Raw genomic sequence first — 107,806 nt, 5'->3', positions numbered from 1 at the left:
AAAAAGGTCTTGCAACCTTGCAATTATAAGCCCTACATTCAGGCATTTTCTGAGCGATTTTTACTAAATCTCTCAGTAAATGCCTTAAAATGCAGGTAAATTGCTGTATATGTGTAGAACATAGTGCTTTAAATGCGTGGCCCCGCCGGTCTGAATCCGGCGGTGATTAATAACCTGGACACAGCTTATTAATCGGTCGGGACGTGATCTCAACTGAGATGTTGGCTCATGTCTGACCCTGACACCTCACTCGGCACACAGCACTGTGGGCCTTATTCTGGTTCACTCTCAGAGGCAAATTCCTTCTCAAATGTACAAAACCATGTGGGGCAGGTGTAACTTGTGCAGAGAGAATGAGATTTGGGTGGGGTTTTACTTCCAAGTGAGATCTATATTACAGTGTAAAAATAAAGCAGCCAGTATTTTCCCTGCACAGAAACAAAACACCCTACCCAAACCTAATATTATATGCACATGTTATATCTGCCCCCCTGCAGTGCACATGGTTTTGTCCATTTGAGAAGGAATTTGCCTCTGAACCAGAATATGGCCCTGTGTGCTGAGAGAGACCGAGCGTTCTGAGCAAAGAAGCTTCGCTCAGAACGCTCATCAGCCCATAAGAGGGAAAAAATTTAGTTTGAAGAGAGTACTAATGTTTGGAGATAACACCCCTAGATAGTTGATATGGGAAGGATGCCAAAGGAATTGAAAGGAGTCCCTACGGCCTTCCACAATATTTCCAGGAGTAGAGATTCCAGGGCAACTGATTTCATATAATTAATTATAAGCAATTTTTATCTCAAGCATCATGCGATGCGATCGACACGATTTTTACATTGGAATCAATGTAAAATGGTCCCGGAGACCCAATGTTACATTGGGCCCAATGTAAAAAGCCCCCGAAACCCTAATTTTAATTGCATACCCCCCCTCATGGGTGAAATGGCCCCCCATTGTTAACGCCACCCCACGATGAACGCCAACCCGAAGCGTGGCGAGCGCAGCGGTACGCGTCCTCCGACCTTTTCATACCCCCACTATCCACGTCGGCGTGGAGTTGATTTTATAAAGTTTGGCGAGAGCAGCGAGCCACCGAGCCCGAAGTGTGGCAAGCGGACGCGCATAACTTCACAGGTATACGCGTCCGCTCACCACCGCCCCTCGAAATTAACAGGTGAAAGGGGTCAGCCCTGGCATGTACCGTTGTTTATCTGAAAAGGATTGGATCAAGACCCATTGATCCATACTCTGGCAGAGGGGGAACTATACAAGGCAAGTATGCAATGGAGACGGTGAGATCCCAGACCCTTACTGCTGAGAAGACATTCCATGAACAACCAATCAATACTATCGAAGCCCTTTTCTACATCCGTAGATAGGAAGACCACATGCTCTCTCCCTGCCTTATTGTAGTGGATAAGGTCGATTTTATTTTAGACGTATTGGGGGGAATTTACTAAAGGAACTTTGTAAAAAAAATAGGTGTATTCGCATTGCTAGCACATCAATACGACTACGAATTGCCGTATTTTCGGGATAGTAAATGTCAAAAATAAGTGTATTTCTGGATACAAATACACCTATTTTTTTTACAAATTTCCTTTAGTAAATTTCCCCCATTGTCTTTAGTTTCACAACCTTTGATGAAGCCGATTTGATCATCATGTGTCAGGTCTGGGAGAAGTGAACCCAAGTGATTAGACCATGGGTCCTCAAACTGCGGCCCTCCAGATGTTGTGAAACTACAATTCCCAGCATGCCTTGCCACAGTTTTAACACTCCCTTATAGGAAAACTGTGGTAAGGCATGCTGGGATTTGTAGTTTCACCACATCTGGAGGGCCGCAGTTTGAGGACCCATGGATTAGACCATAATTTGGCATATAATTTTACATCATTATTTAGTAGAGAAATAGGTCTATAGCTGGCACACTGGGAGGGATATTTACCTTCTTTGAGGATTATCGTAACGTGAGCTTCAAGCGTTTGAGGAGAGAAACCTACTTTATCAGAGGCTGCTTTACATGCCATTAGGAATAGAGGTAGGAGTGAATCACAATAAGTTTTATAATAACAAAGGGAACCCATCAGGGCCTGGACTTTTTCCAGTCAGCATAGCCAATAGCGCCCCTCTATAATAAAAGGTTGGTTGATTGAAGACCTGTCCTCCTCTGCTATCATTGGGAAGCCAACATAGGAAAGGTACACTACAATCACCTCCCGAAACAGAGGAAGCACATGAGAATCTTGATCTTTCTTCAAGTTATATAATTCTGTATAGAATTTTTGAAAGGCTGCAGCAATCTGTGGGAAAGTATGTACTATAATCGTGTAGCGAGTGCTCATAGGACTGGACTCTTTGTGCTCAAATAGCCCTAGCCAACATGGAACCAGGTTTATCACCCCTTAAGTAAAATTTGTGTTTACATTTATTCTTATCCAATTTTATCTTATTCTGGAGGAACGTGTTAAAGGCTAATCTAGCTGCAGTGAGTTCCTGTAGGATAATGGGGTCCATGGGCTTCCCAGATTATCATGGTAGAAATGACCCTACTTTTTGAGTTGCCCTTTTAGCATTCAACATTTAAAGAGATGTATTGGTAGAGCAAACACATACAGAAGCTATTATACCCCAAAAGGATGGTTTATTTTTTGGGTTACTTGTATCCTTTAGATGCATTTTCTTGTGTTTTCATATGGAAAAATACTGGTTAATAATTATGATACAATGTAATCACAGTAAGGTATCTTTTTGTTCTAGGTAAATAAAATGCACAACTCTATGTCAAACTCTATGGTGTATATTCAGTTAAGCCCTATTTTTTTTTTTTCCAACTAGCCACTTTTCAGTCAAATATAGATTTGACCTATTCAATTATAGTGCTAATTTCTCAGCTAGTCAAAAAATTTGGAACACATGGATTAGCAAATATCAAGGGGAAATTTAATAAGATGAGAGATTTGGTAACAAATCTCCAGAGTTTTTTTAAAGCGGCAATCATTTACACTGTGAAACCAATTTGATTTTAAAGTACAAATGATTGCCGCTTTAAAAAACCTCATTAAATTTCACCCAAGATGTCTAGGTGTGGAATCCGCTAAACAAAAGATTTTTAAGTGGAGTTGGATTCCAAGTGCAGGTTAGTTTGCCCATGGAATGATTGTTAGTGCCAGTCAGGAGGATTACACACGCAGCTCTCTAAACAGATCATAGAGAATGATGTTTAAGAACATGAGCAACAGTTTGGTTGGTGAAAATTGGTTCAGTCAGGAAGGTGATAGTAACTTAAATTAACCATGATTACAACAGTGTTATGCACAGGAGCATCTCTGCAAGCATAGCACATTGAAACTTGCACAGCAGAAGACTACAATGGGTTCCATTACTGTCCAGCTAAGGACCAGACACCAATGTTACTAATGCTGGACAGCTGAAGACTGCAAAAGATCACCTGATTTGATAAATCTCAGTGTATGCCATGACATGCAGATGTTAAGGTCCGTGTAAACAACATTAATCCAGATGGGATACATACAATATCCTGGCAGTGGTGAGGCTGGTGGTCAAAAGATCTACCCAGCTTCCCGATACAGAGAATACTGCCAGAGCGTAAGCAGGTTACGACCCCCCCCCCCCCCCACACACACACACACACAACCACACCCCCCCCCCCCCCCCCTTAGCCCCCTGCAGGCTGACCCTAATGTGTAACACTAAGTCCCCTCATAGTGGCTGATCCTGCCCCACCCCTGCATACCTGCATTTGGGATGCCGTCCCAGGATTCCAGTCAACATTCTGATCCATTTTGCCGTTCCCGTGCCGCTGTTCTGATGGCATTCCGACCACCAGTATTATAACTGCATCTACTTGTGTTAGTGACACTAGTTGGTAGTGGTATGGTGTGTGGAATGGTTTCTTGGCACAAATTAGGCCCCTTAATACCAACTACACATTGAATCAATGCCACAGCCTATTGTTGCTGACCATGTGCATCCCTTTATGACAACAGTCTACCCATATTCCAAAGGCTAGTTCCAGCAGCATAATGTGATATGTCCCAAAGCTCAACACAGACCAGAGCCCAAATGTTTCCAAATGCTTGAATAAATTTAACAAAGAAGTCTGTATGTTCTGGGGAAAGGGGAGATACTACATTCTAGATGGCTGTGCCTTAGAAAGTGGACATTATGGGTGAAATGTAATAGGATGAGAGATTTGGTAAGAAAGCTCCGGATTTTTTAAGCAGCAATCATTTACACTGCAAAATCAAACTGGTTTTCCAGTGTTAATGATTTCCGCTTAAAAATCCCGGAGCTTTCTTACCAAATCTCTCACTTTCTGAATCTCTCACTCTATTACATTGCACCCTATGGGTCAGAATCTGACCCATACAGGGGCGTAACTATGAATTGGGCGCCCCCCGCCATTAATGGGGGGGCGCCCCCTCCCCCCCCCCCCCCCCCGCAGCACCCCCCCCCCCCCCCTCCGCAGCACCCCCCCATCCCCAGCCTTACCTGTCTTGCTGCCGCTGGTCCCGGCTCCCTTGCTGGCTTTATTCTTCTGCTATGGAGACGGACCAACACAAAATGTCCGCCCCCATACAGCAGACAGTTTCAGAGAACTGTCTGCTATATGGGGCGGACATTTTATTGTGGTCCGTCTCACTAGCAGAAGAACTGAAGACAGGTAAGGCTGCGGGCGGCGGATGGGCGGGCGGTGGATCGGCGGACGGGTGCTAACTATAGCAACGCAGGCCCCCGGCGCCCCCACATGCACAGCGCCCCCCCCGCGACCGCGGGGGCTGCGGTGCTATAGTTACGCCACTGGACCCATAAAGTAATGCTGGGGAACAGGCAGATACAATGTTAGACCAACAAGCATTTTATGTCAGTGCAGATATCTGGGACATATACTGTGTATTGGTCATGATATTAGCACTTAGCACCTGGGATGGGGACATTGCCCATTCCATGTACATGGGGAAAGGTCTATTGGTTGGCCGTGGCAGGGCATACACTGTCCCATGCATCCGACATTACACTTTGAAAATAGGGAATTGTGGGAACATGTGATTCGCTATGTGTGAACGAATGTTATTATCTGATTGGTTGCTAGCATATACACTGCAATTATCTGGGTGATATCAGATATTTGTAGCATGAATGCCTAGCATAAGGGTTATTTAATGTGCCTATATCAGGAAAGCCTGATGTGGAATGGTGTGACATTTTCAATTCACTGTGAAAGATGTGGACATCAATTTGGATTTAGGTATAAGCTCATATACACTCTATTTCAAAATAATAAAAAAATATCTAACTTTTACATTTGAAGAATTCCTTATTCTCTAACCTGCAGCAATGAATCTAATGAGAAATATCATCGATGATGCTGTTCAGAAGTCCCCCATAACCCCACAATGTACTGGTACTGTACAGTAAATGCTGATCTAACTGCCAGCTTTAATAAAAGAAGGATTACTATATGGATAACATACACTGTATCATGCTTTGCTGGAAAGAATGAGAATAGTGATCTTTTAATAATCACTAAGCAATGAAGTATTAACTTGATAAAAAAAAAAATAAAGCCTGAATTTGTGAAAAGGCCACTGCAGCTAGACCAGACGTGCCAAGGAGGGTGCCAAGCCGTTATGTAGTTGCAATTGTTCATAATGATATTCTGTAGCACAGTGGAACACTGTTACTCTTAGTGTTTGATTTATTTATGTAATGCAGGGACTGATGGGTGGGACTGCATGCTGTCTTATCACCCCTATCTTGCTACCAACATCACTATATATCAGAGGTTCCCAAACTGTGTGCCGCAGCTCCCTGGGGTGCTGCAGCCAGTGCACACATAGAGGCAGCCAGAAGCCACTTGTACGCATTGCAAGCAGGGAGTGAATTGTGCTGCAGGGGTGGGGGAGCGGAGTCAACCTGTGGCAGGCGGAGAGGAGGCGGGATAAGGAAACGCACTCACTTGCTATGCTCACCAACCTGTGTTCTCTGGGGAAGGAGGTTGTGCTACGGGCTGGGGCTGCTCACTCCTTGCAGGAAGCTGGGGCCTGCCCTCAGCCCCTCTGCGCTGTGACTGCACCAGGCCCGGACTGAACACTGGACGTCTGCCAGATCACCATCCCCAGCCACTCATGCTGGGAGCAGCCTCTTCCCTCTCACTGGGTTGCTGGGGATAGCTGTTTGCAGAGAGGGCAGATGGGTCTGACTGGTACAGGGTGCAGAGGGGTCTAATGGTACTGGGGTAGAGAAGTCTGCAAGATACAGAGAGGGCAGAGGGGTCTAACTGGTACAGGGTGCAGAGGGGTCTGCTAGGCACAGAGAGGGCAGAGGTATATTTCGGGAAAAGAAAGAGCAGAGCTCTCTCCAGAGTACAAAGTGGGCAGAGGTCATCGCGGGGTACAGAGAGGGCAGAGGTGCCCCTGCAGCGTTACTCGGTGCTTGCAGGCAGGGAGAAAATTGTTAGATGGTTATTCCCCCACCCCCCAGTGTGCATGGCTGTAAACACGTTCACAGCCATGCACAGGGGCCCATGAGCTCAGCAGGGTGGCATTTATCTGCTGCTGGTCTGAATTGGGCTCTTGGTGCATCACCTTGATAGAAAGCATGAGCTGTTTTTTTTGTTTGTTTGTTTTTAAGTGGGTCCAGGTGCTCAGCGTGCCTTGAAAAAGTCACGGAGACAGAAAGAGTTTGTGAACTACGGCTATATATATATAAAAAAGACTACATCCGCCTAACTTTTTTGAGGTAAATTACCACCAGTGACCACTAGAGGCCATTTGATGGATGAAATTACCCCTTAATAGAAAATGAAACTAAAATGATCTGTTTCAATCTGGATATGGACAAAGGGGAGCTGTGAAGACAGAGAATGGAGATAGGAGCAGCCATCATTTTGGTGAACTTTTAACTAGTACATTGTACATTTAATAATAAATAAATAAGCTACCCATTTTTCATTTAAATATAACTAACCTCTTGTCTGTGGTTATAAGCCAAGTACAGTACAGATGCATCAAATATTAACATTGGTGCATCATATATGCCTGCTACATGTTTACTATGTCACAATAATGGATATATTCTTTAGTAGGGCATGTATATATAGTAGAAGTTGCCTATGCCTTCATACATTTGTTACCCAAAATTCAACCCATGGAATGAATTAGTTCTCTATATAGTGCTGCTATATATATATATATATATATATCTATATCCGTAATGTGGCTTTTCCCCATAAAGGCCTTTCAATCCCATCGCATTATTGCAAAACAAATTAGCCCCCCCCGGTCTTCTGTTCCATTTGTAATCAAAATATTTCAGCCCTTTTTCTTCTTTCTTCCTTAGTCACTTGCAACTTCCCTCCTCATCACAATGCTTACTGTACATTTTATTTCTATGGAATTGCACAGATGGTTCTCTGGGGCTGTGCAATTTCCTTACAAATTGTAATTAGGTCCTGGGATAGGTCCCACCTACTTTGACATGCTGGAACTATGGCTCCCTCTGCAGCTTGAAAAAGGATAGTGCTGCCTTCATCTTACAACAGTACGGTGGCTCTTCTCAACCATAACGATGTACAGTGCCACAGCATTGACTTGTTACCACAAGAATGTGTTGGCTGTGCAGCTGCAGCAAATACAGAATAGTTTAGGCTTTCACCAGTGTGCCATTACCAGTAGTAAGGTTTGCTGTGGAGCAATATTATTGTATATATATTTTTTTAATAGTGAGCAATGTAGGTTTTTTTATTTTTTTTACTGTGGATGCCAATGTGTATGGGGGTGTAATTTTCCCTTTATGGGGTACTGGCTGTGTGCCTTGGCAATAAATAAATAAATAAAAAAAGACTAGAATCGCCACTTTGGCAGCAATGTTACCTAGATCTCACCCTGTGCAATTTTTTTTCTTGTGGGGTCTAGGCAAGAACTGTTTTTCCTACTACTTGCAAAAAAAAATTCTTTATAGGCTTGATGTGTACTGTGCTACATGTAGAGTGCACTCTGAACATTTGTAATTTGTCTGAAAGAAACTCAATGAGTTTTCCTTTTTATCAGTACTTATTGCAGGCTTTCCCAGCCTCCACCCTCAAAGCCCATTTAAGCTGGGTACACACTGGGCTATATGCTGATTGGCCCAGACAGCAAATCGCTCTGTGTGTGCACCCTATCTTGTGGTGCTAGGTTTAATGTGCTGCACATCGAACCTAGCAACATCATGCATGTTAATGAAGGATGGAACAGTGACCGTTGCGATGTGTACCCAGCTGATGGGATGACATCACCTCTGTGTGTGCCCAGCTTCGTAGTCCAAGTTTTAATTTTTTTTCCATGCTTGAGCACAGGTAACTTAATTAGTACCTCAGTTATTTTTACTTAATCATCTATGTTGTAGCCTGGATTTTACTAAAACCTACACTGTTAAGCCATGCACTCATGGGGCAATTCAGCAAAGCGATATTGACTAGTCACAATCACTTAGAATGTGTCTATGAATCACGCTATGTGTACACAGCGGGCGAGAACCATGCATGGTCCCGCAACATTGCTATCACCTGGCACAATAGACACTGCACTGGATGATAGACATGGCAGGTTTATTTGAGGTATAATAGGGACCTGTACCCCAATCTCATTTATGACTTTTTTTTTAATCATGTATGCTATATAAAGTGCTTACATAGGCTTGGCTAACTTGCTGACAGACCATATATATTGGTGTTCTGTTGCTAGTATTCTAAATACTTTTTCTCTTTCAGGCTGAAATCTACCCAGAGCCTTCAGAAGATGATCAGCATTTGCTACATTTTTATGCATCTCAAAGCAACGGACACCTCCGCACCCTCCAAGCCTGTGTGGGCACCTTCCTGGGCAGTGCAAGCACACAACCTCCACGTGTTTTCGTAGGGCACGGAAAGCAGTTGGTGATTGCTGCACATAAGCTGGTGTTCATTGGGGACACGCTTTGTCGACTGCTCAGCTGTAGCCAACTACAAGCTAAACTGGCAGGGGAAGGAGGATCTCTCTGCCAAGCACTGAAGGAAGTTGTGCTGGCAACAAAGGAGGCAGCTGCATTGTACCCTTCCCCTGATGCACTGAAAGCTATGGCAGTTAGTGTATCTGTACTGTGTACCTGTGCACATAGCTTCACGGACCTTTTACAGAAGTTAGCTAGGTGAGGTAATGCAAGACATCTGGACAAGACCGCATTCTGTTTGTATAGTGCCAAGGCATTTTCAGGAGATCATGTGACTGCCATGGACATTGACCTTTTTTCAATATTTATTTTGTAACTAGAGAAACTGTCTCTGGTGTTGAATTTAAATATATAAAAATAAATGACAATAAAATAACTGGATGCAGCATAGCAGTGGTGCATTTTTCATGGTATAACATTACTTAACCTGATGTGCACCAATAGAAAACATTTTTGCTTTACATAAAATTGCTGCACCACATTTATAGAGACTTCAAGCTTCAGCAGAATGAACAGTCTTCTGATCACGGACAAAAGCACTAATTACACTCATGTATTCTGAATGATAGGCCTGTGCCATTTTACAGTGATTTAATAGCTACCACTTCTGGGCTGTTAAAGAAAAATGTTGTAAAATGGATAAACGTTAGACTCTTCATACACTTCCAACAAGTCACAGGATCTGGAGCAGCCTTTTTTTAATTCTACCTATGATTGTTACATATCAAACAGCCTAAAATAGTAAACACGGGCTTGTCTTCAGTCACACAGCAGCCTCAGGGTGGTTTCACACGCTCTGGCTGATGCCGGGCGGCAAAATCCTGCACGGCCAAGAAGCCATGCACAGAAGTTTACAATGGTCGGGATGGCCACAGCCCAGCAGCCTTCCTTTCCAGTGGTGACATCCAACGGCCGGGCAGTGACCGTCCTGTGTGGATGGACAATCCTGTCCATTTTAACTACTGTGTACGGCACATCTTTTGGCAGTGCGGGGTTTTGCCGCCTGGTGAAACAGCCCTCAGGCATGGAAGGTTGTGGCAAAGGTTTAACCTTTTGAGTACCAACATCTGTGAGAAATGTTTAAAATAACCACTAAAAATGCCAGTTAAATTTGTTAAATTCAAATAAAAAAAGTGGTGTTTAAGAAGTTTCATATTATAAGGTAACCATTACAGGTCATTATGATAAATGCAAATGTTTGGGTACTTGTTTCCTAGCCCAGCGCCGCCGATTTTAATTGTATGCAATCGGGTTGCAAAAACCGGGCCAATCGCATGATTGACCCAACCGACCCGATTTTTTACATTGGAACCAATGTTAAATGGTCCCTGAGACCTGATTTTACATTGGCCCCAATGTTAAATGCCCCCCAGACCCCATTTTTCATTCTATGCCCCCCCCCATTGTTAACACCACGAACAACGTGAACCCGAAGCGTGGCGAGCCGGCGGTACGTGTCCTCCGACCTTTTCATACCCCCACTATCCACGGCGGCGTGGAGTTGACTTTATATAGTGTGGCGAGCCACCGATCCCGAAGCGGTGTGAGTCCCGTGCATTACTTCACAGGTATTATGCGTCCCTCGGTGGCTCGCCACACTATATAAATTCAACTCCACGCTTCGGATTTACGTTCATCGTGGGGTGGCGTTAACGAGGGGGGGGGGGGGGGGGGGGGGGGCATTTGACATATAAATTACCCATCAGGGTGGGTATACAATCAAAAATTGGGTATGGGGTGCCATTTAACATTGGTTCCTATGTAAAATCGGGTCAATGGACCCGATTTTACATAGGAATTTAACATTACATACAATGCTTACAATGTAATGGCATGCGATGAACCCGATTTTACATTTGTCGGGAAACCAAAAAAAAAAAAGCCAGAAATCGGGTTGGTCGGGTCCCATCGCATACCTTAAGTTAAGGTATGCAATGGGACCCGATGGGCACCATGCTAGGAAACAAGTACCAATGTTTGGTTGGCAATTCACACCTATTTTGACCAAATCACTTGGCACTCAAAGGGTTAAAATCAAACTAGAACATTTGTAAACCTATGAATAGAAAATGCCAAGTTTAGCATTCGACATGTCCCTTGGGGTACCATAACAAGGGAAGACAACCGTGACACTGCTTTAGAGACGTTACACCAGATTCAAAGAAATATTCAAACAAAATTATTAATTTTACCAATTTTTTTTTATTTTTTTTTCTCCTTTTCCCTGCCTGTCACTAATAAAAAAAAATAAATCTAAAAAAATAAAAACAAAAAAAAAACAGTCTAAAACACAAAAGATGCCCAGCTCGTCTCTTCCAACAGTATGCAGGAATCTGAGCTAGAATAAAACTAAAGAAAAGGCTGTTGTGAGGGGCAGCTGGAGTCTCTCCAGGAAACAAGCTTCTCCCATAGAAAGAAACCTGCAAAGATAAAAACACGCAAAAAAAAAAAGGAAACAGCAGGATGTTTAGCAGACATGCCCTCCCTCCCCACAGCTGAAAATGCTAGGCTGGGAACCAATCAATATACATTCTCTGGTAGTCAGGCAATACCCCCTCACATGTAACAAACACTCCTGAGGAAACCAGGGACAACTCATACACTCACACTGAGTATTAGGACAGCAAACCTGTCGTTCCCAACATACATTAAGCATCAGGAGCCTGGCATACCACACCAATCTTGAGACAGTGTTTGGAGGATGTACATGGGACATGGGAGCACATGAGAAAAGGATGGCCCACAGGGGACCTCATTTTAAACTCTTAAAATTCCAGTCTTCTTTTTTTCATTTTTTTGTGTTTTTGCCTCTCAGGTCTTCCTAAAGTTATATTTTAGTAAGGAGAATACCATGACGTCACTCGAGCCCGACCCCTGAAAGAAATAAGCATAGTGTAAGCAGAGACTTGTTAGAGGACTAAATATCCCATGCCCAGTTAGGACCACCATTATTTCCTGCACTGATTAGCCCCAGACCTGTACGCGCGTCCTCTTGGTCTGGAAGGGAAGCCGCTGTAGAACCTTGATCGGGAACTATAGGAAGATGCCCTTGCCCTGTATCTTGCCCGTGGAAAGCCTCTGTCTGTTGTGCTTATACCAGGTCTGTTAGTCCTTTTGGGAACCACCTATGGAAATAGACATTTCTATTATGAATACCATGAGCATTCTAAAACCAGGTATAAAACACATGTAAACATTTGTGAACCACACATACATGTAAAGTTGCCATGACGGCTAATACTAGTAATCTGACCATTTCCTCTAAACTGAGGAAACCTAGCATGAACATATGCCAGAATGGCTTGACTCTTGCTGGTCTCCATAAGCCTACCCACGCAATCATTTGACCTTGTGTTTTTTTTTTTTGCCCACTGGGCAAGTTTTTTTTAGGGGGAGCTCTACCCCAAAAAACCCACCACGCTGTGTCTATGGTCCAGCCAGCATGGCTGAACACTGTCAGCTGCTGCACGGCCCTGCCCCCAGCGTGTCAGCACGCAGTCATAGACGGTCGCAAAGCTGGGGAGGGGAGGAGGACGCGCCACCGGAGATTGGCAGCCCAGCTCCAACCAGCAGCAATCCTGAGAATTTTCCAGGCTTGGCAGTCTGGGCACTAAGGCGTAGCCTGGAAACTTCTTGGGATTACCAGTGAAGGGATTAATACTGGTGCTTAGTATAGATGCAGAACATTTGCATAGCTATGTGGTAACATAATTGTAATGTCAGAGCACAAGCATCATTTCTGGAATTTTGAGTAACTGCTTTTGAATAATTAGACCTTTGAAACCTAGCCACAACCCCTATGTTAAAGGTTTGCCATTAGAATACAGCACACATTGTAATGTGAAGTTGCTCTATACTAGGGATGGCCATCGACGATTAGAAATAGATTGTTTATGGCCGATGTCTAACAGTTTTGCCATTGATGGGGGAGAACCAGGTGGTTACCCACCATCGATGTCAAGCTTAAACGATTAGTTTCACCCAAGGAGCTAGGACACTGAGCATAGCCCCACCTGAAGCCCCCGTATTTTGATTGGCCAACATTTTTGCACATGAATGTGGGTTTTTGCACATGAATATGCATCAACCCAGGATTTCTGCAGGTGTGAATGGAAATAGCCCTGACTAGAGCCCCATATACACGGGGGAGATATATTGCTAGCAATATATGGCTGAGCAATATATTGCTCAGTTTCTCCATTTCATCAGCGACCAGAGATGGTCGCTGATGAAAGGGAACCTCTGCCGGAGGTGCCGCAGAGGTAATCAGCGATTAGAATGGGGCTGAAAACGGGAGCGCGCACCCGGTGATTTATCGCCGGGGCACACTACCATCACTGGCAATATGGTCACCTGCAACCATATTTCCAGCAATTTCAGACCCTATCGCCCCCGTGTGTACACAGCTTAAGTCCCAGGTCATAGAAAAGAAATGCGTGAATTTGACTGCTTGCTAGACCATGCAAATTCCTTGGTCTCATCTATAATCCTTCATAGAGACTAACTATTTTTAGACTTTTCCAAAGTATCCTCCTAGTGCAAACTGAATTGCCGCACTACTGTTTCAGCTAGGTAAACGCCAAATTAAATACTCATCCTGCAAGCTATAAAAAAAAAAAAAAAGAGGGTAAATTCCTAATTGAACCAATTCTTGAGCAACATCTGTGTAAAGAAATGGGATTTCAATGTCAAATATATCCACATAGGCTTACTTTTATCTGTCGACCTCTAAACAAAGACTCATCTAGCGCCATTGATGTCCGGACTGATTCTTTATCTGAAAACTCAATGTAGGCGAACCTGCAGAAACAAAATTTCACTATGAGGGGGAATCCTAGTTTCTTTAATGTCTTAGGGCCAGGACACACTTAGCAGCGCAGCTGATCCCATTCAGCGGGACCAACTGCACCACAAGGAGCCTGCACACAGGCTCCTATGTGGCCACCCACACATTAGCGGTAGGACCGCAGCCACCGGGTCCTGCTGGACAACTGCATTTCAAGGTCAACAGACATTTCAATGTATGTTCTGTTCCGCACTGTTCCACTTTAAATCTGGCCACACTGTGTGGCCTGGCCCTAAAGGGGTGTACACAGATTTTGTCAAAATCTCTTATAAAGGTGCCCACATACTAGACTATATATTGTCCGATGTTTACCGATATCAGTCTGATATCCCGTGGATCGCACACGGGATCTTAAGAAAAATCTTTGGTAAAGACGTGCACTTGCCTGAAATCTTTTGTCCAGGACGAACAAAAGATTTAATGCGAATTTATGTGCACATCTTAAGATCGCAGATCTTTCTAGTGTGTGGGCACCTTTAGGTTAGGCAAAATCTCCCATTGTCACTCCTGCTTAGATACTGATGCTAAAGCTCTGTACAAACGGTAAGATATTGGCTAATGGCCAATTTTAACTAAGCAATTTTGTCTTATTATAGTCTATGACCTAATCCAGTGGTTCCCAACCCTGGTCCTCAAGTACCCCCAACAGTGCACGTTTTCCAGGTCTCCACACAGAATCACGTGCTATAATTAGCTCCACCTGTGGATCTTTTTAAATGTGTCTGAATAATGATGGCACCTTCTGGGTGACCTGGAAAACATGCACTGTTGGGGGTACTTGAGGACCAGGGTTGGGAACCACTGACCTAATCAAAATTGCCTTGCCTGCAAAGTAAATCTGTGCTAGGAGATTATGATTTATGGGGCCTACACACAGGTTGATTTTCTATGCAATCTGACTAATTTGACTAAGTCACTTAGAAAATGCCCCTCCATCACTCCGTTAACTATCGCCTGGCAATTAAGATCCATCATACTGGATAAAGCTAGTTGGATCGCCAGAGCCAGTGTTCTCACCGGAAAACACTGGCCCTGAAAGATTGCTCAGCAGTGTTTTGCACGGAGCAATCTTGCATGGCTCAGCAAAATCTCTACTTGTGTTAGCATTGCGTTGGCATCTAAGCAGGAGAAAAACTGGATTTTGACTAACCTTCTGGGAGATTTTTTACTATCTAGACAAAATCTCACCATGTATGCACCACCATAGGGTGACCCATGACACCATGGATTGGTGCTGCGGGGTCAATTCAAATTACTTATATTTAATGTAATAGTCAACACCAGTGCTGGTGGCTACCAATCAAATGTGGATAGTCAGAAGTTATTATCCCTCACACAAATTACTTAATTTAATATTTTACTTCTAAATTTCTGTCATTAGGTTAATCAGTAATGTAGGGTACACCCCAGAACGATTTGTCCTCAATTCCCCCAATTTCAATACAACCTTGACCGATTGTATGTAAATTGGGCATGTTTTAGCTCCGATTCAGATCCGCGTCCCCGCTGGGCGTTTTGCAGATCCTAAATGCTGCAGTCAGGATTTGAAAATGACCCAGTCATCCGGGTACAGCTCGGAATCTGATCAGATGCAGATCCTGTGCTCCAGCAAACTAACAGTTGTATGGTCGTCTATGCGGTGTGTACCCAGCATGAAACTCTTGGCACAAGTACCGTGAAAAAAAGATTTGATACACCAGGGTGCCATGACTGAAAAAAGTTTGGAACCACTGATTTATACATCTACCTTATAATCATTATATAGAAAACCTCTTCAGTAACACTGCTATATTTTGTGTGCTTAAAGACTTGGATAGCATACAGAATCGTTAAGTGTTCCATAATGGCATACAAAAGCAGTGTCCGTCATAAAACCAAGAAAAAATGGTTACTTTGTTAAATGGGTGCTAGATGAGCCATTTTTTTTAAAGGATAGGGTATGATAGGCAATCTTGTTACATAGAGGTTAGGGGGTGGAATTACAGGAAAACTAGTTACCAGCCCTTCAAAAATTACAGAACATAACCGTATTATCAGCACCAGCTGCTGCCCATGCCAGGAGCAACACTTGAATTGCTCAGTCGGAGACAATCTAGGGGCCCACTGCTGCGCACACTTGAATTAGGCCCACAGAGGTGAAGCGCAGCATAGGGTATATGTAAGACTGCTGTCAAACAAAAGTTGTAACAGCTGGGAGACCTAAGTGAAGGGGAAGGTGGCGACTATGGAAGCATGTTGTCCACAGATCCCACATCTTTGAAAAAAACTTGACACCAGACTCCTATAAGTGCCCCATATCCTAAGCTGGGTACACTAGATGATCGGTCATCCAATCAAAATGATATATCTAGCACATCTACTGTGAACTCACTATGGGCTATTTCACACACTCCAGTTCGACCGGACAGCAAAAATCCAAACAAACTATGTCCGGCATTTTGCCTGGCAGTTGTGCCTTTCAAATGCACCAGCTCCATGAGCAGTTGCGGTGTAAATTTGGGGGTGGGGTTTACGGATGTCAGGTTGGGGGAGGGGGACAACAGTACACCCAAAAAAAAACAGTGTAAAAGGCCCCCATCTCCCTCTGGACACAATGGCATGTTAAGACAGGATGGCCAGTGGATAAATTTGGCTGCCGTGAGCAGCCCATGTGAAAGGACATAAGCTGTCCATTCTGATCTACAAGTCCCGCACAGCTTTTGTCCTTTTGCCATCCGGGCTGTGCCGGAGTGTGTGAAATAGCCCTATGTCTGACCATGCATCTGTGTCAACAGCAACATCCTCCGTTGGTCCTGCATGTAGTGCAGATAGAGCACTAGCTAGGGCATGTACTTTGCCCATGTCACTGGGTACACATTTTTTAGTGTATATCTAGCTCTAGTCAGACTACAAGAGGTAGGATTTGGCAGACAAAAAGCACATCAGTTAATGTAATCCAGGCATGTCCAACGTTGGCCCTCCAGATGTTTTGAAACACATCCCAGCATGCTTTGCCACAGTTTTGCCATTAGAGAATGCTAAAACTATTGCAAAGCATGCTGGGATGTGTAGTGTCAAAACATCTGGAGGGCCAACGTTGGACATGCCTGATGTAATCCATCCAGACAAGGCAGATCTCAAGGCCATGCCTACACATCGCAATCAACATGTTGCTACAGACATCACAAAAGGGGTAGGCCTTTACATTTTACCATCAAGCTGTGGGGTAAAAGTAAACCATACACAAAGCCAGACATGCCTAAGGGCCTGATTCACAGTTCACTATTGCGCAAATTCACATGCACAAGCCCAAATAGCAACAGTAAGGGGAAATAACTAATCACAATCCATTCACAATTTGAAGGACAGGAAGTCGAAGTTTAGGGGTGGTAAAAGCCCTTTTATGGGAGTGTCTGAAAAAAGATATGCCCAGCTGGTTTAAGGGATGGTCTCACATCAGCGGCAGCATTGCAGAGTTGAAGGATCAGACTTAAGCTGGGTACACACCTACAGATGTCTGTCCAATCTATTGTGCACATACCTGACAATGCACTGAAGATGTGTGTCACTCAATAAATCTTTCTAGTGTGTACCCAGCTTAAATGGCTGCCATCATGACAGTTGCACAAATCCATATAGCAAAGGGACACTCTGGACTGTTGCATAGGAGCGGCTGAAAATGGAAATTTAACAGTTCCCTTTGCATCAAGTAAAATAGGCCCAAATCGGACTAGTTTTTGGGCACCTTTAGAGACTGCTTCCCAAGGATTTTCATAAAAAAAACGCCCAACTGATAGCCATGGTACATATACTTATTTATAACTAGTATCCTGCACTGGAAGAAACATTTGGCTGTCAAACTGTAGAACATTAGACAGTAGGATTAGAAGAAAAAAAAAAAAAAATACTGCATTTTGACAGTAGTGATCCTGCTAGCATTAGGGCAGTGTTCAGGGATACTGTGGCAACATGAGGTCGGATCGATGTGGGCAGGACAGCGCAGCTGAGGTCACTAATGTGGGGGGAACAATGCAACCCATCATTGATGGAAGCTCACTTGGCACCTGCAGTTCCCCTGAGCTCTCTGCTTAATGTGGATAGATGTCAAACACTGCACAAATCCACGCAGAGGTGGCAGGCAGAAAGCAGGATACTACTAAAGGGGCAGGGCATATATTGTCCTTTCAAAATCATTCGGGGCGCAGTGCACAGCTAAGAGCCTAGTGTGAACACTAGGCTCTCTTGACTGAAGTAGTCAGAACCATCACCTTGATCAAGAGATCATTTAAGTGGGGAACTATCATGTTTAAACACAAGGAGGGATCACGAAAAAGAGCACAAAACTTGAAATGGGGGAACCAGGCCAAGCTGAAAAGACATTGTGACCTATACCTGAACATAAAAAGTAGTGTTTTGCAAGTCACAAAATGTCAAAATGTAATTTATTTCAACCTGTTTTATTTAAAAAAATGTCAACGTTGACCATATAGTGTTGATCGAACATCTGAATCACATTCATTTTGCATTACCATGCCTGATAATCAAAACTACAACCATAACAGTGCCATACTAATTAGTTAGCACATGCACAATTTATTTGATGTAATGCCAGGCAGCACTGAGCACCTGCAGTACACATCATATGCTGCATGTGCCCTGTGCGCAGTCTGACATAATGTCAGGCTCAATCTGACTCATGGCCTGGATTTGAGAGGGGACCATAAGGACTGAATGGATGTAGTCCTGCTGCAGCTTGCCACCACTGCCAATTCAGAGTGGCCAGGATTTGCTGCTGCTTCTATGCTAAACACCAAAGCCAGCCAATCCCTTAAGCAAGCCATAGCCAAGAATATAATTTACTTTTTATATCAGCTGGGGGGCCACACTGTATTTTCATTGACCAACCGAATCCAGGGATTGGCAGATGTCAACAGTTAAAAAAAAAAAAAATGGGTGAAAGACTCAATCTTCATGTGTTGCCTTCCATGTCAACCTTGTGCATATTCACCTAGATATTGCTGGCCTAATATGCCGCACCAAATTGAATCATACAAAACCGTTCACACTGCAGATACATATTTCCTTTAACCCAGAAGAATCCCAAGCAAAATCCCACATCTACGTTCCTTCCCTGCTTCCATTACTGGTTAAAGGACTTCAACTGTGCTGTTAAATCCCTTATAAAAGACATCCCCATAGCCTTCAAAGTATTAATTGTTTCCTTAAAACCCCATAAACTTGTCAACTACCCAGTCATAACACCCATAGCATATTTGTGTTAATATTCCCTGCAAAGGGTGCATTACACTGTTTCCCTGACATTAATGCTGGCACAGCACCCCAACTTACTCTTTTGTTGGCCTGAAATCAGCCTGGCCTTGTACAAAAGTGCTCGGAGCCCAAAGCGAATCAGACACAAGACTGCAGCTATTTGGATTGACCCCTTTTATCAGATTACCTCTAACTGCCAATGACAGAGTTAATACTGTGGCTATATACTACAATCGGGTTGAGTCAATATGCAATGGGTGCACTTCGCCTCATGTATCTGGGCAGCATGGATGGCATTGTCAGCATTGCCAACTCAGAGGTGGTTAGTTCAATCAGACCATGTCCACACATTTTACATTCAAATAGCCATTAATTACATTACAGACTACATGTGTCAAATTTCTTAAATGTGGAAAGTTATAGATTTTAGTACCATTAAAAATTAAGATCTGACCAATTCAGCCAACATTACACAGCCTCATTCTGTCTAAGCCATACTTTAGTGCTTGCATCATTACAGTATAACTGACATGCCGCACAAACTTACACTAAGCACTTACCCTTTTGGATGACCAGTGAACTTATCACACAGAATGGTTACTCTGTTCACTGACCCACAGCCATGGAAATGTGCCTCAAGTTCTTCTGCTGTAGCCCCATAATCAACCTGAACAGTATAAAGGGAACAGTGTATTTACTGGTGGTGCATCTATGCTCTATGTGTATCACAATTCAGACGCTAACACTATAGCATTAACTTACATTTCCCACATATACTGATCGAGCATCAGCTTCCATTTTCTCTTCTACGGACATGATAACAGGACCAGCTGCAGGACAAGAAGGTTCTAAGTAAGTGTAGCCTATTGCAGTCACCTGCATGACAGCAATAACTAACAGACCACCATGAAGAATGCAGTGGAGATTAATTTAATGTATAACCCAAGTCAAATTAAAATATTCATACCACTACGATTTAGGTTCATCATGTACGTTTAAAGATTGCACAGTTCTAATGCTGTTTTTTATGTTAAATAAATGACAAATATACGGACATTTGTGAAAAGGATATTGGCAAATTGCTTCCATTTTTATAACAAATGACATTTAAGGGGAAAATTGTTATTTGGGTGACACTAATGCTGTGCGATTTACACTATTTTGACTATATAGTAAAATCGCTTAACAATTAGTGCAAATCGCACCATGTTCCGGCAGCATCGGAATCAAAATTAGAAATGCTGTGCAGCACAGTCTACTATGCCAGCATGCCCCCACTCCACCCACTGTCCCTCCCTGCTGATGCCTGCACCCCGGCACTCTGTACACAGCCTAACAGGGGCCCAGCCATTATAGCAGATATTGTAAGACAAAGATTGAGTTTACTAGCTAAACTCATCTAAAGTCCGGCTTAGTGCCCTAACCAGTGATGGCACCAGGGACAGTGACACCTGGTGCAGGGTGTACCCCCCTAATATGCTAAAAGCACTCAAACTCTTAATTTCCCCAAACACAGTTAAGATTTGATCGGTTTTAATCTAATTTCATCGGATCAGGCCAAATCTGAAGTGTAGTAATCCGATCCGCGTTCCCATGCACATCGGAGCGACACCTTTTGAATGACATTTTGCAAATCTCCAATGTGTACTGCAGCAGGGGGGGGGGGTTCAGGCACAGAGCAGGGATGGTGCTACCCTGCACACTATAGGTGGCTTTCACACCTACAGATCAGATGCAATACTTTGCGGGTGCGCCATAAAGTAACCATTATGCCTATTACACATGTCACATACCCACAATGCCCATTACACATTGTGCCACACTGAAAATCCTTTTGCATTCTATACCACACAATAATGCCCATTACATATACCCCACACCGTAATGCCCATTACATATAATGCCACACTCCATAAAGCCCATGGCATATTATGCCACAGTGTTGCTTACCTACATGCTCATTGCTATGGGTTTGTGGCTTGATGCCAGGCGGGGGCAGACTGAGAAAAAAAATGACGGGGGGGCCTCTGTTCTCTGGTGCCTCTGCGTAAGCAGCGGGTCCCCGTGGTGGGTTTGAGTGTTCAATACAACAGCCAGCATAGTGGCAGCCCAGTAAAACACGGGAGATGGACAGGGAGAGGCAGGGAGCTGGCAGCAGCGTCTCTATGTGGCAGGCCCCCGTGGCTGGCGATCCTATCAGCACTTACAGCCGCCTTGGGTGCCCATTTCAGACACTTAAAACGGTGGCGCTGCAGTGGGTTATGTTCAATATAATAGCCAGCACGGCGGCAGCCTGGCAGAGGTGCAGAACTCTCCCGGCTGCCGCGCACCTATTTCAAAGCTCAAGCACGGAGCTGCAGTGGTAGCTCGGCTCCAAATTAGCTCGTGTAATAGGCGTGGACCTGCTCTGATGCAGTGGCAGCCGGGAGAGTTCTGCACCACTCTGCCGCCGTGCTGGCTGTTATATTGCACATAACCCACCGCGGCACCATCTTTTTACAGGTCTGAAATAGGCACCCAAGGATGCTGTAAGTGCTGATAGGATAGTCAGCCACAGGGACCCGCTGCTTACAGAGACGCTGCTGCCAGCTCCCGGCAGCCAGGAGAGTTGTGAACTGCTCTGCCCGCTGCTATCAAGCCACCACTCTGCCTGGTGGTTCTGCTTCCTGGCAAATCTGGTCACCATGGCGACCTGGCCGCCAGGTTTTGTCGAGCCCTGTGCTAAACACCCATAATGTCACTTATGGGTCCGATCTGACAGATCTTATGTTCTGCACATATGATCTTCAGGCTCCGATGTGCATGGGAAAGTGGATTGGATTATAGACATTTTTCGGTACTTCCTCACTTACAGAACGCTACAGAATTTACATAGTACTGCTAAGCATCATCATCCCCTTGTGGGCTCACTGTTTGCCACAAATGTATTAAAGTTAATAGATAGTGGCGTGGACCCAGGGTAGTGGTGTGACTTGTAACTGTTCTCTCGCCGAAAATCCTTACGTAGCGGCTTACATGACTGCCGTAATGAGGAAGTACCCATTTTTCAAATCTACCTGCCGTCAGTCCTTTACACGTGATAAATCGCATGCAAAAAAAAAAAAATTGGTCAAGTGCCAAATCACCTCCTTGGGAGGTGCTGGGGGAGATGAAGGGAAATCAGTTCTGACTTGTCCCTCACACAAATCGGACCTGTGTATGGGGACCTTTAGGAAACCTTAGTGGGAAGTCCAATAGCTTAAAAATTGCTATGAATTATGATGCCCAGAATTTAAAACAAAGGTAAAAAACAAGCTGCCATTATTCTGTGACACTGTATGGCACCCACATGACGGGTGATCAGGGACTGGTGTAGTATGAAGTGTCAGCAGCAGGTAATGTGCTAGGCACAGCCACTTACCATTGCCAGGAGGAGGGCTCATGTTCATCTGCTTCTCTACCTCATTCTGCAGCTCTTTCAGTTTCTCAGCTTCCTCCTCCATTTCTCTTACACGGGCTTTGATGGCCTCAAGCTCCTGTATGACAAATGCCTAGATGAGTGCATGTGCCCGAGTGTGCATTCACAAAAGCCTGTTCCACCCCGCCCCAATGTAGCCACATAACATGTGCAGGTCGCAGCCTCCCCCGAGATGGCACATTGGGAGCGGACACACCGGGGTCAGAGGTAGATTAGGAAGATGCGGCTGCGTAACGTGCGGGCGCAGGAAGATGGTGGTTACTGCCATCCAGTGCCCGTTACCATAGAGAGCTGCGCGGTGCAGTGTACCAGGGCTGCATCGTCCTCCCCCGGTGCTATGCTCCCATCACCTGGCTCACCCTGTGTCCCTCCCCCCCTCCCCTGAGGCGGCGGTGCGGGCCTATAGCATGGCAAACCCCCTCCCCCCAGGCTGTGCTTACCGGGTCTTCGATGGCTGGATCTCCCCGAAGCTCCCCGGGCTCTTCTTCGTCCATTTCCATTTCCTCTAGTTCCTCCAGACCACCAGCGCCTCCGCTCCCGGTGCTACCCCGTCCTCCGGATCTCCTCCCTGTGGCACCTCTGCCCCCTATCCGTCGGCTTCTTCTGCCCGGTCCAAGCAACTCTAGATCGAGATCTAGTCCTCCTCGGCCAATAGACTCTTCGTCCCCAGCGTCCGGTCCTCCTCCGTCGGAGCTGGCGCCACCACGAAGCCCGTTCTCGTAGTCTGCCCCACGCAGTGCCGCTGCCGAGGACACCGCCGCCATCTTGATTAGAGTTATTGCGCTTGGCCGTAGGACCAGCCCTTATAACTGAGCTACGTCTGGGATTGGTAATTTCATCTGCCACTCATAGCAAAGCATCAGTCAATTGGTCGATGGATGGTTTATTGTTTCCTCAGGCGCCAGAGTGTAGCCCCACCTATCCGGTAGCGCGTGATTGGCTGTAGCTGCTTGTCAATCAAAAAGGGAGTTGCAACACAACTACTGTCAAGGCCTCCATCCACTAGTGCAGGGCTGGGCAACACTGCCCTCCAGATGTTGATGAACTACACATCCCAGCATGCCTTGCATCAGTTTCAGCATGGCCACATAGCAAATCTAATGCAAAGCATCCTGGGATGTGTAGTTCATCAACATCTGGAGGGCCGGTGTTGCCCAGCCCTGCACTAGTGCGATATGGTCTGCTGCTTTTCTGCCACGGATCGCATGAAAGCTGGCACATCGCAGGTGCTTTTTGTGCGATTGCAATGCCAGGCAGGCTCCCGTGCGCCTCACATTGCAGTTGCAGATCATCTCACTGTATGCCAAGAATATCTGTCTCAGCCTGTCAAGACCTGCTAGGATCGCATGAGATACATTTCATGGAAAACCACCGCATGCAAAACACATCTCCCTAGTGCAGTGGTCAGGGGACAGGGGTAAAATACCCCAAATGGGGGTGAAAATTAAATTCCATGTGGTAATGGACGGCCGTGATGGCGAGACACAGCCGGGCATGCATATGAATCTATATGCATGCCCGGCTGTATCTCAGCAGCGGGACAGTCCATTACCCAAAGGAATTTTATTTCATTGCATAGATAATCTATATATAGATTCTATATGCATGCCCGACTGTGTGTGTTACAATACTGTAGTGTACAATTACCTGATGCATTGCAGTGCGTCAGGCCCATGTGTATAACACACTTTCTTTTGGGGTGCCCCAGGCCCCGCCTCCAAGTCCGCCCGCTTCTTCAGTCGACTAGTTGCTGCGCCCTCTCGGCAGCCTGTACTGCCGCTGCTGCGCCAAGTTTCTTTGCCTGGTTATAGGCTCCTGTCAAGGTATACAAGGTATACCCATCTCCTAGGGGAAAACATTTGCACAGACTTTTGCACAGTCACTATATCATCTTGAAACACTGACACTAATAGTGGCCTGGACATCACATTGTCAATGGCTATACCACACACAGTCTGGCAGCCATTGACAAATTTTGTACAAACATAGCCAACATGGTAATCATCATCAATGACTGCCAGGCTGTGTACCGTACTAGCAGGTATATGATTAATTTCTGGGGCTACAGTGTGTATTAAAATTATATGATTTTCTGCCTTTCAAATCAAGGGGGTAACGTCAGCATATCTAAATATTTTTATGGGTAAAAGGTAAAAAAGTTCCCTGACCCCTGCCCTAGTGGATGAGGGCCTTTAAGGGGCATACACACGTAAAGATGTGTGCTAAGCTATTTTTCTAAGCTATTTAGGGCAGGTGATTTCCCTGTGTCCAGATCGCCCATGGAGAGCATATACACATGCAGTGATTTGTGCTAAGCGATTTTGTTAAGCAATTTTGCATAAGCAAAAAAAAGGTGGTTTTAGAATGAGAGATCTCGGTCACTATCGCTCATTCTGTACAAAGAGATTTGGTACTTGTGTATTTTCACGGCGTCTGATATATCAAATGTGATATCGGCCGATATATCGATGCAATCCGAACCGATTTTTGACCTGTTCATAACACCACTATCCACTACGCATGGAGTTGATTTTATATAGTATGGCGAGCCACCGAGCCCGAAGCATGGCAAGCGTAGCAAGCCCCACGAGGGGCCGCGGATTACTGCGCTTGCCACACTATATAAAATCATTATGAACAGGTCAAAAATCGGTTGGGATCACATCGATATATTGGCCGATATATCGCATCCAATGTATCGGGCGCCGTGAAAATACACAAGTACCAGAGATTTTCAGTCACTTGCTAAGCAATTTGACTAGATTTTGACTGTATGCACTGACTTAGTTAGCAGGCGATAGCTTAATTGCTCAGGGTATACACACCAAGAGATGTTGACCTGATCAAAATTTCGACATTTACATTGTCGACATAGTGGAAAATTGAATTACGGGTGTAGAAATTCACCTAGACAAATCATAGTGGCAACTATAGATTGTAGGCTTGCGAGCACTGTCCCCTTTGTTAAGCGCAACGGTATATGCTGCGCTATATAAGAAACTGGGTACTCTTTACCTAGAAGGGCGCCAGCGATTGAAATCGCGGTCGTCGGGGGTAAAAATCGCGGTCATCGCGGGTAAATCTGGATGGCCGCGATGCCCGCGATGACCGCGATCACCGCGATTTTCCCATAGGGAACAATGTTAAAACGGCAGATTGACCGCGATTTTACTGTTAAATGCCTCAATGGACCCGATTTGGGGCCAAATAGTCCAAATTAACCCTTAAATGTCCCCCCAAATTTTTAACGCCACCACCGAGCCCGAAGCGTGGCGAGCGCAGCGAGCCCGAAGCGTGGCGAGCGCAGCGAGCCCCGCGAGGGGACGCGGATACCTTCACAGGTAGACGCGTCCCCTCGCGGGCTTCACAGGTGTCCGCCTCGCCACGGACACCTGTGAAGCCCGCGAGGGGACGCGCATAACTGTGAAGGTATCCGCGTCCCCTCGCGGGGCTCGCTGCGCTCGCCACGCTTCGGGCTCGGTGGCTCGCTGCGCTCGCCACACTATTATATTCTCACACCACGCCCTAGCTTCGGGTTGGCGTGGATCGTGGGGTGGCGTTAAAAATTTGGGGGGACATTTAAGGGTTAATGGGCTCTGTGGCCCATTTAACATTGATTCCTATGGCCAAATCGGGTGGATTGAGCCATTTAACAGTAAAATCGGGTCCATCGCGCCTTTTAACATTGATTCCTATGGGAAATCGGGAGCATCGCGTCGCGGGCATCGCGGGTACATTTATGGCCGGCCGCGACGCGACCGACACGATTTCCATGTTTAACATTGGTTTCAAATGGGAAATCGCGGGCATCGCGTCGGTCGCGTCGCGGCCATACATAAATGTACCCGCGATGCCCGCGACGGGCGCCCTTCTAGGTAAAGAGTACCAGAAACTGTTAATAAATAAATAATAAACAGATGCACTGTACTCAAGCCTGGGCTCACATAAAATGATCAAAGCCACCCGGGCAGCGAGAACTTTTGTGCAACTTCATACCCTTCAACTGTTCCTTTTTAGCTGGTACAGTACTGTTGTTTTGGGCCTGTACTAGCCAAAAAGGTCTTTGTACCAACTTTCTGGGTCTCCTAATCTCCATTGAAAGTATTGGAAAGGGGGGGTGACCATGCCCCATTTTCTTGTGGTCACACCCCCTAACTGATTTTGTACCAGTTTCTGCTCTTCAGATGTTGGAGGGTATGCAACTTTAGGATTTAACAGTGCAGGTGATGGGTGTAAAGGCCCCCATACATTAGTCCGACTTGTCCTAAGGACAAGTCGGACCTGATTTCCCCCTGCAGCTCCCCGGGAGGGGGACACACGATTTGGCACTTGATGTGCCAAGTTTTGCAAATGATACATCGCATGCAATGTATCATTTGCAACTCCTGGGGAGCTGCAATGTGGAGCGAGCATGGGGGCCGGGGACATCGAGGTGGTGGGCGGGGGATGCTGCAAGGCAGCTGGGGGGACGGACGCACGCTGCTATTAGTGCGGATGCTGCGGGGGACACAGGCGGCAGTAACATAGAGCCGGGCGGGGGGAGCCGGGAGCTGTCAGTACTGAAAAAAAAAAAGCCCATACAATGAATGGGCAGCCTGTGATTGGCTGAGCGCTCTCTCAGCCAATTGCTGACAGGCTGAGAGAGCGCTCAGCCAATCACAGGCTGCCCATTCATTGTATGGGCTTTTTTTTTTTTCAGTGCTGACAGCTCCCGGCTCCCCCCGCCCGGCTCTATGTCACTGCCGCCTGTGTCCCCCGCAGCGTCTGCACTACTAGCGGCGTGTCCCCCCCCCCCTACCCGGACGGAGCATGACAGCTCCCTGCTCCGGCTCCCCCCTCCCTCGCCGGCGTCTCCCGCCCCCCTCCCTCGCCGGCGTCCTCAGAGTCCCCACGGCTGCACATAAGATTTATCTTATGTGCAGCCGGTCCGACGTCCCGACTCTGACCCGATGCGCACGGGACCGCGCATCGGGTCGGACCGGGTGTCAAAACCTGCGATTTGGTCCGATTTCACTGCCTAATCCATCTGGATCGGGTGAAATCGGGGCCAAATCGCATAGTGTATGGCGGCCTTTAGAGGCAGTGCTGTTGCCAGATTTTAAATGCCACCGAAACACCAATTCACGCTATCTGCAATTGAATTCCACCCATGTCAATATTATAGTGTTAACGTTAGGCTGTTTTACAGGGAGCCAGCTAAAACCACTTGCTTGGGCTGCATGATTAGATGCATACCCTCCAACATGTGAGCATCAAAAATCGGTGCAAAAAAAACCCTATCGGAGGGGCGTGGCTATGGGAACGGGGCGTGCCCATACTTTCAATACCTGTGTGTGTGTGCGAGTGGAAAATAATCACCTTACCTGCCCTGCCCCACGTCCCCCGCCCAGCGCTGGTCCTCTCCTGCATGCATGACGTTCTCAAGAGTCTATCCCCGTGCAGGAGGTGGCAGGCCGGCCGTGTCCCCCCTTGGTGCACCTCAGGAGTTGTAGTTTTGTTTGGCAACTCAAACCTCAAGCTCCCTGGGGAATTGCCGGCAACCGGAAACTACACCTCCCAGCGTCCCCACGGCCTCCTCGTCTGAGAGGTGCTGCGGCTGAAGGCTGAAAAAAACGGTACAATCGGTACTGAGGAATTTATCTGGTAAAGGCCATAAAAAAATGGTACTGTACCAGGTAAATCGGTACAGTTGGAGGGTATGTAGATGCCATGTTCACGGCCAGGGCCAGATTAACAGTTCCAGCGGCCCTTGGCTAATACACAAGTGCCCCACCCATACATTAATTAGAATATTTCTCACCTCATTTCCAGGGGTTACATGCTTGTTGCCAGGGGCTTACATGCTCATTGCCAGGGGGTTTCATGCTCGTTGCCATGGGGGTTACTGCTCAGAGCACACCAGCAGAATCCACTGCATGCTGCTTTCCCCTGACAAATGCAAGGGTCTAGTAGGACCTTTAGTGCACGTCTACTGAAAGGCGGCAGCCGTTTTTAGGAGACTATTTTTTTGTAGATTCCATTGCTGTCTGCATGGAATCTGCAGAGACTCGGCTCCCCCCTCCACTGCTTCCAGTAGTGTATACAGCCACAGCATCTATTGTGTTTTCGCTGTGCACCCCCCAAAACCCAGCACCCCAGCCTGATCAGTCTATTGGACCTGATCAGGCCCTGTTTATGGCATCTATTGGCGTTAAGCGGAGAGCTTGGGGGAAGCCCAGCACCCCCGTATGTGCTGGGCATGCCCCCTCCAGTTACAGTGTTGACAGGCATGCCCCCAATGATTATATGGGGGGGACTGCCCTACCCACAATAGTGATGTAGGTGGGGCTGCACCTCCTTTTCGAGAGCACCCTGCCCTCATCCGAGTGTGATCACTAATATTGTGAATGCCAACTTAGACAAATGGAGAGATGCATCGAAGGTAAAAAAGCAGTTTTCTGAGGTTTGGCCACATTTCTCATATGCACCATAGCTGTGTTAGTAAACACCGTTGTGCATGTGATGAATGGCTGGATGCATCCCGTTCATAATGTCAACACTGAGAGTGTCGACAATCACAATGTTGCTATTACAGTTGTAGGGCTATGGAGTGGTTACAGTTGTAGGGTAGGCACGCAAGCATGGGGAGAATTTATACAAACTCACAATCGTGTCCATTATTAAGTACTGTATGCGGCACGGCTTTTAGCCGTGCAGTGTTTTGCCGCCCGGCAGCAGCCAGACTGTGTGAAATAGCCCTAACTGGTGTAAGCGGTGGCCACAATGACGAGGAAGTACCTTAAAAATATTAAAAAATAGCAGATTGTGAGTTGGTGCAATAAAGTTTTGCTAGTTAATGCTTCATTTTTTTTCCCTCCGTAATTTTTTATTTCCCTCAAAACATGAATCATATATCCAATGTATACAAAAAAGAAGTAAGGATATATTCAAGCGCTTGAATATATCCTTACTTCTTTTTTGTATACTATTGTCTTACTTGTTTTGGTTGAACAAGTTTTTTGGTTATATTGAGCTGCTCTTCTGTTTTTTTCTGCGCCTTGGAAACCTCCAATATTTTATATTACATATATCCAATGTGTGGGATGATGCAATAGGCAGTGGCCGGGCTGTGTTGGAGCCCTGTACAGCCCGACCGCTGCCTACTGCATCATCGCACAAGCGGTCTCCATATTATAGTTACATGGGCTAACACCCTATGGACACCAGCCCCTGGAGCTTGTTCCCATGCCAAAAGGAGCATTGCGCTACACATTGCAAAGAGGGACATTTGTAAAGCAGCTCTAAGAAAGGAAATGGTGCCCAATATCAACTAAAAAAAAGAGATCTGCCTAAAAATGGGACTGGTAATTATCACCTTACTTACAGCCTCAGTATACATATCAATCTAATCGAAAGAACTTGTATAACAGCCAAAAATTAAGCCTTACAAAGGAACATTCTAATTATTGCCTCAGAATTTTTTATGTTATGCGTTTGTACGTCTTGGGTGTTTTATTAATTAAAGTGTAAATATATATAATGTGTATGAATTTGTTTGGTTTTATATTAAAAGAAAGGATATTCTTTAAATTTGCATTATATATTATTTGACAAAAGCAGCACCACCTAGCGCCGCCTAGATAGCGTAAGCTATTGCCACCATATATTTCTTGCTTTGATCCACAGGGGTACACAATTCCTCTGATAGGGGGCAGCAGCTACACTCAAAGTATATCTATCTGTCCACCCAGGGCCGGTGGAAGGCACTGGAGGGGGGGCACCTGCTACACTGAGGGGGTGTCGGGCACTCCGGCGCTTATCTGCTCCGGGTGCTCCATGAGGGGGTGCCTGGCAATGCACCGCAACATTCAACAGAAGGGGATGGAGGGGAAGGGTGTGATGCGGCTAGGGCCGCGGATTAACTCCACGGGGGTGATGCAGCAGTGGCGGACGCCAAGTCGCTCCAGGGGGGGGGGGTTGGGGGGGGAAGAGTTGCTGCTCACCTACATCCACGGGGACCTGCTCCTAACTGCCACCCTGCAGTGGCCGGCGCCCTAGAAAAATGCCTAAGGCTGCCTAGTGGTGGCGCCGGCCCTGTGTCCACCAGTGGCATACCAGCGCTACTGTGTGACCCACGGTCACTTACCACAAACTTAATAGAGGGATTATTTATAATTTCATAAGCGTATTACTGTATTATATTGTTAAGTGGACAGTTTATTAAAAAATATATAGAAACATCGGTTAACATTGGTTAACATCGGTTTTAGAGTACCAATGTTTAGGTCTAACCAATGTTGAAAAACATAATTTAACTGATGTTTTCTTTCGATGTCCCATCCCTACACAGGCTCGCATGGCTCACCATGCTTCAGGCACAGTACCTCCCTGCCCTTGGCACACTATTATATTCCCACTCCATGCCCACTTGAATAGTAAAGTATGAAAAACCTGTGACTGGCAGTGACTTCCTATTGGAAGTATGACCTGCCAGTCACTCAAGGCATAACATCGGGAGGTGTTCCCTCCCTCCGGGATGCCTCTCTCTGTGCAAATGCGTGGCAGCCCCCAAAACGGGTTCAAGCCTCCGGGGGCTGCTGCTAAGGCAGCCCCCGGAGGCTTGGGCCAATGCATGCACAGTCTGTAAAATTACTGCGAATGCGCTGGCCCCGTGCAGGGGACCAGCTGCGCATGCGCGGCTTCCGGGTACGGCGGCAGCGGCAGGGGACAACAGCGGAGGCGGCCGGGGACAACAGCGGCAGCGGAGGGGGGGAGAAAATTGTGACAGCCCCCCTCCATTATGGTAAGAGCCGTTACTGCCTACAATGTTTAAAGTAATTTTAAAAAATCTCAGTTTAGCTGGCACAATCTTTTCCAAGAAAACAGCACCTTGCCTGAAGCATTCTAAGCATAGAGCTTTACACTAATTGTGGTCATACAGTAGGTGATGAAATATACCAGAAAGAACTGTGGGGGCCCCATAGCATAATCTGGAAAGGCACCCCCCACCAAAAAAAAAAAAACACCAGCTCAGATCTACTTAAGGGTGCCTTTATGGCTGCAGAGGAGGGGGGCCATGGAAGCAGATTCTGCCTGTAAAATTTATAGTTGAGTTCGGCCCACGGAGTCCAGTTTTCATGCATAGAGGACCATGATTCACTCAGACAGGGTACAGCTGCCCATGGTCACCTTTGTAGCCCCCAATCCCTTTTCACGGGATCCTTCCTTTTTTGGGGGGGATGGCCCCGCGTCCCATCCGGGGCCAACAGTTGGGAGTTCCCCCTGCTACCCGCTGCTCTGCTTAGCTTAGCAGAGCAGCGGGGAATAGACCCTGTGCACATGTGGAAAGGAAAGGACTGCATGCAATATTATGCATGTGATACTGCAGCCCAGGAAGGTTTGGGGCAGCTCAAGTTGAATCGGATGGCCATACACTGCTGGGATACATCGCCATGTATGGCCACCTTTAGATGGGACAGTCTCATGCAATATTTTGACATGCATTATGTAATGATACACCTCACTGTTTTAGTGTACGGCTACATGACGCAATGCTACATCGCACCGCACCACCACTGAGCCACACATCATTCTAGTGAGTAGCCAGCTTAAGTTGTGCTAAGATATGTTCAGAAAAGTAGAGGCTTTGTTTCAGGAATCCTCTGCCACAATAGAATTAAGATAGAAGAAGGGATGTACTGTAGTAACCAATCAAATTCTACGTACTTAGCACCTCCTGTGGTGTATGTGGGCTGTTGGTGGGGAGGAGGACTGGCTCCCTGCGGGGCACACACAGCTTGGTGCACGCTGACGCTGGGGCTGTGTTCCCTATCGCAGCCTCGCGCGTGCGCAGAGAGGGAGAGACGGAGACTACATCCCCCATGATGACTTGGGGGAAGGGGGCAGGATCCGGAGGGGGAAGCGCGCGAAAGGAGAGCGCGAAAAGGGAAGGAAGGAGAGAGCCGACGGGGGAGAGAGTGAAGGAACGGAGCGCGGCAGGAGTGTGACAGGAGCCGCCAGAGGGGAGAACCAGACGCTAGACTCCCCAGATCTGCAGCAATTCATCGGCGCTACACACCAGGGGGTGACTGCAGGAGAGAGAAGCAGCAGCACGGCAGCGGAGCAGAACACCCAGCAACCAGGGAGAAGGAGGGAGAGGCACACGTGGGGGGCCAGCAACAGTCACTATCCAGCGGTGGTGAGTCCTATATTAACCCCTTCACACCCTTGCAAGTACCTGGACATTATCCTGCCTCCCTGTCTGGGCGATTGGCCCCATGCCCCCAGGACTGCTCACTATCCTCCCTGTCTGAGATGTTGGTCCTCCATTCCCCAAGGACTGCTTAAGACCTTCCCTGCCTAGACATTTGTCTTCCCCCCACGCTCCAAAGACTGCTTATCTACACCTCCCCTACTAAGAGAGAGAAAAGCAGAAAGGAACAGGCTGAGAGGTATTAACCCCTTGTCTACCCCCTCCCTAACCCAGTTAAGGGAACCTCAGGAAAGACACCTGTGTCTGCAATTGACTAAGGACCCTGTTTAACCCCTTGGATTACAAATACCCCCGTCAGGCCCCAGTTGGGGGCAAGGAACTTCTGTTAAAGAATGTTTGGGACATACTGAAGGAAAGCCATCTTGAGTCATTGACTGATAGTGATATCACTCAGGTACCAAAGTGCACTTTAGTTTCATTTATTATTGCGCAATAATAGCATTTACCTGTTTACTGTGATCCATGCAATAATAGCCTTTACCTGTTTACTGTGATCCATGCAATAATAGCCTTTACCTGTTTACTGTGATCCATGCAATAATAGCCTTTACCTGTTTACTGTTACCGTGACGTTTGCATTGCTCGTTGAAGTCGCAGGTTGTCCAATCCTGCGCAAATAAATTGTTGATCTCCTTGAACCACTCTGAGTCTCCTGCTTTTAATCCCCTACAACGTCGAAGCAGCAGCACCATCGAAGCGGCAACACCGGTAAGACCACGCACCTAATTACACCTGTGGTTATCACATTTGGCGTCTCACGAACAGGATACGTACACTAGAAGCGGAGAAAACCCCAACCCTGCATCGGTCAAGATGTCTCAGGAGGAGGCCCAAGAAAACCTGCAAGCCATGCAGGGTACGGATCAAGGTGATACATCCGGAGGAAGCGGCTCTACTGCACGGATGCCGGCGACGATTAACATGCCGTACTACTTCGGAGCACCGTGGCTCCCCACCTATACAGGAGAGACCAGATCGTCAGAACCCAGCGGATTTCGCGACTTCAGGGACCAGATGGAGACCCTATTTAACGTACATGGGCTGAATGAAAAGCAGAAGATTAAAATCCTAATGGCGCAGTTGAAGGGGTTCGCCAAGAGAGAAGTGAAACAATGGCCAGCAGATCAGAAAGAATCAGTGAAAGCGATATTAAACAAACTGGCAACGATCTTTGACGCTAAAACGTTATCAGAACTGAAGACACAATTCTACGCTCGGAAGCAACAACCGCAGGAGACGTTACGAGAATTCGCCGTAGAGCTGCAAGAGGCACTACAAGCCATCAAGGAATGCACCCCTACCGAAGCCATAGTGTTAGGTTAACCCTTGGTGCTCCAGGGAAAAACAAAACCAACAAACTGATGCAGGGGAATGTGGAGTGTTTTAATGAAACAGAACAAAAAGAGGAACACGGGAACAGATGCAAAAAACTGGAACAAACTTAGTGCTAATGAAAAATACAAAGTGGCTGGGGAGCAGAACAAAAACAGAGGTACCGGGTGCAGATGCAGGTGATCCGACAGTTTGGCTGAGGCTTAGGCTGAGGCACAAGGCACAGGACACGAGGCACAGGATACAAGGGAACGGCTGTAGGAGGCTGAGGCACAACACACGAGGCACAGGATACGAGGGAACGGCTGTAGGAGGCTGAGGCACAACACACGAGGCACAGGATACGAGGGAAAGGCTGTAGGAGGCTGAGGCACAACACACGAGGCACAGGATACGAGGCACAGAGCATGAGGCACAGGACAAGAGGCACGGCTGTAGGCTCCTTCCCATACAAGGCAAAAATGGAGAATGACCAGCCCTGAGTGCTGGTCTCAGATGGAATATATAGGCCAATAACAGGTGTCTCACATGAGCAATTGTCACTAACACCAGGCACCTGATCCCTCAGAGTAAAGAGAGACAAGTCCAACAGGTGCCTGGTGCCCCCTAGTGGTAGTACACATGAAAAGGCAAACAAACATAACATAATGCCCCCCTGAAGAAGGCGGATTCCAGACGCCTTAAGAGTCATCTTCTACTGTTCTTCTTCTTCTTGTTCTTCTTAGAACCAGACGATGTAGCCTTACAGAGCCCAGCGGCCTGGAGGGAGTCCTTAATAATAGCCCAAACCTCTGGTGGACCAAACCTCCTGGTAACCGCTTCAGTGAAGGCAGCCAAATCATGCAATGCTGGATCTTTAGACTCCAAAGAATTCGCCCATGTCAGTGCCTCCCCTCTAAACCTCATCAACATATTGCCAATTAATTCCTCCATATTTGTACCTTCCCAAGGCTGGCAGAAGAAGGCATTAAGTGTGGAAATATTCCCATCAAAAAAGATGGTTCCAGGAATACACCCCGTGTCATCAAAGACTATGCCTGGGTTTGTGGTACTGGTGCCCCCTTCTCGGACCCCTGGCACGTCAGGCGGAACCTCTCGGACCTCTGGCACGTCAGGCAGAACCTCTCGGACCTCTGGCACGTCAGGCAGAACCTCTCGGACCTCTGGCACGTCAGGCAGAACCTCTCGGACCTCTGGCACGTCGGGCAGAACCTCTCGGACCTCTGGCACGTCGGGCGGAACCTCTCGGACCTCTGGCACGTCGGGCGGAACCTCTCGGGCCTCTGGCACGTCGGGCGGAATCTCTCGGGCCTCTGGCACGTCGGGCGGAACCTCTCGGACCCCTGGCACGTCGGGCGGACCCTCACGGACCTCTGGCACGTCGGGCGGACCCTCACGGACCTCTGGCACGTCGGGCGGACCCTCACGGACCTCTGGCACATCGGATGGACCCTCACGGACCTCTGGCACATCGGGTGGACCCTCACGGACCTCTGGCACATCGGGTGGACCCTCACGGACCTCTGGCACATCGGGTGGAAATGCTCTGAAAGAAAAAACATCGCAACTGACGGCCGACACGGCGGCCCTCAATTTATGCCCAATGGAATCAGCAGGAGCGGACTCAAGACAGGGGGGCACAGGAGTCACAGAAGCGTCCTCAGGCCCGGAGGCCAGGGCAGAAGCGTCCTCAGGCCCGGAGGCCAGGGCAGAAGCGTCCTCAGGCCCGGAGGCCAGGGCAGAAGCGTCCTCAGGCCCGGAGGCCAGGGCAGAAGCGTCCTCAGGCCCGGAGGCCAGGGCAGAAGCGTCCTCAGGCCCGGAGGCCAGGGCAGAAGCGTCCTCAGGCCCGGAGGCCAGGGCAGAAGCGTCCTCAGGCCCGGAGGCCAGGGCAGAAGCGTCCTCAGGCCCGGAGGCCAGGGCAGAAGCGTCCTCAGGCCCGGAGGCCAGGGCAGAAGCGTCCTCAGGCCCGGAGGCAAGGGCAATAGCGTCCTCAGGCCCGGAGGCAAGGGCAATAGCGTCCTCAGGCCCGGAGGCAAGGGCAGAAGCGTCCTCAGGCCCGGAGGCCAGGGCAGAAGCGTCCTCAGGCCCGGAGGCCAGGGCAGAAGCGTCCTCAGGCCCGGAGGCCAGGGCAGAAGCGTCCTCAGGCCCGGAGGCCAGGGCAGAAGCGTCCTCAGGCCCGGAGGCCAGGGCAGAAGCGTCCTCAGGCCCGGAGGCCAGGGCAGAAGCGTCCTCAGGCCCGGAGGCCAGGGCAATAGCGTCCTCTGACCCGGAGGCCAGGGCAATAGCGTCCTCTGACCCGGAGGCCAGGGCAATAGCGTCCTCTGACCCGGAGGCCAGGGCAATAGCGTCCTCTGACCCGGAGGCCAGGGCAATAGCGTCCTCTGACCCGGAGGCCAGGGCAATAGCGTCCTCTGACCCGGAGGCCAGGGCAATAGCAACCCCCTCCTGGGGCTGGATAGGACCCCCTCCTGGGGCTAGACAGACGGAACCCCCTCCTGGGGCTAGACAGACGGAACCCCCTCCTGGGGCTAGACAGACGGAACCCCCTCCTGGGGCTAGACAGACGGAACCCCCTCCTGGGGCTAGACAGACGGAACCCCCTCCTGGGGCTAGAACATCGGGCTCCTTGGCGGGGACCGGATCATCGGGCTCCTTGGCGGGGACCGGATCATCGGGCTCCTTGGCGGGGACCGGATCATCGGGCTCCTTGGCGGGGACCGGATCATCGGGCTCCTTGGCGGGGACCGGATCATCGGGCTCCTTGGCGGGGACCGGATCATCGGGCTCCTTGGCGGGGACCGGATCATCGGGCTCCTTGGCGGAGACCGGGACATCGGGCTCCTTGGCGGAGACCGGGACATCGTACCCTCTGGCGGAGACCGGGACATCGGACCCTCTGGCGGAGACCGGGACATCGGACCCTCTGGCGGAGACCGGGACATCGGACCCTCTGGCGGAGACCGGGACATCGGACCCTCTGGCGGAGACCGGGACATCGGACCCTCTGGCGGAGACCGGGACATCGGACCCTCTGGCGGAGACCGGGACATCGGACCCTCTGGCGGAGACCGGGACATCGGACCCTCTGGCGGAGACCGGGACATCGGACCCTCTGGCGGAGACCGGGACATCGGACGTTGGCCTCCCCCCAAGAAATTCCTCAGACTGTAGAGACTCTGGCTGGGCAGCTCTGGGTAGAGACTCTGGCTGGGCAGCTCTGGGTAGAGACTCTGGCTGGGCAGCTCTGGGTAGAGACTCTGGCTGGGCAGCTCTGGGTAGAGACTCTGGCTGGGCAGCTCTGGGTAGAGACTCTGGCTGGGCAGCTCTGGGTAGAGACTCTGGCTGGGCAGCTCTGGGTAGAGACTCTGGCTGGGCAGCTCTGGGTAGAGACTCTGGCTGGGCAGCTCTGGGTAGAGACTCTGGCTGGGCAGCTCTGTCCGCCATTTTGGGCCTGCGATGAGGACAGGAGAGCAAAAAGTGTTCAGGGCTGGCACAATACAGGCACAAAAGGTTATTCCTGCGAAAGGCACGCTCTGTTACAGATAGCGGAGCACGAGGACCACTTGAACCTCTGAAATTCACAGTTACTGTTTGGAGTGTATCTGGAACCACAGCAACCGATGGAAAAATGGTGTTCTCAGGGTTGGAGACACTAGAAGGCCCCTCTTGCGGCACAGAAGTTTGCTTTTCTGCCAATTGTCCAGGAATATCAGGAGTAAAATTAACTTGAAGCAATGCAGATATTTTTTTTAGGAAATCAGACAAAAAGGTGCCAAGTTGAAGTAATTGCACACGTAGTAAAATGATATCTGCATGCATAGGGTTAAGTGCAGCTTTTCCACAGGGATCATTAGCTAACTTGAAAGCACCAGGGAGCTCTGCAATCAAGGATTTAATTAGAGAATCCAAACAAAACTTTTGTTCAGCATTCTCCTGTCTGTTTTGGCTGGTCATTATGTTAGGTTAACCCTTGGTGCTCCAGGGAAAAACAAAACCAACAAACTGATGCAGGGGAATGTGGAGTGTTTTAATGAAACAGAACAAAAAGAGGAACACGGGAACAGATGCAAAAAACTGGAACAAACTTAGTGCTAATGAAAAATACAAAGTGGCTGGGGAGCAGAACAAAAACAGAGGTACCGGGTGCAGATGCAGGTGATCCGACAGTTTGGCTGAGGCTTAGGCTGAGGCACAAGGCACAGGACACGAGGCACAGGATACAAGGGAACGGCTGTAGGAGGCTGAGGCACAACACACGAGGCACAGGATACGAGGGAACGGCTGTAGGAGGCTGAGGCACAACACACGAGGCACAGGATACGAGGGAACGGCTGTAGGAGGCTGAGGCACAACACACGAGGCACAGGATACGAGGCACAGAGCATGAGGCACAGGACAAGAGGCACGGCTGTAGGCTCCTTCCCATACAAGGCAAAAATGGAGAATGACCAGCCCTGAGTGCTGGTCTCAGATGGAATATATAGGCCAATAACAGGTGTCTCACATGAGCAATTGTCACTAACACCAGGCACCTGATCCCTCAGAGTAAAGAGAGACAAGTCCAACAGGTGCCTGGTGCCCCCTAGTGGTAGTACACATGAAAAGGCAAACAAACATAACACATAGCAGAGAATGAGACACTTACAAACCAGTTCCTTGATGGGATATACGATGAAAACACAAAGGGTCAACTGAAGATGCTACACCGACAGGAGGCACCCATAGACTTTGCCAAATTCAAGGAACTGGCGGCCAAGTTTTTTGGGGACAAGCCTAGCCAAAGGAAAATGGCTACGAATCCTGAAGTAGCTGTTCAGCAGAAAGCCCAAGCCACCGCAGCGAAAGACCCGGTCGCAGAAATGCAAGGACAGATCGCAGATTTGACTCAAGGGATGGCCGACCTCTGCCGAGAACTGAGAGCCCTAAAAGAAACACCTCCTCAACCGAGACCGTGGAGGATGGAAAGGGAACCCCGATACGGTAATGAATGGAGGAATACTCCGTGGAATTCCGGTCGCCTCCCATCAGATCGATTTGATGAACAAGGAAGGCCGATATGTAGGCGATGCCAGAGAAGCGGGCACATTGAGCGAAGTTGTAGACAACCCGAACATTTAAACGAAGAACTCCCGAGGTCCAGGACCAACCGTCGGGAGAACCCCCAGCAATAGGTCCTTTACCCCAGGAATGGCTACCAAAATATGTAGGCCAATGCCCCATGATTGAGATTGAGATTAACGGAGTCACTTTACCAGCCCTGCTAGACACTGGATCCCAGGTCACCACTGTCCAGTGGGTTGAGTTCGCCAGGCATTGGAGAGAAGAAGAGATTCTGGCACCACCTCCGGCATGGCTGAACCTGTTAGCCAGCAACGGGCAGAGTATCGACTGTTGTGGATATTGGGAGGCTGGAATCAAAATCGGACAAACCCAACTGCCCAAGCAAGGATGCTTGATCACGACCGTTGAAGATAACGGACTACCGCCTGTCATCATAGGAATGAATATTCTCAGAAGCTGTCCCGAAGAATTAATCTCAACGCTGAAAAAGGAGCTGTGCAGCAGAAACCAGATTGAGAGGCGAGCCCTGCAACATACCATCCGTGTCTTGAAAAGTCAACAGAGGTTCGCCGATGAGAAGGGCGAGATTGGAGCCGTCCGAAGTGCCGAACGAAGAACCGTCCTGCTACCGCCGAACTCTGAAAGCCTGCTCTGGTGCAAAGCGAAGATTGGGCCGAGAGGGAGAAGTTATGACGCCGTCATTGAAAGGAACAGAGAAAATTGGTCAGAACAGTTTGTGGTAGCCCGCGCATTAGTAACCGTAGCGCAAGGGCGGGTCCCAGTAAGGCTGCTGAATCCGCACAATCATCCTATCAAGATAGCAAGATTCACAAAGATAGCCCAAATCTATGAAGTGAACTTCCAAGATATCGTTGGGACGGAACCTACCCCGATTCGACAGAATACAATTACTGGAGACGCCCCGGGAAGTCAACTTGACCCTCCTTGGTGGGGCAAGCTACAAATAGGGGACCAGGATACACCAGAGGCAGAAAAGGCTGGTGTGTTACAATTGGTACAGAGGTACGAGAGGGCTTTTAGCAAGGATGCTAACGACTATGGACACGTGAAAAAGATCCAGCACCACATTCCAACTGGAGCTGCCCCTCCAATAAGAGAGCGCCATCGACCAATTCCTCCGGCATTATATCAACCTGTCAAGAAGATGATCGAGGAAATGAAGGCAGCGGAGGTGATCAAAGATAGCTGCAGCCCGTGGGCCGCACCCCTAGTGCTGGTCAAAAAGAAGGACGGCAGCCTCCGCTTCTGTGTCGATTATAGAAAACTGAATGCGGTGACACAAAGAGATGCCTATCCCCTCCCTCGGATCGAGGAGTCGCTAGCCGCCCTCCAGTCAGCAGCGTACTTCTCCACATTGGATGTCACCAGCGGCTACTGGCAGATCTCAGTAGCTCCAGAGGATCAGGAGAAGACGGCATTCACGACTCCGATGGGGTTGTTCGAATTCAACCAGATGCCATTTGGGCTGACCAACGCCCCGGCGACCTTCCAGAGGGTGATGGAGTACTGCCTGGGCTCGCGGAATTTCGACATCCTGCTCCTATATCTGGACGATATCATCGTATTCTCCAGAGGTTATGAGGAACACCTGGAGCACCTGGGAGAGGTATTCCACCGACTGGCTGATTATGGATTCAAGTTGAAGCCGTCTAAGTGCCATTTACTCAAAACAAGTGTACAATACCTCGGCCATGTTGTCAGTCCTAAGGGAGTAGAAGTTGACCCTGCGAAAGTGCAAGCGGTACAAGACTGGCCCACCCCGAGAACCATCAGCGATGTGCGACGATTCTTAGGGTACTATAGAAGGTTTATTGAGGGCTTTGCCAAAATCGCAGCCCCGCTACATGAATTACTGAGGAGTATACCGGGCCGAGAAACCAGGAAGAACACCCTTGTCACCTGGACTGACCGGCAAGAGGAAGCATTCACACGGCTGAAAGGTCTACTCACCGAAGCACCCCTACTGGCCTATCCAAACTATGACCTCCCTTTTAAAGTGTACACCGATGCCAGTACCCAGGGGCTGGGAGCTGTACTAGCCCAAGATCAAGAAGGGAAGGAGCGCGTGATCGCGTATGCGAGTCGGGGCCTGCGACAAACCGAAAGAAATGACAAGAATTACAGTGCCTTTAAGTTAGAGTTACTAGCCCTGATTTGGGCAGTGACCGAAAAGTTTAAAGATTATTTGGCTGCGACACCCTGTATTATCTATACCGACAACAACCCCTTGGCCCATCTCCAGAATGCTCGGCTCGGTGCGCTGGAACAAAGATGGGTCTCCAGACTGGAAAACTTCCAGTATCGGATCAAATTCAGGAGCGGAAAGACAAATGCTAACGCAGATGCCCTCTCCAGGCTACCCAGGGGTCCCGAGCCAGCAATGGAAGACGAGTGGGAAGAAGTTGAACTCCCGATGTTTGGACCCCCGCCTGCGAAAAAAGGCCGGGTGGCTGCCCAACAGACCGAAGCCATCCCTCCTGCTGTGACTAGCAACGCTATGAGACAACCAGAACTGAATTGGGCCAGGATCCAAGAAGAGAGCCCAATCCTGCAGCAGCTGCGGCGCCTTCTGGCCTCTGGTAAGATCCCGAGTAAGGAAGAGCGGCAAAGGCTTGACCCCGAACTGGTCCGATTGCTAAGGCACCGAGACAGGATCCGGCTCACTCAGGGGATACTCGTCCGGAGTAGCATCGACCCATGTACTCACAGCACCCTGAGTCAGATATTGGTCCCCCAGTCCCAACGGACGGCGGTACTGAAAGCGTACCACGAACACTCCGGCCATTTTGGGATCAAAAAGACAGAGACCGCCATCAGGAAGAAATTCTTCTGGGTCCACCTACAGACAGACGTCGAAGAGTGGATCGAACGGTGCGAGGCTTGCGCCTTGAAGAGACACCCTCGGCCTGGACAGAAAGCACCACTCCAATCTATTCACAGTCAGCGGCCATTGGAGATCCTGACGCTGGACCATGTCAAGCTGGGACCGAGTCACGCAGGATACCAGTATGCCCTGATGATAGTCGATCACTATTCCAAATTCATGGTGACTGTACCGGTAAGGGATATGACAGCTCAGACAACTGCTGAACAGCTGTTGAAGAACTTTATACGACCCTACGGATATCCAGAAATGATCTTGACCGACCAGGGCCCAGCATTCGAATCCGTGTTGTTCTGCGAACTCTGCAAAGTTGCCGGCTGCAAGAAGTTAAGGACCACCCCTTACCACCCGCAGGGAAACGGGTTATGCGAGAGGGCGAACCAGACCCTGATAGGAATGATGCCAACACTCTCTTCAGCCGAACAGCTGAACTGGCCCACCCTACTACCAGAACTAACGTATATGTATAACAACATGGAACACGCTTCGACCGGATACACCCCATATTACCTCCTGTTCGGAAGAATGGGGAAACTGCCAGCTGACCTTGAGCTCAATACCTTCCCTGAGGAGGCCGAAGTTATACAGACCGACTGGGTAAACGACCACAAGCAGCGGATTGATCTGGCGAAGAAAGTAGTGGAAGAAAGAATGGAGACAGCCCGCCATCGACAGAAGGCGAGTTATGATCAGGACGCGAGGGCCGAATCATTCCGAGTAGGAGACCGAGTTTGGAAGAAAGACAATCAACGGAGTTCCAAATTGGACCCCATTTGGGAATCCATACCCTATGTGGTCGTACATCTTCCGGACACCGACTCAGTGGTGTATGGAATAGAGAGAGAGGGGAGTGACCGCCATGTGCTTAAGATGGTTCATCGGAACCAACTCAAACTATGCCATAGCAGGACGAGTTCTGATGGAGGGCTCAGCTGTACAGAAGGAGATTTGTCGACACAAGTACCCGTCTATCCTCTGCAAGACCCGACAGACCTCCTACTCTTCATGGGAGGACCCTTCCCTTGCTCCTGGGGGGGCGAAGCAACTCCAATGTCATCACCCGGTGTTGTCGCAGAAGACAGAAGGGAGGCCGAGGAAGTCGGGCCATCACTCCGCGAGGACGGAACAGAGCAGATGTCCGACAGACCCATCCGAAGTACCAGAGGGGTCAAACCCCTCCGTTTTAGAGAATGAATGTAATGTTTGACGTAAAAATACAAAGTTATCATCAAAGATATGTGTTCTATAATGTCTGCCAGGAATACTGTGTTAATGTTTGATTATGTACATGTTATATATATATTAGAAGGAGGCAAGGTTGCATGAGGACATGCAAAATTTCAGAAGGGAAGAATGTGGTGTATGTGGGCTGTTGGTGGGGAGGAGGACTGGCTCCCTGCGGGGCACACACAGCTTGGTGCACGCTGACGCTGGGGCTGTGTTCCCTATCGCAGCCTCGCGCGTGCGCAGAGAGGGAGAGATGGAGACTACATCCCCCATGATGACTTGGGGGAAGGGGGCAGGATCCGGAGGGGGAAGCGCGCGAAAGGAGAGCGCGAAAAGGGAAGGAAGGAGAGAGCCGACGGGGGAGAGAGTGAAGGAACGGAGCGCGGCAGGAGTGTGACAGGAGCCGCCAGAGGGGAGAACCAGACGCTAGACTCCCCAGATCTGCAGCAATTCATCGGCGCTACACACCAGGGGGTGACTGCAGGAGAGAGAAGCAGCAGCACGGCAGCGGAGCAGAACACCCAGCAACCAGGGAGAAGGAGGGAGAGGCACACGTGGGGGGCCAGCAACAGTCACTATCCAGCGGTGGTGAGTCCTATATTAACCCCTTCACACCCTTGCAAGTACCTGGACATTATCCTGCCTCCCTGTCTGGGCGATTGGCCCCATGCCCCCAGGACTGCTCACTATCCTCCCTGTCTGAGATGTTGGTCCTCCATTCCCCAAGGACTGCTTAAGACCTTCCCTGCCTAGACATTTGTCTTCCCCCCACGCTCCAAAGACTGCTTATCTACACCTCCCCTACTAAGAGAGAGAAAAGCAGAAAGGAACAGGCTGAGAGGTATTAACCCCTTGTCTACCCCCTCCCTAACCCAGTTAAGAGAACCTCAGGAAAGACACCTGTGTCTGCAATTGACTAAGGACCCTGTTTAACCCCTTGGATTACAAATACCCCCGTCAGGCCCCAGTTGGGGGCAAGGAACTTCTGTTAAAGAATGTTTGGGACATACTGAAGGAAAGCCATCTTGAGTCATTGACTGATAGTGATATCACTCAGTGCACTTTAGTTTCATTTATTATTGCGCAATAATAGCCTTTACCTGTTTACTGTGATCCATGCAATAATAGCCTTTACCTGTTTACTGTGATCCATGCAATAATAGCCTTTACCTGTTTACTGTGATCCATGCAATAATAGCCTTTACCTGTTTACTGTTACCGTGACGTTTGCATTGCTCGTTGAAGTCGCAGGTTGTCCAATCCTGCGCAAATAAATTGTTGATCTCCTTGAACCACTCTGAGTCTCCTGCTTTTAATCCCCTACAACGTCGAAGCAGCAGCACCATCGAAGCGGCAACACCGGTAAGACCACGCACCTAATTACACCTGTGGTTATCACACTCCTACACATGCCCTGGAACAGTTTTAGCATGGCCAAATAGTAAAACTGTAGCAGGGTATGCTGGGATGTGTAGTTCAACAACAGCTGGGTTCCCCATCTCTGTACTAGAATATACAAGACAGATCTTTTGGATGCCAGGAGATCTTTTTTGGGTCCCTCTAATAGGTAGCCTAATGCAGGTCCGGATTAAGGGGGGGGGGGGGTGTACCCCTGTGCCCTCCTCTATCTAGGGGCCCCCTGTGGTCAGCATGTTTTTTTTAAAAAGGATTTAAAGCTAAAGGTTTTGATGCTTGGGAGTGGGGTAGTTCTGCAGCTTACCCTATATGCCAGTGTTTTTCAACCACTGTGCCGTGGCACACTAGTGTGCCTTGAGCTGTTCTGAAGTGTGCCCCCAGACTTCGAAATGCCCAACCCAGTTTACAGCAATCACCAGTTCAACTGTTATTTACTGGTCTCTACTTTTCATGTAAAGGGCCAATGTATTTTATTTTGTTACCAGTGTGTTTGTTTTTTATATGGGGGCCAATAGGTTTGTTTTTTTCCTGTGGGGCCAATGTGTTTTGCCCTGTGGGGATCTCATGGTGTGCCTTGGCAATTTTAAAATCGTATTTAGTGTGCCGCAAGGTAAAAAGGTTGAAAATCACTGCTATATGCCAATGATTAATGGTGCTGAGCATTGGGAGCCATGGCACACTCACTGCACAAGTGTGCAGTGCATTCCTGGGAGTTGAAGAAGTCCCATGAGACTTTGCAGCAGCTGTCAGAGGCTTGTGCTGAGCTCTAATTGGTGGAGCTCATCACATGCTTCTCAGGCCCATGGAGGACAGCAGCAGCCTCAACATGGGAGGGTTTTTAATCAGAGGCAGCGCTAAGCCTGTGAGGTCTCCTACAGAGTAAGAGACACAGATGACAAACACAGGCTTATCATGTGGTATATACTGTATATACAGTATATATCTATACATAGAGTTGTGCTCATAAGTTTACATACCCTAGCAGAATTTGTGATTTTCTGGCCATTTCTCACAAACTTTTCTTTCACTCATGGTTAGTGGTTGGTTGAAGCCATTTATTGTCTAACAACTGTGTGAAACAACCCAAATGACCCTGATCAAAATTTTACATATCCTGGAGATTTTGACTTGATACCATGCACACATGTGATCTGTTTGCTTTTAATCAGTGTGTGTCTGTATATATATATAGTCCAGTGTAGGTGCGGCACTCAGCACGAGATATCAAAGTAAAGGTACCAACGATAGTGGTTTAAGACAACGTTTCAGTTGTATTTATTCACAACTTTTTTCAAGTCATACCATATATATATATATATATATATATATATATATATATATATATATATATATATAAAAGGTCAGTCAGTTTATGGTCTCCTAAAAGACCCTTGCATCTTTCATCCAGTGCTGCAGTGATGTGCCTGGATTCTGAGTCATGGGGAAAGTAAAAGAATTGTCAAAGGATCTGCGGGAAAAGGTAATTGAACTGTATAAAACAGGAAAGGGATATAAAAAGATATCCAAGCAATTGAGAATGCCAATCAGCAGTGTTCAAACTCTAATTAAGAAGTGGAAAATGAGGGATTCTGTGAAAACCAAATCACATTCAGGTAGACCAACAAAAATGTCAGCCCCAACTGCCAGGAAAATTGTTCAGAATGCAAAGAAAAATCCACCAATGACTTCAGCTGAAATACAGGACTCTCTGAAAAAAAGTGGTGTGGTTGTTTCAAGATGCACAATAAGGAGGTATTTGAAGAAAAATGGGCTGCATGGTCGAGTCGCCAGAAGAAAGCCATTACTAAGCAAATGCCACAAAGCATCCCGCTTACAATACTCCAAACAGCACAGAGACAAGCCTCAAAACTTCTGGAACAAAGTCATTTGGAGTGATGAGACCAAATTTACACTTTTTGGCTACAACCATAAATATTACATTCGGAGAGGAGTCAACAAGGCCTATGATGAAAGGTACACCATTCCTGCTGTGAAACACAGAGGTGGATCGCTGATGTTTTGGGGATGTGTGATCTACAAAGGCACTGCAAACTTGATCAAAATTAATGGCAAGATGAATGCAGCATGTTTTCAGAAAATACTGGAGGAAAATTTGCACTCATGAGCCCAGAATCTGCGCATGGGACGTACTTGGACGTTCCAACATCACAATGATCCAAAACACAAGGACAAGTCGACCTGTCATTGGCTACAGCAGAATAAAGTGAAGGTTCTGGAGTGGCCATCTCAGTCTCCTGACCTCAATATCATTGAGCCACTCTGGGGAGATCTCAAACGTGCAGTTCATGCAAGACAGCCCAAAAATGTACAGGAACTGGAGGCTTTTTGTCAAGAAGAATGGGGAAGTAAAGAGCCTCATCCACAACTACCACAAAAGACTTCAAGCTGTCATTGATGTTAAAGGGGGCAATACACGGTATTAAGAAATAGGGTATGTAAACTTTTGATCAGGGTAATTTGAGTAGTTTCTGTTGTCATTATGATTTAAAAAGAGTAAACACAGTTTGATAATAAATGGCTTCACCCAACCACTAACCACGAGATATCAATCTATATCGCGGCACTTTGTGATGGCGAGACATGGGTTGACCACCATCAGATACCGTATGATAGATCACATACCTGTGCCCATTAGGGGTGGCAACAGAAAATTGATGTTATTTAAATGTGAAGCACGCTGGATTGCAAGGTTGGGGACCCTGACCCCGAATGGGCTCAACGAGCAATCCGGCATTTCTTCGCTTCTTAATTGAGTCATCTGCAGGGTGGTTGATTCTATACATGGTACTATTTCATGACATGCTGCTCTATTATGTAAAATTTCATCCACTTTTGCCTTACCAGTCCCTTCCATCTCCTCCTGGTGTTTTGTATTATTGTTTATGTGTTATAAAGATTTTTTTCTGCATATATATTTTTCTTGCATTGTCCCATATGTAGTTTGGTTTGTATCGACACCATGTCGATTGAAGTCAATGGGCCTGTGATGTCAACCATAGGCGCCACAGCCCATTGTCATTTTTCATATATTGTTTTTATTGCTCTTTCATTTTCGGTCATTCGGGACTATGATTTATTCCTGACGGCTGTTTTGTTTTGTTATTTTTTGTTTCTATGGTATTTGGTGATGTCATACTAACTGCGTCAGTGGGGGTGTGTCAGAGGCAAACGCAGACATTATCTTTTGGCACGTTTGGCGCGAGTTTCTTGCACGCACCTCCAGCTGATACAGATTTCACTGTCTATTTAAGGCAGGGGTGAGGAACCTTTTTTGTGCCAAGGGCCATTTGTATGGGGGAAAAAATCCTTCGGGGGCCATATGTAAAAATTTCTCTTACAAATTGTCCTGCTGCAGCGGTTTCTGAATAGGACTGACAGTCTCCAGCTGCTGTTAATTAAGAGGAATCTCGCAAGAACTACCAACTTCTTGCGAGAATTCCCCTGTACTTGACTCCTGGCAAAGGGTGGGAGGGCCACTCAAACCGGCTACGGGGGCCACATACGGCCCCAGGGCCTGAGGTTCCCCACCCCTGATTTAAGGTGTCTGTTATGTGGTGTATTTTAACCTGATGACAATATCGACCAGATATTGAAACATTGTTGTTTCTAATAAAGCTTATTTTCAGAAGACTTTGGCTGGAGTGCTGCACATCACGATCTGCTATATGATACCCCACAGTGCGGGCACCCAAACAGCAACATCTACGGAGAAAGTGCTTGTCATTCTGTGCTATATATATATTAGGTGGCGGTGTCTCCTTCAGAGATCAGCTGCCGTTGGTGCCTTCCTGGAGGGATGGATAGGTAACGACTGGAAGCAGAGGCGGCACTCAGCGGACTAAGTGATGAATACTTTATATAGAAAATAGAATCTCCAACGTTTCGGAGCAAACGTGCTCCTTGAAAAAGGAGCACGTTTGCTCCGAAACGTTGGAGATTCTATTTTCTATATAAAGTATTCATTACTAAGTCCGCTGAGTGCCGCCTCTGCTTCCAGTCGTTACATATATATATATATATATATATATATATATAAATATATAATATCTCTATATAGAAAACACTTACCCCCCCTCGAGGAGAATGATTGGAGCTGGTACACACAGGAAACTTTGAAAAAAATGGTATTTAATGCAGGAAGTGACAGCTGTTAACCTGACAGCTGTTTCAACTGCTCGCAGGCAGTTTTCATCAGAGGTCTGATATATATAAATGTATTAGAAAGCCAGCAACATCTAAGTGCAAAAAATATTTATTCAGGCATATAAAGTGCATATCGGATAGAAAAATAAAAAGCAGAAAGCAGAGGGAGCGTCTACTTAGCATGATAGTAGAACAGGCATCCCTTGCATCTTCAAAACGCAATCCCTCCACCAGTCATGATGCCCGACAGGCTTTTTCGGTGCTAACCAATCCACCTTAGTCATGGCCAAGAACTGCGTGCACACACACACACACACACACCTAGATATATCCTCGGTGGACAATCAGGGAAATCATGCTCACCTGTAGCAAACCGCAAGTCAGAACACAGAACCGCTGCCAAGTCGGAAATTGCTTCCGGTAGTCATAACAACAGTAGAATCCGGCAGGCAAGCGGAGATCAGATGACCACAACACTGTGATGTCAGCGCATAATAACTTAGTAACCGGGTAAACAAGCCCGGCTATGTGTGCGGCGGACACCTATAATGTGTCTCTTGTAAGCCTTATAGCACAGTCAAAGGAGGACCAATTACATAGATATTGTTAATCCTTCACAAACAATGACTAAATAAATCCCAATTAAAAAGGAAGGTGAGACTTAGCTGAATGTCCGGGAGCAGATCAGGTGCATGTGTAACACGTATGCAAATAGGACATAGACATACATAACAGAAATGTGAACAACATATTATAGACAATTACACAGCTACAAATACAGTGGGGACAGTACAAGCCATGTATAAAGAGAATCAAAGGGAATGCATGTATACAATAGCAAAATAAAATAAAAAGGAAACCAGAAAAAAATTGCACATAATATTGATAAATATATTCATGAGAACACCACAATCAGGTATGCATCGCTATAAAAAGCAATGCAGTGATTGGTACTCATTGAGACCATTAGGATACACTTAAGGCGATGTATCCATAGACACTCACTCTGGAGGAGGAGCTTGTCATGGTCTCCCCCATGTCATATATGGAATATGGTCAATCAGCATTATTGAGAAGTCACGCATAGAGTGTTTCACCGTAGCAAGGTGCCGAGCTACCGGTCTATTTTAGAAAAGGCCTTCTTGATGGATGAACGATGATCTGCGACTCGCTCTTTTAACAAATGGATAGTTTGGGATAGTTTTGCCCATGTAGGCTAACTGGCAGGGGCAAACAACTGCATAGATTACGTAATGACTGTCACAGTTAAGGTGAGGTCTTATCTCATACGGCTGTCCAATTTTAGGATCAACAAATTTATCTCCAACTATCAAAAACTGGCAATTCACACAGCCATGGCATTTCGTGACCCCATTTTTGTTTGTTACCAGGTACGATTCTTAATAAGTTCAATATCAGATGGAGCCAATACATCTCTAAGGTTGCGGCTCCTCTTGTAGCAAAAAAGTGGGGCCTGTAGACAATAATGTCCAATGGCTGCATCTGATTGCACTATATGCCAGTGTTTCATGGTCGTTTTGCAAATATGTGCCGAAGCAATAGAATATTTAATTGAAAAAAATGAGTCTGTTGTTGGCCAAATTCTTATCACGTTTTAAAAATGTTTGGTCCTGCGGGATCTCCAAACACTGTGTCACAGCCTCCGAGACTTCCTTTACATCATAGACGTGCTGTAAGAAGCTTGTGCTCTTCTCCAAAAGGGCCTGTTTAAAAGGTCTCAATGTCCGAAGTGATACGCACCACCCTCAATAATTGAGACAGTGGTAAACCCCTTTTGAGGGGTAAGGGGTGAACAATTCAGCTGATCGCAGATAATTTTTATCTGTTGATTTCCTGAAGATGGATGTCTGTATACCATCTGTAATCCGCTTTACACATACATCCAAATAACTGATTGTAGTTTCACTAAACGAAACCATGAACCTGATTGTGGCGTTCAAAGCATTAAGGACATCAATGAACTCCGTCAGAGGCTGCACACCCCCAGTCCACACCAAAAATAAATCATCAATATACCGAATGTAAAAATGGATACATTTTGAATAAATAGAATTAGCCATGATATGATGCTTTTTATACATACTCATAAATAAATTAGCGTAAGATATCGGGAAAGGTGCTTCGATATGAGTGTGCTTTGGTACAAGCAGCAGTAGAAAAAAATGGGTAATCACTCCCAATGGTAAACAACCAAATACAGGAAAAGTGATAACTGCGCTAGGTGTAAGACAACATATATAATCTTAAAATGGCTAATTTAATAGAACATATAGTGACATAAAAAAATAATAAAAGGTAGTTAAAAAGTCAATAATAAAATATATACGGTGCAATGACCTAAATACGTGGATAGTCACCCTTTCTGTCCACCAGTACTGGGGAAGTCAATCCAAGATGGTGTGGACGTATGTAAACAATTTCCAGTAGTTGCGGATTTAAAATCTCTTCCACTTCTTTATATATGGAACCGGGTCCTTAGGAGGTGGCTTTCCTCCAGAGAGTCTCTGAGCTGCGGTGAGTAGAAGACAGTAGATGCCAGTAGTACAGTGGTAGTGCTGTGGAGGGCCTCCGCTGGATTAGAGTGAGTGGCAAGCACTTCGGTGTGGTGGGGCGACTATGTCCAAATAAAAGTTCAATTGGGGTGTAAGAGCCCCAATTCAAAATAATATCCATAAGCATTCAATGGCTGGACGGTGGACCAATATAGTGTGGACTGAAGGCTATCAGTACCCGGACCGAGTCCATACCATCCTTGTGTGCAATATTCATATAGAGGCTGGCTATATCTAGAGTCACCAGCAGGCTAGACTCTGGTAAAGTGCCAAGTGCTTCAAGTTTTTGAATAAAGTCATTAGAATCCTTCAAAAAGTAATCAATATGTTGAACAACAGGCTGTAACCAAAAATCAACAAACTGTGAAAGGGGCTGAAATTATATATATATATTACGTGTATGGGATGATTAATCCACGATAAGCACTCACCAGTAAAAACATCAAACTTAATTTCGTACTTGCTTGATTACAACATAGAAATCTTACTTCAAGGATCCTCAGATCCTGTAGGTCGACGTTTCGGCCACTAGAGGGCCTTTTTCAAGACAGCTCCAAATACTCACAACTGCACAGTTCAAGGATTTCAAGTACAATGATCACGGGCTGCCAAATATCAAGTCAGATACACAACTCTTGCATATATTTTGATTTTATAAACCCCATTCCACTGTTTGATTGATATGTCCAGCCGCATTATCTATATCTTATATATCTGTGCGGCTCACAGACCGGAAGTGACGCGCCGCTCACTGAGCCGGCGGGTGACAGCGCGATGTACACCGAAGGTGTGCTGAACACTAGGAACCCTGCCTGTAGCCTGTGACGGCGGCACCCACGGTCTTGGATGTTCTATGCGGATATGCCACCGGGCTATAAGAGATATGAGCGGCTAAGGATTGCATGTTTTGGGACCGCAAGTCCTTGTGCGTTTCAAGTGGTACTTCCTTGCGTTCCATTGACACTACAGGGAGTTGTTACCGTGCAGGTGAGTTGTGTTTGACTGATTTTGGCGGGTGTATGGGCTCTATTCAAATGGCAAAGTAACAGACACCCTTTAGCTCTTGACAAAGGTGGTTGATCCACTGAAACTGGCTGTCGGGCTAACGGGGGCTGCATGATTGGTCACAGGATTCATGATCTTTGCCTTACAGAAATTATCAACTAATGATAAGTTTGTCCTGGACCTTACTACTTTTTTGATTGTCAATATGTTGCCATACGCCTGAAATCTATCCATTTTTTAAAATGCAATAATACAAAAATGTAACCTTTATCAGTGGTGTGCTGCTTTCTCTCCTCCCTAGTGGAGGGTTTTTGTGTATAATATATATATATATATATATATATATATATATATATATATATATATACGGTATATATATATATAGAGAGAGAGAGAGAGAGTTCTCAACACCCCACCCCTGCAGTTACCCATTGACCAAGCTTATACTGCCTTTTACTGTGACTTTTGACAATGTAATATTCTCCCGTGCAGTTTGCGGCCAGTAACGACAAGTGGGAGTGGCCCCCCTGAAGGCTTAAACCGGCCCTGGCCTAAATAAGGCATTTGCTGTGCCTGAAGCTAGACTTCGACACATTTGCATTGTTATGAAAAAATAGAATGTATGTGGACAATCCCTTAGGAATTGCACTCTTCTAAGGAGTTTTGCAATAGGGTCTTGTTAAGCACTGTGTGACATTACCCATATGAAAACTTTGTAGAATAATCGTATTATGCAATTATAATGGCTCTAGAAAAGGACACCAATGCCAACCTGCTGATAAACTGCCTTTGCTTACAGATCACCTGTTCTAGGTGTTTTAAGATTTGGGTTGGGTAAAACTGCTGCTGCCATCCCCCTCCTCTCTCAGCCGAGTAGTGGATAAATTCCAGTACTGGTAAGGGAGCAGATATTTATGATGTGCCTAGCTAGCAAGTAATGCACAAATGTTTTCATCCCTTTTGATTCAAGGGCATTTTTGAGTTGAATTAATCGGAGGTTTGTGTTTATACAGGTTGAGTATTCCTTATCCAAAATGCTCTGGACCAGAAGCATTTTGGATTACGGATTATTCCGTATTTTGGAAAATATTTATATTTGATTGAGTTATCTGGTATTTATGTTGTATAAACACATGTAATACGCACAAATATATTTTATTTGTGCATGAAACAAGGTTTCACAACATGAAACAAAGTTTGTGTTCTACCTCAAACACTAAATTTGAATACCAAGCAATCATTTTCTTCCACATATTTAGTGCCAGGCAGTTACATATCATGCCCCCAGTAGTGCAGAGAGGTTTTTGGAATAATTTGGATAAGGGATACTCAACCTGTCTTGTAAGCTTTATCAGGGCGGGAATTGATAAAATAAAAAATATAGTTGATGTTAGAGTGTAATACTGCACATATTTCATATTGGTTCCTACAGGGAGGCTTCAATCCCTAACCAAGATCATGCACAGAAACATCTCACTGTTAGGGCACCACAGCGCTCAAGGAGAAAGCCTACTATTATTATCTCTGCATAATATCCAGATAGTCACCACCCGCTGAACTGTAGACTCCACACAAGCTCCGCTCCATTTGTATATGTGAGTATGGCTGTACCATCCCATTTCTACTTCAATAAACAACCACACTGGTTAAGTAAATGGGTTGTTTGTTATAGCAGGGTATATTCTGCTATTCCACCAGCACCTGTACACACATATTAATTTTTAAAGCGCTATATAGTTTAATGTTTATTGCAGCATGACCACTTTCGACCAAAGCCTCTGTGGACCGGTTAGTGCTAGCTGATCATTAATGCTGGTTCCTGACAACACCAGTAGATATTTGGAGGCTGCAGATGATGTGGCTGCTATCATTTATTTTTGCAGCAGTCATTTATTCAGCCTTTCTAGACCTACTTATGTTTCTACATCCACCACAATATAACCAATACCAGCAAATCATATCAAACCATGTACATGATAATATACCTTAAAGTTTAGAAGCAAAAGCTGCATGCAATTGGTGTAAATTAGAATCATTAGTATATAATTATGTTAAATATTTAAGTCACAGTTTGTCTTGTGGTATGAATAACATGACTGAAAGTTGCTGTTGTACTTTGCACATGCATAGGCCCCATTCTGCACATGTGCCAACAGGTCCTCCAATGTAGGGCACTTTCCAGCTACTGACTATCCGTGATTGACAGGGCAGAATTCAATGAGAAAAATTTGCCTTGTTTTATGGCGAATTTGTGCTTTTTTCGCCTTGGATGGAGCATTTTGCTCTCCAATAGCGAGCAAGCCTATTCAATGTGAAATATTCGCCGTCTTTTTAAGTGATTTTCGCCGTCTCTCGCCATGTAGCAATTCTCCATATTAATAGCCTTCAACTTATCTATGTTATATGAAGTTATTGTATGATTTTGGTGGGTGAGGAACAGTGGAGCAAAAAAACGCAATGTCACTTCCTGCTTCCACCCCATTGGCTGTTCATTACTTAAATAGAAGCTGCTCACTCTTGTCTGACACATCTTGATAAAGGTCACAGGGACCGAAACGCGTAGATTGTGCCAGCTAAGAGTGAACAGCCACCTCTCTTTTTTTCCTGCGGATGTATGTATTGTTTTTATATATTTTTTACTCATCTTGTTTTTTATTGCTGAAATTTTTGTAAAATATTTTGAAGTGGATTTTGTGTGAGGTCGGCTCTCACAATCCATTTTTTACGGGACTTGTAAGGAAAATGTTTTTTGGATTAAAAGCTTTTTGATACTTTTTTATATCGACTTCTGGGCTCCATTTTCTGGTTCCACATAAGGAGTGGACTAAAAGAAACCGCTACGGGCGTGTTTTCCCCACCTAAAGGGGTGAGTAGGGTACGCACCACCTCCCTATTCTGATTTTAGGAAAATATATCCAAGCTTTTCGTATACACCAAATTATACCTTGGAAAATATTTTCCCTTTATTTTATGAAATCTACACCGGGGAAGATCCAGGGTGATATATACATTTACTGAACCCACTTTGTCCGGAGAGAACCGTGAAAAAGAAACCTTGATAGGTTTTGTATTCTACAGTTACACCGTGAGTAGGGGTACGCCTACACTTGTTACCACCTATGAAATAAAGTAAAGATACCCTGATATGTGTTCCCCCACCACTTCCTTACGTAAGTAAGGTACGCACTTTAAATCACAGCCCACACTTTCTATTCACCACACCTTCCTAATTATAAGGTGTGAAACCTTTTTGGGAGAGAAGAAAGGGTCGTAGACATCACCTCCTCTTTTTCTCCTCCTTTTTTTATGTATACACGAAAAATCCGGGTGACACCGAATTCCTTAAATTTGAGGCACCCCAAATCCTTAAAACCACAGGATTGTCCACACTAAGGAAGACTTCACATAAAGAAACCTTTATAAGCTGTATACCATCTAAATGCATCGTGAGTAGGGGTACGCCCGCTTTTCTGCAAACCTTAAAGAAACCTTTATGTGTGTTTTTCTTCTTTTTATCACGTAAGTGAGGTACGCTGCCTTTGGTCTAATATCCCTGTACAGCGACCCCACGCACTCTTTGTGATATGTGGAGATTATAGTGGAACTAAGACACTTTTTAATTTCTTTTGAGCACAAATTCGGACTATTTCCGTCAACACATTGAGGATCTACAGGACGTACCAAAGAAACCTTGATGAGAGGACCACCCCCACGACACAACGTGAGTCTGGGTACGCCTGCTGATTACATCTATACCACGTTTTGTCACTACCATAAAAATGGTTTATATTAATTGACACTCCACACACTTTTGTGTTTATCAGTCTTTAATATAATTGTATATTTTTTATTTTTTGGGTTTATTTTACTCGAACACTCACCTGTAACCGGTTGTCGATAACAACATGAGAATAACTCCAGTTGGAACCCTGAGAGAAGCCCACTAAAATAAGAATATCAAGTATCCCTTTGCGCCATTTTTCTATGTTCCCAATTTCTTGTTATGTACGTATGTTTTGTGAAGTTAGGGTGTAACTTCAGGGAACTGTGATTTGAGGCAGCACTGCGCCACGTAATTTCTGTCACCTCGTAGTACATATTGTATATTCCCACCCAGATAGAAATAAAACGAGGCAGCAACAACCAATCATGTTTTCCTTTAGAGAAAAAAGAATATCCCATCTTGATAAAGTCTTTCTAGATAGCACTGACGATGCAGAACTCATAGACGAAGACCTAGAAGGGATTATGTCGAAACTAGAAACCCTTCTTTTGAAAGAAAGTAAAATATGGTGGGAGGTGGTAACTTTGGAAAAGTATGTAACACACAAACTGATCCCCAAGGGCCTCAAAATTACCAAAAACTCCACTTTCTCTTCAGCAAATGAAGGTTTTAAACAAGAGTGGGAGTCAATAATAAACAACTGCTCCACCAAACTTATGGAATTAATTATCCAAGAAAGGAAGAGAGATCTAATTAAGTTAGAAAATGATATCAAATTGTATAAGTCTCTAGCACAGCCCTATTCAAAGAACGATGGTTTTAAGGAAATGGAAAATTCCATAGAATTCAACGTCAAAAAACTGGAAAGAGTCCTCATACAGAGGAAAGTAAAAAAATTTAGAAGAGATAGAGAATTGGCACTCTTGACCCCTGAAATGGAACAAGAGCCCCAACCAACACATAGAATGAATAGGGTCCCCCAAAACTCAAGACCAGAAAGAAAATTTGTCCCCAAAAAAAGGGAATATAGGAGAGATAATGATAGACCTGATAGAGATAGAGACCATCAATACAGGTTCAGATCTCCCAAACGTGTTCCCTTCAGGAAAAACTATCAAAACTATAATAATAGGAGGGATCTCTCTCCCCGACAAGAGTACAAACACCGCAACTTCGGCCGCAATTACTCTCCGAAATACAATATCAGACAATATAGGAATCAAATAACACCTGAATGGAGGATCCCCACTAGGTCCCAAAAATTCAAACCTGTAATACGGTCTTCTCCCCATAGAGAAACCAGCTTAAACAATAGATTTTCTCCTTTGGAAAGCTATGATTTTGAAACTCCTGAAAAGTACAGGAATTCTCCATCGCCTTTTTTAGCGAGAGACCGGTTGGACTCAGGGAACAGATAAAGAAACCCTATAGAGGTACTCGAGGAGGGATAAAGAAACCCCCGAAAAAAGGGAAAACTAGAACCAAAAAAAAGAAAATTACCCTAAATGAGGTGGTACATCCTAACTCAGAACCATTAAAAACCAAAATTTTCAATTTAAGTTCACACATTCTATCTGTAGACGAAACAAGCGTTCTCCAGCGGGGCTTGAAATATGCCCCCACGAACCATATAAATATGTTCGATTTATATATTGACATTCAAAGGTTCGTTCGAAAACTCACACTAAAGAGATTCTTCTATAAAGAAGATACCACAGATACAATAGAAGATCTGAACACGGGTTTTAAACCCAAATCCGTGTTCTATCCCCAACATCACAAGGGCCCTTTCCTCGAAACTTTTGCTACTCTAGTAATGGAAGAAGCAAAAACAATAGATATTAACAAATTAAACTCCAACCTGTCAAGAAAGGAAAAAGAGGCCATTAACTCACTTAAAGAAAACAGGGAAATTATTATAAAGCCAGCCGATAAGGGGGGGGGGGGGTGGTGGTTTTAAATATCACGGACTATCAAAAAGAGGTCATGCGCCAATTAGGGGATACCCATACATATAAAAAACTAAAAGGCGACCCCACCACCTCCACTCTCCGAAATTTGAAGGCACTCATCGATACAGCTTTAACCAACGGGGTTATAAATAAGGGAGAGGCCCAATTCTTGATAAATGATAAACCATCCACCCCGGTACTGTATATCCTACCAAAAGTACACAAGAAATTGGTCGATCCTCCGGGACGACCAATCATATCAGGGGTGAATTCCCTAACGGCGAATTTATCCATGCTCATTGACCACCACCTCCAACCCCTGGTCCTTCTCAATAGGTCTCATCTCAAAGACACCGGGGACTTTTTGAGGGGGATTTCTAACATCGAATGGGAGGAGGGTGACCTCATGATAACGGCTGATGTTAGTTCTCTCTACACCATCATCAATCATGATGATGGTGTAGAGAGCATTAGGAGATTTCTGAGAGAGTCTGAGAAATCGGTACCTCTTCAGAGCTTCATTGTAGAGGGTATACAGTTTATACTACGTAATAATTATTTCTTGTTTAATGAAGCCTTCTATGTACAACAGACAGGAACCGCAATGGGCACCAGATTCGCCCCGAGCTATGCGAACATTTTTATGGGCGCATGGGAGCTCGATACCATCTGGGCTCCCAACCAGTTCGGGGCGAGTCTGGTGTCCTATATGCGATATATAGACGACATCTTTTTTGTGTGGAGGGGCAATAGAGATACGCTTAATGCCTTCTGTTCCCACCTAAATAATAACAACAAGAATATTGTCCTCACTTTTGACATACAACCTGTCCAAGTGAACTTTTTGGATATAACAGTTTATGTCGAGGAGGGAACCCTCAAGTTTAAAAATTATATCAAACCTACAGATTCAGGGTCTTATATTCCCTTCTCGAGCTGTCATCACGACCATTGGTTAAATTCAGTGCCAACAGGACAGTTTAAAAGACTAAGAAGGAACTGTCTTGAAAATGCAGTTTTTGACACACAGGCAGCAGAGATGAAAGAAAAATTCATAGCGTGTGGGTACAGGGAAAATAGTGTAAGGAAGGGTCTAGAACAGGCTAAACAAAATCAGGAAATCGAAAGATCTGTCCCACCTCAGGGAAAACCAAAAGAGGAGAAAAACAATGAATATGCATTTGCCTTTATAACCACCTACACAGATGAACACAAAAAAATTGAACGTGTGTTTAACAAACATTGGAATATCATTAGAAAGGACCCCATATTAGGAAAAATAGTCCCTGACCGCCCAAAACATATTTATAGACGGGCACCTAACTTGAAGACCAACCTAGTTAGCAGTAACTTTATATCTAACGTCTCTAAACCAGGTATAAAATCGAAGGGATTTTACAGATGTGGTGGGTGTCAGGGCTGTATTAATATCAAAAGTCTTGGTAAGAACAAAATAGAAGAATACACAATTAATGGATATAAAATCAAAATCCACGACTTCATTACGTGTAATTCCAAAAATATTATATACATGATCAAGTGCAGTTGTGACAAATATTATATCGGTCGTACATCAAGGCCATTAAAAGTACGCATTAGCGAGCACTTAAGAAACATCAGGAAGGGCCTTGAGACACATGCGTTGTCTACACACTTCAAAACTACCCATCAGTGTTCCACAAAAGAGATAGTGGAGTTTGGAGGTTTAAAAAATATAAAAGGTACCGCCAGACAACCCGACTGTTCCACAGCCCTAGCAAGGGCAGAAATGAATTTAATATTCAATTGTAAGACTTTGCTGCCCAGTGGACTCAACAGTGATTTTGAACTGAAGTGGTTCCTATAGGGACAGTTGAGTCCACTGGGCACACATATAACCTTGTTGTAAGAATTGACCTGAGGAGTTGATGCTGACCACGTTACTCCAGTCTGCGGATTATTGCGATCGCGGTCTGCCGTATGTAGTTCAGCACTGGTGCTCCGTTTAAACTTCGGATTTCAATGGAAAGAGGGATGAATGCGAGAAGATGTACTCAACTTCTCATACACCATAAGACACAAAGGGTTCCTTCTCAAAGGAACACCAGACCACTGATGTGATCTGATGCTGACATTATCAATTCAGACTGCGGATTACTGCGATCGCAGCCTGATACATTAAAACCCATTATCTATGATCCTTCTGTTATTGTGTTTTAAAAGAGGAGAGTGAGATATAAAACGATGTGTACACCTCCCCTTACGTTATAATATCATAAATGGTTCTTTCCCTTATATTTGTATTATAAAAATGGCTAATCTGATAAATCTAAAAGGACATGTGAAATAATATAATAATCCCTGTATACATCACGGTCTTTTGAATTCTATTTATTTTTTCCTCTAGATTACTCTAAAACCATAAAAACAGTAAAATAGATATGTGTGAAGTAATACCTGCCTTTCTATGTACTTTTATATTTGTACTTTTATACTTGTACACATTTAAGGATGTCTTCTATAACTCCGTTTCTCTTGTTTTTGTTATGGATTCCTCCCCTGTGTGGCGAAACACCGCGTTGCTATGGAGATCTGTAATCAACTCCGGAGGCTGGACTTTGTAAGCAACCTATTACAGGATAGCAGGGAAATTAGCGTGGGGTACAGACCAGACGTACCACGCTCCCTCCTACTATTATGACGCTCACCGGAGGATACGCGTCATGCGTTCCACTGACAACCAAGCAGACAGCACTTCCTCTGGCTGTATGCGGCTCACCGCTACTTCCGGGTAGCGGAGATAGCTGATTTAGACGATCAGAAAGAAAGCATGAAGAGGTAAAAGTACCGGCAGGATATACACTGGAAACGGCAACTTCAGCTTTCATTTCAACTCCCCCGAGTGCCAGTATACCTAAGGACATGATTCCCTAGCCCCGCTGGAACCGGGTGTTGATGGTGATCTCCATGGCAACGGGAGAGAGCCTATATTGTTTTATACTGTTCATGGACTTATACATTATAAATTTTGGACTTATAGTTTAAGGATATTAATAGCCTTCAACTTATCTATGTTATATGAAGTTATTGTATGATTTTGGTGGGTGAGGAACAGTGGAGCAAAAAAACGCAATGTCACTTCCTGCTTCCACCCCATTGGCTGTTCATTACTTAAATAGAAGCTGCTCACTCTTGTCTGACACATCTTGATAAAGGTCACAGGGACCGAAACGCGTAGATTGTGCCAGCTAAGAGTGAACAGCCACCTCTCTTTTTTTCCTGCGGATGTATGTATTGTTTTTATATATTTTTTACTCATCTTGTTTTTTATTGCTAAAATTTTTGTAAAATATTTTGAAGTGGATTTTGTGTGAGGTCGGCTCTCACAATCCATTTTTTACGGGACTTGTAAGGAAAATGTTTTTTGGATTAAAAGCTTTTTGATACTTTTTTATATCGACTTCTGGGCTCCATTTTCTGGTTCCACATAAGGAGTGGACTAAAAGAAACCGCTACGGGCGTGTTTTCCCCACCTAAAGGGGTGAGTAGGGTACGCACCACCTCCCTATTCTGATTTTAGGAAAATATATCCAAGCTTTTCGTATACACCAAATTATACCTTGGAAAATATTTTCCCTTTATTTTATGAAATCTACACCGGGGAAGATCCAGGGTGATATATACATTTACTGAACCCACTTTGTCCGGAGAGAACCGTGAAAAAGAAACCTTGATAGGTTTTGTATTCTACAGTTACACCGTGAGTAGGGGTACGCCTACACTTGTTACCACCTATGAAATAAAGTAAAGATACCCTGATATGTGTTCCCCCACCACTTCCTTACGTAAGTAAGGTACGCACTTTAAATCACAGCCCACACTTTCTATTCACCACACCTTCCTAATTATAAGGTGTGAAACCTTTTTGGGAGAGAAGAAAGGGTCGTAGACATCACCTCCTCTTTTTCTCCTCCTTTTTTTATGTATACACGAAAAATCCGGGTGACACCGAATTCCTTAAATTTGAGGCACCCCAAATCCTTAAAACCACAGGATTGTCCACACTAAGGAAGACTTCACATAAAGAAACCTTTATAAGCTGTATACCATCTAAATGCATCGTGAGTAGGGGTACGCCCGCTTTTCTGCAAACCTTAAAGAAACCTTTATGTGTGTTTTTCTTCTTTTTATCACGTAAGTGAGGTACGCTGCCTTTGGTCTAATATCCCTGTACAGCGACCCCACGCACTCTTTGTGATATGTGGAGATTATAGTGGAACTAAGACACTTTTTAATTTCTTTTGAGCACAAATTCGGACTATTTCCGTCAACACATTGAGGATCTACAGGACGTACCAAAGAAACCTTGATGAGAGGACCACCCCCACGACACAACGTGAGTCTGGGTACGCCTGCTGATTACATCTATACCACGTTTTGTCACTACCATAAAAATGGTTTATATTAATTGACACTCCACACACTTTTGTGTTTATCAGTCTTTAATATAATTGTATATTTTTTATTTTTTGGGTTTATTTTACTCGAACACTCACCTGTAACCGGTTGTCGATAACAACATGAGAATAACTCCAGTTGGAACCCTGAGAGAAGCCCACTAAAATAAGAATATCAAGTATCCCTTTGCGCCATTTTTCTATGTTCCCAATTTCTTGTTATGTACGTTCAGTTCCACCCTGTCCAGTGGCTCAAAGGTTCCAGACCTCAAGAAAGCCAGCACCAAATCCAGATCCCAAGGAGCTGTGGGGGGTACGAAGGGAGGCTGAACCCGAAGAACCCCCTGAAAGAAAGTCTGCACCTCAGGCATGAGTGCCAATCTCTTCTGAAAAAGGACGGACAAAGCCGAGACTTGAACCTTAAGAGATCCCAGTCTCAGCCCCCCGTCCAATCCTCTCTGTAGGAACAACAGAAGGCGGGACAATTTGAAGACTCGGAATGGCCAGCCCTTAGACTCGCACCAGCCCGCATATGAGCGCCATATTCTGTGATAATGCGCTGCTGAGGCGGGTTTTCGGGCCCTTAACATCGTAGGAATTACTGCTCTTGGAATACCCTTCTCCCGCAGGACCGCGGTCTCAACAGCTACGCCGTCAAATGCAGCTGTGGCAGATTCTGATGGAAGAAGGGTCCCTGCAGAAGAAGATCCGGTCTGAGGGGCAACCGAACTGGCTCGTCTGCCAGTAACGTCTGGATGTCTGAAAACCACGTCCTGCGAGGCCACCAGGGCGCTATCAGAATAGTTTGCACTGGTTCCCTCTTGAGCTTCTTGAGCACCTGGCCCAGAAGTGGAAGTGGAGGGAACAGATAGACAAAGTTGAATTCCCACGGAGTTGACAGAGCGTCTACCGCTATGGCCTGAGGGTCTCTTGTACGTGCCACGTACGCTGTTAGCTGATGGTTCTTCTGAGACGCCATAAGGTCCACCTCTGGAACTCCCCACCTGTCGGTGAGTTCCCGAAACACCTCGGGGTTGAGAGACCATTCGCCTGGGTGTAGATCCTCCCTGCTGAGGAAATCGGCCTCTAGATTTTCCCGACCTGGTAGGAATACCGCCAGCAGAATTACTCCTGACCGTTCCGCCCACTGAAGGATCTTCCTTACTTCCTTCATGGCCATGCCGCTTCTCGTGCCGCCCTGCCTGTTCACGTAGGCGACTGCCGTGGCATTGTCCGATCTTATTTTTACGTGTTGACCCTGAAGGAATTCCTGAGCCTCCAGCAGAGCATTGTATATGGCCCTGATTTCCAACACATTGATGGACAAGTGACTTTCTTGAAGATCCCACCTGCCCTGGAGACGGAGGTGAAGCACTACGGCCCCCCAACCTCGGAGGCTTGCGTCCGTCGTCAACACAATCCAGTCCTGGACTGCAAACCGACGGCCCTCTACCAAATTCTTCCTGTGACGCCACCACAGTAAGGAGTGTCTCGCCTCGGCCGACAAGCGGATCCTTCTGTGAAGGTTCAGATGCGAGCCTGCACCCTTCCTGAGAAGATCCCACTGAAAGGGTCTTGAGTGGAAACGTCCCCACGTCAGAGCTGGGAAGGCTGCCACCATCTTCCCTAATAGCTGCGTACACAGGTGAAGGCTGATCTTCTGTGGAAGTAAGACCCTCTGAACCAGGAGCAAGATCGCCTGGATCTTGTCCTCCGGCAGGAAAATTCTCAGAGACTCTGTGTCTAGCCAAAGACCTAGGAACAAGATCCTCCTGGATGGGACTAGAGAGGATTTCCTGAAGTTCATTATCCACCCCAGGCTGGTGAGCGTCTGGGTAGTCAACCTCGCGTGACTCTCCAGTAACTCCCTCGTTGGAGCCTTGATTAGGAGATCGTCCAAATAAGGGATTATGGTCACCCCCTAACATCTGAGGTATGCGATGGCCACTGACAGAGTCTTGGTAAATACTCTGGGCGCTGACGATAATCCGAAGGGCAGAGCCCTGAACTGAAAATGATCCCGACCGATGGCAAAGCGGAGAAAGGCCTGGTGAGGAATCCAAATCGGGATGTGCAGGTAAGCATCCTTGATATCCAAGGATATCATGTACTCCCCTGGTTCCAAAGAGGCAATCACTGAGTGGATTGATTCCATCTTGAATGGTTGATAAGAGACTAGCAGATTCAAAGGTTTCAAGTTGAGAATGGGCCTGACCGACCCATCCGGCTTGGGAACTACAAAGAGGCTTGAGTAGTAGCCTGTGTTCCTCTGAGCTGCTGGAACCGGCATGACGACCTGAGCCTCCAACAAGATCCGAATGGCTTCGAGCAGGCTCGTTCTCTTGTCTCGAGATATTGGTAGTGCCGTTGCAAAGAACCGTACCGGAGGAGTGGAATCGAACTGAATTCGGTACCCCTCTGAGATGACCCTGCGAACCCGTTCTGAAGGCCAACAGACGGGCACCTCCCAGCAGACTGTTGACGGAAGCTGGTAAACGGTCATGCCACCGGCTTCTGCTGGGGCTTAGGGTCCTGGACTCTTGGGGCGGCCTGGGGACGGGCTCTGGCCCGGGAACCTCTGGACGACTGGAAGCCTCTTCCTCTGCCCCGAAAGGGGCGCTGAGTCCGAAAGGACTGAAACGATGGACATGCGAACTGTCGCCTAGGAGGAGCTGCAGACGGCAGGAAAGCCGACTTCCCTCCCGTCGCCTGTGAAATCCATTTATCTAATTCAGGGCCGAAGAGGATGTCCCCAGAAAAGGGAAGACCCTCCACAGCCCTCTTAGATTCCGCGTCCGCCTGCCAAGAGCGTAGCCAGAGGGCTCGCCGCGCAGAAATGGCGCTTGCTGAGATTCTAGAAGAGATTAAGGACACGTCCTTCGCTGCTTCCCCTAGGAACATAGCAGACTCCTTAATGTGTTCAGCTAGGCGGCGCAGTTCATCAAGAGTTATGCCGGCCTCCAAACCCTCGATGATTAACTCTGCCCACTTGACATTTGCCTTATTTACCCAGGCCGACACTATGGCCGGTCTGAGTTGAGTCCCTGCTGCTACATAAATAGCCTTGAAGGCTGAAGCACCTGGGACTGGCAGCGTAGTTTTCTTGGACAGCCGGGAAACTGAGGTGTCCACAGGCGGCGGAGTCTCCCATTTGCTTAGGGCGGCCAGCTCAAAGGGATACAGGGAAGGAAAACGCCTGGGAATCTGGAACCTTTTGTCCGGATTTTTCCACGCCGCCAAAAGCTGATCCTGATTTGGACATGGGAAGACTACTGATGTCTTCTGAACCCCTCCAAACAGGTCAAACTCCTGTGGCTCTGGCATAGGATCCTCCGGTAAACAAAGCACCTCCTTTACCGCCATAATAAGAGCCTCTATGCCTAGCGGAGTCGGTTCTCCCTCAGGAATGACATCCTGGACCTCTTCCCATTCGCCATCCTCCATTTCATGAAATGGATCTTGCTCCTCCTCTAAATCATCCTCAATAATAAGAGCCTGATAAGGCCGCTTATTGCTGGAGGTGGAGGGCCTCTGTGGTCTGCTCATGGAGCTTGCTAACCCCTCCACAGACCTTGCCAAAGCCGTAGCCCACGAAGGCTCAGCTCTGCGAGTCAGCGCCAACTCAGAAGTGAGCTTGGACATAGTACCCACCAAGGTTGTGGCCCACTGGGGAGCCTGAGAGCCCGCTAGAGAAGCAGATTCGGCACCTGAACATGACTGACAAACAGTGGCGTTCCCCTCAGCTGTGTATTGAGAAAACTTTGCTGTACAAACAGTACAGGCAAAAACCTTCTGAGAGGCTTTGGACCTGCCCGTCATGATCACCTGCTCGCCCGGCCCAATAAATGCGTGCGATACAGGACAGCAGTCACACACACACACACGGAGTACAGATACACCTCTCACAAGCCAAAAACCTCAGGGTTCTGTGAGACCTGGAGGAGAATGAGCCCTGTGAACACTAGGACCTATACAGCGCAAAGCCCTGTATATGTCAGTACATAAACTTTTTCAGAGCCTTCCAAGCTGCAGTTACCTGTAAACAGGAAAGAGTCAGCCTTTACTGCGTGTATCTGTATAATGGCCGCGCCATGCCCGCCTCCCGTTATAAAGCGTGTCCCCTCTCCCTCATACCTAGCCAGCCTGTGCAGTCCTGACAGCGCCCGGAGCCACCCGCTGATAGCGCTCCTCCGTGCAATGCCTCCGGCAACAGTACTGCCGAGTGGGACCTGTAGCACGAGGACGCGCCGTCCGCAAGATGGCGGCGCCTCACAACGCTGCAGGGAACCGCGCACAGCGCGGCTGAGACGGAGAGCAGGGGACGGCGTGTGGAAAGTGCGCTCAGCGCAGTACTCACCACCGGAGGTCTCCCACTTCGTGACTGGCGTCCCCTTTGATGGAGGGGCGGCAGGAACACGGAACACGTGCGGGCAGGCACCTTTAGCGAGGTCCTGACCGACGACCTGGATATCCAGGGGCGCTGAATACCCGGACCCACACCTTTCACTAGGTGGGGAAGGGATTCAAAGAGCTAGAGAAAATTACTCTTAGTAAAAACTGAAGAAAAAGCTTGAAAATGTGCAGGAGCAGAAAAACTGTGACCTAACTCCCTGGCACAATTTTCTCACTGGGGGATTGTGGGTCTTAGAGGGGAGGAGCCAGTATCCCCTAATTAATATTAAGAAGTGCCTAGCTCCCAGCATTCCCAGCTCTAATACCCCGAAGTGATTCCAGTGGTCCCTGCTGCATGTCAGAGAAAAGGTTTTTTTTTTTTTATTTTGGTGTCAAAAAAATCAGGGTTTTTTTTCTGTGAAGGGCATGTTATTTTTATTCATGTGCTTATAGCACATGACTATATATTTAATTTAAAAAAATAGATATTTTTTAATTTTTTATTACACCGAGCAGCCAGCAGGAGGCCGGAGCGCTCGAGCCGCTCATTAGATATTCATATATTCACTGCATCCGATCATTACATATGCACGATCGGGTGCAGTGAATACTGGGTCCCCAGCTGGCTATAGGGGGGGCAGCTTGTGCTGCCTGGGTCCCGGGGTGCCCCCTCCCCTCCACATATGTTCTTAGGCATCCAGGGAGACTTTAATCTCCCTGGATGCCACCGTCCCACGGCTCCCTGTCAGCTCCCTGCCGCGGACGCTCGTCCGCTGCAGGGGTTAAGACTCGCCGCGAGTGGCGGCGAGTCTTAACCACGTTGAATACAGCGAGCAGGAGAGGCAGCGAGCCCTCCGGAACACGGCGAGTGCATGGCGAGAGAAAAAATCTCTTGCCATGCACCGCAAATTTTTTTTCATTGAATACTGCCCAATGTCTTATACCCTAACCTGAGCGATAACCTCAGTTTATAAAAATGGAGGAAGGAAGAAAGGAAGGAATAGGCCAGTGGTCATTGAACATTTCATTTACTTACCATTTGTGTAGTCTTGTATGCCACAGAGAATCTTCTTTTGATGCTTAATATGAACATTGCAAATATTATTTGTATCCTCCTCAAAGTTTTATACCTCAGAAGGAAGGAGCTCATGTAAGTAGGTCCTGACATAAAAATCCCCATTGAGAAAACTAATCTATTATGCTACAGCCCAAAACTTAATTTAAATTAAAAAGTTTCTTTTAACACATTGTTAACAGTCTCTATATGGTCATTATCTTATTTTTTTGAATTAGTCACGCAAATTATAGTGCATATAGCTACTGCCATACAGGTTACATACACTAGCATTTTGTACACCAGAAAATTAGCATGCGTGGAATATAGGGATAACTGGCAAGGAAACACACGAAGGGGAGGGGTGATTCAATAATTTTTGGCGTTCCAAAATTACCCTGCATATAGCAGTTGCCATATATAGCAGTTAAACCCACCTCAAGACCTGGTCTGAGCACCCAAACCATCTACTCTATTTGCACATTTTAGTTTGCCTTCTTAGGAGGCTACACGCAGACATGTGGATACCTACTGCACTTGCACCCATTTGAATTAACAATATGATTCCTTTGTTGCACACTCAAAAAACCAATGAAACCCCCCCCCCCCCCAAAAAAGTAACATTGCAAACTCTTAAAATGCCAGCTTATGTGTTCTCAAGAATACTCAGAAAAATCATACAGCATAGACCACAGGTTCTCAAAATGAATCCCTTCAGTGGCACGCCCGAGAATTTCCCGGGTTATGCTCCAGTGTACAGACTAGAAAATTCCCGGGAGTGCCACTGCCTGCACTCCCTCCTGCTAGGCAGCTCTGACGAACTGAGCACGGAGATCAGCACTGCGCTCATCTTCAGCAGCTGCCCTGCCTCCTTCCCCCGGCTGTGGCGGAGAGAGAGACACGAAGCACGAGGCACTCCTCCTCCTAGTCACTGGCCGTTCATGAGCCCCCAACCCCCTCCCTCTTTGCATCGTGGACAGGAAACTGACAGTCGTCTATCAGTGGGGAGTTGGTTCCACATGTTGGAGTGCCATCCCTCCCCCCCCCACCCCCCGTAAGCTGCAGTCATCGTCCCTCAATGGATGGAGAGCTGAGCATGAGAGAGCCACAATGGGTGGGAGTAGAAAACGGTGTGGGGGACCCAGGCAGCTGACCTTCCCCTCCCTTCTGTGATTTGCAACCCCCCCCCCTTTCTTGCAAATCTTGACCAGTTTGGGGGGGGGGGAGAGAACCATACAATATTGACTATATTTGGTACTTGTGTAATAACACGGCCCCTAACTATGCTACGTATTCAGCGTAGGCTAAGCTATGCTGTCAGTGTAGCCCAACGGCTGCCTAGCGTAGCGACTCCACGGCTGCCCAGCTCTGTCCCCCGCGTCCATGGCAAGCCTAGTGAATGCCTCTCACACAGCGCCAATAACCGCCAGATCCTATGTGCTGGCGGGCACCGGCAGAGAGGTGCTCCATCTGTCTGAGATGCAGGTGAGTCTCAGACGCTCCCGCATCTCAGTATTAGTGCGTCAGGGTACGGCAAACCCCCACTATCCACGCAAGCCCAAAGCATGGCGAGGCCTGCGTTATGCGTCCCCCCGATCTGTTCATACCCCCACTATCCACGTCGGCGTGGAGTTCATTTTACAAAGTGTGGCAAGCGCAGCGAGCCCCGTGAGGGGACACGGATTACTTTACATGTATTCCACGTGCACTCGCCACGCTTTGGGCTCTGTGGCTCACCACACTTTAGAAAATAAACTCCACTCCGATGTGGATATGAACAGGTTGGGGGGAGGCGTAACGCATCTGCTCGCCACGCTTCGGGCTGGCGTGGATAGTGGGGGTGTTTCAGGAACACATATCTGACAAGGATGCTGACTACGCTTGCGGGAACACTACGCTACTTCTGACTGACTACAATAACTACACTGGCCGCAGAAACACTACTCTGATTCTGACAGGGATGCTACGCTAACTACGTTACGGACGCCGTGCTATTACACAAGTACACTATATTTTTTATTGGCCCCCGCCCTCCCCCTCTAGAGAGCAGGAAAAGGTATACTCTTTTCGGTACAGTAATTCTTGAGGATGCAGCTGCCCATGACAGAACTAAAACTCCCCCCAGCAATACAAGAAATCTAGTCTACATACTGCTGTTAAAATTATTTCAGTCTATTGGAAGAAGTATATTTCTGAGCTACACTGGTGCCATTTACCTGAAGTCATCAGGAAACAAATAATCACTGTATCAATTTTTATATGAAAAAATTGAATTTCACCTTTCAATTAAAACATTTAATTACCATTAGTGGCCATCTATTTTTTCCTGAAATATTAAAAAAATTATGAAAAAGTTTAACACTAATACAATCTTTAATTAAAAGGGAAATGCCATTAAAAAAAAAAAAATGTATAAAATTTAATTAGTGAAAAAAATATTTAGGAAATTAACAAAGATGGAATAGGGCCAGTTTCTAACTACCAGAAATTAACATAGCTGTAAATGTTCAGAAATATTTCTAGTCTAGAACATAAAATGCTCAATAGACAATTTATAAAAAAAAAGTCACAGCATACTAATAAATAAAATTAAAACTGCATTTCCGCAAAATATAAAATTGCAGAGATTAACCCTTGGAGTGCCAAATTAATTTTGTCAAAATAGGTGTAAAAATTGCCCAGCAAATCTTTGCATTCATAATGACCTGTAAGGTTTACCTTACGTAGGATTTTTTTTAACAAAGTTTTTTTATTTGAATTTATATAACAAATGTGAGTGATGCTGGCACTCAAAGTATTAAGAAAGCATCACATTCAATAATATAACAATCCCTTTTGTCTACTGCCCCAACTCTTACAATAATGATTATTTAGGAAGACTTTGCTCATGCACTGCCCATATCAGAGATAAGAGGGAAAAAACATTTTACAATGCAAGGGGTGCAGATGCATTTCAATTATTTTTTTTGTGAATGCAGGGAAAATACGGTCTGCTTTTGCATGTAGCAAACAAATACTGGACAGCTTTGGTTTAACATAAAATTTTAACATTAAGCTAGGATACAAGCTTGCCAACTTTTTGTTTAATCTGATCCCCCTGTACGGCAAAATGGTTTCACTGAAGCCTAAATTGCGCCTTATTGAGTTAATCCAAACTGAATTATGGCCACAGTGTTCTAGCAGGTCTCAACACGTGACTGACTTATGAGCAGCAAAATAATGCATGTACCAGGATAAAATATTGCAATGCTTTCCTATTACGGTGGGCTCCCATTATATACCATCTGGAAACTAAACTGTAATGACTGTGCCTAATCTAAAATTAGAGTACTCTAGCAGAGATTTGTTAGTTTCTAAGCTTGGATGGAAGTAGGGAAAGGAAAATAATGAATAAGTCATTGTAGAAGAAAAAAATTAAAATAAGAGAACAGCCTTGGGCAAGTAATCTTTAATGCATGGAAAACACTTGCACCAATCGCCTTTGAAATAGTGTTCTGCGGATACAGACCCATTGTCCACTTCTGTAAGGATGGTGGTGGTGTAGGAGCTTCTTCTCATATGCATGATAAGCCATACTTCCTTTGTCCAAGATAGAGGCAAACTTGTATGTGGCATCAACATAAAAATGATATCATTATGTATTAACAATCTTTTTTTCTGTATTTAAACTGCTGGAAAACAGTGCAATGTAAATTAAAACCACTTTGATGCCAGTTGGCTGTTATAGAACAGCCTCTACCTTGAGCTTTCTTTACTTTCTGATCTAGACATGCCCTTATACAGGAGAGGAATCCACTACAGAGAAAGAAGCTCCCACCACATGAGAGTATAGTGCACTAGCAGCAAGAAAAAGCAATAAATACCAGCACTGCGCACAGACACAAATGCATACAGAGCAATACAGGTCGCTCTTCCATCCACAAAGAATCACAGGCTCCAGACACATACAAGCATTACCTCCTCACAAAACAAACTTCATTCACATGCACTAGAAATAAAACAAACCACACAGAATACAGACATGCGATGAATAGACTCTGGAAAACAGCACACTCAGCCTACATACAAAACACTAATAAAAGAGCACTCTTGCACACACATGCAAAAATCACAACCTCATGTACAATGCCATCCATTTCCAGACACACTGCTTGTTGCGTATGGATAAGCACACTGTTTGCAAAGGACATTTAGTGTCTGTTGCGATGTGTGTCACTTGCTGGCAAACAGAGCTCCCATTGTCATTATAGCCCCAAGAGCCACTGCTCCAGTCAGTACAGTCTTCAGTGAGGCCCAGTTCCCCTCACGCTGCCTCCGTGCTTCCTCTATAGCACCGTCACCATAGAGAGACAGGAACCCATTCTGAGGAAGAAAAGACATGTTACACATTACCGTTAAACATACAATGGAGTGAGGTATACAAAAGAGATGTGCTACAGAACATGCATGTCGCTAATCCATGTAAATGTGCATTTGTAACAAAAGAGGGGTTGTCCTCACCCATCCCCCATTGCTCTGCATCCAGTCCCTCAGGTTGGCCTCCATATACGTCACCATCCAGTCTTGGATCCGTGGCAGGAGAGGTGCCATTTCCTTGTCAACACACTCTGCACAGAGTGCAGCTCCAAATACAAAGAATGCCACAACACGACCCCAGTTCACCCCACCTTGGAAAAGGCCACTTGCTACCTCTGCGAAATGTGTGTAGGCTGTGCCAGGGGTCACATGTATCTGTGTAGAGATTTCACTGAATGCCTGCCGGAAACGATCCTCAAACTCATCCCCAGCAGCACGCATGGCTGTATGCAGAGCACAGGATGCAGGTCCAACTGGCTCTGGCACCAGACCTCGCTGACATAGTTTATACCGTACAAAATCTTCCACCAGGGGACGGGATCTTGGGTCAGACTGCGCCATCCAGGCTCTCTAGAAGAGAAACACATACATGTTCATGAAGACAAAACTAAATAGGATTGCTATGCAGAAATATCATCATTAAGGCACCCAAAAGTGTTCCCAACACCACACAACAGTATATCACGGCACACATACAATATGGAATTGCAGATCATAGCATAAATACCAAGCAACACACACACACTTTGATAGCACGCTGTTAAGTTGTAAGGGCGCATTCAGAGGCAAGTTTATACAATGATCATTGAGCCTGTAGCTCACATAAGAGCAAGTAAACAGTCACTTAATGAGCAGAACAGTCAAGGGAGAAGAGCAGAACATTGTAATCAAGGATAGTGCCAAGGAAGAAGAGGGTGAATGGTCCTGCTCATTAGGACATTACATACTAAGAGGAAGGACATAATGTGGAAGGCAGAACAGAATAAATCAAAAGGGCTGCTATGGTTTAATGGTCAAAGAAAAAGGTTTTAATGGAGTTTTGAAGCTGGATAGACTGGGTTCTATCAGAAGAGGCGCCTCAAGCAAAATATTGCAGGACAGCATAAAATTAAGCTACCAGGGTGGCGAAGCACTGTCCAGCAGGTATGCTTCTTCACTGGTGCATGGATAGGAAACATCGGGGTAGATTTATTAAGCTCAGTGAAGTTATAAAGGGTCTGGTTTTTATCACCGGCCAACCAGCTCCTACCTATCATTTTTCAAACCAAGCCTGTAATGTCAGTTAGGAGCTGATTGGCCAGTGATAAAAAAACAGACACTATCACTTCACAGAGCTTAATAGATCTGCCCCATCATCCTTTAGAAAGTTAGATTACAAAACTGATGCTATAATTTACAGTTTATGAAGTACATTTTAACTGTTCGCCATTTATAGATACATACACTTCTGCATTCTTATTTTACATTGGTCAAAGATGTTCTACAGCTTGTTATCTGTCAACTGTCTCAACTGCTCCATTGTTTTCTTCTTTAAACTAAGTGAATGGTGCAAAATGGTTTCCCTTTAGTGCCTATTTGCCTTACGGTGCTAGGTCTGGAGAGTATGGAATTCTGGCCTCATTCTTCTCTGTAAAGATTCTAGAACATTTTTGTAGTAATGTTGATGCACTGTTGCGCCTTCTGGAAACTAGTCTGCCAAACTTAAACTGCTGACGCCTAAGAAAACAATGAACAAGGCTTTGAATTTACATTGGGTGTTTTCCCATTACACGGACTGGCGTATTGTCTCAGGATTGTACTGGAAGACTCATGTTTAATTAAAGTTAGTACCTGTAACTAAAAACGGTGTATCCTCTAGAGATTCGGTATGAAATCCTGACGGTCAAAATCCCGACATATAGAATGTACAGGTGAAACAGTCAACATGACTGTGTCGGGAATAAAGAAGAAAAGTATGTCCTATGTCGGTGCACCAATAAAGATTTTAAAATATAACTTTTATTGTATTTATTTTAAGAACTGCGAGATAAAAAGTACATATAACAACAAAACAAGGGTGGAATGACACTTTAAAAACTAAGGTGGTGGGCAGATGTTTGTAAAGGAACCTGTGAGATGTACTGATTCAACTTTGGAACGGTGTACTCATAAATATTGGTTTAATTTGGACCATAGGATCTGGTAAGTATTTGATACTTAACTCTGTGATCCTCACCAGATATAACAATATGGGCATTCTATCAATATACTGTTAATAAGAAAATGTGAACCAGTCCTCTGAACGACAGTGATAATCTTGAATTATTGATCTTCAATGATCACCATGACGACCCAATGCTCAGGAACCTAGCGTGATAGGACTAGCATGGACACATGATATACCTCCGCTAGGTTACCAAGCCAACGATACACCATCCGGAGTCACGACCAATGGATTACGCACTGTCAGACCGGAGCACACATGCGTCACAGCTGCGCCGGCGCCACTGTGTAAACCTACTAGGTTACTGTGGCAACGACGCGAGACGCACCTCTTAGGTAGAAGCACGTCATGAGCGCACCTGTCTCCACACGCTTTAAACGAGCGTAACCATGGTAAAGATACACAATAGCCAGCACTCGCAGGACACCGTACAGGGGTCCGGCGCACATGAGGCTCCCTATTGGACAATACCTTTCCCGCCAAAGTTAGTGGGGGCACGTCTGACCACTCGCACTGTGATTGGAGCATTACACATTACTATAGGTATATAAACCCTGCTTGCACTCAGACAGGTTGGCCCTGAGGAAGCTAAAATCTGCGAAGCGCGTGCCGGCTAGCGGTGTGCGGGCAGATGTTTGCACCTGTTTGTTATTTTTCTTACTAATGTATTATAGAATTTGTTGAACAGTGTTTTGCCGCTGCAGCCCTTCTAAGGGCGTTCACTGCAGCCAGCTACAGTCCACTTGGAGGCGACTCCATTGGACTAGCACAGTGAATAATTTGGAGGTAGCACCGCATTACCTATGTGGCTCCTGTTTAAGGCATATTATATAGCCTATGGGAGTTCCCTCATTTAGTGGTGCTGCACCCCTATTTTTCAGTGAATCAGAACAGGATTCTCCTGTTGGAGATAGAGTGATTTTCACCCATACGCTGCGACTACTTATAAGTGTATGCCAATCCAGTTTTTCTGATTTTTCACTAGTCATGATATACATCACTCCCTGACTGCCACAAGTGAAGCAACGGCATATAGAGCAATAAAGAGGTTATACCCGCTCTGACTCATACTTACCAGATCCTATGGTCCAAATTAAACCAATATTTATGAGTACATCGTTCCAAAGTTGAATCAGTACATCTCACAGGTTCCTTTACAAACATCTGCCCACCACCTTAGTTTTTAAAGTGTCATTCCACCCTTGTTTTGTTGTTATATGTACTTTTTATCTCGCAGTTCTTAAAATAAATACAATAAAAGTTATATTTTAAAATCTTTATTGGTGCACCGACATAGGACATACTTTTCTTCTTTATTCCTGTCAATTTTTGTGTCCGAGGTAGCACACCCCCTTTTTTTGTGTCATTGACTACTCCAGTCCATATCCTCATTTTGAGGGGGTCCTCCAAATGTATTACTAGTTGTCTTGTGCGACCTACCCCAAACCACCCTGTAACATGACTGTGTCGACAGGTCCACATGGGTTTTTCACTTTTTTTTTTTTTAAGTGAACCGCAGCCCCTCGCTTTGCTCGCTATGCTTCAAGCATGGTTTTATTTTATTCTCCCACCATGCCCTAGTGTAGGCTTTCCCAACCACGGTCCTCAAGGCACACCAACAGTGCAGGTTTTGTAGATATCCAGGCTTGAGCACAGGTGACTAATACCCCTTTTAGACCAAAATGCCGGGTCGCACCCGGCTTTTTGGACCCTGGTTGAAGCCGGGTGCCACCCGGCGTTTAGGGGAATTTACACCGGACGGGCTTAAACGCCCGCACCCCCCTCCCGCCCCTTCCCTTGAAGATGACAGCGCGATGTCATCTTCAAGCGCCGATCGACGCCGCCGTACCCGGAACGCTGCTGGGGGCAGCCCAGCACTAAGGTAAGCTGCTAGGCAGCCCCCAGTCCCCGCGCGCACCGTTCACCTCCCTCCCCCGCTGCTGTCTGCAAAGTATAGCAGACAGCAGCGCCGGCTGTCAGTGTCAGACTGACAATCCGTCCAACCTGCGGACGCTGCGGTCCGCAGGTTGGACGTTCCCCATTCATGTAAATGGGAGCCGGGTCATCCGACCCGGCGTTCCCATTTACACCGCCCTCTACCCAGGTCCTAGCCGTGTTCTACCCAGGTCAGAAGTCCCGTGTAAAGGGACACGGCGTTAGGGATTTACACCGCCGAAGATCCGGGTCTGACCCGGATTTTTCGGCGGTGTAAAAGGGGTATTAATTAGTACCTGAGTGATTCTGATTAAACCATCTGTGCTGAAGCCTGGATATCACTAAAACCTGTACTGTTGGTGTGCCTTGAGGACCGTGGTTGGGAAAGCCTGCCCTAGTGGATGGTAGGGTATGAAATACCGGCTGTCGGCACATGTCAGGTCAAAAAAAAATTTTTTGAAAAAAAAAAAAAACATGTCGACCTCACAACCTGTCGACACAAAGTCATGTTCTGTTTCACCTGTACATTCTATATGTCGGTATTTTGACCTTGTCGGGATTTTATCCTTGTCAGTATTATGACCCATTCGGGATTTTGACTGCATCCCTCCTCTAGAATGTTTCAAAATGTTTATATTCTAATCATATTGTCTTTCTGCGTGGCCGTGAGAAGCCTTTCAACCATCTTAGCCTAAAAGATCTTGAGGCAAAACTTGCCTATTAGTGACTCTTTCAATGATCGCTGCTCTCATTCGAATGCTGAGCCAAGGGTCAATTCAAACTTGTCTCTCAATTTTGGTTCCACATTTTTTATTTTATTTTAATGCACAAGGGCTTCTGGACCCTCTTTGACATCCTCATGACCATCTCTAAATCTTTTGAGCCACTAAAACACATGCGCAAGTGACATACTGTCTGAACCATAAGCCTCAGTTAACCAGAGGAAAGATTCTCTGGACATTTTGTTCAATTTAACAGTAATCAACACATTGCTATACTTTTGAGCTAAAAATTTAAACACATGAAAAAATTCTTAACCTGTTGTCTCAGAATTCAACCCATGCGAGATTTTGTTTTCATTTTAATAAAGTCCTAGGTCAATGATCTGCCCAACCCTATTGAGGTATTCAATGCCACCGGTGAGGGGGTGTCTGCGGCGAAGGTGGCTTGTTTTTGGCGAGGCTCTGCCAAAAAACAAACTAACCTCGCCTTTTAACCCCCTCACCATATTTGATGTTCCAGGGGACTCCTCGCCGTCAGCAAACGCTAATGCAGGGAGCCTTGCCGTTTTGACGGCCAAACTCATTATTTCCACCTTGCTGGAAAAAACCCATTGAAGTGGAAACGGCAAGTGCAGGGGATAAGTTGGGTACTTGTGAGTTATCCGGGCTGCCGATTTTGTCCTTAAGTTTGGTTAACTTAAGGACACCCGACCGACGCCCGCGATTTAGCCCCAAATCGGGGGCATCGCGTCGGTCGTGGCCGTTATAAGGGGCCGCGACGCGATGCCCACGATTTCCCATAGACAGTAATGTTAAAAGACGCAATGGACCCGATTTCCCATAGACAGCAATGTTAAAATAAAATGACAATGTGAAATTGGCCAATATGTTTTAAAAAAAAATGTTTCATGGCCCCCCCCCCACCGTTAACGCCACCCCGCTATTGACGCCAACCCGAAGCGTGGCGAGCGCAGCGGTACGCGTCCTCCGACCTTTTCATGCCCTACTATCCACTAGGGCGTGGAGTGAGAATAGAATAGTGTGGCGAGCGCAGCGAGCCCGAAGCGTGGCGAGCCCCACGAGGGGACGCGGACACCTGTGAAGCCTGCAAGGGCACGCGGATACCTGTGAAGGTGTCCGCGTCCGCTCGCCACACTATTCTATTCTCACTCCACGCCCTAGTGGATACTAGGGCATGAAAAGGTCGGAGGACGCGTACCGCCGCCGCTCGCCACGCTTCGGGTTGGCGTCAATAGCGGGGTGGCGTTAACGGTGGTGGGGGGCCATGAAACATTTTTTTTTTTAAAACATATCCAATGTGAAATGGCCATATTCACATTGTCATTTTATTTTAACATTGCTGTCTATGGGAAATCGAGTCCATCGCGTCTTTTAACATTACTGTCTATGGGAAATCGGGTCCATCGTGTCTTTTAACATTACTGTCTATGGGAAATCGTGGGCATCGCGTCGCGGCTCCTTATAACGGCCACGACCGACGCGATGCCCACGATTTCGGGCGCGATGAAAAAAAAAAATCGGCAGCCTGGATAACTCACAAGTACCATAAGTTGAATACTGACCGGCGTGCTGTGACGGCGCACTAACGGCACTGCTTGCCAAAGAGCATTGAATACAGCCCAAGTAGTACGGTTTGTTTATATACACATGTAGCCTTATTATTTAATAAGGTGTGGATCATTTGGTCAACAGTCAAAATGTCAACACAAGCAAAATGGTTAAATTTTTAGTGTGTCAATGTTAACATGGACACCGCATTAGTGTACTACAGTACATCTACTTGCCATGCTTGAGGCACTATTATATTCTCCCTCTATGCATACTGGGATGGTAAAGTATGAACAAGTTGGTATATATAAAAAAAAGGGATTTTTGTAAGAACTTACCGTTCGAATCCCTTTCTCTGATATGGTCCTGGTGACACAGCTCAACACTGGGATGTAGGAGGGTCCGAAGGAGCCAGGCACCTATCCTAAAGCTTTAGAGGGTAGGCTCCTCCCCTACTGCATCCCTGGACTCTTCAGTTCAATCTTTCAAAGCCACTGGAATACATTAACTCAGTACAAACGCCTGCACATATTATATGCACATTTTATAACAGAAACTGTTAACTTTAACCATTTTAACATGAACATCATGAAACTTCTGGCATACTTACTGAGCGTAAGGGAGGGATCGCTGTGTCACCAGGACCATATCAGAGAAAGGGATTCGAACGGTAAGTTCTTACAAAAATCCCTTTTTCTCTTTCAATGGTCCTGGTGACACAGCTCAACACTGGGACGTTCTAGAGCTGGTCCTTTGGGAGGGTACGCTCAGGTCTGCAGCTCTCAGCACTGCTCGCCCGAATGATGCGTCCTCCGACGCGAACTCATGGAATCTATAGAATTTGGCAAATGTGTGAACAGATGACCAAGTGGCAGCTCTGCAAACCTGCTCAGCTGTGGCCCCATGTCGAACCGCCCAAGAGGTGGCAACTGACCTGGTGGTATGCGCATTAATTCTGGCCGGCACAGGCCTACCCACTTTGGTGTATGCAAAAGCTATCACAGATCGCAACCACCTAGCAATAGTCTGCTTAGAAGCAGGCCAACCAATTTTGTGTACGTCATACAGTACCAATAATGTGTCAGTCTTTCTGACACTCTTCACTCTGTCCACATATATGCGTAAAGCACGCACAACATCCAAAGTTTTCAACTTGTCCCTCTTCTTAGAACCCTCTGGGGGTTGAAACACAGGTAGAACTATCTCCTGATTTAAATGGAAGGCAGAGACTACCTTCGGTAAAAACTGAGGTACTGTTCTCAGAACAGCCCTGTCATCATGAAAAATTAAGAAGGGAGATTTGCATGACAAGGCTCCCAACTCTGACACTCTTTTAGCTGATGCTACTGCTAACAAAAACACTAGTTTCCACGTGAGAAACTTAAAGTCAGCCGACCTTAAAGGTTCAAAAGGTGCCTTCTGAAGGCAATCCAAAACCAGTGACAGATCCCAAGGCGCTACTGGTTGCTTGTAAGGGGGTTTTAGTCTGGATACCCCTTGTAAAAAAGTTTGAATCTCCGGCAAAATGGCTACTCTTTTTTGGAAATAGATGGATAAGGCCGAAATCTGCACCTTCAATGATTGAAGGCTTAGGCCCGATGAAAACCCATCTTGTAAGAATTCCAACATTCTTGCTAACTTGAAGTGAGATGTGTGAACCTTTCTCCTCTCACACCATCTAATGTAAGTCTTCCAGACTCTATAATAATTCGCCGAGGAAACAGCTTTCCTGGCTTTTATCATAGTCTGCACTACTGCGTCAGAAAGCCCTTTCCTTTTCAAAATGGCGGCTTCAATAGCCATGCCGTCAAAATCAATCGATCGGAATCCAGGTGACTGAATGGGCCTTGTTTTAGTAGATCTGGTCTCGGAGGTAGACGCCATGAGTCCACAGACAACCTCTGAAGCCTCGAGTACCAGGACCTCCTTGGCCAATCTGGGGCCACAAGAATCACCGGAACCTTCTGGTCCTGTATCCTTTTCAAAAGTCTCGCTAACATTGGAACCGGAGGGAATGCATAAAGAAGATCTCCCTGCCACTGAGTAGTCATGGCATCCACTGCCTCTGCTAGCGGATCTCTCGTTCTGGCATAAAACCTGGGCACCTGATGGTTGAACCTGGATGCCATCAGGTCCACATCCGGAGTTCAGCACATCACAGTGATCTGGTGAAACACCTGAGGGTGTAAGCTCCATTCTCCTTCCTTGAGCTCCTCCCTGCTCAGGAAGTCTGCTTCTATATTCTCCACTCCTGGAATGAATATAGCCGATACCGCAGGAACATTCTGTTCCGCCCATAGGAAGATTCTGGACACCTCCCACATGGCCAATCTGCTGCGTGTACCTCCCTGGTGATTCAGATACGCCACAGCTGTGGCATTGTCGGTCTGAATCCTCAAAGGGAGGTTCCGTAACCTGTCTCCCGCCAAGGAAATCACTTTCCAGACAGCCCTCAGCTCCAAGATGTTGATTGGTAATGCTGATTCCTCTGCCGTCCACAGGCCCTGCAGCCTGAGATCCAGGACTACTGCCCCCCAGCCCCTGAGACTGGCGTCGGTAGTTACTACCAACCAGTCCCAGGTCTGTAATGACCGACCCCACTGAAGGGAATCTACTTCTGTCCACCATTTCAAGGAGTCTCGAGTGTCCGAAGACAGCACTATCCTCTCCACCTTCATGGTCAGAGTGTTTCCTGACCAAGCTGACAAAATGTTCCATTGGAACACCCGAGAGTGGAACCTGGCAAATTGAAGCGTCTCGAATGACGCCACCATTTTCCCCAGGAGCTTGAGGCACCTCCATACTGACAAGCTCGGAGCTCTGAGAATCTCCTGCACTAGAGTGACCAGATCCCTGGCCTTTACCTCTGGGAGAAAAACCCGATGGAGATGGGTATCCAGTATGACTCCCAAGAATTGAAGCCTCTGTGATGGTACCAACTGAGATTTTTGTAAATTTAAAATCCAGCAGTGAGCCTGCAAAAAACTGATGGCCTCTGCCAAGTGACTCTGAAGCATGGCTGCTGACCCTGCTTTGAACAGGAGATCGTCCAAATAGGGTATTACTGTGATTCCTCTGAGCCTCAGCACCATCACTGACATTATCTTTGTGAATACCCTTGGCGCGGTCGCTAGCCCAAAGGGTAACGCCCGGAATTGTAAATGCAGGTTTCCTATAGCAAACCTCAACAGGGTCTGATGTTCCGGGTGGATGGGAACGTGCAGATATGCGTCCTGGACATCCATGGACGCCAAAAATTCTCCCTGGTCCAGACTCAGGAGTACTGACCTTAAAGACTCCATTTTGAAATGGTCTACCCATAGATGGACATTTAAGGATTTCAAGTTTAGTATTGGTCTGAAAGACCCGTTTGGTTTGGGCACCAGGAACAGCGTGGAGTAAAAGCCTTTCTTCCACTCTGCCCTGGGAACCGGAATAACCACCCCTTTTTCCAAAAGGGAATGAGCCGCTCTCATAAGAGCTGTGCGAAGGAGCGCCTGTTTCGGCACGGGTGTGGGTATGAACCTCTTCGGAGGCAACCCTCTGAAAGGGATTTTGTAACCCTGGGTAATAATCTCTAAGACCCAGGAATCCTGGTCTAGAGAAGCCCATGCGTCCCTGAAATGTGTGAGACGCCCCCCCACCTTTATCACTGTCGGGCCTATCCCCTGACAGTCATGCGGAGGGTTTGTCCTCTCCTTTGGAGGCAGGCTTCTTATGGAAGGAGCCAAACTTGGACTTTTGCCCCTAGAGGCCTGAAATTTTCCCCTGAAGGACTGTCCTCGAAAGGACGCACCACCTCTAGGGGAGGGCCGAAAGGACGGCCTAAAAGCAGAAAATCTGGACGTCTGCTTTGCTGAGGAGGCCGGCAGAAATGTACTTTTGCCGCCCGTGGCCTGTTTTATAATCTCCTCTAATTCAGAACCAAAGAGTACCTTTCCTTTGAAAGCTAATGTTTCCAGAGCCTTCTTGGACTCATTGTCTGCTTCCCAGGCTTTAAGCCAAAGCACTCTCCTGGCATTAATGGAGACTGTGGACACTCTGGTCGCCATTTTAATAGCTTCCTCCTCTGCTTCCACTGCATATTCTGCAGCAGCCTTAATCTTTTCTGCAAGCAGCAACGCACCAGGATCAGCCTGCAGCATGGTGCATAAATCACCAGCCCACTCTATCATGGCCTTAGAGACCCAGGCTGAAGCAATAAGGGGCCGTAAGGTAAACCCCACCCCTTCAAAGATAGCCTTGAGGTTACCCTCCAGCTTTTTATCCACAGAATCTTTGAAAGCTGCACCGCCCTGTACTGGTAACACAGTAGCCTTGGACAAACGTGCCACTGAAGCGTCCACAACTGGGACCTTTTCCCAGAGCTCCGCATGAGACTCTGGCATGGGGTACAGACTAAGGAATCGCTTAGGCATCTGTAGCCTCTTATCAGGAGTTTTCCAAGCCCCTTCTAACAATTCCTGTAACCCCTCATCTGAAGGAAAAGTAACAGCCTCCTTCCGCTGTCGCTTAAAAACACCTTTCACAGGAGTCTTATCCTCCACAGACAGCTTTAAAGCCTGCTTCACAGCTACAATGAGATCCTCTATACCAGCAGCAGAGGTCTCTTCCAAATCATCACCCTGATCCCAAGGGATGTCAGTATATTCTCCCTCCTCCTCATCTACCACAGTAGGCATAGCATAAGACCTTCTAGGGGTCCCTGCAACATCATCCATTCTGTCCAGCATTTCACTGAACCTGTTAATCCCTTTAGCAGTATCCTGCATCACCTGAATCAGCGTAGGATCTGCCTGGGTAAGAGGTAAGGAGCCAGACGACTGCTGAGATGATGGCATAGGTCTCTGTGATTCTACCAGCCCATCACTCTGCCTGTCCAGAAGCTGCACCAAAGCGTTTACTGACCTGCCTAGGGCCCTGGCCCACGCAGGTTCCATCTGCTCTGCCCTATGGGCTTCACTGCCCATGGGTCTCACATCAGCGCAAGTAATACATAAGCCCCCCTTGGCCATCTGCTCAGGGACAAACTTTTGTGTGCAAACATTGCACGCGCTCAGTGCACTAAGGGCTCCCTCCCCCAAAACCACAGCCTGATGCTCAGACATGATGCAAGTGATAAATGTATATCTATCAGTATACACAGTGCAAACAATGTACAAGCGTTTATACAGAGGCAATGCACCCAGTCACTTAGCTGTCTGTTGGTTTCAACTGCGGGGAAGCGATGCCCAGGAAATCCAAGTCACTCTGCCAGGATCAGTAAGCCCGCTCAGCTCCGCTGCAAGCGTTCTGAAAGGCGCCAAAGTCAGAGTGAAGGAAGAGACCACAAGTCCCTGCTGCTGCGGGGTCCGTGACCTTTTGGAGCCAACCACCCCCAGCCAGCCGCTCCTTAGTTAGGATTTCCTAGTTCCAGTGTCTCCCCCTCGACTGGGGATCACTTGGAACATGCCTGTCACAACGCTGCTGTCCTCTCATATAGGAGCTCAGCGTGTAAGCTCCGCATAAAATGGCCGCCACCATCACGGAGCGCCTGTCCCCCATGATCCCCACCTAAATGTGGAGCCGGTTTCAGGATACTCCGGAGCCCAGGCAGCCTCTTAGAAGAGGCTGTAAGCGCTGCACAGGGAGACCAGACAGCGTCTCCCCTGTGCACAGTGAGCTGACAGGACGAGCTTCTGTCAGCTCCTGCTGCGCTAGCAGTGTGAGGATTCACTATGAGAATCCTCACACTGTGCCTACCTAGCTAGGGTAAAAGTTAATAAAACAATAAAAATTCCCTAACTACTCTAATTCTTCGGCTGCTCCTGCAGCCCTTTAGAATAGCACCCACTCCAGTGGGCACCTAACACGAACTGGAGAGTCCAGGGATGCAGTAGGGGAGGAGCCTACCCTCTAAAGCTTTAGGATAGGTGCCTGGCTCCTTCGGACCCTCCTACATCCCAGTGTTGAGCTGTGTCACCAGGACCATTGAAAGAGAAAAATAAAAAATAAAAACCACCACCACCACACACACACACAACATGAAAGACAGGTCGACCTTTTTCCATGTCAACCTTTTGCTTGTGACACCCCACACACAGCCAGCAGGCAAAATACTGGAGCAGGCCCCCTGGCCTAATCACCCACCAACCCTTTAATACGGGACACTAATGAATTACAAAGGTTCTGTGGTTGGCTGAGCTCAAGTCTCCATATCACCTGCTTTAAATCAGCCACAGACAGAACCAGGCTAAAGTGTCGCTTATTAAAGGGATCATATGGCAACCCGAAACCATTGGCACAGTGCATGGTGTGACAGGTAGGGGAGGGGGATGCAGAGGACGGATCCCTTGGGACGGGTTCCCCAGTCTTCGCCGTCGATCACCCGCCCTCTTCCCGTGAACAGCCGAAGACATAGCCGAGTAACTATAAGCCGGGGGGCGCGGTAATGACCGAGATACAGGAGTATGGAGGGGGGACAGGCCCACCGGGCACCTGCCGCTCACCTATCGCCCCGCTTCACCGCTCACCAGTCATGTGCAGCTTGGCGCTCCCCCATACACGGCTGCTGTCATTATCATTGCGGCCTGTCCCACCTCGGCCCGCACCGCCGTTACCCTCCCGTCTTTGGTTTAGGTCGGAACCAGTTCCGGTTCTGTCATGGCGACGCCCGATGACGTCAGAACGGCAACACTTACCAGTCGCTGATTGGACGGGGCGAACTAGCCCACGGGAGAGATGAGAACCGCCCGCCGTATTCTCTGGTGTAGATGAGCAATCCTGCACATTGCGCTAAATACAGTAACGACACCGGCGCGGTTATTAGCGCTTCATCCTCACCCGACACCAGATCTATTCTCCGACATCCTGGCCGCCTGCCATGCACCGTGGCTCCGGCCAGCCCGCCGCTCTCTCACGACACCCTCCCCACAGCGTGCCATGTGCACTCTTCTCAGGCCACGCAGCGCTTCCTGCAGTTTGGATGTGTGCGGCACTTGTGCGCGGAGTGCCCCCGGCACCGCAGCCTCAAACTGCACAGACTGCGGTTCTGCTGGGTGTCTGCACGCCGCCCGCTCCAGACTCCAATAACCCAAGATTCCTGCTCATTTTTCCCGACGTCTGCTCCGGTCCCGATCACCTTGCGACTGGCTCCGCCCTACAGCTGTTCTCCAATCCGCTGCCTGCGCGGGCGGGGCAGACACACTATGGAGCCTCTAGACGGAGCATTACGGTACTGGTCCATGGAGGCTGCTGCATGATGGATGGGATGCAGAGGACTCAGGAGCAGCTGGTAGAGGGCGAGTGAGCGGCGGAACTGAGCTAGGCGTACAGAACGCAGGGGGATGTAGGGTGAAAGCTGTGGTCAGGAGCCGGTGCAGCAGAGTCTGTGCAGGAAGGTAAGAGGAGCTGACGGGGAAAACTGTACTTGAGGAAAAGCCACTGACTGCTACACATATCACTTCAGCTGGGATCCCTGCACTGACCATGAGATGCTGCTGTGTGCCCTAAAGAGTGTGTACCCACATGCAGGTAGTAGCCCCACAGTCTAATGTCCCTTGCCAGGTGGTAGAGTGGGATGTCTCGCCCCTCTCGGCCCCCCTCAGGGGACATCCCTAGGAATCTGAGCTATATTGCTGGTCTATATGAGCGAGCCTATTACCGCACAGCCAGGCCCAGCATAGAGGAGCATGAGGAGGAAGAGGAAGTGAAGGCCCCAGCTTCTCACCGGAGGTGGCGCTCACGGTCTGCTCCAGCATTGCGTGTTTCCCGGGGAGAGCCGCGCCACCGTAGTCCGGAGACCAGGAAGAGAGTGCGCTTTGCTGATGCCTTGGGGTTGGAGTTGGAGTCTGTACGCCACTTCAGACGTGAGGACATGCCCTGCATCCCCCAGCATGTCACCCACCGACTGCAAAAGGAGCTGATGTCACAGCTTATAGGATCTTGCAGCGCCAAAGACTATGCGGTATGTTGTGGCATTTATTTCCCATACTTTTTTTTTCTCATTGCTGAACATACAGTGAAGCTAGGCTAATATATACATTTTAGGGCTTCTAAGTCTTATTTGTAAGGATGCACAAACAGAGCCGGCACTAACCAATTTAATGCCCTAAGCAAGACATTGCTAGTTCTGTCTGACCAATTACCCAGCAAACATCACAGCAGCAGACAACAACACCCTCATCCATAGTAATTGTCATGCACAATGCTCTAATTAGACTTTTTCATACAGTGGCACATGAGCACTAACACCTCCACCTCACCCCCCTCCCATATTGTAAGCAGGGACAGCACATGCAGGAGGTGTAAGCCCCCAAAAAATGGTTGTGGTCCTGCTGGGAAGGAGCATGAATGCACAATAGTACCCACTATCCAAATAATGCTACACAGTGGTGCAATGTTATAGACATCACATCATGTTACACCACTCAGTACTGTCCCTTATTCATATTACACCATACAGTGATACCCATTTACCTTATACATGTTACTGCCCCTTATCCACATTACACCTCACTGAATTGTCATTACACCACACCGCTCCTTATTCACATTAATCTACACAGTTGATCCCTTTATACATGTTACACCACACAGTAGTGCCTTTTATAAATAATACGCCTACAGTGGTGCACCTTATATACATAATACCACACAGTAGTAGCATCCCTTATACACATAATGCAACATAGTAATGTCCCTTACGCAGGGCAGACTGGGATTAAAAATATGCCCTAGAATTTAATCACACAGGCCCATGTCATCATAACCATATGGCTCTTGACATAAACTGCTCCCCTTACTATTCCTGACTCCTTCTACTGATTAGTAATTGCTCTTTCAAATATAATATTAGAACAAAATAGATCAATCTCTATATTAAAATATCCGTGCCATAGACAGCCATTTGGTATTTACTTGATTCTGTAAAATAAAGCTGGAACTAAAGTTATGTAGGCCAATCATACAGAAAATGGAAGGCATATTCTCAATTCACCAAGCCCTAGCTTAGCAGTTGTAGAGAATTTGATTTTGTTCACTGTAGGAATTTATTTAGGGCAGGGGTGCTGAACACAGAGCAGGACGCATCAAGGTGCACCAAAGCAGAGACATAATTACACATTTTGTACCTGTTCACATCGGTGCCCTCTCTATACTTTAGGTAGGGAGAGAGCACACAGGAAAAAAGGGTATCGTCTGGCTGGGTAGATGGATGACAACACAATAGTACCCTTAATTCAAATTACACCACACAGTTGTGCCCCTTATTCACACGCCACTCAGCAAAGGCAAAACTACCTCATTAGATGCTACAGTGTGTGCTGTCAGGTGATTATTGAAGGGGGGAGTGCTGCAAGGTGATTATTGAAAGGCGGTGCTGTGAGAGGTAGGCATCTGTACCGTATTGGGTGTTTCCTAATTGTTGATAGTTGCATAGAGTCCCCAAGCTTCAGGGTCCCCAAAATGTAACAGGGTCCCAAAAAATGTATGTCCACCACTGATCTTGACTCACACTTCTTGTGTTGTGACTGTTTTGCAAAATAATGTACTGTTGAATTTAAGTAATCATTTTTGCTACTGGACAACAAAATGTCACATGTTCCCGATATTTAGGTTTGCAAAAAAAAATCACTAAAATTCTTGTTTTGTAATTACATATTTAGCAGGTTCACGAAGTGTGATTTACTGGATAACTCCATATCCATGATCGGTAATATACTCTGTATTTTCTTCTTGTCATTAGGAAAAAGTAGCTATGTGCACTCCCCACTTCCTGCCTGGAATGCTTCTTCTTCATGTGTAGTATTACTGTAGGAGTCCACATAGTCCTGTCTAACTGCATTATTATTTTCCAGGTCTGGTGTGAAGCCCGGCATGCCATATCCCCCTCTTGGATAGTAGAGCCTGGAACCTGGGAGAAGCAAACTTGGGAGCGCAGTGCCTGGGATCAGCAAACATGGGATCAGCGTGTTTGCCTACAGAGCATGCGTTGTGAAAGCTGCTTCTTGTGGGGGTCTGTGAGAGTTCTGGATCTGGCTTATGAGAAAAGAGTAACTGTACGATATTCTTTAGATGGCTGGCTTTCTTATGAGGAAACACATGCCCTGTATGCTGCTCGTCTGTGCCATGGGGGGTCTGGGCACCCTGGCACAGATCTCTTCACTTTCCGTCTTCCTTTACCACCACAGGACCAATCACAGGCTTTATCGCTGCAATTTGCCATCCGCTATGAAGTAGGGGAAGAGGAATTCTGGGACAACAACAAGGGCAGAAACTACAGCCTGAGTCGCCCTGCAGCTGGGCCTTCCCAATCTCAGTATACTGAAAATGGATGGATTCATTTCATGTAATGCAGGGGTGGGCCTGTCCTTACTAAGTAATACCAAATAATAGAGACCAAATAATCACTGTCAGGAAGCAGTAGGAGCTAGGCATTTATATCCATTTGAATGGATAATCAGGGCTATGTGTTGTGAAATCTTTGTAGATTGGGCTTACTCTGCCTGTTGCCTTATTATTTGCCCCTCCGCGTTTGTCCCATCCTCTGTCTCCGGGCCTGATTCAGAGATATGTACGCAAATGCCTTAACAGCTGCGATACCATACACAAGGACTATGAGAAAGTATGCAAATGTTACATATGCTGGGATTTGTATTAAGGTGCCCCCTGGAGGTACCTGGGACCTGCCTCTTGTATATGAATACACAATGAAATGCACACAGTCTGTAATCCACTTTCTGAGTAGCCCTGCTCACGTCAGCATGGTTGCAGGAAGTAGATGTGGTGCTGTAGTAACTGCATATGGGATTGCAGTCCCAAGTTGTGACACCCCCTGAAATGGTCGCAACACTGCTGTGATTATGTCCCCACTCCTCCTCATTGTTAGTCACTTTGCAAATCAATCCTCCTTGTTACCCTTGTCATAAGACCATTGCGCACACATTCACATTAGCAAGAAATTGCATACAAAATCGACATTGCATCCCCATCTCTGAATCAGGACTTCTATTCCCTTTCTGTGTGTTACGTGTCTGTCACTATCTTTGTGTGTGTCCTGTGTGTAAACCTCTCTGTAAAAGCGCTGCAGGAAATGTGTGCGCTACATAAATAACAAAATGTGGAACTGTCTCCGTCTCCCCATGGGGGCTCTCTTTCCACCCTTTGTATGTATGTCTCCCATTGTTCCCAAATTCCACCTGTTTGCCCTCGTTTTTATCTTAGCTGCTCTGACGACCCTCTGTATGTTGTTCTTTACCTTTTCCTCTTCAGACTTTTCTTACCCTAATGGTCAGTGTGATAGTCAAAGCCAAATCTGATAGCTGCCATTCAGAAGCTTCATGCACAGAAAGCACAAATGTGACCACCACCACATAGCTGACAACAACAATGAAGTTAAGCACAATTTTTACATGTAATCATTTTTGCTCTCAATAGGAAACATTTCGCATAATGGCGCCAAAAACCAGAGACTCTGTGGCGCTGTGATTTGGGCACGACTTGCTTATTTAATAAGGGTAAATAACATCAGGCAACTCAGCCACCAGTTTAATATTTGCTTTCATTAGTTTAACTTGTAGCAGACATGTCACAATTGCTATGGTTGTTGAGAACTGATCAGCATGTTGCTTTATCCTCCTCATCTTCCATCCTATGTCTTCACTGCCAAGAAAGTGAAAGAAGACAGCCATCCAGAAGTTAGCAGATGCATTTCTTTTGCTAGATGACTGGACACAGTGACACCACATTTCAATAGAGTTTTTGCAAATTCAACTTATTTACACTCACAATTGGTTACATACTTTTGCACTTCTTATTATAACCATTTGCATTGCTTGCATAGTAAACTTTTGCTGTTCGGCATCAATAAAACTTCAAATTCTCTGTAATACAGCAGAAACGCCTCAATCTGTTTCATGTCTGAAATAAAAAGTTAAGAGACACATAAAAGCATAATATATGAAACGGCAACAAGAATGTGCCTATCAGTAGAAGAGATGGATTCACAAAACAATCCAATCACAAGTGATTTGCTAGTCTGGTGATTGTCATAATCATAATTCAGTATTTGTCCTGCTGTGGACTGCAAGTGATACAACTTTCTCATTCATATATGCATTTGTTTCATGTTCTGCAGCTGTTCTTGCTGTACACTACTTACATTAGAATACACCTAGTAGTTTTCATAAGTTCCTATATGTGTCCACTCCACTTCTTAAAAAAAATATGTTCACGAGTGCCGCATATCCCATGAATTTTGCTCTTCATTGCCATAGCCTGTAGATTTTGTTCTTGAGTGACACATGTCCCATATATTTGACCCAAAAGTAATTTATATTCTGACAAAGAAAGAAAACTGACAAATTTGACAAAAAAAGTGGTTTCTAAACAATTAAAGCCCAGTTTGTTATTAAATAAATTCATTATAAATAATTTAAACCATACAAAATTGTATCTGTAGCTGCACCCCCCAATTTCAGATTGTCTGTCCGTACACTTCCTGAAGCATAATGGTAGATGTGACCATAATGCTGCTGTGCATTGCTTGCTCAAACATACACTCCAGTATGGTGCACATAAAATGTTTAAAAGGTATGTCCAACGTTGGCCCTCCAGATGTTGTGAAACTACACATCCCAGCATGCTTTACAATAGTTTTAGCATTCTCTAATAGCAAAACTGTGGCAAAGCATGCTGGGATGTGTAGTTTCACAACATCTGGAGGGCCAACGTTGGACATGCCTGGTTTAGAATAACTTGTGCCTTGTTAACATTCTTAAGACTAATGGAATTGATGCTGATCCGAAAGAAATGTTTAAGTGTAAGCAGTGTCTTAAAGAGAGAGGCCTGTGATGGGACATATGCAGTAGCTGACCAATCATGTGCTACTCTCTTCAGCTGCCAAGGGTTACGTCTTTTAACCTGCATTCAGGCAAAAGGTTTTCTAATCTCTGTTAAAAGCTAAATAGTACATTATAGGTCATGCGCACACATACTGATCACATTTATCCTGTTTTCTTACTAATCATTTAAAAAAAATGCCTGACATTTATTATGTGTCCATGTTAACAAAATCTGTTTATAGTATTTGTTGAATGGATATGATGAGACCATTTACTTAGCTGCCTGATGTTATAGAGTAGCTTGGCGTTTTTTTAATGTTATCTGTAATTTACGTAGGTTTTGCTATTATGAAAGCAAATAAATTATTTTGGTTGGAAGGGATGATTGTAGTTAAATTATGAATTATTAATGCACATGATGTCAGTATATGAAGGACTACATTATCTGTGATTTCTAACTGTTGTGGGTGGTATGGACTGTTATGTTGTGGAATCGTGAGAACAGTGTAATGCTTATATACTAATCCAGTGGATATAGCACCTTAATGATTACCTCTGTATGAAACATCATATATTCTCAGGGAATCTAAGGGCTATCATTGGCCTATGGGCTGCCATTTTGACTACTAAAAATTAGTGTATAGATCATGGAAGAGATATTATTTTGCCATAGGATTGCTCATATGGATAGTAGCATGTATTATGTGGAGGAAGTAGAATGTAGTTATTTGTATAATGAAAAACACAAGGGGGGGGGGGAATGAAATAGGGTGAGAGTTTTGTTTTAAAGAAGCAATCATTTACACTGCAAAACCAGTTTGATTTTGCAGTGGAAATGATTGCTGCTTTAAAAAAAAAACCTGGATTTTTTTATCAAATCTCTCACTTTCTGATTCTCTCACCCTATTACATTTCCCCTCGGTGTAATGAATGAGTGTATTAAATATTGTGTAACAAGGTTGGTATTAAAAAGTGTATTAGTGATTCTTACAGTTAAGGAGAGCATGGTATTATTTCATACAAACAAGGACAAGTGTAATGTAGTAGTGGTTGATATTGTATACATTGAAAAAAGTGAGGTGTCGTTTGTTGGGGGTTAGCAGGGCTTACTTTATATAAATGAGTGGCCTGTACAATGATGAAGGCATTATAGAATGTGCTGATTTATACACTGACAAGTTTGCTTTCTTGTAGTTCTTATAAAATCCAGAGATCACAGTGCCTTGAGTTGGCTTCGGTATGAAATACCGATGGTCAAATTCCCGACTGTCATAATACCGACAACCATTGACCGACAGTCAAAATACCGACATATATACACACACACACACACACACACACACACACACACACACACACACAGGTCAAAAAGTATACACAAGTTATTCATACTTTGTTTGTCTGTATGCTGACATAGGTCAACATAAAACCCGTATGAGTGTACTGCGTCCACTCGCATGGCTCGCTGCACTCGCCATGCGTCGGGCACAGTGGCTCGCTGCGCTCGGCACACTATATTTTATTCTCCCTCCATGCCCTAGTGCAGGGCTGGGCAACACCGGCCCTCCAGATGTTAGTGAACTACACATCCCAGGATGCTTTGCATCAGTTTCAGCATGGCCACATAGAAAAACTAATGCAAAGCATCCTGGGATGTGTAGTTCACTAACATCTGGAGGGCCGGTGTTGCCCAGCCCTGCCCTAGTGGATGGTAGGGCATAAAATTCCGCCTGTCGGCACATGTCGGTGCGACATGGACAGTCAAACGTAGTACCGCGTCCTCTCGCATGGCTCACTACACTCGCCATGCTTCGGGCACGGTGCCTCGCTGCGCTCTGCACAGTATTATATTCTCCCTCCATGTCGACTGGGATGGTAAAGTATGCACAAGTTCAATTTCGGTATTTTGACCGCGTCGGTATTTTAAATGTCGGTATTTTGACCTTGTCTGTATTTTGACCGTCGGTCAATGGTTGTTGGTATTTTGACCGTCGGGATTTTGATTGTAGGTACATTTACTGAATCCCCTTGAGTTAATATAATAATGAGAATAGCAAGCAATGTACTAGTAATTTATGAAATGATTGCTACAAATTCATCCAGTATCTGTATTAAAGGCTCATACACAAAATTGGGTAAGGTGTAATGTACTTTATAAAATGATTGTGCCATAATACACTACAGGAGAGATTTACTAAGATGTGAATTCTAATTCATACGGGATTTTGCTGTGGGGAACCAATCAAAATCGACTTATTTATTTAGGACCTTCTACAAGATAATAGATGGTATCTGATTGGTTTCTCATAGCAACGTCCCATATGAAATTGAATTCACATCTTGGTAATTTTCCCCCTACTTGTCCAATATTGTCATAAACTAATGAATTATTGTATTCGACAAGGGGACAGGGGACAAGGTATTACATGATGTTAAAACTGTGTCTGTTTTTCCCCACCTCAGAGGCCTTCTAGTTGCCTTATCTTTTACTCATGCTACTATCTGTTACATATAGTCTTGCCTTAGCCATGTGTGTAACCAAGGAATGAAATATTAATAAATACAGCTACTTCTGAAATTGTGAACTTGTGTTTTCTTCATTTGCATACATTTTATTGGATGTGTAGTATCTTATCCACTAGGCAAATGTATATACCATGCACATATAAACATCCAACACATTTCTAAGCAGTATACATATTTCATTCTGCACCATAAAGCTTTTTTATTTGTACATGTTGGTTTGTATTATAGCTGAGAGCTAGTGTGCAGTAATCAATTGTAGTTCTACCAAACAGCCAAACAAGTCTTTAAGCCAGACATACATAACGTTACACTGGTATTACAGAATAAATCCAAAATATACATTGCAGGATACTTTCCGTGTGATGGCAGTTGGGAAAGTAATCAACAAAGATGTTTCAGCATTTCGCCCATCACTTCAAGGAGAATTATCAAGAAGCTATATATTTCAGGAAGGAATGTAAAAGACTTAAATACTTTTTTGACATGCCTACATGGGGTAAAAGCATACCTTCCAAATTAGGGGGTTATTCTAATTTACACTTTTGCAGGGGAGCGATGCTGAGCGTCTGCGCTTGGCCCCAGCCCTTCTGTCTCCAGAGCACTAGGCAGGGGAACTGTGGGACACTGCTAAACCTGGGTGGGATGTGGGACTGCCCCCAAAAAAGGGGACAGTCTTGCAAAAATTTGAAACAGTTGGGAGGTATGATAAAAGGTTCTAAAAAATAAAAGAGGTGATGTTGCCTATAAAAAACAATTAGATTCTGTCTATCATTTGCTAGGATGTAATAGAGAAAACTGCATAATTTGATCGGTTGCTATGTGCAACATCACCTCTTCCCATTTTGAGAACCGTTATTAAATTTTCCCCTATATGCTTCTAAACCAAGGGGGGTTTATTCAAAGTGCTAAGGGGCAGTCATAAACCCATAAACCAGACAGAAAAAGACCAGTAGCAAATTGGAGACAGCGCTAGTAGTGCTGCAATAGAACTACATACAGATAATGGTAGATGCTCAATTAGTTCAGTAACATTACCCAGGTGCATGAGGGAGGGGTTAATACTGGATAAGTAAAACAAGACATTTTTCCCCTCAACACACTGAGTAATGTTAGTAACCAATCTTGAACACTACATGATAATAGAAATCAGAGATATTGGTTACATATACCTGCGCAGGTGTATGCTATGCCCCCAAGCCGCGTCAAGGCTTCTCTGTATATTGAGGGTCCCTAGCGCTATATTTAGGTGCAGGGTGCGGCACCCCAAAAACTATCATAAGCTGGGAAGCCCAGTGCGGCATGCCAGTGAGATAATAAGTGTTAATAATTAGTGATAAGAAGCCGAAGCTATATATCTCTTTATAGAGAAAAATGAAATGTAATTAAAATAGGAGAGAGAAAGTGTTAGTGAGGGAAACGTGTTAATAGAATGTAAGGGCATGCTGCACTAAAGCCACCCAGCCCATCCAGTCCAGGAGCACCGCACCCCACACCACCGTTACCCTAAATTGGGTCTACGATTAACCAGCAAGAAGCCACATGATAATGGCTCCTTACTTGATATATCCAAACTAAGAGCTACCTACCTTGGAGCAACCCCAGACTACTCCAAGTGGCATATCAGGACCCACATCTCCTCCTAATATGGGCTCCCTTCTGCCTCTAACAACATACATACAGATAGTGGTAGATGCTCAATTAGCATTAGCAGACAAACAACAAAAAAGTAATAAAAAAAAAAACAAGGAAAAATATATATAAATGAATAAATAATCACACAAAACTCCTTACAATAGGATTCAGCTAATAACCGGCCAGTCAGCTGTACATAAAAACAAAAACAATACTATAACACAATGATTAAGAACAAATGCTTAGGTCCAGATAAAATTGATCCTTCCAAACTTCACTGAATTATGAATAATTGTTACCTTTCTTTTTTGGCATGTGCCAAATAACATGCATGAAAAATCTTATGTTTTCCACCAATTTAATAAATGTTATTTTTACCCCCAAATGTGTGGTTATTGCTGAATGTAAAAGTGACATGTAAAATTATATTATTGGTAGCAATTTCTGACCATTGCTTGCAGTGTAAATGTGGGTAAAATAGCAAACTTGCAGTGGTGTTTTAGCTTATATTTGTGTATTTAGTAATGCTCCATTTAGGCAGCAATGCTTCCAATTGAAGCAATGAAAAGAGTGTCATTAATGACTAATGAGGAGAGGAGTGGATTGTATTGTGTTCAGCTGACAGTGTTTCAGGTGCGGGCGTACTAATTGGGCGAACCGAATGCCTAGCACAAGAACAAGTGGTCTCCGCAAAGTGAAACTTGCTTATGAAGACCGCATATTTCATGCGTGTTGGTTCGTTTGCAGTCGGTGTGCTGTCCGAATGCACGCCTACCACAGTTAGTGCACTCCCTCGTGTACGCCCATATTTACGCCCAGTTTTTCCCACTTTGAAACCACGCCCTTGTGTAAGTCCGATTGACGCCCAAAAACGCCCATATTTCCCGATTCAATTCGGTGGACATTTCTGTACGGATTTAGTGAGAACGAGTACGGAGACCATGCGTGGCACATGCGCATAGCGTTGCCTACGCATGCGCAGACGGCTGAAAAGCGCACTCCGAAAGAATTTGAAACGGACCGCATCGACCAGAATAAGGCCCTAATTGTAGTTGACAAAAACACATGAAAAACGTAGATCTTTTTGTGTGTTCACCTTTGGCTTGTGTAGACCTTTTACCCAGTGTCGACCATGTGCATGTCAACCTTTGGGGTCGAGCTGCTGACTGTCGACCTAGACATTGTCTGTGATCTATACCCCCCACGTGTGTGGAGCCCCCGGTTTTGATCAGCCATTCCTGTCCCTTCTCTCAGGTTTTACTTTGTGCATTATTTGCATGGTTATAATTTGTTGTATTTATCAGAGACTGAGCACAGCCTGGTGAAAACAAGTTCCAGGCAGTGGCCATCCTCATGAGTAGAGGACACGGACCACTGGGAGAGGCCGAGAGAGGAGGTTAGAGAGAGGAGTTTGGAAGCCTGTAGAGATTGTGGACTGTCAATAGCAATATTGAAGTCACCCAGGATGATGGTGGAGATGTCGGATGATTAGAACTTAAGTGGGGGATATACCTATATAAAGATATACCTGGAACTTTGCCTATATAAGATCATCTATTTACAGCCAATTTACTCATCTGCTGTCAGAAATAGAGATTTTTTGGTACTTGTTTCCTAGCACGGTGCCCATCGTGGGTGATCGCAAACCTTAACTAAAGGTATGCGATGGACGCGACCGACGCGATTTTAGGGCTATTTTTAGCCTTTTTCCCGACAATTAAAAAATCGCGTCCATCGCATGCCTTAAGTTAAGGCATGCGATGAGGCATGCGATGCGACCGACGCGACCAACGCGATTTAACATTGAATGCATTGTATTCAATGTTAAATTACTATGTAAAATCGGGTCCATTGTATGCCATTATAATGGCATACAATGCGACCGATGCGATGGACCCGATGTTGCATAGGGAACAATGTTAAATGGGCCAATGGACCCGATTTTTGATTGTATACCCACCCTGATGGGTAATTTACATGACAAATGCCCCCCCCCCCATTGTTAACTCCACCCCACGATGAACGCCAACCCGAAGCGTGGCGAGCGCAGCGAGCCCGTGAGGGGCGGCGGTACGCGTCCTCCGACCTTTTCATACCCCCACTATCCACGTCGGCGTAGAGTTGATTCTATATAGTGTGGCGAGCGCAGCGCGCCACCTAGCACGCGTAATACCTGTGAAGTAATGCACGTCCCCTCGCAGGGCTCGCTGCGCTCGCCACGCTTCGGGTTGGCGTTCATCGTGGGGTGGCGTTAACAATGGGGGCCATTTGACCCATCAGGGTGGGAATACAATGAAAATTGGGGTCTGGGGGGCATTTAACATTGGGGCCAATGTAAAATCGGGGCTCAGGGACCATTTTACATTGGTTCCAATGTAAAAATCGCGTTGAGCGCATCGCATGCGATTTGGTTGCATGCGATGCGATCAACGCGATTTTTTTGGACCTGATGGATACAATTTCCATCGCTGGCGCCATGCTAGGAAACAAGTACCGATTTTTTTTAAATGTACATGGCTGCATTGCCTGTATGCCGATTATGGAGAATGCTCAGTGCAAACACATGCTAGATATGCTTGGCCAACAGGCTTTGCATTAATTGCACATCAGCTTCAGAGTGCCTTACTTTGAATGTTAGTAGACTTCAGAGTATACCAGCCACTGATGGAACAATTTGCAAGAGTATACGAATTTCAGAAAGAATAATGCAGTAAACTAATTACAAACTCACCAAACAGCAAAGTCACCGTTACTTAAAATAACCTCCACAGATACTGTAGGAAGGGTGAAAGAAGATGATTCTGACTGAATCAGCAAGGAACATAAAAAAGATTTATTACAACAGCAGCAGACTGCCACATAATATGTATATAACCCTTAAAGTCTATGAAGTAAAGGTGCCCATACACTAGTCTGATTTGGCCAATTTCCCCCGTTCCTGACAGATCAGATTGAGAAATCGACCCAAATTAATTGTGTTTGATGTCCCCCTCAAGTCCGATGTGGGGCCCTGTGCGCATTGGACCTGAGCCGGAGGTCAGACCAGCTTCCTGCCTGACGGTGGGGAATGGGGTCACATGCGATACATTGCATAAATGTCCTGTGCGGCTCAGGGGGAGGGTTAGGGGGGTCGGTTGGCCATACACCAAAAATGGAGGAGTATAAGTTAATTGTAGGCATTTAGACATATAATGAAGAAATTGTGTTTTCTTTAGGGAAAACTGAAAGATCAAAATATAATAATCAAAATAATCATAACCTCCAGAGACTACCTCTTACCAACCATGAACATTATAATGCAATACCATCTGCTCCCAGGTAAAATAGGAACAAGTGAATACCCATAAACCCCAGCCCTATTGTGAGTATATATGTGTGATTTTTTTTATATATATGTCATTTTGATGCTATTAAACCTGTGAATTTAATCATTGGTCTAGCGCTGCATTTTCTGTATATGTGTACCACACATCTGCATACCTCCCAACTTTCAGGGCGCTGGAGTCAGGTAATTTTTGGGGGCATGGCCAAATTTTGGGGCGTGGCCTATACTCGCAGCTCTCCTGCGAGGCCACGCCCCCATTTTGATGCTATGGGGCATGATCCAGAGGCTCTGTGAGCCTCTAGCCATGCCCCCAGCCCCCTGGCTGCGGGAATAGACGCTGTGTGCATGTGCACAGCGTTTTTTCCCCGCTGCTTAGCAGCCGACAGGGGGGACTCCCAACAGCCCCCCCTCACCGCGGGACACTGCCGGCCGCATGTGGGACAGCGGGACAGGCCCTAATAATCGGGACTGTCCCACTACAATCAGGACTGTTGGGAGGTATGCATCTGCATATAAAATTTTCTTCTGGTCTTTTGTGAGGATTGACTACCCTCCTATCAAAGCAGCTGCTATTGGAATATCACTCACACCAAGTGCTCAATAGTAACTTTCGTTACTCCTTTTCTGTTTTTGCATGCGGTGTGGTGCCTTATTTATTATTTATTTACAGTTTCTTATATAGTGCAGCATATTCCGTCGCACTTTACAATTGGAGACAACAGTGATTTAACAAACTGGGTAGATACAAACCGACATGGAGGTAGGAGGGCCCTGCTTGCAAGCTTACAATCTATAGGCCTTCAAATCAGCATCACTGGTGCTAAAATCAGCATCACTGGTGCCATTTTCAGAAGGCTCTTCAGATGGCATACACAACCTGGCTGTCCTACAAGGAAGTCTCTGCACTGTTGTCGTCCATTCCCAGCTCTTTTGTGCTCCACAGCAGGCAGCTCCTGACTCTCCTCCTGATGGCTGCTCTGGATTCTGGCTGTTTCCCAGAGTCCCCTCCCAGGCCCAGCCAGGCACATGTGTGCGGTGTGCAGGCAGGACACAGGGGGGTATATTCAATGGTTTTTGCAAACCGTGGCAGCGAGCAGTGCTGCTTGACCGCTGTCACAGCTCGCATGTTCAGTATTCAACTACACATGCCTTTTCCACCTCGCAAGGTTTTTGTAGCAACGGGGAAATGGCGTGCGTGTCTGCTAAAACAGTGAGGCTCACTGCTAAATGCAGCGGGCTCCCTGCATTAGGCGCGAGCCTCACTGTTTGGGGAATCCTCACCATCCTCTGACAGCGAGGATTCCCCTGGGATGTAGAATAGGGTGAGCGGCCAGCACGGAGGTTAAATGGTGATCCTCACCGTTTAACACGCTCACTGGCCACATTGAATATGGCCCAATGTGTGTGAAGTTTGCTTCTATCAGGAATTGACACTGGGTGTAAGGAGTGTGCAAGCACGGCACTTGGTGTGTGGGGTTTGCTTCTAGCAGGACAGGACACTGGATGTAGGGTGTGCAGGCATGGCACTTGGTGTGTGGGGGTTAGCGTCTAGCAGGACAGGACACTGGGTGTAGGGTCTGCAGGCAGGGCACTGGGTGTGGGTATGTGCGTATGCAGTGCATTGGGGATGTGCAGCAAGAACACTGGGGGGGGGGAATATACTAAGATGGAATGGGTACGAATACATGTATTCATACCCATGCAATCTGTTATACAGCAGTGTATGCCACAACAAATTATTTAATACATCAAAAATCAGCCCAGTGCCCACTGCCCTGGGACACTGGGGACAGCCCCAGGCTTCAGCCTAGGCAGGAGTTATCCTGGAGGGAGGGGCCTCTTTATTGGGAGGGTCCCCACTCTGCCAGAGTCCCTGTCTAGGCTGACCAGTCAGGGAGTTAATGCTTTGGCCAGGGGAACCTGCTTGGAACCGGTGCTGGTTGTCCAAATGCAGGGGACCCTTTTTCATTTTGTCTATTGTATTTTGGTAACCAGGATCAGTCCACGAGCCTGGTGCTGGTTTAAGAAATATGGAGGAACTCCAATTTTTTGCCCCCCCCCCCCCCCAAATTTCTAAAACCAGGACCAGTTCAATGAGCCCGGGGCTGGTTTTAGCCGTGAGGGGGACCCCACGCAGTTTTTGTTATTATTTATTTATGTAATTTTTTTTTTATGCTGCTGCATCGTACGTATTCATTACAAATACGAATGTATAGGAATACAAATGGATACGAATGGCTGTGACATCGGAAAATAAAAACAGCTTTGTACATTTGTTGTATTCTCCATTCATATTTTCAGGTCGTATACGGGAATCCCATTTATATGGGGATTGGCTGTATACAACCGTCTTAGTTTTAGTGAATTTTTATCCTGGGTGTTCAGGGTGTGCAACAAGGCAAGGTACTGGGTGTGTGGGGTTTTCAAACAGGGCATTGGTGTGTGGGGTGTGCTAGCAGCACACTGGATTGTAAGGAGTATGCAGACTGGGCATCTGCGTATGTGATGTGCAGGCATAGCATTGGTTTGTGTGGACAGGACACTGGGTGTGTGGGGTGTGCAGGCAGGACATTGGGCATGTGGAGTGTGCAGGCAGGACACTGGGTATGCGTTTTTTGCAGTCAGGATGCTGGGGGTGCGGTCTGTGCAGGCAGGACACTGGGTGTGTGGAGTGTTCAGGACACCGGGTGTGTGGGGTGTGCTGTGCAGGCAAATCACTGAAAGCTGATATTGATGATGGGATTAGCTATGTTGCACTTTGCTGGGGGGAATACATTAATAATCAATACTTTTGTGGCCAATATCTGTGCGTGCAGGACAAAACTGAGGTGTAAAAGGCGCGTTTTTATGTTTTTCTGCAAGGCCATACCCCTTCAAAGCCACACCTCTTTTCCCAAGACCACACCTTTTTTCTGATGCCCACAAAAATGTGGGGGGAGGGGCACATATTTAAGTCTTTGCACTGGGAGCCAAACAGTCTAGAAACGGCCCTCTGCATGAACACCCGTCATAGGGCCTTATTTTGGTTCATTCTTTCTGACAAAATCCTTCTTAGATGGACAAAACCATGTGCACTGCAGGGGGGCAGATGTAACATGTGCAGAGAGAATTAGATTTGGGTGAGTAATTTTGTTTCTGTGCAGGGAAAATACTGACTGCTTTATTTTTACACTGCAATATAGATCTCACTTTGAAGTAAAACCCCACCCAAATCTAATTCTCTCTGCACATGTTACATCTGCCCCCCTGCAGTGCACATGGTTTTGTCCATCTAAGAAGGATTTTGTCAGAAAGAATGAACCAAAATAAGGCCCTATGACGGGTGTTCATGCAGAGGGCCGTTTCTAGACTGTTTGGTTTGCACATGGTTTTGCCCATCTAAGAAGGATTTTGTCAGAAAGAATGAACCAAAATAAGGCCCATAGAGAGACGTGTCCACGTGACTCCTGACGTGCACTGTGAGCTGTGGCCATGCCCCCTTTTGGTGTGTGTATGCACACACTATATAAAATGCCAAGAACAGCTCCCATCTGTCCCTGCCTTTATGCAAAACCAGCCATGTTATATTTCCATTACCTACAGCATGGTTTTCCTGAGTGCAAACAGGGACATTTCTGTTGTTCCTCTAACAGGTTCCTGTACAATAGGTTATCAGCTGGATAGTGTTTTTGGTGAACTAGCGTAATGTCAAATAATGACCTTGTGCTGACTCGTGAAGGGTGTACCCTGTATCTACCAGTTACTACTCTGCTCTAGTACAACACTTCTACAGCCTTATCCTGGTGGTACTGATATGTGAAGGGTTTCGCATGTAGCGCAAATGACTACATTGATCATTTGGATTATTGCCGAATTCTAGGGAGTTTATCTCAGACCACAATTAACCTCTTCAAAACTTCAGGTTGTTCTTCTAGATCCATAGCAACATTAATCTGTAGTGCAGCAATACAAATAACAATTAAGATTTCATTTCTTACAGTAATTTTTCACAAATGAATTTTAATGATATTCAGGACAGGCATGATTTGTAAGAATATTACAGTAACTATCTTGAAATTATATAGGCATTTCTAGTTGAAATACCTGGCATTGGCCAAATTATGAGGAGGCTGCCCAATGTATCTTTTTGGGGTGTTAACAGTTGCCCTGATTTCCAGCTTTTCCAAGGTTTATGGGTACTGTTATTTTAGTTAATTATAGTTATTTCAGTCTTCATCCAAACCCATCCAGTGGAAAGCCCAGAACAGGCTACATGGGTCAACGTTCTGGGCAGCATACACCAATGAGAGGTCTGGATAGAACCCCAACTCCCTAGTATGTCTTCTGGGATTCAATGTTACCTCTGTGAAGTTTTCTTCCAAATCCATTCACTGGAATGCCTAAACAGGCATCATCGGTCAAAGTTCTGCCTGGCACAGAGGCATAACTCTGGAAGGCAACAGAGTCATCTGCCACTGGGCTCATGCTCCCAAGGGGGCACCTCTCCTTCCCTGCAAGTTTGAATCAGTTTATTGAAAGCCATCAATATTGCTTCTGTGACTGACTCTTCCTCCTAGCAGGACCTTAAACGTCACACTCTCTTTATTTGAAACATAATACCCATAACATCCATACATATATACACACACACACACACACACACACACACACATATATAAGGTGCTGTGTGTGAAGATTGCATTTTCATCAGGACAAGCAGGCCTTTACAGAAAAGTACAAAGTGACAAAATGCTGGTGCAGATTCTAGCAAATAAAAATGTTTTATTTAATTTAAATAAGACATCATGCACCCGAATCTGGGAATGGCGAGTACTGTTTGCACCCCATTCGTAGGAATGGCGAGTGTGTTGGTATCCTGTATGTATATATGTGGGATCATTTTTAATTAACCATTCTATGATCATAGCTTTCTCATGCACCCCAGGTAAGCTCATTTATCTGAAACCTGTGACAGCTGCCCCCTAAAAGTGCCAATACACGGTGCGTTTTGCAGGTACAATGGGATGAGCGTTCCGAAACACATCCCATTGCACAGTTCAAAAAGTATGTGAGGCACATGTTGTTTGAACTAGCTTTAGAACGCATCACATGCAAATCGCTTTAAGTGCTAATTTGGGAGTTGTGTTGGTGATTGTCTTACCACCTTTAAAAGCCATAAGGTAGTTGGCAGGTGAGCTCTAAACCAAAAAACAAACACATGTTTAGCTATGATGTGTCAGCAGTTGCCAGGTTCTTAAGAGACTAATTGTTAGTGTAGGACTTGCAGTGAAATGGGCAGCGGTGTAGCTACCTGTCCTGATGCCCGGAGCAAGGGCATGTTTCGCGCACCCCCCCCCATTTGTGGCTCCGGCGCCCTAGTAACTCTCGGCAACCGGAGCTCGTGCTCTGCCCATGCTAGGCCCCTGGTAATGGGGTCCCTTGGCGATGGGCTGCAAGCTTAAATGCATTTATCAATTCATGAACTAAAACCCCATTAGTTATTTATTTGTATACTAAGATGATTTAGTTTAATATGGTGAGTGTTGAGCCCCCTTTATCTGTATTTATTAGAGTGTGTGGTCCCAGGCCACTGCACCCCAACCTGGGAATGGCGAGTGCTGTTTGGTATCCTGTATTTGTGTACGTATTTGTATTCTCCTAGTTACTATAGCAGTACTAATATAACCAGCATGAGCATAATGGATTCCAAATGTATCTTCTCTGTATGTACAATGTATGTGTAGTTTAATAAACATATCTTTGTTTTATGTACACAGAATTAACACTGTTAGACACTGTACACATTGGGTGACATTCTATGGGGAGAGATAAATAGACTTTTGCAAATTTTTTCGCAAAAACTGCCGAAATCGCATTTTTTTCCATTTTCGCATATTTAATGAGCTCCGAAAATGTGAAAAAAGTGCGATTTTGGCCAACAAGTTGGACACACTGGAAATGCGATGGCTGCGATTTGTATAAAGTGTGTCTATAATTTGCCCAAAAATCAGACCAGGTTCTGATGGGCGAATTAGCCTGAACCCTGCACAGATCGCAATGTTCTGTGCAGGGTTCTGGTGTAAAAAAAAAATAAACAGTTAAAAAAAAAAAAAAAACGAGCGCGGGGTCCCCCGCCCGAGCATAACCAGCCCCGGGCTCATTGAGCCGGTGCTGGTGACATAAAATCAGGGTCCCCGACAAATAGGGGTCCCCTTGATTTAATGAAACCAGCACCAGGCTCAAGGTCCGGCGCTGGTTCCCAAAATACGGGGGACAAAATGACTAGGGGTCCCCCGTATTTTAAGAACCAGCACCGGACCCAACCAGCCAGAAGGGTAATGCCACAGCCGGGGGACACTTATTATATAAGGTCCCGCGGCCAAAGCATTATCCCCGTGGCTGGTCAGCATGGGCAGGGGTCCTGGGGAAGTGGGGACCCCCCCAATGAAGGGGTCCCCCCCCCTCCAGGACTTACCAGCCCATGCTGAAAGTCCGGGGCTGTCCCCGATGCCCCTGGGCGGTGGGCATCGGGCTGATGTAAAGTGAAAAGAAAAGAAGATAAACTATTGTCTTATGCTGAAGAACTATGAGTCCCAGCAAGCCTACCCCGCATGCTGGGACTTGAAGAACCACAAGTCTCAGCATGCGGGGCATTAAAGGGCCCGCTGGTACTTGTAGTAGTTCCATAGTACAAGAAATAGTTAAATAAAACACACTGACACCCTGAAAAATAAAAGTTTAATACATACACAGCCCACACACACTGATACTTACCTACCTTGAGCCCGTAGGTCAGTCCCTGGATCCTGGGTCCGGGCTCCGGGGCTGAAGAGTCCGGTTCCGGGGCCTTGGTCCTGGTTCCGGGGCTGGTCCTGGGGCTCCGGGGCTCCAGGGCTGAAGAGTCCGGTTCCGGGGCCTTGGTCCTGGTTCCGGGGCTGGTCCGGGGTCCAGGATCCGATGAAGTCCACAGGGGTACCTGAGGAAGGAAATCCTACTCACCTGGTCCCCGGCGACGACATCGGCATCCTCTCCGGCAGACGCGCTGCTCCCGGCTGCTGTGGTACCCGCTCTCGGACTGAAGAGGCGCAGAGATGTTTCATCTTCCGCGCCTCGTCTCAGAATGATTCCATTGGCCGGCTAGCGGCCAATCAGGAGCCGAGAAAGTCGGCTCCTGATTGGCCGCTAGGCGGCGAATAGAATCATCCGGAGGAAAGGCGCGGAAGATGAAAATCTCTGCGTCTCTCCAGTCCGTGAGCGGGTAACAGCCGGGAGCAGCGGAGTCGTCGCCGGGGACCAGGTGAGTAGGATTTCCTTCCTCAGGTACCCCTTTGGATTACTACGGATCCAGGACCCCGGAATCTTCAGCACAGGAGCCCCGGAACCAGGACCAAGGCCCCGGAACCGGACTCTCCGGACCAGCCCCGGAACCAGGACCAAGGCCCTGGAACCAGACTCTTCAGCCCTGGAGCCAGGACCCCGGATCCAGGGACCGACCCACGGGCTCAAGGTAGGTAAGTATCAGTATGTGTGGGCTGTGGATGTATTAAACGTTTATTTTTCTGGGTGTCAGTGTGTGTTTTATTTAACAATTTCTTGTACTGTGGAACTACAAGTGCCAGCGGGCCCTTTAATGCCCCGCATGCTGGGACTTGTGGTTCTCCAAGTCCCAGCATGCGGGGTAGGCTTGCTGGGACTCATAGTTCTACAGTATAAGACAATAGCTTTTATTCTTTTTTTACACTTTTCATCAGCCCGATGCCCACCGCCCAGGGGCATCGGGGACAGCCCCGGACTTTCAGCATGGGCTGGTAAGTCCTGGAGGGGGGGGGACCCCTTCTTTGGGGTGGTCCCCAGGAGCCCTGCCCATGCTGACCAGCCAGGGGGATAATGCTTTGGCCGTGGGACCTTATATAATAAATGTCCCCCGGCTGTGGCATTACCCTGCTGGCTGGTTGGGTCTGGTGCTGGTTCTTGAAATGCAGGGGACCCCTAGTCATTTTGTCCCCCAGTATTTTGGGAACCAGCGCCGGACCTTGAGCCTGGTGCTGGTTTCATTAAATCAAGGGGACCCCTATTTGTCGGGGACCGTGATTTTATGTCACCAGCACCGGCTCAATGAGCCCGGGGCTGGTTATGCTCTGGCGGGGGACCCCTCGCAGTTTTTTTTTTTTAAACTGTTTAACCTTTTTATTTTCCACCAGAACCCTGCACAGATCTCAATGATCTGTGCAGGGTTCTGGCTAATTTGCCCATCAGAACCTGGTCTGATTTTTGGGCGAATTTTAGACACATTTATACAAATCGCATACCATTAAATATGCGATTTGTATACTTTTCAATGTGAAAACATCTGGATGCGATGTGCTGCGAGAAACAGCCATTGCATTTCCAGAATGTCCAATTTGTTGGCCAAAATCGCACTTTTTTCACATTTTCGCAGCTCATTAAATATGCGAAAATGGAAAAACATGCAATTTCGGCCGTTTTTGCGAAAAAAATCGCAAACTCCATAGAATGTCACCCTTAATATCTGTTGTTGATTAGCCCAATTATGATCAGATCTTAGGAAAAACCGGGACTGGAATATCAGTTCTGCTACTGCTGTGCTAAACCGGAGATCCTACTGTTCCACATTAACCTTATGTGGAACTATACTGTCCCTGCCACACTCCTCCCCCCCTTAGCTTCAACCACCCTG

General features: G+C 46.2%; 3 protein-coding genes across 7 annotated transcripts in view; 2 read left to right on the top strand and 1 right to left on the bottom strand.

The window, feature by feature from the left end:
* EFS (embryonal Fyn-associated substrate) overlaps positions 1 to 10,127 on the top strand; it is a 23,744-nt gene extending 13,617 nt beyond the window's left edge. The window contains exon 7 of one of the 3 annotated variants that reach the window (XM_083188487.1): positions 8,777 to 10,127. In XM_083188487.1, the coding sequence (XP_083044613.1) occupies positions 8,777 to 9,196 (420 nt within the window). In that variant the 3' untranslated portion in view covers positions 9,197 to 10,127. The remainder of the gene's footprint in view (positions 1 to 8,776) is intronic. The other 2 variants (XM_083188479.1, XM_083188495.1) reach the window with 2 other exon arrangements.
* A 1,046-nt stretch (positions 10,128 to 11,173) lies between these two features.
* LOC146080782 (polyadenylate-binding protein 2) lies at positions 11,174 to 85,907 on the bottom strand. 3 transcript variants are annotated; one of them, XM_083188435.1, is made up of 7 exons: positions 22,988 to 23,340; positions 22,491 to 22,605; positions 19,853 to 19,920; positions 19,651 to 19,757; positions 13,707 to 13,794; positions 11,971 to 12,119; positions 11,174 to 11,868 (listed from the first exon to the last, which is right to left on the bottom strand). In XM_083188435.1, exons 1-7 carry the CDS (start codon positions 23,309 to 23,311, stop codon positions 11,829 to 11,831), a joined length of 891 nt encoding a protein of 296 aa, XP_083044561.1. In that variant the 5' UTR covers positions 23,312 to 23,340; the 3' UTR covers positions 11,174 to 11,828. The 3 variants fall into 3 exon arrangements, with proteins under 3 accessions (XP_083044561.1, XP_083044577.1, XP_083044571.1); XM_083188451.1 differs by lacking the exons at positions 11,174 to 11,868; positions 11,971 to 12,119; positions 13,707 to 13,794; ... (2 more) ...; positions 22,491 to 22,605; positions 22,988 to 23,340 and adding exons at positions 71,473 to 72,402; positions 72,541 to 72,966; positions 85,506 to 85,907; XM_083188445.1 differs by lacking the exons at positions 11,174 to 11,868; positions 11,971 to 12,119; positions 13,707 to 13,794; ... (2 more) ...; positions 22,491 to 22,605; positions 22,988 to 23,340 and adding exons at positions 71,473 to 72,402; positions 72,541 to 72,966; positions 85,314 to 85,497.
* On the top strand, positions 85,302 to 93,234 carry PPP1R3E (protein phosphatase 1 regulatory subunit 3E). The gene is made up of 2 exons (XM_083188461.1): positions 85,302 to 86,770; positions 88,662 to 93,234. The coding sequence occupies exons 1-2, from the start codon at positions 86,384 to 86,386 to the stop codon at positions 89,154 to 89,156; spliced, it is 882 nt and encodes a 293-aa protein (XP_083044587.1). The 5' UTR covers positions 85,302 to 86,383; the 3' UTR covers positions 89,157 to 93,234.
* The last annotated feature ends 14,572 nt before the right edge of the window (positions 93,235 to 107,806 follow it).

The sequence above is a fragment of the Crinia signifera genome, chromosome 1, assembly GCF_055691185.1.
Source record: "Crinia signifera chromosome 1, ASM5569118v1, whole genome shotgun sequence".
Classification (NCBI taxonomy): domain Eukaryota; kingdom Metazoa; phylum Chordata; class Amphibia; order Anura; family Myobatrachidae; genus Crinia; species Crinia signifera.
Note: the sequence above shows the minus strand (reverse complement) of the source record. Positions and strands in the feature narration are given on the sequence as shown.

Coding starts and splice junctions, on each gene's coding strand:
- PPP1R3E (XM_083188461.1), top strand. CDS start 86,384: ATGTCTCGCCCCTCTCGGCCCCCCTCAGGGGACATCCCTAGGAATCTG. Junction 86,771..88,661: donor GCAGCGCCAAAGACTATGCG/GTATGTTGTGGC, acceptor ATTATTTTCCAG/GTCTGGTGTGAAGCCCGGCA.
- LOC146080782 (XM_083188435.1), bottom strand. CDS start 23,311: ATGGCGGCGGTGTCCTCGGCAGCGGCACTGCGTGGGGCAGACTACGAG. Junction 19,921..22,490: donor GAGCCCTCCTCCTGGCAATG/GTAAGTGGCTGT, acceptor CTTGTCCTGCAG/CTGGTCCTGTTATCATGTCC. Junction 19,758..19,852: donor GATCAGTATATGTGGGAAAT/GTAAGTTAATGC, acceptor TATACTGTTCAG/GTTGATTATGGGGCTACAGC.